This window comes from Somniosus microcephalus, chromosome 5 (genome assembly GCF_052327205.1).
Source record: "Somniosus microcephalus isolate GS21.2 chromosome 5, FLI_Smic_1.0, whole genome shotgun sequence".
In the NCBI taxonomy this organism is placed as follows: Eukaryota; Metazoa; Chordata; class Chondrichthyes; order Squaliformes; family Somniosidae; genus Somniosus; species Somniosus microcephalus.
The window spans coordinates 217,128,812-217,272,990 of NC_140991.1; the positions used below are offsets into that span (position 1 = coordinate 217,128,812).

At 48.5% G+C, this 144,179-nt stretch overlaps 1 pseudogene; it reads right to left on the reverse strand.

Annotated features, from left to right (window-relative positions):
* Positions 1 to 922: 922 nt before the first annotated feature.
* Positions 923 to 97,902, reverse strand: LOC147117577 (ornithine decarboxylase 1-like; annotated as a pseudogene).
* Between the last annotated feature and the right edge of the window lie 46,277 nt (positions 97,903 to 144,179).

Sequence of the window (144,179 nt, forward strand, 5' to 3'; positions counted from 1 at the left end):
GTGATGAAGAGGTGCAGGGAACATGGGTAAAGATTGGAGGGGAAGCAGGAGAGGAACCAGGAAGAGGAGGGGTGAAGGGCGGGGGGGTAAGAGAAGTAAGTGAAATGAAGGAGAGGATAGGAGGAGATGGGAGACAAAGAATGAAGGATGGGGTGGGAGAGGAGAGGGAGAGGAGGATTGAGAAGAGGAGAGGAGAGGAGAGGAGTGCAGAGCAGGGGAGGAGAGGTGAAAAGGAGAGGAGGTTAGGGGGAGAGTGGTAGAGAGGAGAACTGAGAAGGAAAGGGGATGGATTGTGGAATGGAGTGATGTGAGGAGGGGGCAGGGTAAGTGGAGGAGATGGGAAAGGGAGAACATGAGAGATGGAAGAAAGAGAGGGTAGGGGAGAGAAAGAAAGGAAGGGATGGAATGGAGAGGGAACAGAAGGCATGAGAAGGGTTGGGAAGGGAAAGAGGAGGAGGATTGGGGTGAGGGAGGGTGTAGGTGGAAATGAGAGCACAGGGGAAGGGTTAAGGGTGAATTTGTTTCAGCAGGGGTGGGGGGTGTCTGTATATGAATTGATGGGAGGGGTAACAGGGAGGTCATTTTGCTTCAGCAGGGTTTTGGGTAGATCCTCACCATCGACAATGGGTTTCCGAGGTTGTGAACATTATTCATGCTTTGTCTTTGCTTACTTGTGAAATTTGCATACTTTCTTGTCAGGAATCACGAGGTATCTTTATTGTCCTTTGGGGAATGTTCATTTGTTTTCCCTTTTCAATGGCTGGAAAAGTTTGTGCAACATCTGACTGAACTTTTGATCTTTCGTTGCCAACAGGTGAGACATCCTGCTGGCAGTTTGGACGCTTGAAAATATCCCCACAGAGTAAACATTACTATTCAGTGTCGCTTTTCTGAATTAGGTAAAGCAAGAATTATTTTTTTCTTACCTGGACACCTTGGACATCAGATAATGTATCTGGGCTCTAGGAAAACCATTGAAATTAGATGACAAACTGACACTATATGCTCCCATATGTTCAAAAGTCAGCCAGTCTCCAATCTCCAGTTCAGGCAGCTTCCACTGATCACTGATATGATCTAATTCAGTACAGGTGGGTCCCCAAACCCTGGTGTTATACAGCTGTTGGTCGGAGCAGTGTTTCTGTTTGTGTATGAAGGAGATCAGATCAGTTTTATTAACTTTAACAGCAGTTATACTTGAGCATTTAAGTTATCCTTTTATATTAATCACCATTTTATATTTATTTTTATCCATCTATTAAATATACACATTGATCTCCTATGCCTCATATGTTCAGGTATTTATATTTTAATACATATATTAATACATACATTATTACATTTATTCACATGATCCCCTTTTTGAACACTTAACTACTTTTCCTGATTCCAATACTTGCTGACTTTGTTAATGCCTCTTTCTGCTCAAGCACTTTTCCTTTCAAAACATCCATCATCACCACACGCCTCCATAACCCCACCCTTGACCCGTCAATTCCCTACAACTACCACCCAAACTCGAACCTCCCTTTCTTGAATGTGTTGTCATCTCCCAGCTGCATGTTCACCTCGCTCATAATTTTTTAGGATGAGACGTTTTCGTCTTTCGGATGAGACGTTAAACCGAGGCTCCGTCTGCTCTCTGAGGTGGACGTAAAAGATCCCATGGCACTATTTCAAAGAAGAGCAGGGGAGTTATCCCCAGTGTCCTGGCCAATATTTATCCCTCTACCAAGATCACTATAACAGATTACCTGGTCATTATCACATTGCTGTTTGTGGAAGCTTGCTGTGCACAATTGTCTGCCACGTTTCCTACATTACAACAGTGACTACATTTTTTAAAAAGTACTTCATTGGCTGTAAAGTACTTTAGGACGTCATGAGGTCATGAAAGACGCTATATAAATGCAAATCTTTCTTTCTTTCTTCTATAATTCCATGTTTGGTTATCGGCCAGCAGACAGCACTAAGACTGCCTGGTTAAAGACACCAACGATATCTTCCATGGCATCTTAACACTGCTTGATTGACAATAATTCTGCAGCTTTTGATATGGTCAATGATGCCATCCTCCTCCATCATCTCTCCTTCATAGTACACCAGTGTGGAACTGTACCAAGGCATCTAGCACATCTTCAGCATTTTTCCACATTAAAGACACCAGATAAATGTAGGTTGTTGTTTTTACTGTTGCAAATATTGGGCCAATATTAATACGGTGAGCGCCCAATGTGATGGAATGAGTCAGGCTCCCTTACCAGGTGCATACACCTGAGGGTCACAATGCAACCGAGCACCCAATAGGCCCCGCTATGGGCGGTGAGCACAAATTGGTCTGGAAGCTTTGTCACAAGCTCATTATGATCCAAAAATACGAATGGCCACATAATGTGACTAGTAAGCCTGAGGAGAGCTTCAGCTCCACAACATCCATATGGAACGGGCACCAAAACCATGACATTCATAGCCATCCTACACCCTTATCTGACTGTGCCCCTAACTGTCCTCACCAGCTGCAGTCCCTCCAGTGCCTGTACCCTAACCCTCCTCACTACGGGCTGTGCCTCCTGTGCCTGTACCCTAACCCTCCTCACTACCTGCTGTGCCTCCTCTGCCTGTACCCTAACCCTCCTCGCTACCTGCTGTGCCTCCTGTGCCTGTACCCTAACACACCTCACTACCTGCTGTGCCTCCTGTGCCCGTACTCTAAACCTCCTCACTACCTGCTGTGCCTCCTGTGCCTGTACCCTAACCCTCCTCGCTACCTGCTGTGCCTCCTGTGCCTGTACCCTAACACTCCTCACTACCTGCTGTGCCTCCTGTGCCCGTACCCCAACCCTCCTCACTACCTGCTGTGCCTCCAGTGCCTGTACCCTAACCCTCCTTACTACGGGCTGTGCCTCCTGTGCCTGTACCCTAACCCTCCTCGCTACCTGCTGTGCCTCCTGTGCCTGTACCCTAACCCTCCTCACTACCTGCTGTGCCTCCTGAGCCCGTACCCTAACCCTCCTCACTACCTGCTGTGCCTCCTGAGCCCGTACCCTATCCCTCCTCACTACCTGCTCTACCTCCTGTGCCTGTACCCTAACCCTCCTCGCTACCTGCTGTGCCTCCTGTGCCTGTACCCTATCCCTTCTCACTACCTGCTGTGCCTCCTGTGCCTGTACCCTAACCCTCCTCGCTACCTGCTGTGCCTCCTGTGCCTGTACCCTAACCCTCCTCACTACGGGCTGTTCCTCCTGTGCCTGTACCCTAACCCTCCTCACTACCTGCTGTGCCTCCTGTGCCTGTACCCTAACCCTCCTCACTACCTGCTGTGGCTCCTGTGCCTGTACCCTAACCCTCCTCACTACCTGCTGTGCCTCCTGTGCCCATACCCCTAACCCTCCTCACTATCTGCTGTGCCTCCTGTGCCTGTACCCTATCCCTCCTCGCTACCTGCTGTGTCTCCTGTGCCTGTACCCTATCCCTCCTCACTACCTGCTGTGTCTCCTGTGCCTGTACCCTAACCCTTCTCACTACCCGCTGTGCCTCCTGTGCCTGTACCCTATCCCTCATCACTACCTGCTGTGGCTCCTGTGCCCGTACCCTAACCCTCCTCACTACCTGCTGTGGCTCCTGTGCCTGTACCCTAACCCTCCTCACTACCTGCCGTGCCTCCTCTGCCTGTACCCCATCCCTCCTCACTACCTGCTGTGCCTCCTGTGCCTGTACCCTAACCCTCCTCGCTACCTGCTGTGCCTCCTGTGCCTGTACCCAAACCCTCCTCACTACGGGCTGTGCCTCCTGTGCCCGTACCCTAACCCTCCTCACTACCTGCTGTGCCTCCTCTGCCGGTACCCTAACCCTCCTCGCTACCTGCTGTGCCTCCTGTGCCTGTACCCTAACACTCCTCACTACCTGCTGTGCCTCCTGTGCCCGTACTCTAACCCTCCTCACTACCTGCTGTGCCTCCTGTGCCTGTACCCTAACCCTCCTCGCTACCTGCTGTGCCTCCTGTGCCTGTACCCTAACACTCCTCACTACCTGCTGTGCCTCCTGTGCCCGTACCCCAACCCTCCTCACTACCTGCTGTGCCTCCAGTGCCTGTACCCTAACCCTCCTCACTACGGGCTGTGCCTCCTGTGCCTGTACCCTAACCCTCCTCACTACCTGCTGTGCCTCTTGAGCCCGTACCCTAACCCTCCTCACTACCTACTGTGCCTCCTCTGCCTGTACCCTAACCCTCCTCACTACCTGCTGTGGCTCCTGTGCCTGTACCCTAACCCTCCTCACTACCTGCTGTGGCTCCTGTGCCTGTACCCTAACCCTCCTCACTACCTGCTGTGCCTCCTGTGCCTGTACCCTAACCCTCCTCACTACCTGCTGTGCCTCCTGTGCCCATACCCCTAACCCTCCTCACTACCTGCTGTGCCTCCTGTGCCTGTACCCTATCCCTCCTCACTACCTGCTGTGCCTCCTGTGCCTGTACCCTAACCCTCCTCGCTACCTGCTGTGCCTCCTGTGCCTGTACCCTAACCCTCCTCGCTACCTGCTGTGCCTCCTGTGCCTGTACCCTATCCCTCCTCACTACCTGCTGTGCCTCCTGTGCCTGTACCCTAACCCTCCTCGCTACCTGCTCTGCCTCCTGTGCCTGTACCCTAACCCTCCTCACTACGGGCTGTTCCTCCTGTGCCTGTACCCTAACCCTCCTCACTACCTGCTGTGCCTCCTGTGCCTGTACCCTAACCCTCCTCACTACCTGCTGTGCCTCCTGTGCCCATACCCCTAACCCTCCTCACTACCTGCTGTGCCTCCTGTGCCTGTACCCTATCCCTCCTCACTACCTGCTGTGTCTCCTGTGCCTGTACCCTATCCCTCCTCACTACCTGCTGTGTCTCCTGTGCCTGTACCCTAACCCTCCTCACTACCCGCTGTGCCTCCTGTGCCTGTACCCCATCCCTCCTCACTACCTGCTGTGCCTCCTGTGCCTGTACCCTAACCCTCCTCGCTACCTGCTGTGCCTCCTGTGCCTGTACCCCATCCCTCCTCACTACCTGCTGTGCCTCCTGTGCCTGTACCCTAACCCTCCTCACTACCTGCTGTGCCTCCTGTGCCTGTACGCTAACCCTCCTCACTACCTGCTGTGCCTCCTGTGCCCGTACCCCAACCCTCCTCACTACCTGCTGTGCCTCCAGTGCCTGTACCCTAACCCTCCTCACTACGGGCTGTGCCTCCTGTGCCTGTACCCTAACCCTCCTCACTACCTGCTGTGCCTCCTGAGCCCGTACCCTAACCCTCCTCGCTACCTGCTGTGCCTCCTGTGCCTGTACCCTAACCCTCCTCACTACGGGCTGTTCCTCCTGTGCCAGTACCCTGACCCTCCTCACTACCTGCTGTGCCTCCTGTGCCTGTACCCTAACCCTCCTCACTACCTGCTGTGCCTCCTGTGCCCATACCCCTAACCCTCCTCACTACCTGCTGTGCCTCCTGTGCCTGTACCCTATTCCTCCTCACTACCTGCTGTGTCTCCTGTGCCTGTACCCTATCCCTCCTCACTACCTGCTGTGTCTCCTGTGCCTGTACCCTAACTCTCCTCACTACCTGCTGTGCCTCCTGTGCCTGTACCCTATCCCTCATCACTACCTGCTGTGGCTCCTGTGCCCGTACCCTAACCCTCCTCACTACCTGCTGTGGCTCCTGTGCCTGTACCCTAACCCTCCTCACTACCTGCTGTGCCTCCTGTGCCTGTACCCTAAGCCTCCTCACTACCTGCCGTGCCTCCTGTGCCTGTACCCTAACCCTCCTCACTACCTGCCGTGCCTCCTGTGCCTGTACCCTAACCCTCCTCGCTACCTGCTGTGCCTCCTGTGCCTGTACCCTAACCCTTCTCGCTAACTGCTGTGCCTCCTGTGCCTGTACCCTATCCCTCCTCACTACCTGCTGTGCCTCCTGTGCCTGTACCCTAACCCTCCTCGCTACCTGCTGTGTCTCCTGTGCCTGTACCCTAACCCTCCTCACTACCTGCCGTGCCTCCTCTGCCTGTACCCCATCCCTCCTCACTACCTGCTGTGCCTCCTGTGCCTGTACCCTAACCCTCCTCGCTACCTGCTGTGCCTCCTGTGCCTGTACCCTAACCCTCCTCACTACGGGCTGTTCCTCCTGTGCCTGTACCCTAACCCTCCTCACTACCTGCTGTGCCTCCTGTGCCCATACCCCTAACCCTCCTCACTACCTGCTGTGCCTCCTGTGCCTGTACCCTATCCCTCCTCACTACCTGCTGTGTCTCCTGTGCCTGTACCCTATCCCTCCTCACTACCTGCTGTGTCTCCTGTGCCTGTACCCTAACCCTCCTCACTACCTGCTGTGCCTCCTGTGCCTATACCCTATCCCTCATCACTACCTGCTGTTCCTCCTGTGCCTGTACCCTAACCCTCCTCACTACCTGCTGTGGCTCCTGTGCCCGTACCCTAACCCTCCTCACTACCTGCTGTGCCTCCTGTGCCTGTACCCTATCCCTCATCACTACCTGCTGTTCCTCCTGTGCCTGTACCCTAACCCTCCTCACTACCTGCTGTGTCTCCTGTGCCTGTACCCTAACCCTCCTCACTACCTGCTGTGCCTCCTGTGCCTGTACCCTATCCCTCATCACTACCTGCTGTTCCTCCTGTGCCTGTACCCTAACCCTCCTCACTACCTGCTGTGCCTCCTGTGCCTGTATCCTATCCCTCCTCACTACCTGCTGTGCCTCCTGTGCCTGTACCCTAACCCTCCTCACTACCTGCTGTGCCTCCTGTGCCTGTACCCTATCCCTCCTCACTACCTGCTGTGCCTCCTGTGCCTGTACCCTAACCCTCCTCGCTACCTGCTGTGTCTCCTGTGCCTGTACCCTAACCCTCCTCACTACCTGCCGTGCCTCCTCTGCCTGTACCCTATCCCTCCTCACTACCTGCTGTGCCTCCTGTGCCTGTACCCTAACCCTCCTCGCTACCTGCTGTGCCTCCTGTGCCTGTACCCTAACCCTCCTCACTACGGGCTGTTCCTCCTGTGCCTGTACCCTAACCCTCCTCACTACCTGCTGTGCCTCCTGTCCCCATACCCCTAACACTCCTCACTACCTGCTGTGCCTCCTGTGCCTGTACCCTATCCCTCCTCACTACCTGCTGTGTCTCCTGTGCCTGTACCCTAACCCTCCTCACTACCTGCTGTGTCTCCTGAGCCCATACTCCTAACCCTCCTCACTACCTGCTGTGCCTCCTGTGCCTGTACCCTATCCCTCCTCACTACCTGCTGTGCCTCCTGTGCCTGTGCCCTATCCCTCATCATTACCTGCTCTTCCTCCTGTGCCTGTACCCTAACCCTTCTCACTACCTGCTGTAACTCCTGTGCCTGTACCCTAACACTCCTCACTACCTGCTGTACCTCCTGTGCCTGTACCCTAACCCTCCTCACTACCTGCTGTACCTCCTGTGCCTGTACCCTAACACTCCTCACTACCTGCTGTGCCTCCTGTGCCTGTAACCTAACACTCCTCACTACCTGCTCTTCCTCCTGTGCCTGTACCCTAACCCTCCTCACTACCTGCTGCACCTCCTGTGCCTGTACCCTAACCCTCCTCACTACCTGCTGTACCTCCTGTGCCTGTACCCTAAAACTCCTCACTACCTGCTGTACCTCCTGTGCCTGTACCCTAACCCTCCTCACTACCTGCTGTGCCTGTAACCTAACCCTCCTCACTACCTGCTGTTCCTCCTGTGCCCGTAGCCCTAATTCTCCCCACTATGCTGGGAAATCGCCCAGCGCACAACAGGCAGACAGCAGCCCTTCATTAGCTGCTGGTGCCGGGCACTCCAGCCCTGACACGTCTGGCATGTATTAAGTGACATGTCAGGAGCACCTGGACATTTTATAAATCAGCTGACCTCATGAAATTCAACAGTGTCAGCTGATTCATGTGTAGATGCATGTTGTGGCAGTGACACTGACTGTACATGGAGCACAATATCAGCCCCACCTTCTTCTTATTGCATTTTTCAGAGTACCCTGGAGCTACTTATAGGTAACTTATGATTCCTGCGATATCTTTTCTCACTGGTAAAAGTGTTGCCTATGTATAAAAAGACAAAGGGCTAAAAAGTCAGTATCGCCCTGGTTGGGGCACTAAATTTTAAAAAGTTGCACAGTTAGCACCAGGCGATTATCCTTCTGACCTCCCACTAAATTGATTGTTAGCACGCCAAGAAAGAGCTGGAGCGCTAAATCAAGTGATAATCAGCTAACTTAGGGCACTACACACAGAGAGCGGGGCACTACCCGCAGAACGATAACCAATTTCAGGTGCAGTCCCATTGGGCTCATCATTCACACTGGCTCATTCCAGTTCTTAAAGGGGTTCTAATAGGTCTAAGAGCATTAAAAAACAAGCCTGAAGGCTTTGTGTCTTAATGCGAGGAGCATTTGTAATAAGGTGGATGAATTGGCTGCGCAAATAGAAGTAAACAAATACGATTTGGTTGGGATTATGGAAACGTGGCTCAAGAAAGGCCAGGACTGGGAACTCAACATCCAGGGGTATTCGATATTCAGGAAAGATAGGCAAAAGGGAAAGGGAGGTGGGGTAGCATTACTGGTTAAAGAAGGGATTACCACAATTGTAATGAAGGATATTAGCTCTGATGAGGTGGAATCTGTATGGGTAGAAGGGGAGAAAAACATTAGTGGGAGTGGTTTATAGACCTCCAAACAGTAAGGCGGAGGTTGGGGATGGCATTAAAAGGGAAATTAAAGAAGCGTGCAATAAGGGCACAGTAGTCATCATGGGTGACTTTAATCTACATATAGATTGGGCTAACCAAATTAGTAACAATACTGTGGAGGAGGAATTCCTGGAGAGTTTACGGGATGGTTTCCTGGACCAATGTGTCGAGGAACCAACCAGAGATCAGGCCATCTTAGACTGGGTATTATGTAACAAGAAAGGATTAATTAGCAATCTTGTTGTACGAGGCCCCTTGGGTCGGAGCGATCATAATATGATCAAATTATTCATTAAGATGGAGAATTAAGTAGTTGACTCGGAGACTAGGGTCCTCAATTTAAATAAAGGACACTATGATGGTCTGAGGAGCGAGTTGGGTATAGGATTGATTGGGGAATGGCACTCAAAGGGTTGAAGGTGGATAGGCAATGGCAAACATTCAAAGACCGAATGGATGAGCTACAGAATTTGTTCATCCCAGTTTGGCATAAAAATAAAACAAAAAAGGTGACCCAACCGTGGCTAACAAGGGAAATTAGGGATAGCATAAGGTCCAAGGAGAGGGCATATAAATTGGCCAGAAAAAGCAATAATCCTGAGGATTGGGAGCAGTTTAGGATTCAACAAAGGGGGACAAAGGGATTAATTAAGAAAGGGAAAATAGAATATGAGAGTAAGCTTACAGGGAACATAAAAACTGACTGTAAAAGCTTTTATAGATATGTGAAGAGAAAAAGATTGGTGAAGTCAAGCGTAGGTCCCTTGCAGTCAGAATCGGGAGAATTTATAATGGGGAACAAAGAAATGGCTGACCAACTAAATACATATTTTGGTTCTGTCTTCACAAAGGAGGACACAAATAACCTCCCAGAGATGCCGGGGAACATAGGGTCTGATGAAAGGGTGGAACTGAAAGAAATCAGTATTTGTAGGGAAATGGTGTTCGGAAAATTGATGGGACTGAAGGCCGATAAATCCCCAGGGCCTGATAATCTACATCCCAGGGTACTTAAGGAAGTGGCCCTAGAAATAGTAGATGCATTGCTGGTCATCTTCCAGAACTCGATAGACTCTGGAACAGTACCCATGGATTGGAGGGTAGCAAATGTTACCCCACTATTCAAAAAAGGTGGTAGAGAAAAAGCGGGGAATTATAGACCGGTAAGCTTGGCATCGGTAGTGGGGAAAATGCTAGAGTCCATTATAAAAGATGTAATAGCAGAGCACTTGGAAAGCAGTGACTGGATCGGACAAAGTCAACATGGATTTACAAAAGGTAAATCATGCTTGACTAATCTACTGGAATTTTTTGAGGATGTAACTGGTAAAATAGATAAGGGAGAACCAGTGGATGTGGTGTATTTGGACTTTCAGAAGGCTTTCGATAAGGTCCCGCATAAGAGATTAGTGTGCAAAATTAAGGCACATGGGATTGGGGGCAAGGTATTGACTTCGATAGAGAACTGGTTGGCAGACAGAAAGCAAAGAGTTGGAATAAACGGGTCATTTTCCGAGTGGCAGGCAGTGACTAGTGGGGTACCGCAAGGATCGGTCCTAGGACCTCAGCTGTTCACAATATATATTAATGATCTGGACGAGGGAATTGGATGTAATATCTCCAAATTTGCAGACGACACAAAGCTGGGTGGGAGGGTAAGCTGTGAGGAGGATGTCGTGAAACTCCAGTACGATTTGGACAGATTGGGTGATTGGGCAGAAACATGGCAAATGCACTAAAATGTGGATAAATGTGAGGTTATCCACTTTGGTGGCAAAAACAGGAAGGCAGATTATTATTTGAATGGCAATAGATTGGGAGAAGGTGAAGTGCAAAGAGACCTGGGTGTTCTTGTGCACCAGTCGCTGAAGGTAAGCATGCAGGTGCAGCAGGCGGTTAAGAAGGCAAATGGTATGTTGGCCTTCGTAGCAAGAGGGTTCGAGTACAGGAACAAGGATGTCTTGCTACAGTTGTACAGGGCCTTGGTGAGACCGCACCTTGAGTATTGTGTGCAGTTTTGGTCGCCTTACCTGAGGAAGGACGTTCTTGCCATGGAAGGAGTGCAGCGTAGATTCACCAGGCTGATACCTGGGATGGCAGGAATGACGTATGAGGAGAGATTGTGTCGATTGGGCTTATACTCACTGGAGTTTAGAAGATTGAGAGGGGATCTCATCGAAACTTATAAAATTCTGTCAGGCCTGGACAGACTAGATGCAGGAAGGACGTTTATGATGGCCGGGGAGTCCAGAACCAGGGGTCATAGTCTAAGGATAAGGGGTAAGCCATTTAGGACTGAAATGAGGAGGAATTTCTTCACCCAGAGAGTGGTGAACCTGTGGAATTCTCTGCCACAGAGGGCGGTGGAGGCCAGTTCATTAAATATATTCAAAAAAGAGTTGGATATATTTCTTAAGGCTAAAGGGATCAAGGGATATGGGGAGAAGGCAGGGACAGGGTACTGAATTTGGATGATCAGCCATGATCTCATTGAATGGCGGAGCAGGCTCGAAGGGCCGAATGGCCTACTCCTGCTCCTATCTTCTATGTTTTTTCTATGTTTCTATGTTCAATCATTCTGCACAACCACATTCTCAACATTGATGGCTCTGAAGGCGACCTCCAAGCAATTCAGCAGCTACACCTCTTATCCTCATGGCTGATCCCATTCCCAGGGAGAGAACTTGCCATTTCAACGACCAGGCATTGTAGGCATTGGTTGCGGGAGTGGAGCGAAGGAGGGCAGTGCTGTTCCCGGCCACCGGCAGGAGGCCATTGCCCCAGGTCTTCAGGGCAATGTGGAGTGAAGTGGCCCAGGACGTCTCGGCCAGCAGTGTGGTCCTCAGGACCCTCACTCAGTGCCGTAAAAAAATTCAATGACCTCACTCGGGTGGTCAGGGTGAGTACATGCTTCAACAAGTCCTACATACCAGCATCTGAACCTCAGTCTGTACACACAGCACAAAGCACCACACCCCCACCACTCACCCACCAAGCATCTCCACCTAATCAAACACACATCCACATCTCACGTCTTGCCTACAATCACAGCTATTCAACTATGGCAGGCACATCTCCCAAACACATAGCTGCACACTCGCTCACAAACTTTCCTTTCTCTTGCAGGCCAAGCTGGCCCACAATAGGAGGGAGCAGGAATGAACAGGTGGGGGTGAAGCGGACTTCCAACAGCTTACAGATCTGGAGGAGCGAGTGCTGAGAATCATTGGGCGCCAGGTGGTGGGCGCCGTGGCCGATGCTAACCCCCTTGGGGACAACAACGGTATGTTCATCCCCTCTCCTTCTCTCATCCCACTTCCCCCTCAGAGCACAAGCCATTCCCACTTTCCAGCTCATTATACTGTCTGCACTCCTTGCTCCCTTCCTGCCCCCCTTCCCTCATCTTAGCGTGAGTCTTGTGCCTTTATGTGTTCAGGTAATTAGCAACCAGATCAGCAGCCTGTCCCTGAGCCTCCCAGTGAGAGTGAGGCGGGAGAAGAGGAGGAAGAGCAAAGCACCGCGTCACTGCATGCCTCACCCGCAGGCTCCACCTCAGATACTGGGACTATGCGATCTTTAGAGGCAAGTTTAATAGAGGGATCTGCACTGAGTGATTCACCAGGGATGAGCGGGCTGCAGCAAGGTGAGGGGTAAACAATAGCTCGGGCGTCATCTCCCCGGAGGGCGAGTTCACGCCCGAGTTCTGCTGCGCACGACTCAGATGAGGACCTCAATTGGGAGGCATTCACAAGAAGGGTGAGGGGCATGCATACGGCGATGATAGGTGCAATGGCAAGGGTGCCCGAGAGCCTGTCAGAAATGTTAAGGAGTGTGGAGGAGTCCGCCTCCAACATTGCACAGAGCTCTGCGCACACCATGGAGCCCATCCTTGGCAGTCATCAAAGGATGGTGGACTCCCCGAGAGACCGTGCAGACCCAGACCTCATGCCGCGTGTCATGGGTGATGTGTCAGCAGCCATTGCAGCACAGACAGAAGCGACGCAATGTCTTAGTGCTGTAATGCAGTCAATGGTTGCTGCCATTGAGTTTGAGACTGCTCTCATGCAGTCTCAACTTGATGCTACACAAGTTCTGACTGCTGCCATCATCGCTGGGTCCACCACAGTCCACCGAGGATCTCACGGTGTCGCAGCAGGCCAGCAATCTCTGCTCCAGCAGATTGGTAGGGATGCTGAGGTGCTGCCCCGGCGGAGTGGCAGTGTGTCAGTGGAGCAGGAACCTGCTGTCCTCTCTCAGGATGGCAGCATTCCTGCTCCCACTACTGCCACTCCGCCATTGCCCTTGTCGCTGCCTGTCATCCAGCCAGGTTAGACTGCTGCCGCCCAGCCTGAGCTGGTGCACTGTAATGCCGGGCCTTCCAGGCTCAGAGCTGCTCAAAGACGTCCTGCAAGGCCATCTGTAGTCTCTGGCACTGACACTCAGCAGCCTTCCACCACTCCTGCTGCAGCCACTGGGCACAGACTACGTAGGAGCAGTAGATTAGGAAAAGGGATTGTAAAGAGGGGAGGTAAGGGTTTGCACAAGGGTGATTAGTTAATATTGTTGTTGTATATATGTGTTATCTGAATGTTGAGAAATTTATCAATGAAAATTTGCAGAATTTGTGCTGTCTCTCATTTCAGCTTTGCATTGTGATATGGCATGCGAAATGGATGGAATGATGGGGATGTGGTGAGCAACCGGGATGTGGGGTAGAATTTATTGGAACTGCAGTCTGATGAGGCGGTCACGGACCACCCTTCCAGAAGGCCGATTGAGTGGCTGCCTCCTCCCTCGCTGCTGTTACTCCTTCTGTTGCTCCTGCTCCTTGTCCTCCTCCTCTCCCTCTTCCTCCTCCTGAGGTGGTCCCGCTATGCCTGTTGGCAATGGCTGGGCCCTCATGATGCCAAGTTGTGCAGCATGCAGCACAGCACGACAAAAAGTGATACCCGTGAGTAATGGAGTGCTCCTCCCGAGCGGTCAAGGCAGCGGAACCGTTGCTTGAGCACTCCGATGGTCTGCTCGATGATGTTCCTGGTGGCAGCATGACTCTCATAGAAACATAGGCCCAGAAATTAGTGTCCCAACGGGCGAGTAAGCACCGTGTACTCACGCGTGGGACCGATGGAATTGCCGGTTTTCGGCATGCACAGCGCATGCGCAGGAAACCGGCATTTCCGATCCTCTGAACCAAGGGGTTCAGAGGTCGAACACGTGCGAGCAGGAGTCTGCGCGTGCACGTTGAACTTCCTTTTTTTTCCAGGTTTGCCCGTGCGTGAAGGCCTCCACTTTTTACACTTTAAAAAAGCAGACGTAAGGACTTAATTTTAAAAGGTAAGTGGCCTATTAATTAAAATTAGAATTTTTTTTCCACAAGTTTATTATTTTTAAAGACTTTACAGTAAGGTAAGTGTATTTTTAGCCCAGATTTTTATAAAATTATTATTTTTTTAATTTAAATTCTTGTTTAAAATAGTTATTTAAAGTAATTTATAGTTCATTTAAATATTGTGATTTTTTTTAAATTTTATTTCAAGTTTAAGTACTGTTTTGGGCGCCCGGAGTTTTCATGAGTTTGACAGTTCTTACTGTCAAACTCATGAATGAACTTTTGCATCCTCCGATTGGTTGCCCAGTGCTCACGTGATCCCAGCCGACGCATCGCACTAAGTACGCCGCTGGATCACGCTAGCACAGCGCGCCGGGAGCTGAACCGGGTCACAGACAGGAAATCCACGCAGGCCCAGGCTTCAACTGCCGGCGCGCTAGGTAAGTGTAGGTCGGGGGCTTGCACCCGCGGGAAGCCCCCGACACGAATTTCTGGGCCATTGAAACATAGAAGATAGGAGCAGGAGTAGGCCATTCGGCTCCTTGAAATTGCTCCACCATTCAATGAGATCATGGCTGATCATCCAAATTCAGTACCCTGTCCTTGCCTTCTCCCCATATCCCTTGATCCCTTTAGCCTTAAGAAATATTTCCAACTCCTTCTTGAATATAATTAATGAATTGGCCTCCACTGCCTTCTGTGGTAGAGAATTCCACAGGTTCACCACTCTCTGGATGAAGAAATTTCTCCTCATCTCTGTCCTAAATGGCTTACCCCTTATCCTTAGACTGTGACCTCTGGTTCTGGACTCCCCGGCCATCGGGAACATCCTTCCTGCATCCAGTCTGTCCAGTCCTGTTAGAATTTTATAAGTTTCAATGAGATCCCCTCTCATTCTTCTAAACTCCAGTGAGTATAAGCCTAATCGGCCCAATCTCTCCTCATACGTCATTCCTGCCATCCCAGGTATCAGTCTGGTGAATCTTCGCTGCGCTCCCTCCATGGCAAGAACATCCTTCCTCAGATAAGGCGACCAAAACTGCACACAATACTCAAGGTGTGGTCTCACCAAGGTCCTGTACAACTGCAGCAAGATATCCTTGTTCTTGTACTCGAACCCTCTCGCTACGAAGGCCAACATACCATTTGCCTTCTTAACCACCTGCTGCACCTGCATGCTTACCTTCAGCGACTGGTGCACAAGGAAACGCAGGTCTCGTTGCACTTCCCCTTCTCCCAATCTATTGCCGTTCAGATAATAATCTGCCTTCCTGTTTTTGCCACCAAAGTGGATAGCCTCGCATTTATCCACATTATACTGCATCTGCCATGCTTCTGCCCAATCACCCAACCTGTCCAAATCATACTGGAGTTTCTCGGCATCCTCCTCACAGCACATACGCCCATCCAGCTTTGTGTCGTCTGCAAACTTGAAGATATTACATCTAGTTCCCTCGTCTAGATCATTTATATATATTGTGAATAGCTGGGGTCCTAGGACCGATCCCTGTGGTACCCCACTAGTCACGGCCTGCCACTCGGAAAAAAAGCCGTTTATTCCAACTCTTTGCTTCCTGTCTGCCAACTAGCTCTGTATCCAATTCAGTACCTTGCCCCCAATCCCATGTGCCTTAACTTTACACGCTAATCTCTTATGCGGGACCTTATCGAAAGCCTTCTGAAAGTCCAAATACACCACATCCACTGGTTCTCCCTTATCTATTCTACCAGTTACATCCTCAAAAAATTCCAGTAGATTAGTCAAGCATGATTTACCTTTTGTAAATCCATGTTGACTTTTCCCGATCCTGTCACTGTTTTCCAAGTGCTCTGCTATTCCACCTTTTATAATAGACTCTAGCATTTTCCCCACTACCGATGTCAGGCTTACCGGTCTATAATTCCCGTTTTCTCTCTACCACCTTTTTTGAATAGTGGGGTAACATTAGCTACCCTCCAATCCATGGGAACTGTTCCAGAGTCTATCGAATTTTGGAAGATGGCCAGCAATGCAACAATATTTCTAGGGCCACTTCCTTAGGATGTAGATTATCAGTACCCTAGGATGTAGATTATCAGGCCCTCAATCCCATCAATTTCCCTAACACCATTTCCCTACAAATACTGATTTCTTTTAGTTCCTCCTTCTCATTAGACCCTATGTTCCCCGACATCTCTGGGAGGTTATTTGTGTCCTCCTTTGTGAAGACAAAACCAAAGTATGTATTTAATTGGTCAGCCATTTCTTTGTTCCCCGTTATAAATTCCCCAGATTCTGACTGCAAGGGACCTACGCTTGACTTCACCAATCTTTTTCTCTTCACATTTCTATAAAAACTTTTACAGTCAGTTTTTATGTTACCTGCAAGCTTACTCTCATACTCTATTTTCCCCTCTTAATTAATCCCTTAGTCCTCCTTTGCTGAATCCTAAACTGCTCCCAATCCTCAGGTTTACTGCTTTTTCTGGCCAAGTTATATGTCCTCTCCTTGGATCTTATGCTATCCCTAATTTCCCTTGTTAGCCACGGTTGAGTCACATTTTTTGATTTATTTTTATGCCAAACAGGGATGAACAAATTCTGTCGATCATCCACTAGATGTAATATCTCCATGTTTGCCATTGCCTATCCACCATCGACCCTTTGAGTAACATTCCCCAATCAATCCTACCCAACTCGCACCTCATACCATCGTAGTTTCCTTTATTTAAATTCAGGACCCTAGCCTCTGAGTCAACTACTTCACTCTCCATCTTAATGAAGAATTCTATCGTATTATGATCGCTCTGACCCACTGGCCTCGCACAACAAGATTGCTAATTAATCCTTTCTCATTACATAATACCCAGTCTAAGATGGCCTGATCTCTAATTGGTTCCTCGACATATTGGTCCCGGAAACCATCTCGTATACACTCCAGGAATTCCTCCTCCACAGTATTGTTACTAATTTGGTTAGCCCAATCTATATGTAGATTAAAGTCACCCATGATAACTGCTGTGCCCTTATTGCACGCATCTCTAATTTCCCGTTTAATGTATGAGTGCTGTGCAGGAGTGTTGAGGTTGGGGTTGCGGAGGGGAGTCATGAGCCAGGTGGAGAGCGAATTACCCTTGTCTCCGCCAACCAGCCGCGAGCTTGATGTGGTGGCTGGAAGAGTGCTGGCACAGGATGGAGGCATTGTGGCTGCTGCCAGAATAGCGGGCATTAATGGTGAGGATTCACTGTCTGTGGTCGCACACCAACTGGGCATTAGTTGAGCCTTTGCGGTTACGGAAGACCTCAGGATTGTTATGAGGTACCTGTAAAGCGATGTGAGAGCAGTCAATGGCACCCTGCACCATGGGGAATCCCGCATTCCTGGCAAAGCCACATGCATGCTCGTCCTGCTTCTCTCTGGTGATGGGGAAGGTAATGTAGTCCCTTCTCCTTCTGTAGAGAGCATCTGTGACCTCCCAGATGCAGCAATGGATGGCAAACTGTGAGATGTTAGTTATGTCTCCTGCTGCAGACTGGAAGGATCTGCTGGCGTAGAAATTGACGGCAACAGTGACCTTGACTGCCACTGAGAGAGCCGTGGTGGTCCTGATGTGAGACTAAAGGACTGGCTGCAGGAGGTGGCAGAGTTCTGTGACCATGTCCTTGCTGAAGCGGAGCCTTCTAAGACACTGCTCTTCAGTTAAATTTATCTAGGAGAAGTGTTCCCGGAACACCCTGGGAGGGTAAAGTCTCCTGTTGAGAGCCCTGTTGGCCATCCTCCCTCTGCCCACCTATTCCAATGCTTGTCTCTGCCTCTGCTGCCTCCAACGTTGATACTGGAGGGCGAGGTCGAGTGCCAGTATAGCCCCCATTAACATAACGAAGTGTAGGACTTCCAAATGTTAGCAGAATGAAAGTGACTAATTTTTAGCAGGTAGAACACTCATGAAAGTTACAAACATTTATCTCACTGAAAACGGCTATGTGAAACTGAGAAGGCAGCATTGATTGATGACTAAAATGAAACCGGATGTTGATCCCTTTGTATACCGCTCCTACATGCATCACGCCTCCTCTTCCTGCCATTGTTCAGGCCAGGCACTAAGGCAGGGGGCGACAGTCAATTTTCCCTCTGGGCCATTAACGGTGCATTCTAAGCGCAATGACGTCATGATCTGGCACCCACTAAAGGTCTAGGTGCTAAATGTTAGCGAGTGCTAAATCCCGGGTGAATTTCGCGTGCGGCGTTAGATTTGCTGCAACCCACCGCAAACCCATTAGCGCCCCGTTAGCGCCCCCACCAGGCGCTAACGGGAGGCATTAACATGCCGAATTTCTCCCCCAAAGATCTCATTGTACCTGAGGTAAGTGATGCAATGGGAGTAACTCCACTTAGTTTCCCTTCCAACAGAACTAAAGATACCATAAGATTGAAACACTGTTTTACCTCAAACTTTGTTACAAGAGGTTTAGCTGGAGTAAAGCATTGACAACTAAGCAACATTAATTTGATAAGTTTCTTTATGTTGGAAGTTATGTTTAAAATACTAAGTAGGAAATATTGGCCCAGAAATTCGGGTCGGGGGCTTCCCGCGGGTGCAAGCCCCCGACCTACACTTACCTAGCGTGCCGGCAGTTGACTTCTTGGCCTGCGTGGAATTCCTCTCCGAGGCCTGTCCCAGAGGCCGGCGCGCTATGCTGGTGTGTCCCAGGGGCGTAGTTAGTGCGAAGCGTCCCCTGGGATCACGTGAGCAATAGACAGCCAATCGGAGCAGGGAATGCTCCATTCATAAGTCTTGACAGATAGACCTGTCAAAATGTATAAATGCTGAGGCTGTAAAACTGTACTTTACCTTCAAATAAATTTTTTAAAAACATCACACTTTGTAAATAAACTATAAATGACATTAAATAACTATTTTAAACAAAAATTTAAATTTTTGAAAAAAATAATTTTATAAAAAACGGGGCTAAAAATAAACTTACCTTGCTTTAAAGTATTTAAAAGTAAAAAACCTGTGGAAAAAATGTTTAAATTTTAAATAATTGACCACTTACCTTTGAAAATGAAGTCCTTACGGCTGCTTTTTACATTTCTAAAATGTACAGACTTACCCGCACATTAAAACCTGAAAAAAAAGGAAGTTCAACGCGCACACGCAGACTCCCGCGCGCACGCGTTCGACCTCTGAACCCCTTGGTTCAGAGGATTGGAAGTGCCGGTTTCCCACGCATGCGTAGTGCATGCAAGATTCCGGCACTTCCATCGGGTCCACGTGTGAGTACTCCGTCCGTACTCACGCATTGGGACCCGAATTTCTGGGCCAATATATTTAATATATTGGCACTTGCACAACAGAGCTATTGCTAGTACTACTAATAAATACATTAAAAATCAAGTTGCTTACTTTGTATAGGATTGGCTTCAAGGTGCCATACATATCGCTGTTCAATGCACCAAATGCTCCATCATTTAGATAATACGTAATAGTCTTCTGATTCTCAGCCTACTCATCTAGAAATTATCATTACAAACTTATTAATAACATTCACAGATTCTGCATAAATGGCACTGCAATGATTAAAAAATAAAAGAATCATAAAATAAATTATTGCAAAAGGCAAAGGTTTTCTCTGTTGACTATTTGTAGGAAAATCCTAAATATGTTCTTCCGGCATATGTTTATAATTTTGATTATCAAAGAAATCTTGTCCGACACATTAATTTTTTCTCCCCATTTTTAACACTTTTCTTCGCCAATTTTGCTCACCTCAGGCTACGCACTACTTCCCACCTGAGATAGTAAGCAGGTGATCTGTTGTAAGAACGCTCGCTAATGGCCACTAGACATTTGGACGTGTTTGATGCAAGATGAATTGAATCACACACTGTTCATTTCTTCCCAATGAAGTATGCTGCGATAATGACAAAAATTACCATTGGAGCCGGATTGAGCATTTTTAATCATTTTTCTAGCAATGATATTCACAGCCAGTGTGAACGATGATGTCACATAATAACGGCCAGGTTCAGCAATTATCTGTACTCCACTTTCTTCAGGAAAGTAAATGTCCAGTGCAGGATTGATCACTGCTGTTATCTGCAACAGGCAAAACAATTGGATGCTAATGTCAGATTGCTAGCACTTTATCTTTAGTATAACAAATATATGCTAACCTCCTCCGTCTATACAAAGAGAGAGAAAGAAATAGAAAGATAGACAGAAAAAGAAAGAAATACTTGGATTATAACAGTGCCATTCATAACATCAGACATCTCAGAGCATTTCACAACCAATGCAGTACAATTGCATGACGTGTCGCACTGTTAGGTAAACAAATGCAGCAACGAATTTATGCACAGCAAGGTCCCACAAACAGCAAAAGAGATCCCTGGCCAGTTAAAGTAATTTTGTTGGTGTTAATTGAGGGATAAATGGTGTCCAGAATTGTGGGAAAAATGTCCTGCTCTTCTTCAAATAGCAATAAGATCTTTTACATCTCATCCTAAAGACACACCTTCATCAATGGACTGAAGTGTCAACCTTGATTATATTGTAGGAATGGAGGTTCCTACCAAAAAGACTGAGTTCGACTCAGGTAATTAAATTAATGAACTTTAATGAAAACAAACGAGTTTAAACTGGAAACTGCTAGAACACATCAATAACAGGTCTACTCTCCTTGAGGGCTCCACGAGGACTGATCCTGATCAGGAGAGTGACGTCATGACATCATCACGTTCTTCCCGCCATTGGGGCATCACGTGACTAACGGCATGATGTCATCACGTTGAAACCGTGCTGTAAAGGTAACTAGGCATTGTACAGACAAACAGTGTAATTAAAGGTACAGGCACAGACAGTAACTACATTGCTGTTAAAGGAATTATGTACAACCGCTCTGAGTCCTTTGGTGGCTCTGCCACATGCGCCCCCCGAGAATTGTCTTTAACAGAAAAGGTGAGGCGAGGAGGAGGCCTGATGAGCCTGTCTGATCGACTTCGATACCCTGGCAGAGGAAGTTGACGACCGGTGGACGAGTTGGCAGTCGGTGGCGGCTGAGCAGGCGCGGTGAGCGCAGTTGGTTTGTCAGGCGGCTTTGGTTGATCAGGTGCGGCGGCAACGGGCGGTCGGCCACGTTTGGGTGGTTGAGCGACTACGACAGGGTGGTCCAAGTCCAGATGAGCCGGCTTCAAGCAGTCCACCGAGATGTGATCTGGTTTCCCTCCGACATCGACCAAAAAGGATTTGTCTCCCGGTTCGATGACGCGGAAAGGACAAGTGTAAGGGGGCTTGAGCGGATCCCGGTGAGCGTCGTGTCGGATGAAGACATACTCCGCATTCTTCAGTCCCGGTGGCACATAGGAGGTCTGCAAACCGTGATTGGACGTAGGTATCGGGGCAAAGCATCTGGCCGCTTCTTGGTGGTGAACGAGTTGCCGGGAGGCGGACCATGGCTCTGTGGGAGAAGGGAGGAAATCTCCTGGTACACGGAGCGGCTGGCCATAGACGAGCTCAGCCGAAGACGATTGTAGATCATCTTTGGGCGCCGTACGGAGACCCAACAGGACCCATGGGAGTCTGTCCACCCATCCTGCGCCTTGAAGACTGGCCCGAAGAGAGGCTTTAAGTGACCTGTGGAATCGCTCGCAAAGGCCGTTTGCCTGCGGATGATAGGCGGTGGTGCGATGAAGTTTGGTACCGAGCCCCTGAGCCACAGCGTTCCAAAGATCCGAGGAAAATTGTGGCCCGCGGTCAGAGGAGATGTCCGCCGGTACCCCGAACCGGGCGACCCAACAGGAAATGAAAGCTCTAGCGACGTCTGCCGACGTGGTGGAAACCAAAGGAAATGCCTCTGGCCACCTAGTGGTGCGGTCCACTGTGGTGAGGAGATGAGTATAACCCTGAGAAGGCGGAAGTGGCTCCACGAGGTCCACATGCACGTGATTGAAACGACGCTCTGGAACAGTGAACGCAGCCACTGGAGCCTTGACATGACGCTGGACTTTGGCCTCCTGACATACGACGCAGGTATTAGCCCAGTCACGGACATCGATGTGCATACCTTTCCAGATGAACTTGGCTGAAATAAGCCATTGCGAAGCCTTCATCGCTGGGTGCGACAACCCGTGTATGGCATCAAAAACCCTCCGGTGCCATGCGACTGGCACTATGGGACAAGGAACTCCCATGGAAACGTCGCAAAGGAACGTGGCACCTGCGGCCTGGAAGACGACGTCGGTCTCTTGGAAGCTGGAGGGAACGGTTCGATATGATTAGACCTCCGAATCCGAAACCTGATCTTGCGCCATGAGGGCGTAGTCGATCCCCAGGTGCACCACGTGGTCCGTCGCACGGGAGAGGCAATCTGCCACCAGGTTGTCCTTACCAGACACATGTTGAATGTCCGTGGTAAATTCTGAAATGAACGTCAAGTGATGTTGTTGACGAGCGGACCACGGTTCGGTGGTCTTGGCCATGGCGAACGTAAGGGGTTTGTGGTCGACAAAAGCCATTAAGGGGCGCCCCTCCAATAAAAACCGGAAATGGCGAATTGCGAGGAAAAGGGCCAGGAGTTCCCTATCAAAGGTGCTGTACTTTTTTTCATTTGTTCGCAATTGACGGCTGAAAAACGCCAGCGGTTGCCACGTGCCGTTGACCCATTGTTCTTGCACCGCACCGATGGTGTAGTCTGACACGTCGGTGGTAAGGGCAATAGTAGCACCTGGAAGTGGGTGCGCCAGCATGGTTGCGTTGGCCAAAGCGTTCTTGGTGTCGCCGAATGCCTTGATCATTTCAGCTGTCCAGCTGATTGGGTCTTTACTGGACTTGCCCTTGAGGGCCCCGAACAAGGGTTGCATGAGTTGAGCCGCCTTGGGGACGAAACGGTGATAGAAGTTGACCATCCCCAGGAACTCCTGCAAGGCCTTGACTGTCGACGGCCGCGAGATAGAAGTAACCGCCTCAACCTTCGTCGCCAAAGGGACGGCGCCGTCCGATGTTATGCGATGTCCCAGGAAATCGATTTGTTGTAGGCCAAACTGGCACTTGGCCGGGTTGATGATTAAACCGTGTTGGCTGAGGCGCGTAAAGGGGGAACGCAAATGGGAGATGTGCTCCTCCTTGCTGGCACTGGCGATGAGTGTGTCGTCAAGATAGACGAAAAGGAAATGCAGGTCTTGAAGAACAGAGTCCATTAAACGCTGGAACGCCTGTGCTGCATTCTTTAAGCCAAACGGCATCTGCAGGAACTCGAAGAGGCCAAAAGGGGTGAAGACTGCGGTTTTCGGGATGTCTTGTGGGTGCACTGGAACCTGGTCATATCCATGGATGAGGTCGACTTTAGAGAAGATAGTATTTCCCACCAAGTGGGCCGAGAAGTCCTGGATATGCGGGATCGGGTACCGATCTGGAGTGGTGGCGTCGTTGAGGCGTCGGTAGTCACCGCATGGCTGCCAGCCGCCGCCTGGTTTCGGCACAATGTGGAGAGGTGAAGACTAGGGACTCTTCGATCGCCTAATGATGCCGAGCCGCTCCATTGTGGCGAACTCCGCCTTTGCAGCTGCAAGCTTGCTAGGTTCGAGCCTTCTAGCCCGCGCATAAACCGGGGAGCCAGTAGTGGTGATGTGATGTTCAACACCATGTTTCATCACCAAAGAGGAGAAGGTGGGCCTTGTCAGCTCCGGAAACTCCCCGAGGAGCCGCGTGAAGTCATCTGGAGGAGGGAAAGCACAGGCAATGGAGCGCGCCACGGAGGTACCGTGGAAGCACGGGGTCGAGTGGAAGGTGGCCGCGTTGATCAGCCGGCGGTGTCGGACATCGACTAGTAGGCTGTTGGCACACAGAAAATCTGCCCCTAGGATAGGCTGTGAGACTGTAGCTGTGACGAAATTCCAAAAGAAGCGCTGACTGCCGAAACAGACTTCGACCCGCTGCTTTTGGAACGTTCGAATAGCTGCGCCATTAGCCGCTACGAGGGAAAAACTGAGCTTCGACGCAGGTAGAATGCTACACTGCGCCCCGGTGTCACAAAGGAAACGGCGGCCTGAGAGGGAATCGGTGATGTAGAGGAGTTTCCCTGTAGAACCGACGGCCATCGCCACTGCGGAACGCCCGTTAGACTTGGTCATCGGTCGCCAGGGACGCCGCCTGCGCCTTCTTGTTTTTTTTGGGCAAAAAACTGCAGGGGGAACGGCAGCATTGTGCTTTCGCACCAAAACAGGTGCGGTAGGAGCACCAGCCCGCTGTAGGAGAAACCGGGACCGCGTCTGTGGGGGGTGGGCGCCTCGTGGCCACGCAGCACTGCTGGGTAACCATTAAAATCTTGTCAGCTTTGGCCGTAAGCTTGGCGCAGTCAGTAATGTCGGAGCTGGCCAGGGCAGCCTGAACCTGTTCAGGCAGTTGATAGAGGAAAAGCTCCCGGAAGATGAAACATTCCGGTTCAGCACCCAAGAGCGTGAGCATTTGACTCATGAGCTCAGACGGTTTGGAGTCCCCGAGGCCGGGCAGCGTGATGAGCCGGCGAGCACGCTCCGACTTTGATAGCCCGAAAACCTGAAGCAACCGCGCCTTAATTGCATCATACTTGCTGTCAGTAGGAGGACTACCGATGAGGCTGATGATCCGTGATGCAGTTGCGCTGTCGAGGGCGGAGACCATGTAATAATAACGGGTCTGATCCGCGTTGATGTTCCAAATGGTGAACTGGGCTTCAGCCTGAATGAACCAGGCGTCTGGCTGTTGCTCCCAGAACTGTGGCAGTTTCAGCGTGATGGCGTTCGTGTCCATGTTGAATCTTCCACGAAAATCGTTCGTAGAAATCGGGGTCACCAATGTAGGAACGGAGGTTCCTATCAAAAAGATTGAGTTCGACTCAGGTAATTAAATTAATGAACTTTAATGAAAACAAACAAGTTTAAACTGGAAACTGCTAGAACACATCAATAACAGGTCTACTCTCCTTGAGGGCTCCACGAGGACTGATCCTGATCAGGAGAGTGACGTCATGACGTCATCACGTTCTTCCCGCCATTGGGGCATCACGTGACTAACGGCATGACGTCATCACGTTGAAACCGTGCTGTAAAGGTAACTAGGCATTGTACAAACAGTGTAATTAAAGGTACAGGCACAGACAGTAACTACATTGCTGTTAAAGGAATTATGTACAGCCGCTCTGAGTCCTTTGGTGTCTCTGCCACAATATGTTCAAATATGTTCAAGTCCATAATTGGTCCAGGACCATAACATTGTGATTCAGAGAAAACTGCACTACTAAATATCCAAACTCAAGAGAATGAGACAGTGCACAATATCTGTTTTTTGTTTGGTCTGGGGATGTCAGCAACACTGGCAAGGTTGCATTTATCGCCCACCACTAGTTGCCCTGAGAAATTTAACATGTTGGGGGATGGTGAGCCAATGTATGTTAGCGAGGGCCGGGCGGATGGGTGAGCTAGACATAAGACAAGCTTCTGCAGAGGATTTTGAACAAGTTGAAGCTTATGGAGGGTCAAGAATGGAAATTGGCAAAGGGAGAATTATAGAGCAGTCAAGTCTGGAAGTAATAACGGCATGCATGAGGGTTTGAGCAGCAAAGAGGCTGAGGTGGGGTAGAATCAGGCAATGTTGTGGAGGTGGAAGTAAGCAGCCTTGTGATGGAAAGCATAAGTGGTCTTAAATCAAGCTCAGAAACACTAAGGTTGCCAGCAGCCTGGTTCAGTGTGAAGCAGTGGCCGGGGAGAGGAGTAGATCTGGAGGCAGGAGAGTAGCATTGTACAGTGTTTCTAAGCTACAAAGAGGAATTCAATACTGAATTGCTGTGAATTTTAACCCTATTTACTGTACCTCCTCAAATATAATTTTTTCATCATCTGAGCCAGGGAAACCACCTCCAATGTGTAGGGGGTTTCTCTTGCTTGTTCTGGTCTCCTGCCAGGTTTCGTGCAATAATTACCCTTGAGTGGTTCGACTCACTCCCCCTACGGTTCTAGACCTTGGACTTAGATGCAGAGAACAGTAGTGCAGAGAAAGAACTCAATAGACCAGGTTGAATAGCACGAAATGGATGCTTTTATTTTTAAACAGTTTGAAGCATTACAAAATACATGTCATAGGCACAGATTAAAGTTACTACAATCATACACAAATTTATGAACTTAACTCTATGGAAATGGGGAACACACGGCACATCGTTAAAGGGGAAACACATTACGGTTACCCTTAACTCCCTCCCCTATACCTAAACTAAATTTCGACCTGGGGAACTTGGGATCATGCTCACCACTCTCGAAATCGCGAAAAAAAAGGGGGGTTCGCAGCCTTTTGGCACCGCTTTCCGTCGTCACGTGGATTTGGAAGCTTCTGGCGCAGTCGATATTCTCTCTCTCCCTCGAGGCGGTGGGGCAGACACAGCCTCGATGAGCGCTCGTCAAGGTTGAGATCCACTATCGTGGATTTGGGTTCATGTAGCAGACTTCAGATGCAGGCTGTTAAAGAACTGCATGCACATGGAAGAATCTTTCCGGCCTGGATCGCCGGTTCTCCAGAGGGTTTCTTCTCCGTCGGCCTGGGTCGTCGATGATCTCCCGACCCCAGTACCCGGGCCACCCTCGTCGTCTTCTCGTCGTGGCCGAGCCTTGTTTGGCTGAACACCGACCACGTTGTCTTTTCACCGAAATCGTCCGTCTTTAAAAAGACGAAACGTTTTCATCGATTCCGCATCTGCCGAAGTGGAAGAGGCGCCGATCCTGGCACCGTCTGTCCTTCGTTCATCCCTTGTAGAAGAAGTTCTTGAAGAAAATGGAAGTCTGAAGTCGTCCAAGAAGAAGCAGCCGTGAAGTCAAGTTCGAAGTTGTCGAAGTCAAGTCTTTTTTTTTGATGGACTTTCAATCCATAGTTATACTCTTTTGGGACAGTCTTATCTCCCGCCAAATCATAGTCCTGTCTTTGTATTAATTTTGGCGGGCAGAAATCTCTGCAGGGGCGCTTTGTCTTGTAACGGAGCCGGTGATAACTTAAACTGGCCTTCCTGGCCGATAATGTCTTTTAATGTCTTTTACATTGTCATCGCGGCTCGGTTCGCATACTGATCGGTCCGGAGATTTTCCTTGATGGCCGCTAAACGGTTTTTCCTTTGTACAATAAATGGGTATAAGTGTTTTTGCATTGTCCGCCCATATCTTGATGGGCCCCATCCTGTACTTAGAATTCATTGAATATGTATGCTGTTTCTCTGAGTTTCGGTTCCCAGATATTGGCTTTCGCGGGCTTACTGTCTTCAATCCACAAGCCTGTCTGGCTTGCAGTAACAGAAATAAAATGGTTCAGAAACTGATCACGGGGCCTGGCGGCCATTTTGTATGCCCTTTTATCAAAGGTTTTTCTGTGCAAGCTTACTTTGGTCAATAAACAGTCTTATTTTATCCAGTTTTCTTGCGTGATTTTTGCTGAAAATTTCGAATCTTACAAATGTCAAGCAAATTCATGCAGAATCCAAGATCAGTCTGCCAAATGAAAAAAAAACACTAAAATAATCTTTCTGTCAAATACCCTCAACAGCTGCAATAAACTTGCCAACAATTACCACCCAGTCTGTACTGCACAGTATAAACCTCGATTTTGCTGTTTCAGCACTATTGAGGATTTTCTTAAGGTTTTCGAGTGTTATTAAGCAGACTTGTTAAACCCCATGTTACTGTTTGCTGGAGCTGTGCATGGTAACACTATACAGTTGCCATTCAGCACAGCTGAATATAGAATTCAGACCAATACGAGGATAGGAAATGAATCTCCAGTTCAATCCCCACATATGCACCCCTGTCCACGCAGACAGCAATTCCTAAACACCCCCAGCCCAGCTCATCCCCAGGGGCTACAACCAAATTGTCTCAATCCCTAAACATGTATTTTAAACTGTGGCGCAAATGAGTGAGTGAGTGGATAGGATGAGACAAAAGAGCTGCAGCAGTTTAGTACAAACCCTGAGCTGTGGACAGAGGTTGGGGGATATCAGAGGGAGGCTGGGAGAGGGCTGTAATGATCAATAACATGTCATTCTATAGTGGACACTAGGTGGAGCCGTAGAGCTGTGTAGAGCTGTATATAGCTGTATGTATAAGACTACACTACCCAGCTGTATGTAGATTAAGACTACATTACCCATGAGGCACTAGGCTACCCACAAGGCAGCAGTCTAGATGGAAGCCTCTACAGATACTGTACCTAGTCCACATGTGCTCAATAAAAGTGTCTAGCAAATGCTAGCTGTGTTCATAATAAGAATGTCTATTTATTAATGAACATAAGATGGTTCCAGGATGGTGAAGATCTGCTGAAAATTGTGAAAAGCGACATGGAGAATTTGAAGCCACCAGAGCGTTTGAAACTCACAGGCAACATCGACTACAATTGGCAGACTCTTCGAACTCTACATTGCAGCCATCGGATTCAGTACGAAGCCAGACGCAAGGAAGATAGCGTTGCTGCTTACGGTTGCAGGCCCACAGGCGATAGAGGTATTTAATACATTTGTATTTAATCCAGAGGAGAACAGAAAAAAATTAGAAGATGTGCTAAAAAATTTTGATGCACATTGCTCTCCCAAAAAGAATGAGACCTATGAAAGATACATCTTCCGTTCTCAGACACAGCAGCAAAATGAGACTTTTGATAGCTTTATAACTGATCTGAAACTGAAAGCACAGACATGTAATTTCTCTGAGCTCAAAGCATCCATGATTCGTGACCAGATTGTGTTTGGTGTTCATGATAAAAAAGTCAGGGAACGTCTGTTGAGAGAAACCGAATTAAATTTGGAAAATGTGTTGAAAACACGCCAAGCCAGCGAGCTAGCTCGAAAGCACGCGAAGACTTTCAGTGAAATCAATAATGATGCGATTGTAATGAGTAATAATGCTGCTGTCGGTGCTGTGTCCTACAAGGGGAAGAAACGTGGGCAGAACAGAAATGAAAAGCAATCGGAGGATGAAATTTTTAATGGTAAACGCTGTGGTTACAAACACCAGTTAAGACAATGCCCAGCGTTTGGAAAAATGTGCACAAAGTGTAATGGAAAGAATCACTTTGCCAAACAATGCTTTTCAAAAGTAAAAACAACGAAAGGGCAACAAGTTAATGTGATTGAGGACACTGATTTAAGTGAGACATTTTTTGTAGGAATGGTGTCATGTGACAATATCAAAAAAGATACAGAAAATGTGCAGCCCTCAGAAATGGACAATGCTGAACATAAAGTCAATGCAGTAAAAGTGGACAAATGGATGATCCCACTGCAGATAAATGGAGCATTAGTTACATTGAAACTGGACACTGGGGCAAAAGCAAACTTAATCAGTATGAGTGACATAAAAAATATGAAAGAAAAGCCCAAAATACAGAAAAAGTCAGTACTACTGAAGAGCTATAATGGACAGAAAATAGATAGCTTAGGTGTATGCAGACTTACAGCCAAAGACAAAGTGCATCATCTCATGTTTTCTGTTGTGGCTGAAAGACTTGATTCGACACTAGGTGACAAAGCTTGTGAAGACTTAGAACTGGTCAAGAGAGTCTACCGTATAAACTGTGCCATCAGCAGACCAGATGACTCAGGTGATGAAGCAGAGAGCCCATCAAGGATGAAAAGGCCAAAGGGTATCCATGTCTTCAAAAAGCCTAGTTTCTCCAAGAAGAAAAAAAAAGACTTTAAGATCAAAGAGAAGCCAAAGGAAGAAAAGCACAAAGAGGAAAAACACAAGGAGAAAAAGTCCAAAGATATAACCACAGCAGATGTTGTTAAGCAGTGGAAAGAGAAAAAGAAAAAGAAGAAGCCTGCACCAGAGCAGGAAGCAGTTCCGGTGGATACTCCTTCTTCCCTCAGGCCAATCTTTGGTGTTCCATTAGCCGAGGCTGCTGAGAGGACTATGCTGTATGATGGGATCCAGCTGCCAGCAGTTTTTCGAGAGTGCATTGACTACATTGAGAGTTATGGCATGAAGAGTGAAGGAAACACTGAAACCCTCTCCAAGCAAAGATCACAAGGAGACCTCGATCTATACAAGAGCAGATTGATGACAATGCCGCAACTGCATCTTGTCATTCACCGCCAGAACAATCTCATGAAGACACATCAGACTTACCCGTGTTGAGAAGGTCCACACGTGAAGTAAAAAAGCCTGATAGACTTAATCTTTGAGTACAATGTAAAGCTTTGAAAATGTGTTGACTGTTTTGAAAATGTTTATGTTTATAGAGCACTAACAAAAGTGTTACTGATATTATCTTTATTGTTTTCTTGAAAGTTGATTGATATTGATTTTGTTAAACCTCAAAGAAAGGGGGATGTAATGATCAATAACATGTCATTCTATAGTGGACACTAGGTGGAGCCGTAGAGCTGTGTAGAGCTGTATATAGCTGTATGTATAAGACTACACTACCCAGCTGTATGTAGATTAAGACTAAATTACCCATGAGGCACTAGGCTACCCACAAGGCAGCAGTCAAGATGGAAGCCTCTACAGATACTGTACCTAGTCCACATGTGCTCAATAAAAGTGTCTAGCAAAAGCTAGCTGTGTTCATAATAAGAATGTCTATTTATTAATGAACATAAGATGGGCTTTCTCTCCTTCTGTTAGGCAAAAGTCTTCTGCAAACGAGCTAGAATAGGTGACATTTGAAATTGGCAGGATTAAGTCACAGGGCTGATGCGTCCATTACCTACATCTGTGCTGTCTTGATGAAATCCACCATGGAATGAGTGGCAATTGCAGGGACATCTGCCGCTGATACTCCAACCCCATTCCCATCCTAACCCCCGCAGCTCCCATGGCAGCTCTCCAGACATGTCCTTTATTGTTTGCACATGTGTGAGAAACTGAGCAGGACTAGGCTGCCCCTCTGCTGCAGAATGGTGCAGCCTGCAGCTGAGCCATCTGAGGGCCCTGTTCAGAGGTCAAGAACCATCTCAGTCTCAACAACCTCTCACATCCACACAGCTGCCTCATGTGATCCTGCCACTAGGAAGCACGTAAAGAAGCTCAAAATTTGCTCAAGAAAACATCAGTCACCACAGGGAGGCACCAAAGTACAAACATTAGTTATCCACTCAGTTTACATATATGGAAATAAAGATTGTTTGCTCTGAAGTTGCACTCTGTCCAGAGAGAGTTCTTCTTATAATATTGGATATTGTATCAGCAGGTGATATTACTCGTATCTTTAGCCGTTCAATAGGAGGTGAAGACAGTGTTGGTGATGGCAAATTTGTTGATGGCATGTTGAAGATTTGGGTAGAACCTTTCATGGAATGGGTGGAGAAGATAATTAGAGGGTGTCATCAATGAGAGCCTGTTGAACGGCTCTCGTATCTGTGAAAAGTGGTTAACATTTGCTTCAGCCTCCTCCATCTCCTCTGTGTTGTCTCCTTGCTGCTGTTTGTTATATTCTTTCTCCAGCTGTTCCACAGCGCTGTCTTGCTATATTGCAACAATGTAGCATGCAGCAGATTTCCACTGCACAGGAGACTGACTGGGCTTTATTGCAGTACAGGAAACTTTGTGATATCCGGCACCGACGGGACCGAGCTGTTGCCGTCCCATCAAAACTGCCGGACAAACCAGCGCTAATGTTAAAACATACGGAAGCTTTTGAGCTCCATATCTAGCAACAAACCCTGCTTCTAAACAGTCGGCCGTAGCTTGCAAGCATCTCAGTAGCTAAGCAACAGCTTTAGCTAGACCTTGCAGAGCCTGACTGGTGAAAAAAAAGCAAAGAAAAGAAAAAAAACTTACTGAACCGACTCCTGAATTTTGCCGGTGGCTCGAGCATTCCGGACAGTTAACCTCCGGATAAACCAAAGTTTCCTGTACTCCACAGTCTGACTAGACACCTGTGTTCACTAACAACTCTGGTAAATTCCCGCACTTCATTATACCTTTGCTCAACAAGTGTACATGGCTGCTGTAGAGGTGTCATGAACAAGAGCTGTAAATGGTAACTCTGGCCTCCTGGGAGCCAACCTAGCACTTTACTTTGTGGTCAAATAATGGGAACACAGTGGATTGCCTTAAATAAAGGCCTCATGACTGCTGCCTGAGTCTGCTCCCTGCTTAGCAACCTTTGGAACAGCAGTGGTATTGAATGCAGCTGAAGGGATTGGCTGCATAACTATATAGATTGAAGCTTCACTAAAGAAGGGGGAAAAATAAGTGTTAAATCTCAAGAGTTTAATGATCTTGCTTGTATAACAATTAAAAGAGTACGCAGGAGACAGAGTTCAGTTCACAGCCATCACTTTCCAGAGAATCTTCTCAACTTCATGCGCTCTATTTCCCATAGTGCATTGCACATCACAACTACGGTAAGTTATGTGGGACAATTCAAATACAACATTCAAAATACACAACATCTCCTCCCCTCTTACATTAGATGTCCCAATAGAACAACAAAATTTTTAAAACACAATAACCTGGGAGTGAGGGTAGACTTCCTCCAACCATGGCTATACCCATGGGGATTATTCTGCCCCAGATAATGGGTAAGCCTCTGATTTATAAGTTCAAACGTATAGGGGCCCGCCGCTCTCTGGTAGGAGACCGGCGGTCAACCTGGCTCTCCAGTTCATTGTCTCTCACAGGTGACGTCAACACAGGTGTAGGCGGCTGAGGTGCCTGTATACAGGTCTCCCTTGCTGATGAGATAGGGGCTGAAGCGGCTGCTTCCTCAGAAGGTGAGCTTCTCGGTGTAGAAGGCGGATGGCCCACAGTGTCACCCAATGGCAGATAAACTGCTGTTGGTGGTTCAGTGGGTGTTGCTGCACTTTGTAGAAGCTGATCGGTGTGTCTCTTCCAGACAATGTCTTCAGGTGTCTGTACAGTGTAGGATACTGGATCAGTCTGTGCAATGACAGTAGTAGGAACCCACTTAGGTCCAGCACTGTAGTTCCGTGCCAACACATGTTCACCTGGACTGAAGACTATGTCTTTGGAGCGTTGTTCACGTCGCTTGATCTGCTTGTCCTGCTGATACTGTACCACGTCTTTCACCTTTGGCAGTTTCAGCAGGTCAAAGTTGGTTCGTAGCTCTCTTTTGAGCAGTAGAGTGGCAGGTGATGCTTTTGTGGTCGCATGTGGCGCTGATGAAGCGTTCCCTGGCCTTGCGATGCCTTTAGAGAGTGTTTCATGATCTGAACAAACCTCTCAGCTAGACCATTGGTCTGAAGGGTGGTATGGTGCAGCCCTGATATGTTGTACGCCATTCACCTGCAGGAATGTAGCCATTTCTTGTGACACCCACTGTGGACCGTTGTCTGAGACAAGTTGCATCGGAGATCCAAATCGGCTGAACACCTCACCTAACTTCTCGATGGTCTTTTCAGCGGTGGTGGACCTCATTATAACAACCTCTGGCCACTTACTGTGCGCGTCAACAGCCACCAGGAACATTCTCTCCTCGAATGGACCTGCAAAGTCTACCTGAATGCGGTGCCATGCTTCCTCCGGGAAGTCCCAGGGGTGAAGAGGTGCAAGCTGTGGCACATTACAAACTCTCTGACATGAGGAACAGGTTTTAGCTTTGTCCTCAATCTGTCCATCCATACCCGGCCACCAGAAGTAGCTCCTCACTATTTCTTTCATACGAACCATTCCGCAGTGTCCGGAATGTAGTTGCTGTAACACTGGTTTCCGTAATGATGGTGGAATAACCACTCTCCTCCCCCACAGCAAACATCCAGACTGCACCGACAGTTCGTTTCTCCTTAAGAGATATGGTTTCAGGTTTGGGTCATCGCTGTCAAGCTTGCCCCTGACGATAATGTCCAGCACTGCAGACAACACTGGGTCGTTTCTGGTGTTTCGTCGGACCTGTGTCAAAGTAACAGGCGTGTTCTCCACCTGCCTAAAATAGCAGATGTCCATGCTACGCGTCATAGGCTTGGTGACAGGCAGCGGCAACCTGGAAAGACCGTCGGCGTTGCTGTGCAGGTCAGGCTTACGATATCTAATGTCAAATGTGTGTGCAGACAACAGCAGCGCCCACCTTTGCATTCTGCTCGCAGCAAGTGACGGAGTCCCTGTATGTGGCCCGAAGATGGTCGTGAGAGGGCGGTGATCTGTTAGTAGGGTGAGCTGTCTCCCGTACAAATATTGGTGAAACTTGCGAACGCCAAAAACGATGCTCAGTGCTTCTTGTTCTATTTGGGCATAGTTAGTTTCAGCTCTGTTCAAAGTCCTAGATGTGAATGCTATCGGCTTCTCTTCTCCGTTTGGCATGATATGAGAAACGACCGCTCCCACATCATATGACGATGCATCGCAAGCTAACTGTATTGGTAATGAAGGGTTAAAATGCGTCAAAGCCTCTGACTTCAGGAGCATGTCCTTTGCTGTCATGAACGCCTCCTGGCACTTCTTAGTCCATTCCCACTTCTTGTCTTTACATAGCAACCAATGCAGTGGCCTCAGCATCGAGGCTAGGTTCGGTATGAACCGTCTATAGTAGTTCAGTAACCCTAGAAAAAAACGCAGCTGGCTGATATTTTCAGGTGCTGAGGCATCCACGATTGCCTTGGTCTTGGACGGTGCCTTTTGAAGGCCTGTGGCATCGATCACATGACCGAGGTACTCAATTGATGCCTGAAAAAAATTGCTTTTATCCCTGCGAACTCTGAGTCCGTAATCCCTCAGTCTCTGTAGCGTTGCGTCCAAGTTACGCAGATGGTCTTGGTCATCACACCCAGTAACTAAGATATCATCTAAGTAGCACTGGACTCCAGGCAATCCACTAAGGATCTGGTCCATAGCACGTTGGAAAAGCGCTGGAGCTGATGTAATTCCGAAAGGAAGTCGACGATACCTAAATAGGCCCTTGTGCGTCACAATAGTCAGCATTTCTCGTGACTGTTCATCCACATGCATTTGCAGGTAGGCTTGACAGAGGTCGATTGTGCTAAACTTCTGGCCCCCAGCAAGTCCCGCAAACAAATCATCAATATGGGGGAGCGAATATTGCTCCACTGACAATACAGGGTTAACAGTTACTTTAAAATCTCCACATATCCTAACTCCACCCCCTTTCTTGAGCACTGGTATGATGGGCATTGCTCATTCACTCACGCTGACTGGTTCTAGTACTCCGCTTTCAACTAGGGCTTCTAAGTCAGCCTTGACTTTTGGTCTGATGGCATAAGGTACGGGTCGTGCCTTCATGAACTTGGGTTTGCTATTCTGCTTAATACGAAGCTTCACAGTAATATCTTTCATGCTACCCAGTTCTCCATGAAAGACTTCTGCATGTTTCTTTAAGATGGCAGGTAAGCCTGGATCATTGTGTGACATCATGTAGACTGATGACCAGTCTCATTTTATACTCTCCATCCACGAACGTCCCAGCAGGGAGGGGTAGTCTCCTTTATCTACATAGAGTGGTAACTTCCTAGTTTGTCCATTCAACTGAACTGTGACCTCAGTGATACCTCTCACGGTTACTCTTTCACCGGTATATATCTTTAACGCTATGTTAGCTGGCTGAAGTGGAAGGTGCTTTAACGTCTTTTTGTAGACTGTCTCTGACATAAGAGATACTGCTGCCCCGGTATCGATCTGCATTCGCACAGGCTGCCCCTCTAGCAAGGGTGAAACCCAGTAGCCATACGAATCCTCAACTATAGTCAGCACGTTCAGTGATAGTTCCTCCTCTGAAGTGTCACTTGCCTCTGTTTTGTCCTGTTCTACAGAGCAAACATGCTTCTTTATCTTTTGTCTGAATGTTTTTTTTCTTCCTTCCGTCTTTGACGTTTTCTCTGTGTCCTTTTTATTTCTGCATGCGTGCTGAATATGTCCCTTTTTACCACAGCTGTGGGAATCCATGTCCACACACCAGCATGCAGATGCAAGATGCCCTGTTTTGTCACAACGGAAGCATGGCCCTTGGCTGTCTGTTCTTACTTTGTGTACTTTTTCTGTTGCACCTAACTGTTAACATAAGAACATAAGAAATAGGAGCAGGAGTAGGCCATATGGCCCCTCGGGCCTGCTCCGCCATTCAATAGGATCATGGCTGATCTGAATCTAGACTCACGTCCACTTCCCTGCCCTCTCCCCGTAACCCCTAATTCCCTTATCTGCTAGGAAAATGTCTATCTCCATTTTAAATTTATTTAATGTTGCAGCTTCCACAGCTCTCTGGGGTAGCAAATTCCATAGATTTACTACCCTCTGACTGAAGAAGTTTCTCCTCATCTCAGTTTTGAAAGGGCAGCCCCTTATTCTAAGATTGTGCCCCCTAGTTCTAATCTCACCCATCAGTAGAAACATCCTCACCGCATCCACCCGATCAAGCCCCCTCACAATCTTATATGTTTCGATAAGATCGCCTCTCATTCTTCTGAACTCCAATGAGTAGAGTCCCAACCTACTCAACCTTTCCCCATACGTCAACCCCCTCATCTCTGGAATCAACCAAGTGAACCTTCTCTAAACCGCCTCGAGAGCAAGTATATCTTTTCTTAAATATGGAAACCAAAACTGCACGCAGTATTCCAGGTGTGGCCTCACCAATACCCTGTATAACTGCAGCAAGACTTCCCTGTTTTTATACTCCATCCCCCTTGCAATAAAAGCCAAGATTCCATTGGCCTTCCTGATCACCTGCTGCACCTGCATACTAGCTTTTTGTGTTTCATGCACCAGGACACCCAGATCCCTTTATACTGTAGCACTTTGCAGTTTCTCTCCATTTAGATAATAACTTGCACTTTGATTTTTTCTGCCAAAGTGCATAACCTCACACTTTCCAACATTATATTGCATCTGCCAAATCTCTGCCCACTCACTTAGCCTGTCTATGTCCTTTTGCAGGTTTTTTATGTCCTCCTCACTCACTGCTTTCCCTCTGTTGAGCTTCCTTAGCTGCGAATTCCATGGAAATACTGATTTCAATGGCCTTTTGTAGAGTCAGATTACTCTCTGTTAATAGTCTCTTCTGTATGGCTTCAGTTCTCATACCACACACTAGCCTGTCTCTTATAGTATCATTTCGCACGTCATTAAACTCACAGTGCTCTGATAGTCTTTTTAGTGCAGCTACAAACATGGTCACTGTTTCTCCTTCTTCCTGGTTACGCCTGTGGAACCTAAACCTCTCAGCCCTTTTAGTATCTCCACAATTTCACTATATTGTTTAGTCCCTGGTTTATCTGGATGCACTAAAGTACGCAAAAGATTGAAAGTCTTTGGTCCCATCACACTTAACAATGTAGGTACTACTTTGTTCCCTCCAATGTCATTTGCTTGTGTGAAGTATTCAAATTGTTCTGTGTATGAGCTCCATTGTTTGGCATTCTCATCAAACGGTCCAATGTTACCGATAATTCCAGCCATTTTCCTTCTCTCAGGCTCCTAATTATCATTCACTAAGGATCCTTCCAATGTTGAACTCAACTAAAATCACTATCAGTATTTTAGTGCTTCAATTCACAGCTCGTTTCACAGTTGAATAAATGTCCTTCCCGATTTACTCACTGCTTTTCCTCCCCTTCCTCAAGTCGTTAGTACCTTATATGCTGTCTCGTCTTCCCGCCATTGCAAGCTCCTTTATCCTTGAGCCAGCCTCACTTTAATTAACTGTCCACGGCACAAATAACAGTTTTAAACACGTAAAACCCGACTATCTTCCACACAGCAGAGCCACGTAAGTTCAGACGTCCTCGTCGCCACTTTTGTTAAATCTCAAGAGTTTAATGACCTTGCTTGTATAACAATTAAAAGAGTATGCAGAGTTCAGTTCACAGCCATCACTTTCCAGAGAATCTTCTCAACTTCCTGCACTCTATTTCCCATAGTGCATTGCACATCACAACTACGGTAAGCTATGTGGGACAATTCAAATACAACATTCAAAATACACAACAATAAGCAAAGAATTAAGATAAGAAAACGTAATACTTACTCCCATGTCAAAGACAAGACGTGCTTCTGCTATAGCTTGAGTAAAAACATTTGGATCACCACAGTCACTTCCCACATGAAAGCTGCAAAAGGAAAGGGAGATTACATTGGGCCCAAACATTGCATATATTTTAACATGCCATTAGGCTAGATTCTTTGTGAAGAAATGAACCAAATTTATGTCAACACTGTCATTAAGTGATGGAATGTGCAGTGAAGTTCACACCACAAGCGCGTTTTTTTCTCATCAATTTTCTCCCTTTTCCACATTAAGAGGTAAATCCTCATCGTCACTGCCTGATCGCAAATCTGGTGGAGTGGATTGGCTGCGTGTTGTAGAGCCCGCCCCATGTGCTGGAATTCCCTTCCTAAACATCTCTTTTAAGACCTTCTTTAAAATCCACCTCTTAAACCTCGATCACCTATCCTAACATATCCTTCTTTGGCTTGGCATTGGTTTCTTCCTTATGCCTCTGTGAAGTTCCTTCAGATGCTTTCTTTACCTAAAAGGCGCTCTATAAATGAAAGTTGTTGTTAGTTATTGGTCCGGGACGTGGCAAAACTGCACTTTTATTGCACATCCCTAGTTGCCTTGAGAAGGTGGTGCTGGGCCTTATTCTTTAAGCATCGCAATTCTTGTGGTGATGGTGTTCCCACAATGGTGTTATGGAGAGACTTTTGGTAAATCAGCAACAATGACGGAACAACAGTATACAGTGGCCTCGATTTTCCTGGAGCTCTCAGGCGGGGTTTCAGGCGTGTGGGGGGGGGGGGAAATCACAGAAATAGGGGGTCGCAACCCCCCCCCACCCGATTCCCCGCCCCGTCCGACTTTCGCCCCGGCATTTCCAAGCGACCCGAATCAGTCCCGCCCGCAGCAGGCGGGACTGGTCGTCGGGAGCCTAATCAGCAATAATTGGCATCTATAATGCCATTTTAAGGGGCCCTTGCAATTTTCAGCCTTTCCCCACGTAAACCACGCCTGGTGGGGATACCGCTGATGAAACCTAGTGTGAACAATGTTGGCTTGCTTACTTTCAGCTGCAGGTCAATCAGGAAAGAAGAGATTTAATCAGACAACATTTGTAGGTTGCAGGACCTTGTTGTTTCAGGCTTGGGGCAACTTGTTGAAGGCTTAGGCACAACTGTGGAAGGTTGGAACCTCACACACTTCTCCAGTGTGAGCTCCTGGGAAGCCCCTCTCACCACCCTCACTCAGCGCTTCCTCAATGGAGGCATCTGCCAGAAGCATGGGCGGGCTTTTGTTCCTTCCCTTCTTGGCATTAGAGGATCTCCAACAGCAGAGGAGGCTGCAGCAGATCCAGCAACAACAGCAGCACCAGCAACAGCAGCACCAGCAACAGCAGCAGCAGCAGGAGCGACAGGCTGCGGCTCACCCACCTGAGGCAGCACAGGCCAGAAGGGGCCAGCGCATGGAAGGCCGTCGGCGCAGGAGATACCCCCCAAACAGGGTCTACAGACATAGGGTCAGCTACCTCAACATGACTGAGCAGCAGTGCCAAAGGCGGCTCTGACTTTCGTGAGAGGTAGTGACTGCACATCTGCACAATGCTGCAGCAAGACCTGTAGCCCAGAGCACCAGGTCGACACTTCTTACCAGTGGTCATCAAAGTCACCACCGCACTCAACTTTTATGCCTCAGGCTCCTTCCAGGGATCAGCAGCAGACATCAGCGGCATCTCCCAGGCTGCCGCACACACATGCATCACTCAGGTAACCGATGCCCTATTTGCCCTCGTGCACAATCACATCCATTTCACCAGGAATCGCGCTAGTGTGAGGGCGTGAGCGCGTGGATTAGCTCAGCTGGCAGACTTTCCAAGGGTGCAGGGCGTCATTGACTGCACACATGTGGCCCTTAGGGCACCCCATCGCAATCCAGGAGTTTTTGTCAACCGTAAGGGCTTCCACTCCCTTAACGTTCAGCTGGTGTGTGACCACAAGAAGGAGATTTTGCATGTTTGTGCCAGGTACCCTGGCAGCTGCCATGACTCCCTCATACTGCGCCAGTCTACTGTGCCTCCGCTATTCAGTCCGCCAAATAAACTTCAGGGATGGCTACTTGGAGACAAGGGATATCCCCTGCGGACTTGGCTAATGACGCTGGTGAGGAGACCAGCCAGCGAAGCTGAGGAGCGCTACAACTCCAGCCACATTTCCACCAGATGCATTATCGAGCAAACCATCAGATTGCTGAAGATGCGCTTCAGATGCCTTGATAGATCAGGTGGAGCCCTACAGTACTCATCAGCCAGGGTCTCCAAAATATTCGTGGTTTGCTGTATGCTTCACAACATGGCACAGCGTCGTGGCTTGCAGATTCCGCAGGACCAAGAGGCTCCTCGCAGAGCCACCTCGGATGAGGATGATGCTGAGGAGGAGGAGGAGGAGGAGAAGCCGGAAACGAGCATCCTGCAGAGGCCCATCAACCAGCGGCACCAGTACGCGAGAACATTGCTGGCCGGAATGCAAGGAACACACTCATCCTGGGCAGATTTGCATAGCCTGGTACATCAAACACTGTAGCCTCGCTGCTTCTTACCTGACCATGGACAGTGGCCCATCCCTGCGCATTTCTACCTATTTGACCAGCTTGCTGACATCTGCAAGTAATCCTAAGGCCTCAATGTGAAATCCCCATTCGCCAAATGACAGACACCACAACTGCAGCAGTTGCCATCAGATTTTTTATGTACAAGAAACTGATGGCATTAAAACTATATACAAAACTTTTCACCCAAGTGTCTACCCTTGTGATTAGTGGTGCTTTATTTTTCTCTTACGCGTACTCCTATGTAGTGGTACCCCTGTGGCTTCAGCAGATGTGAAGGCCCCTTGCTCACTTTCCTGCTGCTCCTGACTCGACACCTTTGGTGGGCATCCTCTGGGGTGGCGAGCATGTGAGAGCTCGCCAGCAATCTGCTGCTCCTGCGGCTGTGCAGGGGTTGAGACGCCTCTCTCACTTGGGTGTGGACTCCGGCGGGGCTCTGACCGAGGACTCTGAAGTGGCATGGAAGTGTGAGCGCATGGAGAAGAGCCCCCACTTCCTTGAGGTGTGCCAACAAACTCCCTCTCATGGGTCAGCTCCCCCTCAGCTCCTGCATGTGGCTGGAGAGCACCTTGCTGCACATCAGGGGGGCCATGGGAACCCGTATCTGCACTGGAAGTACTGATCAGAAAGACTTCCATGAAGGTCTGGTTTTGGTGCTCAGTAGGTGCCCATCGCTCCTCAAGAGATGTCATTCGATTCTGAGCACTCACCATGTTTTCCATACCCTGGCGACTAAGCTCCTCCATGGCCGTAGCCCTCCTCTCGTCGGCCATAGCACTCCTCTCCTCGGCCGCCGCCCTCCTCTCCTCAGCCGCAGCCCTCCTCTCCTCGGCGGTAGCCATCCTTTCCGTGGTGATGCTTTCATGCGCCAATGACTCCAATAAGGCTCTGCCCATGTTCGCCATGGACATCCTCCACTCGCTCCACACTCGCAGCGACCCTGGAGACAAAACCTGCCAGAGACTCCTGCATCTGTGCATGGAGATCCATCACCTCCTCTCTTGCGGATGGACCCAGAGGCATAGGGTCGACATGCAGCTGAGCTGAGCTGGCAGAGGCCTGCGCCCTCCGACGAGGACTCTCCACTGCTGTCCCTGTCTCCACAATCTGCTGATGCTCACTTGTGAGCTGTGAAACACCAGGTGACAACACTACTCTATGTCCCGAAGGCCCCCCCCCGAGGTGTGAGTGTCTGCGCTGGTGCTGGGTGCGCTTACTTCTGCTGACGCTGTGCCCTCAGAGGTTGGAGCTTCCTCTGAGGAGTCTGGCTGCACAGCCTCTTCCTCCTCGACAGTGGGGACGGGGGCTCCAGATGGTCCTGTGGGGGAATAAAGGAAAGAGTTAGAGATGTGATGCCAAGGCTACATGCACATTGGATTTTGCAGATGCTTATAAGTCCAAATGATGTAGCTTCAGAATCATAACAGCGACTCATGCTATGTCAATGAGAGAGATGGAAAACTATTCTGTCACCAGCTTGCGGGCTTGCTCCTGTCTCTCCTTCCCCAGCTTCCGCAGCCACGTTACCCCCGACAATCTCCATCACTCCTTCCTCCCAGGGGGTCAAGTGGGCGATTGAGGGTGGGCCTCCTGCAGTCCTGGCTCGCTCTCTCCTGTTGTGAGCTCTCTTTTCCTGCAATGAGGGAGACAAGTGGAGTTTGAGTGAGAGTGCAGGAGTGAGTGTAGAGATTGCATAGCATAGATACTTAGAAGGAGACTAAGATGGTGTGAGGCTGCAAGACCAAGGGCCCTCCCTGTGTGTAGTCAGTTGTGTTCCAAGCATCAGAGTGAGAGGCAGTGTGAGGGCTGCATGGTGGAATAGTTATGTGAATGTGAGCAGAGAGAGGGAATGGGTAAGGGTGCATGGATATGACTGTGAAGTGGGATGTGGAGGAAGAGAGTGCTGAAGCTGAGTGCTGTTGGGGAAAGGCAATGGGGATCAGGTTGAGGGTGATGGAAACTTCATACTTACTTTTCCTGTACGGTGAAGGTCATGGAAGCGCTTCCTGCACTGTATCCAGGTCCTTCTGGTGACTCCCTGAGAGTTCACCTCTGCTGACACCTCCATCCAAGCAGCCCTGGTCTCATTGGGAGGCCTCTTCCTGCCTGAGCTAGGGAAGAGGACCTCCCTGTGGGCCCTAGCCCCATCCACTAATGTCTGTAGTGAGGTTTCGTCAAATTTGGCAGCAGCACGAGGTCTGCCACTGGCAACAGCTGCTGCAGGCTCCTCTGCCATACTGGACGGCTCGTTGGGAATCCTGCAGAGGTTGAAAAGCTTGCTGTAGACTTTAAAAGCACCACGAATGATGACATCATACTGTGGGGCTTTCTGACTGGAAATAGACAATTAGCAAGGGTGCCCACACGTTGGAAATTGTGCGAAAATTGCATCCAGCTGGCAGACCCACTTAGATTCGTTTCGGAACCCAACATTCGGGGAACCCGACAACTCCCCGCACCTGCGGGAAAATCGGCCCCAGTATGTCCAAGTCAGGATGGTGTGTGACTTGTTATGTAGAAAAATGCAGCAGGCAATTGGTTTAAATGGTTTAAGGGAAAATGTTGGCCTGTACATTAGGAAAACTCTCCTGCATTTCTTCAAATAGTGCAATGGGGCCTTTTACATGCATCTGAATAGGCATCTCACCCAAAATACAGCACCTCCAACAATGCAGCACTCCATCAGGATTACAATGTCAGCCTACATTATGTACTTAAGTCCTCGAGTAACACTTGAATCCACAACTAAAGGCAAATATGATACAACTGATTTAAGATAGCCAACAGAGTTAGATTGCGTGCCATGATGTTACTGCTCTTGCCCTTCTTTGTGGTAGAGGTCAGAGGACTGGGAAATGATTTTGAAGTAAGCTTGGCTAGTTGCTGCAGTGATCCTGTAGATCATACATACTGCAGCCACAATGCACTGGTGATGGAGTGGGTGGACATTCAGACTAGTGCGAGGGATGCTGATGTGATGGACTTTGCTGCCTGGAATGGTGTTGCGCTTTGAGTGTTGTAGCTGCACTCATTTAGGCGAATGGTGAGTTTTCCATCACACTCCTGATTTGAGCCTTCTAGATGGTGGATAGGTTTTGACGAGTCAGAAGGTGAGCCACTCATTACAGAGTACACAGCCTCTGATGTACTCTTGTAGCCATGGTGTTGATAGGGATAATGCAGTTCATCCTTTGGCCATTGGTAGCCATCAAGATTTGATGGTGGGAGACAAGGCAATGGTGGTGTTATTGAAGATTGGGGCAGATGGTTAGACTTTCCTGGTTGGAGATGTTCATTGCCTGGTACTTACGTAGTGTTAATATTACCAGCCACTTGTCAGCTCAAGCCTGATGCTCTCCAGGTCATGCTATTGGCTGGCATGGGTCGCTTCATTATTGGAGGAGTTGTGAATGGAACGGAACACTGTAAAATTGTCAGCCGCACTTCTGACCTTATGATGGAGGGGAAATCTTTGATGAAGCAGCTGAAGGTGGCTGGGCTGAGAATATTGCTCTGAGGAACTACTGCAGTGGTGTCCTGGGTCTGCAATGGCTGATGTCCAATAACCACAACTGCCTTTTTTTGTGTCAAGTATGATTTCCAGCCCACTAGATGGTTTTTCCATTGATCCCTAATTAATTCAGTTTTGGTAGGGTTCCTTTGTGCGATATTCGGTTGAAGGCTTCCTTGATTTCGAGGCCAGTTACTTTCACCGCTCCTCTGGAATCCATGCCTGGATCAAAGCTGTGACAAAGTCTGGAGGCACATGGTTGAAGTGGAGCCTGAACTCAGTTATTGGTATGTCGGCATTGTTTGATGGCACTATGCCTATGGCTGGGAAATTCTTTGGAGCTGCTCCTGTTCCACCGCTGTAATTTCACTGAAAGTGTGGCAGAAACCCCATCTAGGCATGTAAATGGGAATACTGTAAATTATACGCTACTCAGTGATCTGTAATATATTCTCAATATACCCTCCCTATTTCGTAACTCTAATCAAATAGATTCAACTTTTGCACCATTCCCTGTATGGTTCTAGTGCTGTAATGGGATCTTTGATTAACACTGTCCCAAATTCTTCCCTTCTTTCCTACTCCAACCTTCCTAATTATTTGTAACCAGGAATGATTCACTCTGAGTCTTGCCCTAGGCTGAGCCACTTCTTTATTACTAATATTATATTGTTTCCTATTACGCTTCTTCCCTACCTTCCCTTTAATAAGTCAAACTGTGCTGTTCATATCTCAAGAATGCTTAAACCCCCTTCCAGCTCTCGCTGTCCTGATCCTAATCATGCCACTATCAGTCTCAAGAGACAACTTATGATACCTTGTTTGAAGTTTTACCACAATATTTCTTGTCTTGGTATAGATGAAGTTTCAATACTACTGTTGATTGGCTTATCTTGCCCCAGGCATTTGACGTACAATCTTGTAGTTAATTTTGTAAATTGTTGCAAAAAACTATTCAACACTTTCATGTTGACCTTGTTAGTAAATTTCACTGTTCCTTGTTTGTATTTATTTGTATTTTACCTTTTTTACCCTCAGATGTTGTACCTATTGGTGTGTAATTCAATATTACGTAGGAAAACAGGAACAGGAGTAGACTATTTAGCCCTTTGAGCCTGTTCCGCCATTCAATGAAATCATGGCTGATCTGTATTCTAACTCCATCCACCCGTCTTGGCTCCATATCCTTTAATACCCTTGGCTAGCAGAAAACTAGTGACCTCAGATTGAAAATTATTAATTGGTCTTGCATCCACTACTTTTTGAGGGAGAGAGTGCCACACTTCTAATACCCATTGCATAAAGAAGTGTTTCTTAAACATCTCTCCTGAATGACCTGGCTCTGATTTTAAGGTTAAGTCCCCGTGTCCTAGATTCCCCACCAACAGAAAGAGTTTCTCTCTATCTACCCTATCACTTCCTTTCAAAATCCTAAAAGCCTCAAATAAATCTCCCCTTAACCTTCTCTATTTCAGGGAATACAAGCCTAGTTTATGTAATCTCTCCTCATAATTTAACCCTTGGAGCCCTGGTAACATTCTGGTGAATCTGCGCTGCACTCCTTCCAAGGCCAATATATCCTTCCTAAGTTGCATTGCCCAGCACTGTACATAGTACTCCAGATGTGGTCTAACCAGGGCTTTTTAGCAAAACTTTCTCCCCTTTATATTCTTGTTTTCTAACCCTCTAGATATAAAGGTTAACAATCAATTAGCCTTTTGATTATTTTTTTGTAATGGACTGGTACATTTGAATGCACTGTGTATAAGAAGCTCAAATCTCTTTGGACCTCCGCTGTTCCTAGTTTTTCACCATTAAATAATACTCAGTTCTATCCTTTTCTTGGTCCAAAATGGAAGACCTCATATTATCTGCATTGAAATCCTTCTGCCAGAGTTTTGCCCACTCACTTAATCTATCAATGTCTCTTTGTAATGTTTTGCTCCCATCTACACAACTTACTTTGCCACCAATTTTTGTGTCATTGGCAAACTTGGATATATGGCCCTCTATTGTGTTATCTAAGTCATTAATATAGTGAATAGTTGAGGCCCCAGCGCAGATCCTTATGGGACACCATTAGTCACTTCCTTCCAATTCGAGTACACATACCCATTATCCCTAATCTCTCTTTTCCACTTAACCAATCTCCTAATCAGGTCAATAATTTGCCTTCAATTTCATGAGCTTTAATTTGAACTCAAATAAAAGTTTAAAAAAACGTTATTGTCTTCGTCAATTAGAACACGATGATATATAGATGTATAGAAACCGGCATTTCAGAGTTCAGTAAGTGTTTTCCTACCTAACTCCAATGATGTCAACATTCAAGGCCTTTGCACATTCCATCAAACCTTTGCACTCATTGATGGATGCTCCAAACTTTTCACTCAGGGAATAACTAGACATGGAATCATCTGTTGCAATACGTAAAACCATTCTAGATAGAAAGGAAGAACGAACTTGCATTTATATTTCATGTCCTCAGATCATCCCAAATCACATCACAGTCACTGAATTATTTTTGAAGTTACTGTTGTTATGTAGACAAATGAAGGAGCTAATTGGGATTAATGATAAAATGATAAACCTTGGCCAGAATATCAGACAAATTCTCCTGCTAATTCCCTACCTTATCATCACCTGTTTGCACTGCCATCCTGGCGAAAAATGGCAACTGCCACTCTAATGCCCTTCTCTGACGTGGGACTCAACGACTGCCATTTTGGTGAGGGCCTTAGTGTTGTTGATAGTAGTGCTGGCCCGGGACATGCAAATGGGGAGAGCATGGCATCAGTTGTTGTGTAATGCCAACTTAACGTCATTCTCTGCGAACTTCGAACTTAGCGCTGAGTTTAGCACTGGGGCCTAAGCTTATTCTGAAAAGCGTGCGTTCAGCATACTGACAGAGATGCTGTCAGCACTTCTTAAAGGGACATACACATCTTTCAGGTAAGTTTGCAGTTAAGCTTTTGGACTGGATTTTTATTATTTTATTGAAGAAGTGACGTGGTTCAATAAATGTTAAATGTTTTTAAGTGTGCAGGGAATGCAGAGAGTGCTGCTGGATGCTTACAAGGCTTTGGATGGTAAAGGAAGGCCTCTGAGAAGACAGAAAATTCTTCAAATACTTAGCAGGACATGAATCATCGTGAAGAGAGAAACAGAGTTCACGTCTCAGGTTGAGATGCTACCTGACCAGCAAAGTATTTCCAGCATTTTATGCTTTTATTTACGATTTGCAGCATCCACTCACAGAGGGAAGAGGAAGACACAGAAGAGTAAGACGGCAAAGAGGAGGAAACAGAAGAGGAAGAAGCAGAAGAGGAGGAAACAGAAGTGGAAGAAGCAGAAGAAGAGGGAGCAGAAGGAAGGATGCAACCCAGACAGTCCCTTTCTGGCCAGGATATCCGGAGTGCAATCATCCACCTGTGGTACCAGTGACCACAACCCCAATTTCCCTTTCAACATTTGTCCCACACCTTACCTTCGCTCTGTTACTGACCATCACAGCGTCCTCTTGGACACAACGCTGAAATAAAAGACACCAGCCAAAGCAAAATTTCCAATCCAACTTTATACATCTACCCATCCAATATTACATCAAGAAATCAACTCATCATCCTTATGCATTCCCATAGTGACTGACTTGTGTGTGCCTTTGCCTAGCCTACTGATGTTACGCAGTGCGACACCAGTGACTGCAGCATAGCTGGTGGAAGGCTGCTGACTTTCAGTGGGGGACACTGCAAATGGCCTTGCTGGTCGACCTTGAGGAGTTGGTGGCTGGGAGTGTCAAATCGAGTGATGGTGTTTCTTCTTCTTCTTCTTCACTCTCCTCTCCCTCTTCTTGATCAACCAATGGCTGGACAGGCTGCAATTCTTGGGTGTGTGAAACGAGGAAGGCACAAGGCTAGAGTTGTGGTGAGGGGAGGGCGGGAAAGCAAGAGCTGCATGCTTACACCATGCGCACCTTGTAAATCAGAAGATATTGTGGGATGAGGGATAAGTGGGATATGAGAAGGAGGATAACGTATGAGGACACCAGCATCTCCTACCCTATCAGCCCTACTGCTGGCCAAGGGCTCAGCCCCTGCCAAGAATGGCCAGCACCATCTCCTCCAATGGGATGAGATGAAGCTAGAAATGGGAGGTGTGCCTCGTGTTTGGTACAGATTGTTGGTAGGTGAGTGATTGGGGTGGGAGGGAGCCGTGCTTTGAGCAGTGTGTGAGGCTAGTGGTGCAGTTGGTAGGAGACATCTTTTGAAGATGCATTCACTGACCTTGACCACTGGACTGAGGTAATGAATCTACTTTGAGCACTAGAGCCAGATTGTGGGGGCAACACTGCTGGCAATGATGGCCTCAGTGATCTGGTCCCACATTTTTTTTTATTCGTTCCTGGGATATGTGTATCGCTGGCAAGGCTAGCATTATATTGCCCATCCCTAATTTCCTTTGAGAAGGTGGTGGTGAGCCGCCTTCTTGACCCGCTACAGTCCATCTGGTGAAGGTACTCCCACATCAGTCTTTCTGGAGGGCCTCCAGGCTCCTGTGGGTAGAGGACCTCCCTTACAGTGTTAACCCTCTGGACAAAGCTGGAGTTCTGCGTGTGAGACCCTGGGTGCCCCTTCCCTGGCTTGCTGAGCCATTTGTGTTATAGCTAAAGCACTTTTCCCATTTTTTTTTTTAGGTGCAAAAGGCAATTCAGCATTAAGAGCTGAAGTCTCCCATTTGGGAAATCTTATCAATGTTAATTTTTTTCAGAAGGCAGTTGAGCTAGAAGGGCTAAAGAATGCCTACTTTTACATGATTTTTATATTTTCATTTCAGAAGGCAGTTCCCCTTTAAGAGACCGAACTGCTTTCTGAAATGAAAGCCTTGCTTTAAGAAAAGGCTCTTCTTGCTGCAATGGTGCTACTGCCACGATACAGTGGTGTCTCCAGCTGCGACGAACGTCACCAGAACGGCGATGCACAGTGAGTTTAGCGCTGGGCTGATGTTAATTAGACACCAGTGCCAATTTACCGGTCCTGCCAACACCACCATTTTCGGCAGCCGTTAACACCGGCTCGCGAAGCACTGGCAGGTTTTTATCGATATCGAATTTCTAGGCCAGAATCTTTTACATTCACCTGAACAGGCATCTCACCCAAAAGACAGTACCTCCAACAATGCAGCCCTCCTTCAGCACTGCACTGATATGGCAGCTGGATTACGCGGTCAAGTCATTGGGGTTGATTTGACCGACGGAACACACTGTCCAGCCGTTCGATCCGAATGCTCTTTCCAGTGGTGAAGAGGTGGCTGTGAGTTTGAGACCTCAGCCTCATTTGAATTTGGCAGGCGAGTTACGGACACCAAACAGACGTCCTGATGTAGCTCGCTGGTTATCAGACTCAGGAAAGTCGGCCGGCTGCGATCCCAGCAGAGGCCCACAGGTAGGTGCTGGAGGGTAGGGGGATGGGATGTTGAGGTGGGGTGAGGCATGCAGTGGGCCCTTAGTATTTTTGTGAAGCCAGGAGGACCAGTCCTGCTCCTTCCAGCTCCACAAAATTTCAATTAAAAAATTTTCTGGCCATTTCCTGATCGGAATGCCAGTACACATGTGCGGAGCATTCACGACGCAAGCTCTGCCATGTGTCCCTCTAAGCCCACCGCTTGTTTTAGGCAGGCTTTTCATCCGCCCAGCAATAGGCCTTTGTGAATGTAACAGTGGGAAAATCGTTGGGGTTCTGACCCCATTTTTTGGCCATTAGCACCCCAGTATCGCCGATTTTCCCAAGTGAAAATAGACTCTCTAGAGTGAAACTTAAACACACAACCTTCTGATTTAAAGGTAAGCGGGTTACTGAACTAAGATAGGTATAGAGCTAATGGCAGCCCCACTGCAGCATCACTGGGATTTACCGTCCTCGCACTTGCAGACTTGCTACTGATGATTAGAATTCTGCTGGAGCCCGCTATGTAAATGGAATGAGCCCTGACCCAAGAAAATAGGTTGGGGTTGGGACAAATCCTGAGGGTCTCTATTCCTGGGGGTGGAGGAAACATTTCCATTGGGGCTACACCTTCCATGGACAAAGAAGGAGCGTCTCCTAAAGAAGGGGAGAGGCCAGTGTCTTAGAATTTGATTCAATTTGCCCCTCTGGTGCCAGCATGGATGTGTCTGCACCATGCTGGTCTTGCAAAATCAGGGCTTTGTGTCTGTCCGTTGGCTTTTGCTGAGTAATAATATAGAGAGTAGAGAATTAAAACTACAAATAAGAAACTGAAATTGTTAAGTTAGGGCAGCTTCAGGTACTTTAAATGCATGCAGTCTACTCACTTGGCAGTCGGATGGCTCCTTGCAACTTTGGGTAGTCCATCTTCATTATCGAAGGTCATCATCTGGACCCCGTGACTGGCAGCATATCTAATATGAGAAATCTCCTTGCAGGGATTTGCATAAATGATTCTCTCTGGTGCAACACCAATATCTTGTATCAGCCCAATCTCATTCTGGTTGAGAGAGAGAAATCCAATTGATTTAGGATTCTGCAGTTTATCATCCACATAGATCTGGATGTTATTGCCTTATATAAGTGGTACAGTACCTCTGACAGTGCAGCACTCCCTCAGCACTGCACTGGAGTGTCAGCCTAGATTGATGTGTTTAAGTCCCTGGAGTGGGACTTGAACCCATAACCTTCTGACTCAGAGGCAAGTGTGCTACTCACTTTTTTTTTATTAATATACTTTATTGAACATTAAGAACATTTACAACATCTTGATCATTTCATTGTATGATACAAATCAATTCCGCCGCTCTGCACAGCCATTCTGCCACCACATTTTAACATCAAAACCTAAAGTTTAATTTGTCTCCTGTAACATATATTAATCAATTGTACTTTAAAAATTGGTTGTAAAATACTATCTTTAAATCCCTTTCTGAATATAACATCCACAGAGCCTTATAATGATCTTATAGCTTATATTTAAAAATACTTTTAGATTGATTTTCCTCCCCTTAAAAAACAGAGCATTCCTTCTTTGCACAATCACAAATCTAGCCAAACTGAACATTAAATTAATTGCCGTTCCGCTAGGCTCGGGCAGACTCTCCTGCAATCCCCATCTCAAAATTGAGTCCCACGGGATTCCCATTCTCGCTCTTCGGTCCCCACCCAGCAAAAATGCTTCACACAACTGTCGAACATAGTACTTAAAATCATTTAACTGCGGACATAACACCAATAAATGAGACACACTCTCATCCCGTGTCCCACACACTGGGCAAGTTGCCCCTCCACTCGTCCTATCTTGTACAAGACCGTCATGGTAAAGATCCGGTTATGAGCCAATTTGAAATCCAGTTCAATCCATTCTGGACATTTAAAATTCACCTACACTCCCTTCCAAATCCTGTTGAAGTCCAGCTGTGGGTATATACTCTGCCAAAACTCTTGACCAGCCGATGTCTTGAATCTCCATTCTCTAAATACCTCATAGAAATCTCGAGTATTACACTTGTCAAATTGAACCAACTCTCCCCCTTTCTCCAGCAGAAAGCTTGGAAAAGCAGGATGCATTTTACTTCCTTTGGAGATTTCCGCATTTATTTCTTCCATCCAATCCTGTGGCATTGTCCTCACAATCTTCTCATACATGATCCCTATTGCTTTTTCCTCTACCTCCTGATCCTCCTCCCACACCATGTCCCTCACTATCGCTTCCGACAACCAATCTGGAATTACCTCGTATTGTGGCGGAGCCACTGAATGACTCTGGGCAACTGTATATAATTCCCTTTAACGATGTTCTAACACCAGCCTAGGCCTGTACCATTGTGTTAGACATTACTTTGTTTTGTATATAGTGTTTGTATGCACGGGGCGTGGCCCCTTTAAGAGCGCGGGAAAACGCGGGCAAACGCGATGACATCATGTCGCAAACCACGTGACTGCCCAAGCAGTCCTCGTGGAATCTCCATCTTGTTAAGACCTGTTTTCGTGGTTCTCCTGTATCGATCTCATCAAACTGTTTGAACTTGTTTAGTCTTACATTAAAGACCTGTTTGATTGATCTCCTGAGTCGACCTCAGTTGTTAGTTAGGAATTTGTCAATTCCTACAGTATAATACATCTTTCACACATATAATACCAGCTTTTATAAAAGCTTGATTAAATAAAACGTCTCCTTCAATGTTGACCCACCTGTTCAAAAATAAGAGCTGTTCTAAAAATTCCTCAGCCCCATTGGGCATAAACTGCACACTTTTTAAAAATTGGGCCCTTAAGTCTCTACAACCCCCTTATAAAACCTAGGGAGAAGGTTAATCGATTTCAAAAATATAGTATTGTATTCCATATACAATATCCCCTGCCCTCCTGTCCCACTTCGTTTTAAAAAATGCTCAAAACAACTCTTCCAAAAACTTGTATTTGACTTCTGAAGAAATCTCTTCACCCATTTGATTCTAAAGGATTTTTTCTTCAAATCAATATCTGGGAAATTGAGTCCTCCCTGATTTCTCCGTCCAATGATGGTATTGTAAGCCACCAAGGCTGTTTTCCCTTCCCATAAAAACCTCACACAAGCCTCTCGGATGGACTTTTCCGCCCACTCAGGAATAAAAACAAATATAAACAAAAGGTTTACGGATGTCTGTAAAGCAGTTGACGGAGGGGATAAGGGAACTGAGACTAAGTTCCGGGTGCTAAAGAAAGAGTGGGAATTATTGCAAGCTGAAAAATGCAAGGGGGCCATTCGTCACCGTCAATAAGTACTATAGCTTAGCTAGCAGGAGAGCAGACACCACTGTCGCTCTTCCTTGCACTTTCAACCACTTTCTTTCCCATCTTCCCAAAATCTTTTTAATTTTCATAACCTTCGGTTCCCAATTTAATTGATCCACTTCATCCCTGTCTTTCTTGCACCCTATATGCACCCCCAGAACTTCCAAAACCTCCACCACCTTAAAGGGACTTTCCCCCAACCATTCCCCCCACCCCTTCCTGCAACCAGGCATTGGGACTTACTATAATTCACTCTGGCTCCTGAAGCTCTACAATATTCCTCCACTACATCCATAGCTTTCCTCACTGACCCCCCATTTCTCAATGTTAAGGTTGTGTCATCTGCATATTGGTGTATCACAGACACCAGCCCAGAACTGGGAACCACAATTCCAACTACACCTTGTTTCTTTTGCATCATGTAACCTAATGGTTCTGCTACCAATGTGTACAACAATGGGGACAGGGAACAACCCTGACTCACTGATCTCTGTATCGGAAAATACTTGGATAAAAAACCATTACATTTAACACAGCTAAATATATTTAAATAAAAAATTCTTATCCACTGAATGAAATTTTCCCTGAAACCAAATCCTTCCAAAACCTTCAATAAAAACTCATGAGAGACCCTATCAAAGGCTTTCTCTTGATCTATCTTTAATACATAAGCCTCCCTCCCACTCTCTTCCATGAGCTCTATCGCATCTTGGATTGAGACCACAGGACTGAGAGGCAAAACTATCTGCAGCAACACCTCCTTCAAACGATTTGCCATAACCCTCGTCAAGATCTTATAATCCACATTTAATAATGTGATGGGCCTCCAATTCTTCAGATCCCATCTATCCCCTTTATTTTTGTATAAGCTAAGCTTATGATACCTCTCCTCATAGATGGGGCCAGGCTTCCCTCAATTTTAATTTCCTTAAAAACTTCTAAGAGCAATGGACTTAAAATCTCAAAAAATTCTTTATAAAATTCTGCACTTAGTCCATCGCACCCTGGGCTTTCCCCCCCCCCCCACCCCCTTCATTCCACTTATTGCTACTTTTATTTCCACTAATCCTACTTCTTTGTCACACATGCTTCTCTCATCCTCCTTTAAACCCTCTTCAATAAAAGCAGTAACCTTCTCCATCGCCAAATTGGAAATGTCTTCTTTTGTATATAACTCTTGATGAAAGCTGCAAGCCGCCTCTAAAATCTCCCCATTTTCATGAATGATCTTCTCCCCAACTTTCAACTCTTCAATTAATGATAATCTCTGTTGCAGCTTCTCTTGCTCCAGAAAATATCTAGAAAATATTGCCCTCCAATGCATCTCTAACCTTTGCACGGAGAATGGACCTCTTGCATTTTTCAGCTTGCAATAATCCCCACTCTTCCTTTAGCACCTGGAACTTAGTCTCAGCTCCCTTATCCCCTCCGTCAACTGCTTTATAGACATCCGTAAATCTTTTGTTTATATTCTCTTCTCAACGCCGGTTAGCTGCCGCTCTCTTTTTCCCATAACGTACCGAAAAAACTTTTACCTCATATTTGAAATTGTCCCACCAAACTCTTCTTTCTTTCAAAAACAAAGGTTCCTTCCGAGGATTCTTTATTATATTTAAAATCCCTTCTGTTACGTCCGTGTAATAATAAGAAAAGGACTGCAGAGAATGGTACAACAGGTGTTTACTCAACGTGGTTCAAACTGCAACTGAAACAACAGATTACTACTCAGCGTTATATACAGGTGTGGTCACTGCTGATACTACAGTATACATGAGCTGTAGAAAGTAGTTCCCCCCTTAAAGGTACATACATTACAATTCCTCCCCTTTTAGATTAACAGTACCATAACACTCATTTAACAATTAAATATCAAACTAATTACAATTAACACTTTTAACATGCAACATTAGCTGAAAATAGTCTATTTATAAATTCAGTCTTTGGGGAGGCTTCCTGATCCTTTCTGGATAGCGCCTTTCCCGAGTGTCTTGCTCTTGGTGCGGAGGTGATTCTGGCCCCCTGTCGTCGGTTGGTTCATCAGCTTCCGATGCTACTGTTTCTGGGGTAGATGCTACCTGTACGTTGGGTTCATCACCAGGTACTTATGGGCGAGGCATGGGGTTGACTTGTTCCTGTGACTCTAGGATCTGGTCAGCATGGCGTCTCACGATGCTCTCCCCAACGTCCACTGTGTACATTAGTAGGCCCTGCCGTGTGCATATCGTTCCTGGCTGCCATTTTTCTGTTCGGTAGTCGCGGGCCAAGACTGGTTGCCCTACATTGAAGCTCCTTGTTGGCTTCTCATGGATGTGCTGGAATTGCTTACTCTCAACATCTCTTCGTACGTTTGGTCTGAGCCAATCCAGGCGAGATCTTAACCTTCGGTTAAAGAACACCATGGCTGGGGCCTGGTTGGTGACTGCATGTGTCGCATTCCGGTAGGCGAACAGGAAATTGTCCACCTTGTGCTGCAGCGGAATGTTGTCATTGTACATAGCCTTTATTGCCTTCTTAAAGGTTTGTACGAACCTCTCAGCCAATCCATTTGTGGCTGGATGATACGGGGCGGATGTGTAATGCCTTACCCCATTCTTTTTCAAGAACCTCCGGAACTCTTCGGACACAAACTGTGGTCCGTTGTCGGAGCAAATCTGTTCTGGCAAGCCATTCCTGGCACAAATGGTCCGTAGGACTGCAATAGTTTTCTCCGTGGTGGTGGAGGACATTTTGATGACCTCAGGCCGTTTCGAGTGCGCATCCATGGCTATTAAAAACATTGAGTCCATGAATGGACCAGCAAAATCAATATGCACCCGTTGCCATGGAGATGAGGGCCATTCCCATGGGTGTAAAGGGACCTGTGGTGGTGCATTTTGGACTTTCTGGCATCCTGAGCAGCTCTTGGTCAGGTCCTCGATTTGTTTATCGATTCCCGGCCACCACACATAAGCCCTGGCTAGGCTTTTCATTTTTACCCCTCCCAGATGACCCTCATGAAGCTCATTGAGCACTCTCTCCCTTAACTTGGGTGGAATTACCACTCGGGATCCACACATCAAGGTCCCCCGGCACACTGACAGCTGTTCTCTCCTTGTCGAGAATGCTGGCAACAGTGAGTCGCCATGTGCTGGCCCTCCCTTCACCGTCAAATCATATACCCGAGGCAGTGTCGGATCATTCGGGTTTCCTTTTCGATACAAGTGTTACTTACCGGTAGGTATTCAACTATAGTCGAATGGAATATTTCGACAGGATCCACTGCTGGTGCTTCCTCCGCAGTAGGCAATGGCAGGTGTGATAGCCCATCAGCATTTCCATGCTGTTTCGTGCCCTTATATTCAATCTCATAGTGGTGCGCCCCTAGAAAAAATGACCATCTTTGTAGTCGTTGCGCAGTCATCACCGGAACGCCCTTCTTCGGATTAAAAATGGAGACAAGAGGCTGGTGATCAGTCAGCAAGGTGAATTTCTGCCTGTGCAGATAATGATTGAACTTTTTCACTCCCCACACTAGGCTGAGGGCCTCCCTGTCAATCTGGGCGTAGTTACGCTCGGCTGAGGTTAATGATCGTGATGCAAAGGCTATTGGCCTCTCTGAGCCGTCCGAGAATTTGTGCGACAGCACTGCTCCAATGCCGTAGGGTGACACATCACAAGCCAACCGAATTGGTAATGCTGGGTTGTAATGGGCCAATACCTCTTTCGATGTGATTAGTGTTTTGCTCTTCTGGAAAGTTCGTCTACATTCGTCATTCCACTTCCATGGCACCCCAGTTTGCAGTAGGGTGTTCAGTGGGTGTAGTATTGTAGACAAATTTGGCAAGAACTTATGGTAGTAGTTTACCAGCCTGAGGAACGACCTCAGTTGTGACACATTTTCCGGTGCTGGAGCCTTGACTACTGCCTCAATCTTCTCTGGGGACTTATGTAACCCCTCTTTATCGATAACGTGGCCACAATACGAGATCTGTTTTCTAAAAAACTCGCATTTGGGGCGGTTAGCTCGGAGCCCATATTCCTGCAATCTAGTGAGCACCTGCTCCAGGTTGGCAAGGTGATCAGTCATTTTCGCCCGTGACCAGGATGTCGTCCAAATAACACTGGGTCCCTGGGATCCCTTGCAGGACTTGTTCCATTGCCCTCTGCCAAATAGCCAGAGCTGATGCTACCCCGAATACCAGCCGGTTGTATTGGTAGAGACCTTTCTGGGTGTTGATTGTGAGGTATTTTTTTGATGCTTCTTCTACCTCCATTTGCAGATATGCCTGGGCCAGATCAATCTTAGTGAAGCGTTTCCCTCCAGATAGCGAGGTGAAAATATCTTCAATCCGTGGAAGTGGATATTGTACGGTGTGAAGGACCGGGTTCACTGTTACCTTAAAGTCCCCACAGATGCGAACCTTCCTTGGTTCCCCAGGCGTGCTGCTCAACGACTTTTTCATCACAGGGACGATGGGTGTAGCCCACTCGCTCCAGTCTACCTTGGACAGTACACCTGAACGTTCCAGACTCTCCAGCTCTGCTTTGACGGCTGGGCGGATCGCATAAGGTACCGGTCTGGCCTTAAAAAATTTTGGGCTTGCGTTTTCTTCAATATTAATCGACGCTGTCATGCCTTTTAGTGTTCCAAGTTCTTGCTGGAACATTTCTTTTGCATCAGTTAGGATCTTTGACAGTCGCCCAGGTGTGACGTCGTCATCCTTTTTGTCAGCCACAGTCAGTGCCTGTATGGAATGCCAATCCAGTTGTATTTTCCACATCCATTCACGTCCCAGTAATGGTGGTCCTCCATCTTGCAATACATTACAGGTCTAGTTTTGGTGTTTCTTTACCGTTATATATAACGGTCACCCTTATTTTTCCTTTGGGGTAGACTTTTTGCCCCATGTACGTCTTCAAAATAATTTTTGTGTCTCTCAAGGGTACGTGTGAGAATAGCCGCTCGTAGTCCCGTCGGTTTATGACTGTTAGAGCTGATCCTGTGTCCAATTCCATCTTTACCTGGACTCCTGCTATCTTGAGAGTGACCGAAATGGTTCGGTGATCCTCCGTTGTGATCACATTATGTAGTTTCAGACAACTCAGTTCCCTGCTTTCGGAGTCGTTATCACTCTTTTGTTCGTCTGAACTATTCTCCCTTTTCTTATCTACCTTCTTGTACTTCCCTTTGGTCGGTTTCTTATTGCTGGTTTTCTTTCCCGACCTGCAGACTCGTGCCATGTGTCCTACTTTTCCACACTGTCTGCACACTTTGTCTTTGAACCAGCAATCATTCTGGTCGTGTGTTATTCTGCCGCAGCGATAGCACTTCTCTGTTCCATATGACATTTCATTTGTGCCATATTCTTGCGGTCTCTGTTGTATCTCTGCAGCGCCCCGTGCTGCTGCTTCATATGATACCGCAATGCTGAAAGCCTTTTCCAGCGTAAGGTCCTTTTCAGATAAAAGCCGTTTCTGGGTTCCTTCACTTTGAAGCCCACACACAAACTTGTCCCTTAAGGTACCTGCTAGTCCCGTTCCAAACTGGCTGTGTTTCGATAGCTTGCGCAGTGCCATTAAATACTCAGCATTACTTTCATCTTTATGCTGGTTCCTTTTGTGAAACTTAAATCTTTCTGCTATCAGCAGCGGTGTGGGGTTTAAGTGGTTCTGTAGGATTGACACTATGTTTTCAAAATCCTTTTCTACTGGCTTCTCTGGGGTTACTAGGTTTCGTAGTAAGCCATACATTTTTGCACCCATTGAATTCAACAATACCAGCGCTTTCTTGTCATCTGGCACCTCATTCGCCTTGCAGTATACTTCTATACGTTCGACATATGTCGTCGAAGCTTCGAGTTCATTGTCGAACGCTGTGATACTGCCACTCTTCGGCATATTTGGGTGTGGTTAGACTGGCTTATAATGGCGTCTCCCGCGCTGCTGCCAACGCCACTCTCGGCGGTCCTTGTGGCAAATGGCGATGCCCTGTGTGTTTCGTGCGCTGCTCCTGCGCTGCTGCCAACACCGCTCTCTGCGGTCCTCGTGGCAATGGCAGTGCCTCGCATTTTCCTGCGCGCCTCTCTCCCCCGTTGACGCTGCTCAGCCCTTGAACACCGACTGCGCTCTGCTCGCCTCTCTCCCCCATTGACGCCGCTCGGTCCTGAACACCGGCTGCGCCCTGTGCGCTCTGCCCTCTCTCTCTCCCCCGTCGACGCTGCTCGGCCTTTTTCTGTGCCGCTCGGTCGGGCTCTAGCCCGTCGCTGTCCGGGAAGGGTCTGCGCAGTACCTGTTGCCAGCCTGTTTTGCTGGACCACCGTGACTGGAAAGCCAAGCCTGGCTCTCGACAGCCTCCCCTGCGATGCTCAAATCTCTGCTGGATGACTGGGCGGTTGCCCGCGATCGACGCACGTGCTTCTGGGCTCGACCTTCTTCCACTGTTCTCCAGGAGCGAATCCCTGGGAGGTGATGCAGAGTTGCAGGTAGGTTCAAACTTGCTCGTCACCACTGTTACGTCCATGTAATAATAAGAAAAGGACTGCAGGGAACGGCACAACAGGTGTTTACTCAACGTGGTTCAAACTGCAACTGAAACAACAGATTACTACTCAGCATTATATACAGGTGTGGTCACTGCCGGTACTACAGTATACTTGAGCTGTAAAAAGTAGTTCTCCCCTTAAAGGTACATACATTACACCTTCTTTATAAGCAATTTCTTTCAGCTATTGATTGTTTAAAATCCACACCCCTGAACCGATCTTAACTCTGCTGTTCCTAATTCTGAGAACCAAAGCTGAGTGATCACTAAAAAATACTTTTTTTTACAATAAATCTCCATCACCTCAGAACTTAACCCTTCCCGCATTAACACAAAATCTACTCGGTTCTGTTTTAAAACATCACCCACCCAACCTGATCTGGAGAAATCACTTTTTATGGGGTTCCAGTCCCTCCATAAGTCTCTCAAATTTAAATTTGCCATCATTTTTACAATCATCCCTCTGGAGTTATCATCCTTAAAGGACACCTGGGCTGAAATGTCCATCCGAGATAAAAATACATTAAAATCCCCCACTATATAAGGATTTTCCACCTCTGCCGCTTCAGTGAATAACCCCCGAAAAAACTCGCGATGCTTGCAATGGTTGTTCGGTGCACAGATATTAAAGAGAACGCAATTAAATTCCTCCATTTTTACACTTAGCCATAAAAATCTCCCCTCAGTGTCCTTGGCAACGTTCTCTTTTATGGGCGGACTCACCAAAACAGCCACCCCTCTACGGTTATTGTTTGCACAACTTGCAAACACCTCTCCCTTCCAAACCTTCTGAACTCTTTCTAGGATATCCTCATCCCAAAAGGTTTCTTGCAGACACAACAAGTCCATGCCTTTAAAACCCTGCAACAACTGCTGCAATTTCTTCTCACCGCTCAGTCCGTTCACATTAATCGAGACCAATGTAATCATGGCTCCAAAGAAGGGAAGTATGCCTGATAATCTCCCCATCATTTAATCTCTGGCCCTTCCCTCCTCACATGCTCCTTCCCAACTTTTCGGCCAGCTGTTGCTTTTTCCTGCAGCCTCCGACTCTTTTTCACCTCCTTTTTGAACCTTCACTGCTGTTTCAGCCTCTTCCTTGCATTAAGTTTGGGCCCGGGAGCTGCCCTTTCTCCCTCCTTCTGCCCCTCACTAAACTTTCCCTTACCACACGATGCCACCCCACCCCCCACTTCCATGTCTCTGTCCCCCTCTAATTCCTCACTTTCAAGCTCTTCTGTAACCCTCTGTGCCTGCTCCCCGTCAGATACATAATCCTGCTCCCCGTCAGATACATCATCTCCCATAGAGAGTCTTCCTGCTATCGCGGTTTCTCCAACAGTGCCGCTCCCTTCGACCTCATCTCCACCTCTGACCCTTGCTCACTGATCCTTCTCTCTCTGGCACAATGGCGCACCTATATTGTTCCCTTCTGGTGCCTTTGTCTCGCCGATCCCGTCCTGCTGCCCCTTTTAGGTTCCTGCCTCTTGCACCCTCTCCTTGTCTTGCCCTCTCCTGCTCACTGAGATGTCCGACACCCCGTCTTTCTTTGGAGTACTTACATTTACCACGCACCCCGCTCCCACCTCCTCTCCCCCCGCAGACACCAGATTCTTTAGGGAGAGCTGAACCGTATTAAGGCTCGAGTCTGCACTCGACCCTTGCTGCCCGCTGCTGGCTTTGTTCTTTTCCACTGTACTTGGTGTTTTTTCCACCATCTCCATGCTGTTCTCTGCTCCGCAATTTTCTGCCTCTTCCTGTGCTCTTTTCTCCTTCAATTTACCAGCTGTATCCTCCGACTTCTCCACTCCTCCAGCCATTCCACTCACACCTCCTGCTCCTTCTCCCATCTCCTCGTCACTCATAGAGCTTCCTTCTGCCTCACACTCACAGCGGGTGGGGCCTTTGTGACACACCCCACAGCTTGCCGCCTTGCAGCTCTGAGCGATGTGTCCAGACTCACCGCAATTATAACAGTACAAGTCTGGACAGTTTCTTACAAGATTGTCGTGTCCAAGACAATAATAACAAACCTTAACTCGAAAGTACTGCACTCCTTCCAGTGTCTCAAATTTCATGCTGTACGGTAATGACTTCACCTCCTCTGGGAACTGCACCTTTACGTAATGGGTTCCATCTGATACCCGTGTTCCTGGATAGTACCTCCTCTTTATTGCTGAGCAAATTTTAATGTCCCACGACTCCAACTTTTTGATTAGCACATCGTACTCAATATAAACCGGCAAGTTTAAGAATGAGACCACCACCTCTTCCGAATATAGCAGAGTTACCTCCAAGAACTTATCACCAACTTTCAGACTGAGTAAAAGTCTTTCCACCTCCTCTTGGCCACTGACCGTCACCTCGAACCCAACATTCGGATTTGGTCGGCAGGCAAAGCAGCTTCCCTCACCACAGTCCTCATGTACCGCTTGGATAATATCCCAAGCTCGTATCTCCTTATCCTCGCACTGAACCATCACCGTGTTTTCTTTTCCAAACCTCCTGGGGTCCCAGCCCAAATCTTGGGAAAACTGTCCTCTGAGGGGCCCGGCACTCCGGACCCCTCAGCAGCCATCTGGCTGTTTTTTATGGGCCAAAAAGGCCCTAAAACCTGAAAACAAAAACTCCAAAACCCACCACCAACTTTTTACAAACTCACTCCAACTCCCTGCTGCAATCAGGCAACCAGTTACTTCCAATTTCCACCCTGCCGTCACCTTCACATGGTCCATCTCCGACTCTTCCCTTCCCTTCCTTGACTTCTCCGTCTCCATTTCTGGCGATCGGCTTTCAACAAACATCCACTACAAGCCCACCGACTCCCATAGCTACCTGGACTACACTTCCTCCTACCCCGCTTCCTGTAAGGACTCTATTCCTTTCTCCCAGTTTCTCCGTCTCCGCTGCGTCTGTTCTGACGATGCCACCTTCCATACTAATGCTTCTGACATGTCTTCCTTTTTCCTCAACCGAGGATTCCCCTCTACCGTGGTTGACACGGCCCTTGACCGTGTCCGTTCTATTTCGCGCACTTCTGCTCTCACCCCTGCCCCTCCCTCCCAGAACCACAATAGGGTTCCCCTTGTCCTCACCTTTCACCCCACCAGCCTCCACATTCAACGGATCATCCTCCGCCATTTCCGCCACCTCCAACGTGATCCCACCACCAAACACATCTTCCCCTCACCTCCCCTTTCAGCATTCCGAAGGGACCGCTCCCTCCGCGACACCCTGGTCCACTCCTCAATCACCCCCAACAGCCCTGCTCCTTCACCTGGCACCTTCCCGTGCAAGTGCAGGAGATGCAACACATGCCCTTTTACCTCCTCTCTTCCCACTGTCCAGGGCCCCAAACACCCCTTCCAGGTGAAACAACGATTTACTTGTACTTCTTGCAATTTAATATACTGTATTCGCTGCTCACGATGCGGTCTCCTCTACATTGGGGAGACCAAGCGCAGATTGGGCGACCGCTTTGCGGAACACCTCCGTTCAGTCCGTACGGGTGACCCTGAGCTTCCGGTCGCCTGTCACTTTAATTCACCGCTTCACTCCCACTCTGATCTCTCTGTCCTCGGGCTATTGCATTGTTCCAATGTAGCTCAACGTAAGCTCGAGGAACAGCACCTCATCTTTCGATTGGGCACTTTGCAGCCTGCCGGACTCAACATTGAGTTCAACAATTTCAGATAATTATCCCTGCCCCCATTTTTCATGCAGTATGATTTTTGCCATTCCCATTTGCAACATTTTATCTTTCCTGCCTCTTACAAAAGTACAGGATGTTCTTTCTATTTCTTCCTCCCCTCCTAACCACCCCCCCCCGCCCCGTCTCTGCACCTGCTTAATATCTGTTACATCTCCAGCTTCTTCCAGTTCTGATGAAGGGTCCCAGACCTGAAACGTTAACTCTGTTTCTCTCTCCATGGATGCTGCCTGGCCTGCTGAGTATTTCCAGCATTTTCTGTTGTTAACCATTAACACCAGTTCACTCCTAGCCCCTCCCACCTAGAGAGTGCTACTCACTGAGCCACAGCTGACATACAGGGCCAGAAATTCAGATCGGGGGCTTGCCGCGCGTGCAAGCCCCTGATATGCACTTACCCGACGCGCTGGCCGTTGACCTCCAGGGACGCCTGGAATTTGATTTTGAAAAAGAAGAATCCCGGGCAGCGTATGACGTCACGCCACCCAGGAGTGCAGCCAGCGCGAAGCCTGTAGCGCGCTGTGCAACTGAGACACGCCCCTTGAGGTCTCAGTTTAACAGGACACGCCCCCAATGTTTCTGCCAAGCTGCTAAGAATTTTTACATGCAAAGCAGCAGTTTAAATAGGTTTTTGGAAGTTTTTTGAAGATTTTGGTAACTTTTATAAACTTTTAAAAACGTTTACATTATTTTGAAGAATCTGAAGTAGTTTTAAACAGAATTAAAGCAATTTAAAGACTTTTAAAAGCCCTAAAAGAATTTTTTTAATTCCATTTATTTATTTAGCAATGTCGTCGTCATACGTGTCTTCACACTGTTCCCTTTGGGGAACTGTATGAAGTGGTGGAAGGATTTATGGCCATGATTAACGCTCATTCCGTGACCGTAACCATCTTTGAACCAGCCATTAGGGCGGTTAGTCCTATGGCGGGAGGGTTTTACAGGCTCCCACAAGCTATACAAGGAGGGGGGGCCACCCACACCCACGGACGCAAATATCCCACTGGATGTCAACCCAGAATTTAGAGCCGGAGCTCCGACTCCACTTGCCGGGACTGTCTGGAGCGGGGTTCGAAACCCTACCCTGATCTGGCCCAGCGGCGGGGATCCTACCGCTATGCCAAAGGCCCAATCCGATTAGCAAAGTGAAATGGCTGGAATGAGCACAATTCACGGCATTAAAAGAACTCACAATTGAACTGATGATGACCTCAGCAATCTCCTCAAGGAGGTGGAGGCGCAGCGCCTGCTCATCATTGGTAATGAGAAGTCAAAGGCGCCGCAAAAAGGGCAGATGATAGCTTGGTCTTTCAAGTGGCAGCACAGGGCTCCAGTCACGGGGAGGGAAAAGGCGCAGGAAACGTATGGGTGTCACCTTTTGTGCGGAGTGGGCCTTTTGCGTAGCAGTAAGCATCCCTGCCGCTGGGCCAGAAGGAGTAGGGTTTCGAACCCCACTCCAGACAGTCCCGGCAAGTGGAGTCGGAGCTCCAACTATAAATTCTGGGTGGACATCCAGCGGGATACTTGCGTCCGTGGGTATGGGTGGCCCCCCCCTCAGATGGGTTGTGGGAGTCCGTAAAACCCTCACGCCATAGGACTAACCACCCTAATGGCTGGTTCAAAGATGGTTACGGTCACGGAATGAGCGTTAATCACGGCCATAAATCCTTCCACCACTTCATACAGTTCCCGAATGGGAACAGTGTGAGGATGCGTACGACGATGACCTCTTGCGCAATGCACCTCCTTGGACCCTCAGTCGCAGATGCGAGGGGGCAAATCGTTCAATTGTTAAATTTTTCATTTTATTGACATGTAAAATGTTGGCCCAGTAATTCCCTTCCAAATGCGCGAGTACGGTCGGGGTACTTACGTGTCTGGCCGGAGGAAATGCCGGTTTTCAGCATGCACAGTGCATGTGGGGAAAACCGGCATTTCCTGTCCTCTGAACGAAGGGGTTCAGAGGCAGAAAGCGTGCGACTGCACAGGCAGCGCGTGCGCAGTAAAATTCGCCGCGTTCATTCATGCTTTCAGTGAGGTCAAGTCCTTACAACTTACACATGAAAAAAGCATGGGTACAGTTGCTCCAGAGGCTGCGGAGGAAGATATTTCTTATCGTGGAGCTTCTGAAAGTATGTATGTCTGTATATATTCCTTTGCGTGTTATGTATATATTCCTTTACTTATGTGTATGAATGTATTATTTAATTATGACTTTCAGAGAAAGTAACTTATTGGAAAATCATAATTAAAATCATACATTCATACACATACGTAAAGGAATATATGCGGACATACATACATAATTACTTATTACTGATGAAAAGTTTCTTTCTTAAAAGTGCTGGAAATGTTACATTACTCATTTCAGAACACTCATTTTCACATTCCATTCACACAGCCACAATTGCTCCTTCTACCTACCGTTCTGAAAACCCGTTTAAAAAAAAAATTTTAACTTTAAAACTTACTTAAAATTTCTTAAAATAACTTCCCTCCCTTTGCCAAACAAAAATATTGCCTTTCAGAAGCTCCACGATAAAATATATCTTCCTCCGCAGCCTTGGAACAACTTGACACATGCTTTTTTCAAGTGTAACTTGTAAGGACTTACCCTCACTGAATCCATGAATGAAATCGACGAAGTTCACTGCGCAAGCGCTGCCTGTGCAGGCGCACGCGCTGTGCCTCTGAACCCCTTCGTTCAGAGGACTGGAAATGCCGGCGTTCCCCGCATGCGCTGTGCATGCTGAACGCCGGCATTTCCACCGGCCAGATGCGTGAGTACCCAGACCGTACTCACGCATTTGGACATGAATTTCTGGCCCACAATTTGCATTTATATCGCACCTTATCACATCCTCCGGATGTACTAAAACGCTTTAGAGCCGATGAACGACTTTTGAATTATAGTCACTGTTACTATGTAGGCAAACACCCTGTTGTTGCACCTTTAAGAAAAGTGTTACAAGCACCAGCGGTCTCTTGTGGATGCACACAATTGCCTGGGTCTACTCAGTTACACATCCATTGGTACAGGCATTGGTGTAAAACCAATGTGAGCAACTGAACTGCCTGGAAACTCTTTAGCAGCTTTTAAAAAGACAGTTCAACCTACACTCTTCAGCAGCAGACTGTGGACAAACAAGTGAGAGAGGAACAGTGCTTGGCTCTTCCATTTGACCCTCTAAGAACTTAACTGAGTCTGTAGGGGGTTTCTCTTGCTCGTTCTGGTCTCCTGCCAGGCTTTGTGCAATAATTACCCTTGAGTGGTTCGACCCACTCCCCCTACGGTTCTAGACCTTGGACTTAGATGCAGAGAACAGTAGTGCAGAGAAAGGACTCAATAGACCAGGCTGAATAGCACGAAATGGATGCTTTTATTTTTAAACAGTTTGAAGCATTAAAAATACATGTCATAGGCACAGATTAAAGTAACTACAATCATGCACAAATTTATGAACTTGACTCTATGGAAATGGGGAACACACGGCACATCGTAAAAGGGAAAACACATTACGATTACCCTTAACTCCCTCCCCTATACCTAAACTAAGTTTCGACCTGGGGAACTTGGGATCATGCTCACCACTCTCAAAATCACGAAAAAGGGGGTTCGCAGCCTTTTGGCACCGCTTTCCGTCGTCACGTGGATTTGGAAACTTCTGGCGCAGTCGATATTCTCTCTCTCTCTCGAGGCGGCGGGGTAGACACAGCCTCGATGAGCGCTCGTCAAGGTTGAAGATCAGCTACAAGCTGTTGTCGATTTTGGTTCATGGAGCAGACCAACAACCAGATGGGATGTTGAGACACGGAAGTGTCAGGCCCGGAATGTCTTTTTGTCTCCAGCCTGGATCGTCGGTTTTCCAGAGGGTTTCTTCTCCTTCGGCCTGGGTCGTCGATGATCTCCCGACCCCAGTACCCGGGCCACCCTCATTGTCTTCTCGTCGTGGCCGAGCCTTGTCTGGCTGAACACCGACCACGTTGTCTTTTCACCGAAATTGTCCGTCCGAAGCGTCTTTAAAAAGACGAAGCGTCTTCATCGATTCCGAAGCTACCGAGGTAGAAGAGGCGCCGATTCTGGCACCGTCCGTTCTTCGTTCGTCCGTTCGTTCCTTGTAGAAGAAGCTGTTTCTTAGCTCGTTGATCGTCCGACAACGTCGATCGTGTTGTCCAAGAAGTAGCTCGTTTCTTCTCGTCTCCGAAGAAGATGTTGCTGTTCCGAGTGTGTCTTTAATGGACTTTCAATCCATAGTTATACTCTTTTGGGACAGTCTTATCTCCCGCCAAATCATAGTCCTGTCTTTGTATTAATTTTGGCGGGCAGAAATCTCTGCAGGGGCGCTTTGTCTTGTAACGGGAGCCGGTGATAACTTAACTGGCCTTCCTGGCCGATAATGTCTTTTAATGTCTTTTACATTGTCATCGCGACTCGGTTCGCATATTGATCGGTCCGGAGATTTTCCTTGATGGCTGTTAAACGGTTTCTCCTTTGTACAATAAATGGGTATAAGTGTTTTTGCATTGTCCGCCCATATCTTGATGGGCCCCATCCTGTACCTAGAATCCATTGAATATGTATGCTGTTTCCCTGAGTTTCGGTTCCCAGATACTGGCTTTCGCGGACTTACTGTCTTCAATCCACAAGCCTGTCTGGCTGGCAGTAATAGAAATAAAATGGTCCAGAAAACTGATCATGAGGCCCGGTGGCCATTTTGTATGCCCTTTTATCAAAGGTTTTTCTGTGCAAGCTTACTTTGGTCAATAAACAGTCTTATTTTATCCGGTTTTCTTGCGTGATTATTGCTGAAAATTTCGAATCTTACACGCCCCCCTGTGATACTGATAGCTTGCTTAAAGTATCAATTATCCTTGGTGAGCAAATTTTCCCTGATTCCCCACATCCAAACATTCCTGGCACTTAACTATCTATGACCCTCACGACACATGCAGTTCCCATTTCCGAAAAAAACGAAAATTACTTTTTGCACATTTGGACAATCACAGGCAGCATTTCTTAAACTATAACACATTCATCTGTCAGATGTGCAGGGGTTGATACCCCCTTGCATCACCTGCATACACCTTTTATTAATCCAAAAACTTAAGAACGACTAATAACATAACAATATTCATATCCTTAAAACCAAAAACAAAACACGCAAATGGCCAAAATCTAAAAATGGAGGGACGCTTAACCTTCAATACTAGCAGCTTAAAGTGGGGTGTCTTCTTCCCCCATTCGCACATAGCGTTCTCTCCATTCTCCTGTGTTCTCGTGCCTCCGGAGGCGTTTGCCTCTTTTGCAATGCACGAAGAGCAAAAATATCACAATTAAAACCTGACACACTACTAAGATGTGGGATGCTATTCTAATCCAGGCCAGGACCTCAATGTTAGTGAACAAGTCCCACCATGGTGGGATGGTTATGTCCAATATGTCTTTTCCTATCTCTAAAGTCTTCTGCTCCAGTGTGTAAAAATGTTTCTGTGAAACTATAACGGCTTTTAAAATCTTGGTGAGGTGTTCGGGAAGAGGGGGAATGACATAACCAAAATGCGCGACGAATCATTGCAAGTCTGTGAAATTCTCTTTGACAGTGAGGTGAACGGTGGAGGGTGCAGGAATGGGAACAATTCGTTGTTGTGCCACTTGAACCTCGGCCCTGGGTTTGAAACAGAAACTGCTATCACTGATCGAACACCACTCGTGTTGTCCGTAGCGGTAGTGAGGCGCTGCAGTGGTGACGCAGTATGTCCCACCCCCGATATATGCTACCTGCGGGGGCACATGGTCCTCTGCCATTGCCTCCATAGTGCAATTTATCGGCTTCGCGCTAGCGGTTCTGAACCCGCACTGTGGTTTCAAAAAGGCATTCAAGTGCTGGGGACACAGGATGATGTGTGCTCCCCGGCTCCGACATCCCGAGAGGTCGGTGCCTGTCATCGTACGCTCCCATCTGATGACGTAAGGCGGGACCACTGCGTAACGAATGTGTGTGCCCCCCTGAATGACTCCAATGTTCTCTACCCTGTATACCGGGGCGGGCTTTGCTGCGGGACCCAACACCGGCATTCTTACCACTATTCCCATGATAGTATGATTCGAACGTCCGCAGTCCACTGGGACTGGGTACGCTTCTGCAGCTAGTCTGAGCTGGCACGGGCTTAATGCATTCTCAAAAGGGTGGAGCGCTTGCAAGTGCTTGTTGCTGATCCAGGACGGGACCAAACCCTGTTTTAAATCCTCAAGATTACTGCGGCCCTCACCCAGTAACCACGCCCCGTATAGCACACAGGCCTCGTTTTGCGCAGCTTGATCGGACGCATTCCGATCCTCCTTAATGAGCGCATTTACCGTTCTCGCGTGTTTCTCCAGCTCAGCTATTATTTCCTTAAAGTGTAGTGTCATGGCCTGGTCCTCATGCAACTCAGAACCCACTACCTTATTTTCGTCTGTCAGTATGTTCCTTAACTGGGCTTTTAAACCGTTGATCTGTGTCTGCAGCTCCACGTTATCTAGAGCATTGACGACAGATGTCCCGGTATTAAAAGCAGTGAATATGTCATTTACTGTACCCCTTCTTTGCCTCCCGACTCGATCCAAAACTTCTGCCGGTGTGGTGTATAATTTGTCTTTGTCGATGTCGGCAAAGTCAAATTCGTAAAACTGTCTAAACTTTCGGGTTAACAGGACCTGGTATAATTGTTCCGTTTCTTTGGGACACCACTCCGGCAATCGTACCTCCGTGAGATTCAAAATCACTGAGGCCACCGCGTAGTGTACCCTTTGGTACAGCACCTGACCGGTGGGTACCAATACTAAACCGTTCCCGGGTCCCTTGGTGGTGGTTGGGCACCCTTCTTTCTGGGCTAGTGCTACCGGAAGTGTGGGCAGGGGCTTGCGTGGGCGGGTGATGAGTTCAGTGGCGTTTACCGGAATAGGGGAGTATGGGGCTCTGCACGCTCGAGTGCTGACATCCCATCTCATCCCCTTTCCTTCATCCTGCCACTGTCTCTGGAAGAAGATGGATACGCCCTTGGGGCAAACGTGTCTCGAACCCCACATACAGACATATATTCCTTCATCTGGTTCCCACCATTTGTCCCAACACACACGTAATTGTCTGTGAGTCCCCGTAATAGTCCAATGGGTATTATTACCCAGTCGTTCCCACTCGACCGTAGAGTTTCTCATGTCCTTTCCCAGCTTTCGCAGCCACCACCATCGCCTTAGTGGTACGTTCCCATTACACACCAGACAGGTCCTCTTTCCCACGGTAACGCTGACTCTGGGTGCAAGGATCCTCACCCGAGGGCACGTCAAAGAAGTCTCTTGGTAGGCAAAACCAAAATTGCTGGAGTATTCCGTAGAACTCGTTCCCAGCCAACCTGGCCATCTCCCTTGGTGGAAGTAGGTGGCGGTTTCCTCAACCTCTCGCTCCCCGGTCCCATCCGTTGCGATGGGGGCCGTGTCCCCGGAACAGCCGAAGATGATGACGTCCTTGGTGCGGCCTCGGTAGGCCCACCCGCACCCGATCGCCACGAACACGATGAGAATCTTTTTCATCATACCCCAGGTTTCTGTAGCCAATAAAATGATGTAGCCGGGCTCCCAATAGGTGCTGGCCTAATTAAATGGACGCGCGGGTTCCTGGACCCCGCTCCCAAACAGACACACATACTGGGCAGACTTCAAAATTGTACTTTTAACATTCCTTAACACTGTATACTTTATATTCCTTAAACTATAATTACCTAACTTAACTTATGTACAGCGCCACCCTCCACGGGGCGGCTTGCCTAATCCCTGTGAGGGCTGTCGCGCGCCACACCCTGCGGTGGGGCTGCACTGGCCCTCGGCTTTGATCCCCCGCAGCCTGTTGCTGTTGAACGGGAACCATGCCTTCCTGGGGCTGCTCTAAGTCGAGTTTGGGAAAAGTGGGGCGAATCTGGCCAAAACTTTCTGGGCTGGGGCGCTCGAGCCGACCTATGAGGGGCTGCTTTGGGTTGGGCTCCCGGGGCTGATGGACCGGGGGTTGGGACTGTTACCGTCACAGCCTGTGGTTCCTCCACAGCTGCCGGCTCCAGCTCCCTTCCCTCAGGCTCCGCCCCTCCGGGGTCGGGATCTGTGGCTTCCGACTCCACCTCACCTGTCCCTACAGGTAGTGAGTCTCCGCCCCCATTCCCTACCTCCCCCAAGCTTGAGTCGAGGGCGGGATCGTCGTCCTCTGACTCCTCCTTCTCCGTGATTGGGTCTAAGGCGGGGTCGAGCTGTTCGGGCTCTTCCTCGTCCGAATCCCATTCTAGAGGGGAGACCTCCCACTCCAATGGGATGGCCTCTCCCTTCACGCAGGCTACTGTTCCAGCCTGTGTGGTCTGTGACCCTGTTACAGGCTGAGGATCTTTGTTCTCAGACCTGGTCCCCTTTGATGGCCCTTGTGCACCCGATTTAAACAGTTTACACTGGTTAATGTGAAACCATTTGGTACGTCGGGGCACCTTCGCTGCATAAACCATGGGGCTGGCCTTGTCCACAATGCTGTAAGGCCCCATGTACAATGGTTCAAAACTCCCTACCCTGGCGTAGTTTCGGACCATGACCTGGTCTCCGACTACCCACTCTTGTTGCTTACGAGGTTCCAGTAACAGTCTATTTCCCTGGTGCTGTCTTCCCATGTTCCCAGCCGCCTGCCCATAAATCTGTTTCAGGCGCTCCAAAAGGGTTTGGACGAATTTGTCTCGTTTCACCTCTCGGAGCTGGCCCTCAATGAGCACCGGGGCTAGTACATGGGTGGGGGTTCGCATGATCCTTCCAGTCATTAATTCGTGCGGGGAATACCCCGTACTTTTGGACTGGCTGGCTCGGATCCCCATGAGGACTAAAGGCAGGACCTCCGCCCATTTCTGGGGCGAGCCCATTGTCTCTTTCCTCAGCTTTTCCTTGAGGGTCCGATTCATGCGTTCAACAATCCCGGATGACTGGGGATTGTATGCTACGTGCCACTTCCCCTCAATGCCCAAGAGCATGAGGGCGTTCTGCATTACTTGACCGGTGAACTGACTCCCTTGGTCGGACTCTACAAAACGGGGGAGTCCCCACCGTGAGAACACTTCCCGAATCAAGATCTTAGCAGTACCCAGTGCCGTAGCTGTTCTGCACGGGAAAGCTTCTACCCATTTGGTGAACACATCTACCAGGACAAGGCAGTACTTATAGCCTCCCTGGGCGGCGGGCAGGGGCCCTATGTAGTCAACCTGAATCAACTGCCATGGTCCCTCTACCCTCCTGATGTGCCCCATGGGCACCTTCCTTTTGTGGGGGTCTGGGTTGTTTGCAGCACACACAAGACAGCTTGTGCAGAACTCGCGGACATCGTCCCGAAGTCCCGGCCACCATCCCGCCTGCCCTACCCGTTGCCAGGTGACCTCAGGCCCGGGGTGTCCCGCTCCTGGACCCTCGTGGGCCAGTTGCAGTAATTCCCTCCGGTGCTGCTGCGGCACAACCCACTGCTCCCCTCGGAACAGCATACCTTCTTTGACTGTGAGGGCTGCCGTACTGTACGGACCCTCTACCTGCTTGCCTTCTGTGATGGCTTTTAGGACTGCTTTTAGGGCGGGATCCAGGGTTTGGACGGTCTTTAGGTCTGGGGGCGGTGTCACCCCTGTGTTCCCTGGTATTCCCTCCCTGCCTTGGATCGCCGCCACGGGTCCTGGTTCATAGGGGTCCCAGAGAATGCCGTTGCGGGCACCCTCCCTGGCTAGCGCATCCGCCTGCTGGTTGCCCTGACTGCGGGGTTCTGTGGTGGAGTGAGCCTTCACCTTATGGATGAACACCTCCCCTTCCTCTCCCACAGCTGCCAGGATCTTTTCCAGCAAGGGCTTAACTGTTAAAGGCCGCCCGTCCGCGGAGGTATATCCGCGTCGGGACCAGATGGCGAGGTACTCTGTACACGAATTGCATGTGAACATGCTGTCTGAGCAAATCGTGTATGGGGTTGGGAAAATCTCGGGGTGGGTAACCACGTACGCCACCGCGGACAGTTCAGCCTGCTGTGCGCTCATAGTGCTGGGGAGCTTAATTGCCAGGGCAACATTTGCCGCAGGGTCATAAACTCCACACCCTGTGAGTCGTTCGCCATCAGATACAGTGCTAGAACCGTCTACGTAGATTTCGCGGCCTGTGGGGTGTATCCCGGCCCGTAAACCTATGTTGACTTCCCATACCCCTTCTACGGAACATCGATGGGCTGTCCCGGGATATGCCATGTTGGCTGCGAGCCTTGGCGCGCAGAGGCCTTTAACTTTGAGATCCATCTGGGAAAGGAGGAGGGTCCAGCGCGCAATCCGAGCGCTGCTTACAGTCCCATCCTTAATTCTTCCATCCAGAAGCATCTTTGTGGGGGTGTGATGGGTGAGGAGCATGATGGGAGAGGTTCCTGTGAAGATCACTGATCTGTTCACAGCCCAATGCGTGGCCAGGAGATGCCGTTCGCAATTGGAGAAACTCCTCTCTACATCCGTGAGCACCCTGGAGGAATAAACTACCGGTCTCAGCTTGCCGTGCCGCTCCTGGAGCAACACTGCGCTCAGGCTGTCCCCACTAGCGGCTACCTCCAGGAAGAACTCCTCTCCCCCATCTATGGCCCCTAGGGCTGGCGCGGTCTGCAGATCTCTTTTCAACTTCTTGAATGCTGCCTGGCACCCCTCATCCCAAGACCACTCGACTCCCTTGTGTAAGAGTCGAAGTAGCGGGGCTGCTGTGGCAGCATAGTCCTCGATGAAATCTCTGCAGTACCCGGTCAATCCCAAAAAGGACCTTATACCCGTTACTGTGTTGGGAATCGGCAGATCTTGTATTGATTCCCTTCTGGCCTTATCTATGGCTCTTTCCCCAGCGCGGATGGCCAGACCCAGGAATTTGACTTCCTGCTGGCCGATCTAGGCTTTCTTCGGGTTTACTTTGAAACCCTTCCTTTCTAACAGTTCCAACAATTCGGCTAATAGTGGGCCGTGCTCCTCCCTTGTGTCCGTGAACAGGAGTAAGTCGTCCACATACTGTACTATCTGGTTGGGCTGGCTAAACTCTTTTAAACTCCCCGCCATGCACTGATGGAAAATGCTGGGGCTGTTGTGAAAACCCTGTGGTAAACAGTTCCAAGTGTACTGTTGCCCTTTGAAAGTAAAGGCGAACTTGTACTGATCCTCCCGCCGCAGCGGAATGGACCAGAAACCGTTCGAGATATCCAGCACCGTGAACGTGGTCGCCGATGCTGGAATACTCCCTATTAGGTCTGCAACTGCTGCTACCGTGGGCGCGCAGGCTGGGATGTTACTATTGAGGACTCTGTAGTCCACCGTGGCTCTCCACGAATTGTCCGGCTTCTTTACCGGCCATAATGGGGAGTTCACGTGAGTGGCTATTGTTCTCAATACGCCCTGCTGCACCAACGAAGATATTGCTGTCTCCATGTCGGGTTCTGCCTCCTTGGGGAAATTATACTGCTTTTGGTGTCGGATCATGGGGTCCCCGTCTACGCTGACTTCAAACCCAGTGACTCTCCCACAGTCGTGCTTGTGGGTGGCAAACGCGGTCAGATTTTCCGACACACACGCCTCCAAGTCCGTTGGGATGTTCGCTACCATGAGCTCGAAATCGTAACCTCCTGACGGCTTCAAAGTGCACAGGGCCCCCTTTTCTTCCTTCCCTGGGATTACGACTACCTTACCTAAACCGCTCTCGGCTCCCCAGAGACAGTGATTTCTCAGGTCCACGAGGATCCCGTGTTCCACCAAGAAATCAGCCCCGAGGATGCCTTTTCCACCCCCCTCATTCCACTTCAATAGGATGCACATCCATGTGGTGTGGAGTGCTCCCAACTGAATGGAGAGCGGGATGGAGTACGCGCCAGCCTGTTCTCTGCCTGTGAAACCCGCTACTAAGTATGGAGCCTGGGCGGACAGAGGTGAGGCAAAGGGTTTATCTGTGTGGATCACGGTACACGAAGCTCCCGTATCCAACAGGTAACTACCCTTTTGTCTTTCCACCTCCATCTCCACCACAGGTCTTCTCCAGGCGTCATAGCGGAGCGGACACAAGTAGACGGGCTGCGTGGGCGTCAGTCATTTAGGTGTTTCGGTTGGGGTCTCGGGAGCGATAGGGCTGTTGGCGACCGCTACCTTCCCCTGCCAGGTCATCAGAGACCGCATAGTCTCCAAGACTGACTCAATCGCAGCGGGATCCACAACCGCACCACCCCCTGTGGTTGGGGCAGGGGCCACGGTTGGGTTCTGGACTGGTGCTGGGGCAGCGGTCTGGGCTTGGGCTTGTGCTGGTGCTGGGGTAACGATCTGGCCGTGGGCTTGGACTTGGGCTATGGCTCGGGCTTGGGCTGCGGCGAACGCTCTCTCTCTCTTATCCTTCCATGGATTTCTACAGTCCTTGCGCCAATGACCCTCCTTCCCACACCCGTAACAACTGCTGTTGGCTTGGGGAGGGCGATTTCCCTCCTGATGCCATTCCTTTTTAGCAGAAGCTGCGGGCCTCACCTCATGCACCTTTCCTTTTACAACAGGCGTTTTCTTACCCTTGTTGTTCCTATAACTGATCGTGAGCTGATCAAGTACTACTTCCTCCATGGAGCGGGCGTTAGTGGGGTCAAACCATGCTTTGGCCTGCTCCCTCACTATTGGCAGGCAACCTGCTACCAGGCACCGAAGCCAATGAGCCCTTTGTTCCTCATTTAGCGCGTTCCGTTCTGGTCCTCCCGGGCAGCTGCGCCGATACACGGGCCACAACCTTCCGGCGAAAACCTGTGGGGGTTCTCCCTCTAGCTGCACTGTCTTTTCTAAACGGAGGAACGGAGTTCCGTCCCCCTCTCCCATAATCTCCAGGATCTCATCCCGTAGCAACTCATAGTCCCTGTGCCCTCTCTTGCTCTCGTCAGGGAGACACTGGAGGAGCGAGCTGTCCAGGGAGAACAGCAGCATTTTAGACTGTTCAACCCCGTCGCAGTCATTGACTGCTGCGGTCTGCTCCACGTCCCTGAAATGCACGGAGGGATCTCCTGACTCGGAGAGTTTTGGGATGTGACTTATCATTTCCCTTAGCTGTCGTGCGCTATGGCGCAATATGATCTGACTCTCAAGGGGTCCGTCATCGCCATTTTCTTCATTTGGGCCGAGCCTCCGGTGTCTAGTTCGACACATCGGCGCCGGCCCTGACTCTACTATCTGGTGTTGCTCTACCTCAGGAATCTCTCCCTCTACCGTCTCCGTCTCCTTCCCCGGAGTCCAAGGCTCGTCATAAGCAGGAGGCGCAGAGGGTTCGGGGGTTGGTTCCCGAACTATCTCTTGTGGAATCGGTCTTTTGGATTCCTTGGCTAGCAATAGCTGGCTCGCTGGTGGATTTATGAGACACACCAACCCGTTTGCCTTGGCTAGGGCCATTCTCAGGTCCTCTTGCTCCCGGCGGCAAGCGCTGTGGTCGGTGCTCTCAGATCTATCCTCCATGGCCATCTTATATGCTGCCCTGGCTCCCAGAAGTTTTTCCTCTTGGGCCTCTATTTGCTTAGCTAGACGGAAACACCTGTCTCTCATTCTACCTTCACTGGCCTTGGCCTCAATGACCTGACATTTTATATACTCTACCCGGGTTTCGTGGCAGCGAATTATGGAGTGGCGTTCCTGATTCAGCGCGTTAAGCGATTCAATCAGTTTTTGACCTCCCGCAACCTTTTTCTCTACATCTGTAAGCAACCCTTTGATCTGGGCTGTCTGTGCTGCAACGACCTGGTCCAAAAGCTGGACTTGCTTCTTGTAGCACATCAGCCAGACCGCCTTTTCTACAGATTTCTTATGCTCTTTACCCTCTGTCCACTTGATGGCTGTGTCTAGCGGGCGCCTATCCCTTAATAGGTCAGATATCCATTGTTTTGTGAGGTTGACTTTTCCAAAAACATAATCTGCTATTCTTTCATCCATCACATTTCGTTTATTCAGACCTTGATCTAACACACTACTTTCCTGCTGCCAAGGTCCTGCCGCGGTCGCCATTTCTGTAGGGGGTTTCTCTTGCTCGTTCTGGTCTCCTGCCAGGCTTTGTGCAATAATTACCCTTGAGTGGTTCGACCCACTCCCCCTACGGTTCTAGACCTTGGACTTAGATGCAGAGAACAGTAGTGCAGAGAAAGGACTCAATAGACCAGGCTGAATAGCACGAAATGGATGCTTTTATTTTTAAACAGTTTGAAGCATTACAAAATACATGTCATAGGCACAGATTAAAGTAACTACAATCATGCACAAATTTATGAACTTGACTCTATGGAAATGGGGAACACTCGGCACATCGTAAAAGGGAAAACACATTACGATTACCCTTAACTCCCTCCCCTATACCTAAACTAAGTTTCGACCTGGGGAACTTGGGATCATGCTCACCACTCTCAAAATCACGAAAAAGGGGGTTCACAGCCTTTTGGCACCGCTTTCCGTCGTCACGTGGATTTGGAAACTTCTGGCGCAGTCGATATTCTCTCTCTCTCTCGAGGCGGCGGGGTAGACACAGCCTCGATGAGCGCTCGTCAAGGTTGAAGATCAGCTACAAGCTGTTGTCGATTTTGGTTCATGGAGCAGACCAACAACCAGATGGGATGTTGAGACACGGAAGTGTCAGGCCCGGAATGTCTTTTTGTCTCCGGCCTGGATCGTCGGTTTTCCAGAGGGTTTCTTCTCCTTCGGCCTGGGTCATCGATGATCTCCCGACCCCAGTACCCGGGCCACCCTCGTCGTCTTCTCGTCGTGGCCGAGCCTTGTCTGGCTGAACACCGACCACGTTGTCTTTTCACCGAAATTGTCCGTCCGAAGCGTCTTTAAAAAGACGAAGCGTCTTCATCGATTCCGAAGCTACCGAGGTAGAAGAGGCGCCGATTCTGGCACCGTCCCTCCTTCGTTCATCCGTTCATTCCTTGTAGAAGAAGCTGTTTCTTAGCTCGTTGATCGTCCGACAACGTCGATCGTGTTGTCCAAGAAGTAGCTCGTTTCTTCTCGTCTCCGAAGAAGATGTTGCTGTTCCGAGTGTGTCTTTGATGGACTTTCAATCCATAGTTATACTCTTTTGGGACAGTCTTATCTCCCGCCAAATCATAGTCCTGTCTTTGTATTAATTTTGGCAGGCAGAAATCTCTGCAGGGGCGCTTTGTCTTGTAACGGGAGCCGATGATAACTTAACTGGCCTTCCTGGCCGATAATGTCTTTTAATGTCTTTTACATTGTCATCGCGACTCGGTTCGCATATTGATCGGTCCGGAGATTTTCCTTGATGGCTGTTAAACGGTTTCTCCTTTGTACAATAAATGGGTATAAGTGTTTTTGCATTGTCCGCCCATATCTTGATGGGCCCCATCCTGTACTTAGAATCCATTGAATATGTATGCTGTTTCCCTGAGTTTCGGTTCCCAGATACTGGCTTTCGCGGGCTTACTGTCTTCAATCCACAAGCCTGTCTGGCTTGCAGTAACAGAAATAAAATGGTCCAGAAAACTGATCACGAGGCCCGGCAGCCATTTTGTATGCCCTTTTATCAAAGGTTTTTCTGTGCAAGCTTACTTTGGTCAATAAACAGTCTTATTTTATCCAGTTTTCTTGCGTGATTATTGCTGAGAATTTCGAATCTTACAAGTCTCTTAGCAATATTGTTATTATAATTGCACTGAATTACAACCACTCAAGCACCATCTGTGTCCAGAGAGCAGCAGGGCATGACACGAAACCAGAGAAGAGGAACGCACAACTTCACTCATTCAGACCTCCAAGCCATCCTGGGGGGCATTGCAGGCAGATGAACCTGCTCCTGGGTGTGGGTGCCATCAAGTCACCCAGAATTATCACCAACTGCCAACTCCCTCACCCCAGAACAATGCTGCCAAAAGACCAACATCCTCAGCACAGCAGGGAAGGTAATACACTGTGCACATCTCCCTTTTCTTCATTAACCAGCCTGGGCACCAGTATATTCTTCAACCTCTTAAAGCAACACTTGCTCAATTCTCTCTTTACAAAGTCCTCTGGTTAAAGGTGGCTGTAACTCAGCATCTTACAGTATGGCTCCCCAGCCTTCCTCGCAGCAATTACTTACATACACAGCCCTATAAACCCTTCCGCCTCTTCCTCCAGCCCCCACACCTCTTACTTCACCTCTTCAATGCCACTTGGCACACTCCTCATTTGATAGCCTTACTCTTATTCACTCTATCTTCTTTCAGGACAAATTGGCACACAATTCCTGCCGCAGACAGGCCACCAGAAGGGAATTCCCACCTTTAAATCCCTCACATCAGGTGATTGAATGAGCACCTACACAGTTGCCCTTGCCTCTCTGTGAAGTACCACACAGCCACAACCTTCCACCCCACTTAATCCCAAAGAGGTGATGTTCACCCATTCTTATTTTCTACCCTTCGTTTCTGCAGATTCACCACAGCAATGAAAGGCACAGAAGAAGGAAGATGATGATGGTGGTGAAGAGCAAGATGAGGACCAATCTACCCAAGAGTAACAACTGCATATTCTGCAGTCACTCAGTACAGATGCACATACCATGTCTCCAGCCATGCTTCTCATAGCACAACACCAGTGGAATGTGAGGACCTCCCTGCGGAAATCTGAATTCAAAGATCTCCAGCCTCTTTTGTTTCAGGAATTCCCAACTTCCACCAGGAACAGCTGATCCTGTATCTCACTGAGCTGTGTTTAGTTTACCTGGGAGTAGCAGTTGTCCAATTACAGGAAACCTGGAGGTCCTTTGCTACTGGCTCTCATTTTGACATAGTCAAATGAGGCTTGTGGCGATCCAGCAGGCAAGCTGCAGTAGCACAAGGAAACTTGGGAAATCAGATCAACTCAGCTGCAGGTATGGCTTTCCCTGTCAGCGTACCGCTCTATGCTATTACTCTGGAGAGGTAGAAAGAGCAGCAACATTTCAATAGAAGGAGCATAGGCAGCATGACAGAGGACTAATAGATATTATCCCTTTCTCCAAAAGATCTACAGGCAGCGCAGGTGCTATGAGGACTTCTCTGAGGAGCACTGTGTCAAAGTTGCCATTGGTCATCTATGTGACCTTCTGAAGGAAGGTTTAAAGCTATGTTCATCTATCAGCACCGCTCAATCGGTTGCTATGAAGATCACCACTGCCCTCAACATTACGGCTCAGGTTCCTTTTGGGCAGCCACAGGGGATCTCAGCAGCATAAACCAGCGAGCAATATAAGCATGCATACCCCAGGTCACTGACACCCTGGACAGCAGAGCGGCTCACTACATTAGCTTTGGTATCTCAGCGAGGAAACAAAGAGAAAGGGCCTCACTTTTTCTGGGATTGCAGGTTTCCCCAAGGTACACAGTGCCATCGATGGCACCCACATTGCACTGAAGGAACTTGCAGATCATCCACTCTGCAATATGAACAGGAAGGAATTCTACTCTATGAATGTGCAGATAGTTTGTGACACCATTCACAGGTTCCTTCATGTTAACGACCATTATGCAGGAAGCTGCCATGATGCCTTCATCCTCTTGCATTCGACATTCTCTCATCACGTCAGGGAAGAAAACAATATAAAAAGATAGCAAGGCATAATCCCTTCTGGGTGACAAGGGCCCAGAAATTAGGTTCGGGGGCTTGCCGCGCGTGCAAGCCCCCGATGTGCACTCACCCGGCGCGCCGACATCTGAAGCCTGGGCCTGCTTGGAATTCCTGTCACTGGCCCGGTTCAGATGTCGGCGCGCTGTGCTTACCTGATCCAGCGGCGTAGTTAGTTCGATGTGCTGGCTGGGATCAGGTGAGCACTGTGCAGCCAATCAGGGGAGGGGAAACTTCATTCATGAGTTTGAAAGTAAGAACTGTCAAACTCATGAAAAGTACGGGCGCCCAAAAGACTAGTTTAACTTTAAATAAAATTTTTAAAAACATCCCAATAATTAAATAAACTATAAATAACTTTAAAAAACTATTTTAAACAATTAATCAAATTTTTGACAAAAATATATTTTTTTAAAATTGGGTCTAAAACTACACTTACCTTACTGTAAAGTCCTTAAAAACAATAAAGCTGTGGAAAAAATGTTATAATTTTAAGTAATAGACCACTTACCTTAAAGAATGAAGTCCTTACGTAAAAAGGAGAGGCCCTTACACACGCGCAAACCTGTGGGTAAAAAAGGAATTTCAGCGCGCACGCGCAGACTCCTGCGCACACGCGTTCGTCCTCTGAACCCCTTGGTTCAGGGGACAGGAAATGCCAGTTTTCCGCGCATGCGCTGTGCATGCTGAAAACCGGCACTTCCATCGGGCCCATGCGTGAGTACACTGTCCGTACTCACGCATTGGGCCTGGAATTACTGGGCCATTGTTGCAATAGTTGATGGCCCCACTCTGACTACCTTGAACACAAGGAGAGGAGTGGTACAACAAGGCCCAAACAACGAGGACCTTTGGGGTTCTAACAGAAATAGTGCATCAATGAAAAAGGTCAAATCAGGGAAAAATGGTACAAAGTTAAAATTAAAGCATTTGTAACAAGATAGATGAATTAATGGCACAAATAGAGATAAATGGGTTTGATCTAATAGCCATTACAGCGACGTGGTTTCATGGTGACCAAGGTTGGGAACTAAATATTCCAGAGTACTTGACTTTTTGAAAAGACAGACGAAATGGAAAACAAGGCTGTTTAGCTCTGATAATAAAGGACGACATAAGGATAGAAGTGTAGAAGCATCTTGGTGCAGAAGAGCAGGAGGTAGAATTAGTATAGGTGGAGATAAGAAATAACAATGGGCAGAAAGCACTGGTGGGAGTAGTTTATAGGCCCCCTAACAGGAGATATACTGTCGGACAGAGTATTAATCAATAAATAAGCGGAGCTTGTAACAAAGATAATGTAATAATCATGGGGGACTTTTATCTTCATATAGACTGGACAAAATCAAGTTGGCAAAAGTAGTTTGGAGGATGAGTTCATAAAATGCATTTGAGACAGTTTCCTAGAATCAACCAGGGAAGAAGTTATTTTAGAACGTGTCTTGTCCAATGAATCAGGGTTAATTAGTAATCTCATAGTAAGGGATCATCTGGGGAAGTGTAATCATAATATGATAGTAATTCACGTTGAGTTCGAGAGGGATATAGATAAGTCTGAAACTAGAGCATTAAATTTAAATAAAGCCAATTACATAGGAATGTCGGGCGAGATGGCTAAAGTAGATTGGGAAATTAGTTTAAAACTATGATGTTAGATAAGCAGTGGCAAACATTTAAAGAAATATTTCATAATGCTCAATGAATAAACATTCCATTGAGAAATAAAAACTCCATGGGAAAAGTGATCCATCCGTGGCCAACTAGAATCATAGAATGGTTACAGCATGGAAGAAGGCCATTCGGCCCGTCGAGCCTGAGTGGCTCCTTGCAAGAGCACCTCAACTAGACCCACTCCCCTGCCCTTCCCCGTAGCCCTGCAAATTTTTTTCTTTCAGGTACTTAACCAATTCCCTTTTGAAAGCTGTGATTGAGTCTGATTCCACCACCCTTTCAGGCAGTGCATTCCACTCGCTGCGTAAAAAAGTTTTTTTAATGTCGCCTTTGGTTCTTTTGCCAATCACCTTAAATCTATGTCCTCTGGTTCTCGACACTTCTGCCAATGGGAACAGTTGGCACCAGTCGCTGAAGGTAAGCATGCAGGTGCAGCAGGTGATTAAGAAGGCAAATGGTATGCTGGCCTTCGTAGCGAGAGGGTTCGAGTGTAGGAACAAGAATGTCTTGCTGCAGCTGTACAGGGCCTTGGTGAGACCACACCTTGAGTATTGTGTGCAGTTTTGGTCACCTTATCTGAGGAAGGATGTTCTTGCCATGGAGGGAGTGCAGCAAAGATTCACCAGACTGATACCTGGGATGGCAGGAATGACGTATGAGGAGAGATTGGGTCGATTGGGCTTATACTCGCTGGAGTTTAGAAGAATGAGAGGGGATCTCATTGAAACATAAAATTCTAACAGGGCTAGACAGACTAGATGCAGCGAGGATGTTCCCGATGGCCAGGGAGTCCAGAACCAGGGGTCACAGTCGAAGGATAAGGGGTAAGACATTTAGGACAGAGATGAGGAGGAATTTCTTCACCCAGAGAGTGGTGAACCTGTGGAATTCTCTACCACAGAAGGCAGTGGAGGCCAATTCATTAAATATATTCAAGAAGGAGTTAGATATATTTCTTAAGGCTAAAGGGATCAAGGGATATGGGGAGAAGGCAGGGACAGGGTACTGAATTTGGATGATCAGCCATGATCTCATTGAATGGCGGAGCAGGCTCGAGGGGCCGAATGTCCTACTCCTGCTCCTATCTTCTATGTTTCTATGTTTCTCTCTATCTACTCTGTCCAGACTCCTCATGATTTTGAACACCTCTTTCAAATCTCCTCTCAATCTTCCCTGCTCTAAGGAGAACAACCCCAGCTTCTCCAGTCTATCCACATAAGTGATCCCTGGAATCATTCTCACAAATCTTTCCTGCACCCTCTCTAAGATCTTCACATCCTTCCTAAAGTGTGGTGCCCAGAATTGGACACAATACTCCAGTTGAGGCCGAACCAGTGTTTTATACAGGTTCATCATAATTTCCATACTTTTGTACTCTATGGCCTAGAAATTGAGTTGACGCCGCGCCAGGGCTTTAGCGCCGGAAATTTAGCGCCGGCGCTAATTCCCTTGCGCGCGCCAAAAATTCAGTAGCGCCGCGCCCAGACGGCTGCCGGCGCTACTGGTGGGCGCGAGTGCCTCCCAATGGGCGCTGAGTGCCGCATTGCGGCGCTAATCCGGCGCTGCGGCACCCGATGCGGTGCGGCAGGCTGGGGAAGTGCAGGCCTCCTCCTCCCGTTAAGGAGGCGCTGCCTTCACCCGATCGCTGGCCGTTTGATTTTTTCAAAAATGAGCCCGGCACCTCGGACAAGTGCCGGGCTTGCAGGCCAGACGCATCTGTTCCGCGGGGGGGGGGGGTGGAGGAGTCCGGGGAGGGAGGTGCGGGCAGGCGGCCGGCGGGAAAGCGGCCGGCCGCCGCGCGACCTTAATGCGCCGGCGCTAACTTGTGTAAGACTCGGTTGCCAGAGTCTTAGTTGCGGCTGCCACAGGCGAGGCGGCCGCAACTGAATTTCGGCGTTCGGGCGCGTTGCCACGGCAACCGGGACGCTGCGCACACCGATGACGTCATCGGTGCCGGCGCAGCGCAACCGGCTAACGCCGATGGCAGCGCCGAAGTGAATTTCAGAAACGGCTATCAAAGCGGCGCTAGGCCCTCTAGCGCCGCAAAATGGGCGCTAACCCTACTGAATTTTCAGCCCTATACCTTTATTCATGAAGCCCAGGATCCCATAAGCTTTTTTAACTGTTTTCTGAACCTGCCCTGCCACCTTCAACGGTTTGTGCACATATATATACTCCAGGTTTCTCTGTTCATGCACCCACTTTAGAATTGTACCCTTTCGTTTATATTTCCTCTCCTCATTCTTTCTACCAAAATGTATCAATTTGCACTTTTCTACGTTAATTTTCAACTGCCATGTGTCCATGAATGAGGAGAGGACATGAAGGGGTTGCACGAACAGAGAGACCTGGGGGGTATGTGTGCACAAATCATTGAAGGTGGCAGGGCAGGTTGAGAAAGCAGTCAAAAAGGATTATGGGATCCTGGACTTCATGAATAGAGGTATAGAGTACAAAAGTGTGGAAATTATGATGAACCACACTTTAGGAAGAATGTGAAAGCCTTTGAGGCTGTGCAGAAAATATTTACGAGAATGATTCCAGGAATGAGGGACTTTAGTTACATTGATAGACTGGAGAACATGAGGTTGTTCTCCTTGGAGCAGAGAAGATTGAGAGGAGATTTGATAGAGTGTTCAAAATCATGAGGAGTCTGGACAGAGTACTGTTCCCACTGGCAGAAGGTGATTGGCAAAAGAACCAAAGGTGACGTAAGAAGAAACTTTTTATGCAACGAGTGGTTAAGGCCTGGAGTGCACTGCCTGAAAGGATGGTGGAGGCAGATTCATTCACGGCTTTCAAAAGGAAGCTGGATAAGTATCTGAAGGAATGAAATTTGCAGGGCTATGGGACAAAGGCAGGGGAGTGGGACTAGCTGAAGTGCTCTTGCAGAGAGCTGGCATGGGCTCAACGGGCTGAATGGCCTCCTTCCATGCTGTAACGATTCTATGCTTCTATGATTCTATTAATAATAGTAAGCCTGAGGATTGGGAGTGCTTTAGAAACCAGCAAAGGATGATCAAAAAAATTTATTAAGAAGAAGAAATAGAATATGAGAGTAAACTAGTAAGAAATATAAAAACAGATTGTAAGAGCTTCTACAAGTAAGTAAAAAGGAAGAGAGTAGCCAAAGTAAACATGAGTCCCTTAGAGGCTGGGACAGAAGAGATTCTAATGGGAAATAAGGAACTTGCAGAGACGTTAAACAAATATTTTGTATTTGTCTTCACAGTGGAAGACACAAGAACAATACCAGAAATAATGTGGAACCAAGGGTCTAATGAGAGTGAGGAATTTAACATAATTATTATTGGTAAAGAAAAAGTACTGGAGACATTAATGGGACTAAAAGCCAATAAATCCCCTGAACCTTACGGCCTATATCCTAGGGTTCTAAAAGAGGTAGCTGCAGGGATAGTGGATGCATTGGTTGTGATCTTCCAAAATTCCCTAGATGCTGGAACAGTCCCAGTGGATTGGAAGGTAGCAAATGTAAAACCGCTATTTAAGAAAGGAGGGAGAGAGAAAAAAGGGAACTACAAGCCTGACGAAGGGTCTTCGACCTGAAACTTTAACTCTGTTTCTCTCTCCACGGATGTTGCCTGGCCTGCTGAGTTTTTCCAGCGTTTTCTGTTGTTATTTAGGATTTCCAGCATCCACAGTATTTTGCTATGGAACTACAAGTCAGTTAGCCTGACATCAGTCATCGGGGAAATGCTAGAATCCATTTTTAAGGAAGTGGTAACAGGATGCTTAGAAAATCATAATAGGATTAGGCAGAGTCAACATGGTTTTATGGAAGGGAAATCATGTTTGAAATACCTATTCAACTTTTTTAAGGATGTAACTAGCAGGGTAGATAAATGGGAACCAGTGGATGTAGTATATTTGGATTTTCACAAAGCATTCGATAAGGGGCCATGCGAAAGCGTGTTGCACAAGATAAGGGCTCATGGGGTTGGGGTCTTATACTAGCGTGGATAGAGGATTGGTTAAAGGACAGTAATCAGAGAGTAGGAATAAATGGATCAATTTCAGGTTGGCAGGCTGTTACTAGTGGGGTACCACAAGGATGTTTGCTCGGGCCTCAGCTATTCACAATCTATATTAATGACCTAGATGAAGGGACCGAGTGTAATATATCAAAGTTTGCTGATGATACAAAAGCTAGGTGGGAGAGTAAGCTGTGAGGAGGACGCAAAGAGTCTGCAAAGGGATATAGACAGGTTAAGTGAGTGGGCAAGAAGGTGGCAGCTGGAATATACACCCTGGAGTTTAGCAGAATGAGAGGTGATCTCATTGAAATATATCGGGGTGAAAATTGGGTAGCACCCCCTTTGGGGCACTACCTTCGCTGGGGTGCTAATTTTAGCACCCCAAAAATGTTAGCGCCCCCACAGCCGATTTTCCCAGGTAGGGCCCCGAGAGGGAGGAGGAGCGCTACTGGAAGCGCCCACGTCCCACTTGGGGGCGCTGCGAGCCAATATCGCGGCACTACATGCCACAGCGCCACTACATGCAGCAGCGCCACGTGCTGTGGCAGATCGTGCCGCTGGACTGCAGGCCTTCCTCCCCTTATTAAAGGGGAGGGGCCTGGCGCAGCGCGTCCCAGTGCCCAGCTGGGCCACCAGGGATCGGGAGTGCCGGCAAACGAGCCCGGCACTCAAGGGGAATGCCGGGCTCATGGAGAGGGCTCATGGGGGGCTTCACGGGGGCTGGGGACAGCAACGGGGGTAAGTGCTTGCAGGCGGCCAGCAACAAAAATGGCCACCCGCCACCTCCCCTTTTACTAGCACCGCCCCGAACGCAGGTAGGCCCCCCTGACCCCGGCGGGCATGGCGTCCGGCAGTAAGTCAGGGGACGCCACCCAATATTACAACCGGGGTGCGAGCGGGACGCTGCTCACGCGATGACGCTGACGGGAGGCACAAATCAACCAAATTTAGCCCTCATAGTGATTTGACAGGGTAAATGCTGGAGAGTATAGAACTAAGGAGCATAGTCTCATGATATGGGAATGGCCATTTAGGACTGAGATGAGGAGAAATTTCTTCACTCAGAGAGTTGTGAATCTTTGGAATTCTCTACCCCAGAGGGCTGTGGATATCAGTCGTTGAGTATATTCAAGGCTAATATCGATAGACATTTGAACTCTAAGGGAATCAAGGGATATGGGGATAGGGCGGGAAAGTGGAGTTGAGGTTGAGGATCAGCTATGATTTTATTGAATGGTGGAGCAGGCCCGAGTGGCCGTTTGGCCTACTTCTGCTCCAATTTCATATGTTCTTATGTTAAAGGTGTGCTTTAAATGCCAGGATAGGACAGGGTGGAGTTCTACAGTATGTGCCAGAGAGAGTCTCCAGAATGATTACATGCTGTGTCCTTCACAACCTTACCATCCATGAAGTGCTGCAGTTTGACATGGTTGAAAAGGTTGTGCTGGCTCAAGAAGATCCCGAGTTGCAGGGACCAGAACATGTGGATGACATCGACTCAGAGGAGTCCTCACTGACAGCTGAAGGACATCAGAAGTCAGACACTCTACACTACATGATTCAGTCTACCTGGACACCACATCCTGAGCTCCTTATCCCCCACTGGCTATTTAAGAGATTTTGCCTCAAACCACAACCTTCTCACCACATGATAACACAAGAATCTGGCTTTGACTATAATCGTCACTGGAGTGAATAAAACAGCACCAAATGAGTGCTCCATTTCCTGTATCCCTGTAATCTTCATGAATAACAAAGCACACTCTACAATAATGACAAAATGCAACCAGTCACCCTACATTTTGCTAACACTGTGCTTCCCCCAGTCGTCCTATTCTAGTCCTCCTTCTAAGTGCCACCTGAGGGTCAGAATATGGTTGGCTCCTCATTCTGTACAGATGGATCATGTGACTGAGGTTGCTCTTGATGCATGGCAACTGGTTCCTGGCATGGAGCCGCTGTTGACTGAATCTCTGGAGTGAGCTTCTGGGCAGTCTCTCATGCTACACTGGCACGGTGCTCTGAGGGAGAAGGCCAAAGTCTTGGCATGTGCTGCTGTCCTGAGAGATGGCAGTATTAGGCTGCTGGACTCTAACTGTCATCATTACACTGGCCCTGGATCTGTGGCCCCACTTATCAGTGGCATGGCTAGTCTAATGTCAGCTATCAGATCCTGAAAGCCCTGAGACACAGCAGTGACAATGGTCTGGAAGCCACAATTGATTCTGCATTCCAAGCAGTCCTCTATTGCCTTCAGAGCGTGACACGGTTTGGTCCTCATCATTGTCAACATCTCCATAAGCAATGACGAGAAAGTAAGGCTCCAGGTCATTCTCCTCAGCATCATCTTCACTTCATGCTTCACTACAGATGTACGTGGGGGTTGTGCTCCTAGTCTGTCATACAATATTTGAATGAATTGGCCCCCGCTAATTCCAGCAAGGTCAGCGTTGAACATCACTGGTGGGGGAAATCCTGCCACTCCAGTGTAACTGCAGCCTAACCAGCCCCATGGGTCTTTAGAAACATAGAAGATAGGAGCAGGAGTAGGCCATTCGGCCCCTCAAGCCTGCTCCGCCATTTAATGCAATCATGGCTGATCATCCAAATTCAGTACCCTGTCCCTGCTTTCTCCCCATATCCCTTGATGCCTTTAGCCTTAAGAAATATATTGATATACCTATCAATTCGTCCAATAAAAGGCGACGAGTTAAGAACGTAACTAAAGGTTTTTATTGACTAAATAACAGAGCCCACCCTCGTGGGTGATCGGGTCCAACAAGGAGGAATACCAGCCAGTCGACTACCTTTATACCTGGGCAGGTAGGTGGAGCCATGGGCGGAGTCGGAGGTGGTCAGCCCAGGTATAACAGCGCGACAAGAGGCGACCTCGTATCGTGATACAACGGTGATAACAATACAACAGTGATAACTATAGTGTAACGATAAAGTGGTTTACCACATTCACCCCTTGTTTAGATTTGAGTCCGGCGGGGTGAAGTGTACTACCAGTTCTGGTATGTCAGTCTGTCCGGAGGCCTCGTAAGCCTCTCCGATCGTCGCAGCGGCGGTGCTGCATTATCCGGTGTTAGTGCTGGTGTCTGCGTGGTCGGCGAAGGCTCGTGGGGTTCCGGCATGCCGTCTACCTGGGCTGGAATTGGGGGGGTGGTGGGGGGGGGTAAAGGTGGTGTCTCCGGAGTGCCCGAGGGTGCGAGGTCTCGTAAGGAGACAGTGTCCTCCCGCCCGTCTGGGTAAGCCACGTAGGCGTACTGGGGGTTGGCGTGCAGGAGGTTCACCCTTTCGACCAGGGGGTCTGTTTTATGGGCCCTCACGTGCTTTCGCAGCAAGACGGGCCCCGGAGAGGTCAGCCAGGTTGGTAGAGTGGTTCCCGTAGTCGACTTCCTGGGGAAAACAAACATTCGTTCATGGGGGGTGGCGTTAACGGCAGTGCAAAGTAGTGACCGGATGGAGTGCAGCGCTGTCGGGAGGACTTCCTGCCAGCGGGAGGTTGGGAGGCCCTTAGACTTTAAGGCTAAGAGGACGGCCTTCCATACCGTCGCGTTCTCTCTTTCCACCTGGCCGTTCCCTTGGGGGTTGTAGCTGGTGGTCCTACTTGCTGCAATACCTCTCGCTAGTAGGAACTGACGGAGTTCCTCGCTCATGAAAGAGGAGCCCCGGTCACTATGTATATAGTTTGGGAACCCGAACAAGGCGAAGAGGTCGTTCAGGCATTTAATGACCGTGGTACTGGTCATGTCTGGGCAGGGGAAGGCAAAGGGGAAACGGGAGTACTCATCAACAATGTTGAGGAAGTACACATTACGGTCAGAGGACGGGAGGGGCCCCTTAAAGTCGATGCTCAGGCGCTCGAAGGGGCGGGTGGCCTTGATCAGGCTTGCTCTGTCCGGCCTAAAGAAGTGCGGTTTGCACTCGGCGCAGGTCTGGCAGTTCCTGGTTATGGTCCTGACCTCCTCGATGGAGTAGGGCAGGTTGCGGGCCTTAATGAAGTGGTAAAGTCTGGTGACCCCGGGGTGGCAGAGGTCGTTGTGGAGGGTCTGAAGTGTATCGCTTTGCGCGCTGGCGCATGTAATTCGTGACAGAGCATCGGGGGGTTCGTTCAGCTTACCTGGCCGGTACAAGATATCATAATCGTAGGTGGAGAGCTCGATTCTCCACCTCAAGATCTTGTCATTCTTGATTTTGCCCCTCAGCTTGTTATTAAACATAAAAGCGACCGAACGTTGGTCGGTAAGGAGGGTAAATCGTTTGCCTGCCAGGTAGTGCCTCCAGCGTCGTACCGCCTCCACAATCGCCTGGGCCTCCTTCTCGACCGACGAGTGTCGGATCTCAGGGCCCTGTAGGGTCCTTGAGAAGAAGGCCACCGGTCTCCCCTCCTGGTTAAGGGTGGCGGCTAGGGCGAAGTCGGATGCATCGCTCTCGACTTGGAAGGGGATGGACTCATCCACTGCGTGCATAGTGGCCTTGGCAATGTCTCCCTTAATGAGGGAGAAGGCTGCGCACGCTTCCTCCGTAAGGGGGAAGGATGTGGACTTCATGAGGGGTCTGGCTTTGTCCGCATAATTGGGCACCCATTGGGCATAGTAGGCGAAGAGCCCCAGGGTTCTCTTAAGTGCCTTAGGGCAGTGGGGGAGGGGTAGCTCCATGAGGGGGCGCATTCTTTCGGGGTCGGGGCCGATGAGTCCGTTCTCTACTACACAGCCAAGGATGGCAAGGCGCGAGGTGTTAAACACACATTTCTCCTTATTGTAGGTGAGGTTCAGCCGTTGGGCTGTACGGAGGAATTTCTCCAGATTCACGTCGTGGTCCTGCCGGTCGCGGCCGCAGATGGTGACGTTATCTAGGTAGGGGAATGTGGCCTGCAGTCCGTTCTGGTCAACCATCCGGTCCATCTCCCTTTGGAAGACCGAGACCCCGTTGGTGACACCGAAGGGGACCCTAAGGAAGTGGTATAGGCGCCCATTCGCCTCGAAGGCGGTGTACTGGCGGTCCTCGGGGTGGATAGGGAGTTGGTGGTAGGCCGACTTAAGGTCGATGGTCGAGAATATGCGGTATTGTGCAATCTGATTGACCATGTCAGATATGCGGGGAAGGGGGTATGCGTCCAGCTGGGTGTATCTGTTTATGGTCTGGCTGTAGTCGATGACCAGGCGATTTTTATCGCCGGTCTTAACGACCACGACCTGGGCACGCCAGGGGCTGTTGCTCCCCTCGATGATGCCCTCCTTCAGGAGACGCTGCACCTCAGAGCAAATGAAAGCTCTGTCCCCAGCGCTGTACCGCCTGCTCTTGGTAGCGACGGGTTTGCAGTCGGGGGTGAGGTTAGCGAACAGGGAAGGTGGCGGCACCTTGAGGGTGGATAGGCTGCAGGTGTTACGCGGTGGGCGGTTTAACCTTCGCTGGTTGTCGACTGTGAGTGGGGGGAGGGGTCCACCGTATGCTAGGGTTACACTTTGGAGGTGGGATTGGAAGTCCAGCCCTAGTAGGACGGCAGCGCAGAGCTGGGGGAGGACGAGGAGTTTAAAGTTTTTATACTCTGTACCCTTAACCGACAAGGTCACAGCACAGTAGCCGCTAATGTCCGTGGCGTGGGACCTCGATGCCATCGAGATTCGGTTGCGCGTTGGCAGGACAGGGAGGGAGTAGTGGCTCACCGTGTCTGGGTGGATGAAGCTCTCCGTGCTTCCGCTGTCGAACAGGCAGGTCGTGGCGTGGCCGTTTACTTTGATGTCCATCATCGACTTCGACAGGTGGTGTGGGCGGGCTTGATCCAGAGTGACGGAGGCTAGCGTGTAGGTAAGCGAGTCGTTGTCGTCTGCGGGCGAGGCGGTCGTCGGGTCCGGGGGCCCGGTGGCAGTCGGGCGTGGTGGGTAAAATGGCATCTCCCACGAGGTAGGACAAAATGGCGGAGAAGATGGCTGCCCCCATAACTCACATGAGGCACTATTGGGGTCGGTTGCCTTGATCAAAGATGGCCGCCCCCATGACTCACGTGTGGGGATACTGGCCTCAGTTGCCGTGAAAGAAGATGGCCGCCCCCACAGTTCGCATGAGGCACTGCTGGCCTCTGAAGATCCGCTCCTGCAGGCCTTAGAGAAATGGCCTTTCTTCCTGCAGGTTGTGCAGGTAGAGTTCCTGGCTGGGCAGCGCGACCTCGGGTGCTTCTCCTGGCCGCAAAAGAAGCAGCCGGCGGCCCGATCGCGGGTGCCCGATGTCGGAGCCGGTACCGGGGGTGGCGGGCCCGGTCGGGTCCGGGACGCCGACGCTGAGGTAGGTCCCGGGGGCGGCGCTGCGAAGGGTATTGCGGTAGGGGTCGGGCCCGAGTCCCAGGGTCGCGAGCAGTACCTGGAAAACGCCTCCTGGTCCTGATGGGCCACCTCCAGGGAGAGAGCGAGGGCTTCAGCTTTGTCCAGGTCGAGGTCTTTAGCTTCAAGCAGTCTTTGCCGTGAGTAGTCGGACCGTAGGCCTTTCACAAAGGCATCGCGGATATTATCTTCCGTATTTTCAACAGCCGTCACCGCTTTAAAGTCACAGTTCCTGCCGAGTGCTCTTAGCGCCCGTAAAAATTCAGCTACAGACTCTCCTGGCTGTTGCGGGCGGGATCTTAGGAGGTGCCTGGTGTACATGTAATTTACCGGGCTGCGGTACTGCTGTTTCAGTAGGTTGATAGCGGCCTCGTACGTAGTCGTGTCCTGTATGAGTGCGTATACTCTCGGGCTCGCTTGGGCGTTCAGAAGTCTTAGTTTGGATCTCTGCGGGGCGCCGGATTCTTCCAGGTAGGATTTGAAGCAGTCCAGCCAGTGTTTGAAGTTGAGGGCTGCGTTTGCTGCCTGTGGGTTTAGATCCAGGTACGGTGGTTTGAGGGCTTGCAGCCAAGCCGGCTGGTGTGGCTGTGCTTCTGGGAGGGCTTCTGGCTGGCCAGTAGTAGACATCTTTAAAATTTAGTCAATAAAATTGATATACCTATCAATTCGTCCAATAAAAGGCGACGAGTTAAGAACGTAACTAAAGGTTTTTATTGACTAAATAACAGAGCCCACCCTCGTGGGTGATCGGGTCCAACAAGGAGGAATACCAGCCAGTCGACTACCTTTATACCTGGGCAGGTAGGTGGAGCCATGGGCGGAGTCGGAGGTGGTCAGCCCAGGTATAACAGCGCGACAAGAGGCGACCTCGTATCGTGATACAACGGTGATAACAATACAACAGTGATAACTATAGTGTAACGATAAAGTGGTTTACCACATATATCTAACTCCTTCTTGAATATATTTAATGAATTGGCCTCAACTGCCTTCTGTGGTAGAGAATTCCATAGGTTCACCACTCTTTGGGTGAAGAAATTCCTCCTCATCTCTGTCGTAAATGGCTTACCCCTTATCTTTAGACTGTGACCCCTGGTTCTGGACTCCCCCACCATCGGGAACATCCTTCCTGCATCTAGTCTGTCTAGTCCTGTTAGAATTTTATGAGTTTCAATGAGATCCCCTCTCATTCTTCTAAACTCCAGCGAGTATAAGCCCAATCGACCCAATCTCTCCTCATACATCATTCCTGCCATCCCAGGTATCAGACTGGTGAATCTTCGCTGCACTCCCTCCATGGCAAGAACATCCTTCCTCAGATAAGGCGTCCAAAACTGCACGCAATACTCAAGGTGTGGTCTCACCAAGGCCCTGTACAACTGCAGCAAGACATCCTTGTTCCTGTACTCAAATCTGCTCGCTACAAAGGCCAACATACCATTTGCTTTCTTAACCGCCTGCTGCACCTGCATGCTTACCTTCAACCACTGGTGCACAAGGATACCCAGGTCTCGTTGCACTTCCCCTTCTCCCAATCTATTGCCATTCAGATAATAATCTGTCTTCCTGTTTTTGCCACCAAAGTGGATAGCCTCACATTTATCCACATTATAATGTATCTGCCATGCATCTGCCTAATCACCCAACCTGTCCAAATCATACTGTAGTTTCTCGGTATCCTCCTCACAGCACACACGCCCACCCAGCTTTGTGTTGTCTGCAAACTTGGGCATATTACTTCTAGTTCCTTCGTCTAGACCATTAATCTATTTTGTGAATAACTGGGGACCTAGCACCGATTCCTGTAGTACCCCACTAGTCACTGCCTGCCACTCGGAAAAACAGCAGTTTATTCCAACTCTTTGCTTCCTGTCTGCCAACCAGTTCATCCAAATCAGTACCTTTACCCAATCCCATGTGCTTTAACTTTACACACTAATCTCTTATGTGGGATCTTATTGAAAGCCTTCTGAAAGTCCAAATAAACCACATCTACTGGTTCTCCCTTATCTAGTCTATCAGTTACATCCTCAAAAAATTCCAGTAGATTAGTCAAGCACGATTTACCTTTTGTAAATCCATGTTGACTTTGTCCGATCCTGTCACTGTTTTCCAAGTGCTCTGCTATTACATTTTTGTAATGGACTCTAGCATTTTCCCCACTACCGATGTCAGGCTTACCGGTCTATAATTCCCCATTTTCTCTCTACCACCTTTTTTGAATATTGAGGTAACATTAGCTACCCTCCAATCCATAGGAACTGTTCTAGAGTCTATAGAATTTTGGAAGATGACCAGCAATGCATCTACAATTTCTAGGGCCACTTCCTTAAGTACCCTAGGATGTAGATTATCCGGCCCTGGGGATTTATCGGCCTTCAATCCCATCAATTTCCCTAACACCATTTCCCTACAAATACTGATTTCATTCAGTTCCTCCCTCTCATTAGACCCTATGTTCCCCGACATCTCTGGGAGGTTATTTGTGTCCTCCTTTGTGAAGACAGAACCAAAGTATGTATTTAATTGGTCAGCCATTTCTTTGCTCCCCATTATAAATTCCCCTGATTCTGACTGCAAGAGACCTATGCTTGACTTCACCAATCTTTTTCTCTTCACATATCTATAGAAGCTTTTACAGTCAGTTTTTATGTTCCCTGAAAGCTTACTCTCATACTCTATTTTCCCCCTCTTAATTAATCCCTTTGTCCTCCTTTGCTGAATCCTAAACTGCTCCCAATCCTCAGGTTTGCTGCTTTTCCTGGCCAATTAATATGTCCTCCTCTTGGATCTTATGATATCCCTAATTTCCCTTGTTAGCCACGGTTGAGTTGCCTTTTTTGTTTTATTTTTATGTCAAGCAGGGATGAACAAATTCTGTAGTTCATCCATACGATCTTTAAATGTTTGCCATTGCCTATCCACTGTCAACCCTTTAAGTAATGTTCCCGAATCCATCCTACCCAACTCGCGCCTCATACCATCGTAGTTTCCTTTATTTAAATTCAGGACCCTAGTCTCTGAGTCAAATACTTCACTCTCCATCTTAATGAAGAATTCTATCATATTATGATCGCACTGCCCTAAGGGGCCTCGCACAACAACATTGCTAATTAATCCTTTCTCATTAAATAATACCCAATATAAGATGGCCTGATTTCTAGTTGGTTCCTCAACATATTGGTCCAGGAAACCATCCTGTATACACTCCAGGAATTCCTCCTCCACAGTATTGTTACTAATTTGGTTAGCCCAATCTATATGTAGATTAAAGTCACCCATGATAACTGCTGCGCCCTTAATGCACGCATCTCTAATTTCCCATTTAATGCCATCCCCATCCTCAGCATTACTGTTTGGGGGTCTGTATGCAACTCCCACAAATGTTTTCTGCCCCTTGGTATTTCTCAGCTCTGCCCATACAGGTTCCACATCATCAGAGCTAATATCCTTCCTTACTATTTTCTTAATCTCCTCTTTAACCAGCAATGCTACCCCACCTCCTTTTCCTGTTTGCTTGTCTTTCCTGAATATTGAATACCCCTGGATGTAGAGTTCCCAGCCTTGGTCACCCTGGAGCCATGTTTCCATAATCCCAATCATATCATATCCGTTTACATCTATTTGCGCAGCTAATTCATCCAACTTATTACAAATGCTCCTCGCATTAAGACACAAAGCTTTCAGGCTTGTTTTTTTAACACTCTTAGACCTTGTAGAATTATTATTTACTGTGGCCATATTTGATTTAAACCCTTAATTTCTCTGACTGCCACTTTTGCTTCTATCCTTGTTTCCCTTTTTTCTGTCTCCCTGCACAAGTTCCCAACCACTGCCATTTTAGTTTAAACCCTCCCCAACACAGGTCTTTGAGACCTATGGCTGGAGCGTTCTGAGAGCTTTTTCACCAAATCCTACCTTGCTGGCACAGTCAAAGCCAGCCCCCAATTGAGCAAGAGTCTGAACCACTGGTTTGCTGCTGTTGCATTTCACAGCGTAGAAAGGCTTCACTCGAGGCAACGCTCTCTTCCATCGCAGGTGCTGATTTAGAAGTTCACCCAGGTCAGCAACAAAGAAGGCATCTGTGCTATCCTGTAATAAAAGACACGGTGATCATCTACACATTCTACAGATGCTAATTCTGTGTCCTTGTCATACAATAACTGCTCTTAGAGAAATGCAAACAAAATCATGTTAGTTGTAAAATTTTCATTTCAAATTTCACAAATGTTTCTGAAAACATTAATTTTATGGAAAGACAGTTTGCCTTTAAAAGAACTTCATTTCATGGTAGACGTGGTACAAGATGAAAGTGGACTTACCAAGGAATTCAGCAACCCCCCACCCCCAGACTATTCCAGAGCCTTTGACACACTTCCTTGCCAATTATGCAGGGCATCTCCCTCAGTTTACTGCATGTCAGCTGGGCGGAGCCTTATCACATTCAGCAAGGATATATGCAGAAACTTGCAACATATTAATGAGAATACAATGAAGAACACCACTTTATTCAATTGTTATCTCTATGATTTAGTCCTGCCTAGCACTAAAATATTCGACATTGAGCTGCCCATAGAGGCATCAAAAAGTTCATTGGTCAGCGGGGCCAGCACTTTAAATTTATTTCCCATGGAATACCATGACACACATGCATAATGTGGCTATGTTGGTGCATTTCCCAAAGTGTAGGGACTCACTGATTGCTACCATGTGCTCAACTTGAAGTCCTTGGAAGGAATGAATGTGGCAACGCATTTAATGTATGTTGCATTTTGATTGTGTGGCCTGCTGACGTAGAGATATGGATAAGATACAGTGAAAGAGCAGCAAGGTTTTGGAACGATTGACATGGACAAGCAGTAAATGTAGGCAAGATTGACTGACAACACTGTGCAATATGTGCCATCTACCCGCTGCTTGGTGCTGTTGGATAGTCTTAATTAACTAGATCCCTTAAAGTGTGATGACTCCTCTCGTATATTAGTCTCATACTAATATTTTCGAACAAGGTCAATGGCTTTAGTGATAATATGGTACCACAATGTTGACACTCACCTTGAGCTGAAGTTCATTGATATTTTTGTCAATGACGTCCCTTGCAGTGAAACCGTCCTCCAATATATCAAAGTCAGAATCGTTAGTGCAACTTTCCATTTTCCTCTACTTGTGAAAGCTTGGCAGTGTTGAATATGAAACAACCTAAAGAAAAAATGTGTTAAAATGTTTTGAAGATTGTACTGGGGGCTCTAAGGAGATTTAGAACAGGCTAGTTTTTTGACTGCACTCAAAGTGTGGAACCTCGTCCTCTGGGAGCACATATTGGAAATTCAAGTGCGCGAGGTGTCTGATTTTCTGCGCATTTAAATTAATGGTCAAACCTGAGTTTCTGACATGTGCTATCAGCATATAACATTCTCCACCTGAAACACAATGTTGGAAAATTACCCCTCTCCTACACACTGAGCTGCTATTCTACAAAACTCTGAACTGCTTCCCACGACACCTGTTCCGAGATCTTCTTGTCAACGACATCCTCTGCACTGGTACATTGCTGTCGCATGAGGAAGCCAAACCTACTTATATAGCTTTCCATTTTTGTCAACTTGTGGATCGTTTGGTATTGTTTTAGTGTTTGAAGTGTTACAATAATTCTGTCATTGAAAATCCATGGCTGTTCCAGCATACTGCCACTGTAACTATAGCAGGAGTATGTTGGAACGGACTTAAACTAATTCAATTCAATTCAATTTTATTTGTCATATATGCAGCAAACATGTGTACTGCACAATGAAATGTTGATTTTTACGAGTCCTCTGAACAATGGAATAAATATGGCATAGCAGTGATAAAAATACTAATAGAAATACAGTAATAATAAATAAAACAACAGTAATAAATAATAATAAATTATTCGTTCATGAGTCTTATGGCCTGGGGGTAGAAGCTGTTTTGAAACCTGCTGGTATGAGACCGTATGCTTCGATATCTCTTACCGGACGGGAGCAGGGCAAAGAGGTTGTGGCTGGGGCGGCTCGCGTCTTTGATGATTCTCAGGGCCTTCCCCCGGCAACTCTCGGGGTAGATATCCTGCACAGCAGGTAGTTTAATTCCTATAGTATGTTGTGCAGCTTTCACCACCATCTGTAGAGCCTACTAGGCCAGTTCCCAGGTATGCTGGGTCCTGACCTTGCAGCAACCTTTCCTTGATGACCTTGTGGGGGTGGAGCTTTAGACACCATCATAAGCTGGGGTGGTGAGTCAGGGCAAAGGGCTTCCTGTCAGGAGTTCTTGCACCCTGGACTTCAGTGAGATCAAGCATATGGTTGGTGGTGGTATGACTGGTAAAGCCAGGCATAAAGCTCCTACCAATGGCAGTTGTGCGGCCTGAACCCAAAAACCAGTTTGAATATTTTTTCTCTCACGTTTAAAGTGGCACCTGTTGCAAGTAGGCCACCACAGCACCTCTAACTTGGTTGGGGGGAACCTATACTTCCCCTGAGGAGGCCACCTAAATCAGACTTTCCAGGCTTGTTGTTGTGGCAGGTGCCACAGGTTTGCATCAGGGGCATCTGCTAAGAGCAGGCAAATGAAAGGACTTCCCTCTGACAGGGTCAACAACAGAGATCTTGGTGCACACACCTGGGCACTCATGCTGAGATACATCGCTCTGCACATTTTGGGGCTCAGAATTTCCATTGGCTCAGGTCATAGAGATGTTCAGTAATGCTCTCAAATATACAACACAAAATGATTAATGTGGCACAGGAATGCGAGGACACATACTTACCAATTTGAAAACATTTACTCAAGGTTCTGACACATCTATATATATAAAGCGGCTCTTCTGTCTGTCTGTCCGCCTGGTCTCTATACGTTTGGAAGTTACAGAGCGTACCGAGGCGCGCATCGCCTCAAAAGAAAGCTTGCGATTCCGGACCGGTCATAGGCATATTTACGTTTCGGCCGGACAAAAATCCCGCCCGCAGTATCCCAAAAACGTTCAGCGTTCCGCTCATTAGCATCTCATTAGCGACCGTGTGACGTCGAGGTCTTCCTACAGTTGAGTGTCGAGTGACTCGACGATTGACCAATCCTACGTTTCGGTGACCTGACCGGTCGACCAATCGGTGCGTGTGTGGGCGGGCCTTATCCTTCTGAACCGAGGTGAGTGGCTGCCATCTTGATTTTCCACGATTTTTTCCCCCACACTTTCTGTGTGTTAGGGAACTAAGGTAAATATTTCAATTATGTGTTAGGCAATTAATTAACAATTTATTTGAGTTTTATATTGTGTTTAGCAACCCCCCCCTCCCCCCTCCTCCTCACCCTCGCGCAGGGGGGACTCGGGGCCTGAAGCTGAAAAAATTTCTCTCTCTCTCTCTCTTTCTTCCCTCTCTCTCTCTCCTTCTCCTCTTCCCTCTCTCTCCTTCTCCTCTTCCCTCTCTCCTCTTCCCTCTCTCTCCTTCTCCTCTTCCCTCTCTGTCTCTCTCTACTTCCCCCTCTCAGGTGTCGCGGACGGAGCGCGGGCGCGCCGCCCGAAGTTTCCCGCTCGCTAACGGCCTTGCCGGCTCCCGCGGGCCGCTTGCACTGACCGCGCATGCGCCGCCCGCACTGACCGCGCATGCGCCGCCCGCACTCACCGCGCATGCACCGCCCGCCTGCACGCAGCGGCCGTCCATCAGCCGCGCGATACGCGGGGGACCTCAGCAACGGCACCGGACCTCAGGCGCTAGGCAGGGGGAGGGGCCGGAGAGAGGGACAGAGGGGTGTGGGGGAGGGGAGGGAGGGGAGTGGGAGTGGGGGAGGGGAGTGGGGGAGGTGGGGGAGGGGAGTGGGGGAGGGGAGGGAGGGGAGTGGGTGAGGGGAGGGAGGGGAGTGGGGGAGGGGAGGGAGGGGAGTGGGGGAGGGGAGGGAGGGGAGTGGGGGAGGGGAGAGAGGGGAGGGGGGTGGGGAGGGGAGGGGAGGGAGGTGGGGAGGGGAGGGGAGGGAGGGAGGGGAGGGGAGGGAGGGAGGGGAGGGGAGGGAGAGAGGGGAGGGGAGGGAGAGAGGGGAGGGAGGGGGAGGGGAGGGAGGGGGAGGGGAGGGAGAGAGGGGAGGGAGGGATAGGACAGGGAGAGGACATGACAGGGAGAGGGGGGACACACAGGGGCAGGGAGACCAAACGCCCCAAAATTGCCCTCGCGCCCCAAAATTGCCCTCGCAACGCGGGGCTCGCTAGGCAGGAGGAGGGGCCGGAGAGAGGGACAGAGGGGAGTGGGGGAGGGGTGGGGGGGAGAGGGAGACAGGGGAGGGGAGGGGAGGGAGGGAGAGAGGGGAGGGGAGGGAGAGAGGGGAGGGGAGGGAGAGAGGGGAGGGAGGGATAGGACAGGGAGAGGACATGACAGGGAGAGGGGGGACACACAGGGGCAGGGAGACCAAATGCCCCAAAATTGCCCTCGCGCCCCAAAATTGCCCTCGCAACGCGGGGCTCGCTAGGCAGGGGGAGGGGCCGGAGAGAGGGACAGAGGGGAGTGGGGGAGCGGGGGAGTGGGGGAGGGGTGGGAGTGGGGGAGGGGTGGGAGTGGGGGAGGGGTGGGGGGGAGAGGGAGACAGGGGAGGGGAGGGGAGGGAGGGGAGGGGAGGGAGAGAGGGGAGGGGAGGGAGGGAGAGAGGGGAGGGGAGGGAGGGAGAGAGGGGAGGGAGGGAGAGAGGGGAGGGGAGGGAGAGAGGGGAGGGAGGGATAGGACAGGGAGAGGACATGACAGGGAGAGGGGGGACACACAGGGGCAGGGAGACCAAACGCCCCAAAATTGCCCTCGCGCCCCAAAATTGCCCTCGCAACGCGGGGCTCCCCAGCTAGTTTTCTATAAAGAAACCAATCTTTTATGGACAGATTAATGAAGCAACCAGGATTTAGTGAAACACATTGGTATCAATCAGGGGAATCGAAGTTAAGGTAGCAAAAGAAGTGGAATTAGAGATCCCTAAATTCAGAATTGTTTCACCTGAGTTGACACTGAAATTGAAACATCTGATGACTATGAAGAACGAACACTTGATCAAAATTATCCACGTGATAGATAATGGTAAACAAGCGCTGAAGGAGCTTTCAGTCTAGTGGATGATTTGAGGAGCACTTGGATTTAAAGCATTATTTGTTATTTATGATTTGTGTTGTGTTTCTTCTTATTTACTGTGTGCACCATGGGGTAGCGTTTCCGCTTTGGGCGCAATTGCTGTTTCCGGCGCAAATTGCACCCAAAATTGCACCCATTTTGAAAAGTGTTTTTTTAGCCCCAAGTATCCACTGAAGGCATGAAAACAAGCGCAAATAGCGGAATCTCCTAATGGTGATTAATTCTCCCTGAGGGCGTGGCTAATGTTGTGGGCCGAGCCTGCTTCTAGCGTGATACTTTTAAAACTAGCACAAAAGATCGCGGAAACTTGAGTTGCGCCAAACGCAAATTGCACTTAAAATTACACAATATTTTGTGCCAATTACGCCAATTTCAGCCAAATTGCCGAAAAAACCAGCGCAATCGAGCAGAAACTCCAGGCCCATATATCTAAATCTTTATATATTGACAGATTATCATGAGAAAAGTAGGATCAATATCAGGATTATTTAGCGTGGGAAGGACAATTTAGGAATAGGGTGGACATGGAAATGCTAAAATAAATCTATGTGCTACTTTGAAAACAGAATGGCCAATTAGGTTACAAGACCAGTTTTACAAGGAATCTTTAGTTAGCACAGGAAGAAAGATTTACGGTATATAATATGCATGGCAAATTGTTTAATGATTCGCAAAGTAAAATAAATGAGTTAAAACTAAAGGGGAAAATATAGAACTAGAGAGCGTCAGCAATCATTGTCTGCACTACATATAGTTCATGGTTTGTACGTACTCCAAGAATCCCTCAGTAATCACCTCTGGAGTTTATTGGGAGGAGTCATTTCAGGCCAGTTGTTGGATGGTGTTATTGTAAAGGGGATTATGAGCCATGCGAGTTGCCCCCAGCAGCCACAATATGGAACCTAGGGATTGTTTCCATGCATGCTAACAAAAAAGATTGCTGTACCAGTCGTTGTTCAGTGAATGATGTGATGTAAATCTCCTTGATGGTTTTGAACATGGCCAGCATCTATAGTTACCAAAGTAGTAAAGGATCATTTGCTCGGGGCCCAAGAAAAGGATGCTTATAAACAGAGGATGAATTTGCCACAGCTGCTGATTTATAATGATCAATAAAAGTGGTGGGCAATGGCACATGCTGACTGTTGTTCAGTAATGGGGTATAGATACGTTTGTTGGTGTGACGTGTTTAAGGCCTTGCGGCTTATCAGAGAGCAACACCTGGAGGAGACTACTGTTCTCATAGGATAAGGGGAAAGTGACGAATGCCAATCAAGCTTAGGGTTTACTTCTCCAATTGTCAACCTATTTTGTCAGTTCTGGATCTTAAATTTTGGAGAGGGGCAACACAATTTTGTTTCAATTACAGCGTTACATAGAATTATATAGAATTATATAGGCCTAGAAGTTGGAGGTGTTAGCACTAGACAGTAAGGCCTGTTTTTGTAAAAAGAAAATGGCAGCAGCCTCACTTCCACCCGCTTCCGGCGGGTCCCACAGCGGCTGCCATTTTCGGCAGGTTGGCAGCGATGCCGTTGCCTGCATTGGTAGAAATACTTTAATTAGCAGCAACGTGACTTCAATCAGCGTGCAACACCGAATTGACGCACACTCATCCAACTTGGAGTATGCCGCTCCTCTTACCGCCCTCTCCAAAGCATGCCCGTGCTTGCAGCGTTCACAGCGTGGAGAGGCAGGAGATAGCGGTGGTGAGCTAGAACCCATACAGTAAACAGCTGCTGGGATAACTGTTAACTATGGAGGGCTATTGCAGTGAGAACTGCTTGCAAATCTCCGCCATAGTCAGTCAAGCATTGTAGGAAGTAAATATTTTTAAAATAAACTGTATTGCACTACAGTTATAATAATCTCAGGAAAAATCAAAGCTGCATTGTCACTGCTAGCTGCAAGATGGTGCCTCCCCATCCCCCACCCCCTCCAGCACCATGGTGGAGCACAAACCTCCACATAGCAACCATCTGTGTGAAAGATCTATGGAGCTCTGGCAGCCAGCGGAGGTCGGGCACCCATTTGTGAACCTCACACAAGCCCAGAGAAATGTCTGCGATGGAAAGAGGGGAGCTGTAGACGAACAAATGCCTCATGATGTGCCACACCACACAATGCTCTAACACTACAAGGGCCAGCAGTGGACTCGATAGCAAAACTCAAGCGGCGTCACCAAATGATCCCACACAGCACATTGCCCGAGAACCCCACACTGAATCTTCAGACGTGACCTTCGGACTCCTGCTGAGAATAGCAGCAGAAAGAGCGCTTTGCACAACAGATTCTCCGCACTGCTCATGTAAATTAGCAGGCAGCACCAAGATCCAAACCAAATGCAAACAAACTGCTTCAAAATTTTGTGATTTGAATAAATGTAAATCAGTCAGATGATGAATACCTGTTGGAGGGATCACAAGTAGAAATAATGGAGAGTGAAGACAATGAAGAATTCATTTTGACGAGGATAACAATTCCAAATTGTTAAAATTGGTATAAAATTTTAAAAATGTACTGCGACTGTTTCTGCACAATTGGTTTCCCCCAGCTGAAGTTTCTCTGAAACCAAATTTAGGTCTGCTCAGAATATGCAGTGCTGACAGTACCAACTAGAGGGGCCTAGTCAAACAGGAAGGGCTGGATTTTGTCGGCCCCGAGGAGGTGGGTATGGAGGCGGGACTGCCGGTAAAGTTGCAGAATTTGGGGGCGGCTGGCAAACCCGACCCAACCCACCTCCGTGCCCGCTTGCCAGGAGGCGGGAAGTCGTCCTGCCCCGGGTCCCGTCTCCTCGAGGCGGGAAAGTGATTAAAGCCTATTAACTGCCTGTTAACAGGTAGTTAACAGGCAGAAAATAGGATTATCCCCATTTTTGGCTCCGAAGTGCAGGCTTCCCGACCTCAGGCAACCCTGCCAGGGTGTAGGAGATGAAAAGGAGGTCTGCGGGGGTCGGAGGGGTCTGAAAGTGCGATGTAGAGGTGAGTGATGGATGCAAGTGTGGAGTGTTATGTATGTAAGGTGAATGTTAAGTGTTATAAAATGTTCACTTGCCTTTGTTTCTGCCTACAGCCTTCAGCCGCTGTGGAGCCGGAGTCCCGACATCGCCATTGTAGAGATCACAGACTGGCTGTTGGATCCTCTGAACCAACAGCCAGCTGATTTCTGCAAAGCAGAACGGTTTGATGAGTCCTCAACACAAGTACTCATCAAACTACACAAAATGTCAGTGTTTAACAGCTTCACAGTGCTATCAAACGATGACATTTCTTCTTTCAAAAGTACTTGACAGATGGCAGATCATACGTTGAGGTGCCCTGTCGGCGACTTCCTCCTAATTGGCCTGTTGAGCCTGCTGGGTGGGCTTAACAAGGTCAATCAGGGGAAAATCCCGCTGGTTGGCCAGAAACTGATGGAGACGGGATTGAAAGCCGGCAAGCAGCAGTCCCGCCTCCAAAAGCTTCTCATTGAGAAAATCCAGCCCGAAATGTCCATAAACTCACTTACAAAACAGAACAATGAAAATAAAGTAATCCTTACTGACTAGCGTATTTCTCTTGTAGTTGATGCCCGGTGAAGATCATGTCCATTGTGCCCCTTAGTGGGCGGAATCCACATTGTGACTCTGGGAGGAGCTCTTCAGGCACTGGGAGAAGGCAATTGAGGAGGATTCTTGCGATGACTTTCCCTGTGGCAGACAGCAGGGAGACTCCTCTGTAATTACCACAATCGGACTTGTCACCTTTCTTGAAGATGGTCACAATTACGGCGTCTCTGAGATCCCCTGGCATCCTCCTTCCAAATAAGAGAAATGAGTTCATGTATTTGCACCAATAGTGCTTCTCCGCCATGTTTTAGCACCTCGGCGGGGATCCCATCTGCTCCTGAGGCCTTGTTGTTCTTCAGTTGTCAGATGACCTTTTCAACCTCATGCCAGGCTGGGGTTGTGCTGAGGTGGTGGCGGGTAGCATGCTGCGGGATGGAGTTGCGGAAACTCGCATCGAAGACAGAGTCTCTGTTAAGGAGATCTTCAAACTGCTCCTTCCAGTGGGCACTGACTGCATCTCTGTCCTTGATGAGTACCTCTCCGTTCTTGGCCTGCAGTGGGGTAGGACCTTGGGTGCTTGGGTCATAGGAGGATTTGACTGCGCTAAAGGATCCACACACGTCATGGTTGTTGGCTAGCTGCTGGATCTCTTGTGCTTTCTCCAACCACCATCTGTTCATTAGGTCACAAGTTTTTTGTTGGACCTCAGCCTTCAGGCATCTGTAGAGCTGCTTTCTTGCTCTCAAGTTCTGTTGCTGTTTCCAGATCAGGAATGCCTTGCACTTGCGGCTTATTAGCTCCTGGATCTCCTGGTCATTCTCATCAAACCAGTCTTGATGATTCCTGGTCGAGTGACCGAGCGTCTCTTCACAGGTGTTGATTATGGAGGCCTTGAGTGCAGACCAGACGCTGTGGACACTATGGGCTTGAATTTCATCGGGCCGTTGAGGCGGGATTGGAGGCATGTGGGGGGTTAAAATCGCGAAATCGGGGGGCATGAACTCATCCAGCCCCCAACCCGCCTCCAAGCCCATTTCACAGGAGGCAGGTACCCGACCTGTGCTGGGAGCCGCCTCCCCGAGGCGGGAAGGGGATTAGTGCCAATTAACTGCCTGTTAACAGGTAGTTAACAGGCAGTTTTTAGCCTAATCCCTATTTTTATCCCTGAAGTGTGGGCTTCCCAATGGCTCCAAACCACGCCAAGTTAGCGAGGTGGACCGTCGGGCTGTAGGACTTGGAGGGTTCAAGGTGAGTGATGGGTGCATGAGTGCAGAGGTAAGTGTGTTTGGTGTGTGTAAAGTGTTTAAATAAATGTAAGAAGTCACACAACACCAGGTTATAGTCCAACAGCTTTATTTGAAATCACAAGCTTTCGGAGCGCTGCTCCTTCTTCAGGTGAAGTGGAGAAATGCATAAAGACACAGCTTATATAGTCAGAGAATCATGTCAGATGTTTACAGGTAACCTTTCCAACTGCCATTTATCACACCTCGGCAGAGAGATAATCACAGCAGTCAAAGGTGTGAATGGTGTCCAAACAGGTCAGTCAGGGAAACATTACATCAAAGAACAATGAGGTGGGGTCACAAGGGGTCAAATATTGCAGATGCTGGGGTCTGTATGAAAAACAAAAAAACAGACAAAAAACATTTTTTTTGGCTGGAAATCACAGCAGGTCCGGCCGCATCTGTGTAGAGAGAACAAGCCAATGTCGACTCGAGTCTGGATGACCCTGCGTCAGGTGGGGTTACATGTAGCGTGACATGAACCCAAGATCTCGGTTTAGGCCGTCCTCATGGGTGCGGAACTTGGCTATCAGTTTCTGCTCGACGATTATGCGTTGTCGTGTGTCTCGAAGGCCACCTTGGAGAATGCTTACCCGAAGATCGGAGGCTGAATGTCCTTGACTGCTGAAGTGTTCCCCGACTGGGAGGGAACACTCCTGCCTGGTGATTGTTGCGCGGTGTCCGTTCATCCGTTGTCGCAGTGTCTGCATGGTCTCGCCGATGTACCATGCTCCGGGGCATCCTTTCCTGCAACGTATGAGGTAGACAACGTTGGCCGAGTCACATGAGTATGTACCATGTGCCTGGTGGGTGGTGTCCTCACGTGTGATGATGGTATCTGTGTTGATGATCTGGCATGTCTTGCAGAGGTTGCTGTGGCAGGGTTGTGTGGTGTCGTGGTCGCTGTTCTCCTGAAGGCTGGGTAATTTGCTGCGAACGATGGTCTGTTTGAGGTTAGGCGGCTGTTTGAAAGCGAGTAGTGGAGGCGTGGGGATGGCCTTAGCGAGGTGTTCGTCGTCATCGATGACATGTTGAAGGCTGCGAAGAACATGGCGTAGTTTCTCCGCTCCAGGGAAGTACTGGACAACGAAGGGTACTCTGTTGGTTGTGTCCCGTGTTTGTCTTCTGAGGAGGTCTATGCGATTTTTCGCTGTGGCCCGTCGGAACTGTCGATCGACGAGTCGAGCGTCATATCCCGTTCTTACAAGGGCGTCTTTCAGTGTCTGTAGGTGTCCTCTGGAGGGTCGCTGCCCTAAGCTTGACATGTATGCTCAAGCTGTCAGGAGATGCATCAACGCCAGATTCATCAGCCGCACTCACAAGACAGCCCAGAATGTCACCCGAGCACAACGCAATGCCATCCACGCTCTCAAGACCAACCGCAACATCGTCATCAAACCAGCAGACAAAGGAGGTGCCATCGTCATACAGAACAGAACGGACTATTGCAAAGAAGTATACCGACAACTGGACAACCAGGAACACTACAGACAGTTACCCGCAGATCCGACCAAAGAACACACCCGCCAACTCAACAGACTGATCAAAACCTTCGATCCAGACCTTCAAAGCATCCTACATGCTCTCATCCCACGTACACCCCGCGTGGGAGACTTCTACTGCCTCCCAAAGATACACAAAGCCAACACACCTGGACGTCCTATCGCATCAGGCAACGGAACCCTGTGTGAGAACCTCTCTGGATATGTCGAGGGCATCCTGAAACCCATCGTACAGGGAACCCCCAGCTTCTGTCGCGACACTACAGACTTCTTACAGAAGCTCAGCACCCACGGACCAGTTGAACCAGGAACACTCCTCGCCACGATGGACGTCTCGGCACTCTACACCAGTATCCCCCACGATGACGGCATCGCTGCGACAGCCTCAGTACTCAACACCAACGACAGCCAATCTCCAGACGCCATCCTACAACTCATCCGCTTCATCCTTGACCACAATGTCTTCACCTTCGACAACCAGTTCTTTACCCAAACACACGGAACAGCCATGGGGACCAAATTCGCACCCCAATACGCAAACATCTTCATGCACAAGTTCGAGCAAGACTTCTTCGCTGCACAGGATCTCCAACCAACGCTATACACCAGATACATCGACGACATTTTCTTCCTATGGACCCACGGCGAAGAATCACTGAAAAGACTACACGATAACATCAACAAGTTCCATCCCACCATCAAACTCACCATGGACTACTCCTCAGAATCAGTCTCATTCCTGGACACACGAATCTCCATCAAAGACGGACACCTCAGCACTTCACTCTACCGCAAGCCCACGGACAACCTCATGATGCTTCACTTCTCCAGCTTCCACCCTAACCACGTTAAAGAAGCCATCCCCTATGGACAAGCCCTGCGAATACACAGGATCTGCTCAGACGAGGAGGAACGCGATGGACACCTACAGACACTGAAAGACGCCCTTGTAAGAACGGGATATGACGCTCGACTCGTCGATCGACAGTTCCGACGGGCCACAGCGAAAAATCGCATAGACCTCCTCAGAAGACAAACACGGGACACAACCAACAGAGTACCCTTCGTCGTCCAGTACTTCCCCGGAGCGGAGAAACTACGCCATGTTCTTCGCAGCCTTCAACGTGTCATCGATGACGACGAACACCTCGCTAAGGCCATCCCCACGCCTCCACTACTCGCTTTCAAACAGCCGCCTAACCTCAAACAGACCATCGTTCGCAGCAAATTACCCAGCCTTCAGGAGAACAGCGACCACGACACCACACAACCCTGCCACAGCAACCTCTGCAAGACATGCCAGATCATCAACACAGATACCATCATCACATGTGAGGACACCACCCACCAGGTACATGGTACATACTCATGTGACTCGGCCAACGTTGTCTACCTCATACATTGCAGGAAAGGATGCCCCGGAGCATGGTACATCGGCGAGACCATGCAGACACTGCGACAACGGATGAACGGACACCGCGCAACAATCACCAGGCAGGAGTGTTCCCTCCCAGTCGGGGAACACTTCAGCAGTCAAGGACATTCAGCCTCCGATCTTCGGGTAAGCATTCTCCAAGGTGGCCTTCGAGACACACAACGCAAAATCGTCGAGCAGAAACTGATAGCCAAGTTCCGCACCCATGAGGACGGCCTCAACCGAGATCTTGGGTTCATGTCACGTTACATGTAACCCCACCTGATGCAGGGTCATCCAGACTCGAGTCGACATTGGCTTGTTCTCTCTACACAGATGCGGCCGGACCTGCTGTGATTTCCAGCCAAAAAAAATGTTTTTTGTCTGTTTTTTTGTTTTTCATACAGACCCCAGCATCTGCAATATTTGACCCCTTGTGACCCCACCTCATTGTTCTTTGATGTAATGTTTCCCTGACTGACCTGTTTGGACACCATTCACACCTTTGACTGCTGTGATTATCTCTCTGCCGAGGTGTGATAAATGGCAGTTGGAAAGGTTACCTGTAAACATCTGACATGATTCTCTGACTATATAAGCTGTGTCTTTATGCATTTCTCCACTTCACCTGAAGAAGGAGCAGCGCTCCGAAAGCTTGTGATTTCAAATAAAGCTGTTGGACTATAACCTGGTGTTGTGTGACTTCTTACATTTGTCCACCCCAGTCCAACTCCGGCATCTCCACATCGTGTTTAAATAAGTTTTACTTACCTTTGCAGGTTTCCTTCCTTCAGGTCTTGGGAGTCCCTCATCTCACCGCCACAGAAAGTAGAATGGCCGCGAGCTGTCAAAATCTGCAGCATTCTGCTTTCTGTTCTGGAGCGATCTCTAAATCAGCCTGAGAGGAAGGAATTAACTTAGAGTACAGATTGTCAGTGTTTGACAGCTTCAAAGAGCTGTCAAGCGCTGATATTTCATCTGTCAAAAGCTCTTGACAGATGAAATGGCAATCTGTGACGTCACCTGTTGCCGGGTGGCCCTTAATTGGCCTGCTGAGGCTGCTGGGTGGGCTCAACAAGGCCAATTAAGTGAAAATCGAGTGGGTTGGCCACAACTCGCTGGAGGCAGGACTACAACCCCAAAAGTTGTAGTCCCACCTCCTACACGCCTCCATTGATAAAATCCAGCCCTTTGTCTCTAAATCACTGGGAGTCGTCAGGTTGGTTGTGAGACACAGGCTGAATAGGGCTTTCTTAGCAGGGACTTTGAGTGCTCCAGCATTGACTTTCCTGCGGCATTGCTTCTGTTGCCACCGCTGTTTTGGGGCTATGTTTATGGAGATGACAGAGCGGATTAGGTGGTGGTCTGTCCAGCAGTCGTCCGCTCCTGTCATGGCGCGGGTGATGCGGACATCCTTGTGGTCCCTCGCTCAGACGATGACGTAGTCCAGCAGATGCCAGTGCGAGGGTGTTGTCACTCACTGGAAGGAGACACCGCAGAACACACTCACTGGAAGGAGATACCGCGGGACACACTCACTGTGTCCTCTTGGCCACAATGCTGAATTAAAAGTCACCACAAAGCAAACTTTCCAATCCAACTTTATACATCTATCTATCCAATATGACATGAAGAAATCAACTCATCACACTTATGCATTCCCTTAGTGACTGTCTTGTGTGTGCCTTTGCCTGTCCTACTGAGGTCATGCAGTGCTACCCTAATGGCTGCAGCATGGCTGGTGGAAGGCTGCTGACTTTCTGTGGGGACACTGCAAATGGCCTTGCTGGTCGACCCTGAGGAGCTGGTGGCTGTGAGTGTAAATCGAGAAAAGGTAGGGGGAATTTTGCCAGCCCTGGGGAGACGGGTATGGACACGGGACTGCCGGGAAAATGGCAGAAACTGAGAGTGGGTACCGAACCCGCTCCCAACCCGCCTCCATGCCAGCTTCAAGGGAGGCGGGTCCCCAACTCACGCAGGGACCCGTCTCCTCGAGGCGGGAAGGCGATTACAGCCAATTAACTGCCTGTTAACAGTTAGTTAATAGGCAGTTAAGAGGCTTATCCCTATTTTACCCACACAAGTGCGGGCTTCCCAATGGCTGTGAACCTCGCCAGGGTCAGCGAGGCGAGCAGTGGGTCTGCGGGGTGAGAGGGATCGAAAAGTCCACTGTGGAGGTGAGTGATGGGTGCAAGTGAGGAGAGGTAAGTATGAGAGGTGAGTGTAAAGTGTTAGAAAAAGTTTAAATACCTTTGCTTCTTCCCACAGGCTTCAACCCTTGGGAATCCAGAGGGGCCTCATCTCAACGGCATAGGTGACAGAATGGCTACTCCATTCTCAGATGCAACAGCCATCTGATTTCTGCTAAGGGAAGAGGTTTGGTGAGTCTTCAGTACAAGGGCTCACCATAGAACAGAGATTGTCAGTGTCTGACAGCTTCTCAAAGCTGTCAAATGCTGACAATTCATCTGTCAAAAATGTTTGACAGATGAAACATCATACGCTGATATCCTCTGTCACCGGCTTTCCCTTAATTGGCCAACTAAGCCCGCAGGGCGGGCTTAACAAGGTCAATCAAGGGAAAATAGCGTAGATTGACCGGACATCGTTGGGGACAGGACTGAAACCCGACAACCAGCAGTCCCATCCCCAACGGGCCCCCATTGAGAAAATCCAGCCCGGTGCTTCTTCTGCTTCTTCTTCACTCTCCTCTTCCTCTTCTTGGCCAACCACTGGCTGGGCAGGCTGCATTTCTTGGGTGTGTGAAATGAGGAAGGGACAAGGGTGGAGTTGTGATGAGGGGAGGGTAGAAAAGCAAGAGGTGCATGCCAGAAGGAGGATAATGTGTGAAGATACAAGCACCTTGCATCCTTTCTGCCCAATCACTGGCCAAGGGCTCAGCCATGCCCCTGCCAAGAATGGCCTGCACTGTCACCACCAAGGAGGTGAGGTGAGGCTAGGAATGGGAGATATGCCTTGTGATTGGTACAGATTGTTGGTAAGTGAGTGATTGGGGTGGGTGGGTGGGAGGGGCGGTAGACGTGCATTGAGCAGTGCATGAGGCTGGTGATTCAGTTGGTAGGAGACAGCTTTTGAAGATGCATTCACTGACCTTGACCAGTGGTCTGAGGTCATGATGATTCTTTGGGCATTGGAGCCAAGTCCTGGGGGGCGACACTGCTGCCAGTGACAGCCTCAGTGATGTGGTCCCACATTGTTCTTTCTGGAGGGCCTCCTGGCCCCTGTGGGTAGAGGACCTGTCTTGAAGTGTTGACCCCTGCACAAAGCTGGAGTGCTGCGACGAGAGCCTGGGTGCCCCTTCACTGGATTGTTGAGTCATTTGTGTTAGTGCTGAAGCACTTTACCCATTTTTTTGAGGTTCGGAAGAGAATTCAGCTTTAAGCGCTGAAGACTCCCATTTGGGACTTCTTGTTAATGTTAATGTTTTTTTTAAAGCAGTAAAGGCTGAATACTGCATTTTTTCACTTGATTTTAATTTGTAATAGTTCTGAACATATTGCCCCTTTATTTCTTAGTCCTTTTAATAGCTCACAATTCCTTGCAAACTCCACGGACTCACTCCCAGAGGCAGCTAGAAGCTGGAATGCTGCTCCTGGACGGGAACTTCGACTTCCAAGCAAATTAAATCGTAACTTTTGAAAGGGAATTGGATTAATACTTGAAGAGAAAAGAATTACAGGGCTATGGAGAAAAAGCAGGGAAGTGGAACTAATTGGATAGTTCTTTCAAGGAGCCGAATGGCTTCCTTCTTGTTGTAGCATTCTATAATTATATACTTTGAACCAATAGAGATTCTGTAGTGTATGTACCCGTCTATCTTTAAGGGAACTATTGAATGTAACCGTTCACCTTTAAGGGAACCACTTTAGGTGTGGCACTATTTGTTTGGCTTCTGTATACTGTAATACCGATAGTGACCACACCAGTATATAAGTGTTGTGGCATGATTGCTGGGGCAGATTCGCCCGGACCTTCGAATAGTAAAGACCTGTTTTGTTTGTTACTTCTGAAGTCTGTGTATTTATTAACTGCACAACCCACAGACTTTACAATGGCGACAAGTCCGATCGTACCCTGCGGCAAGATTACCAAAGCAAGAAGAGCATCGAAGAGAGGCAACCGCCCTCGTCGTGCTGCTGGAAGAAAACACAAGGCTGCAGCAGGAGAAAGGTGGAAGACTTTAGCAACAAAAGCTTCCATTAGCAACAGGCACTGACTACCCTTCTACCACGGTGCGGAGTGAGCCGATCAGCAGGGAACAAGGCGGCTGAAGAGACTGTGAGTAGGGGAAGGTGTAGAAGTATCCGGAGGATAAGGGCAGAGCACTCGACCTCGGTCGAGGGGGAGCTGTGCCGGCCAAAAGTCGGGTCCAACGGCGTCGGGTGACAGCCGGACCGCGATCGGCGGGAAAAATCCGGGCAGCGACCGCAGCCACGAAGCGCTGAGCCTGCGAGTAGGCGCGGGAAGAGAAACCCAGCCGCAGCCGGGGAGGGAAACACCGGTCTGCGAGAGGGCTGGGGAGGCGAACGGGAACCGTGCGGGTGAGAGCCGGGTGCGGAGAGACTGCGAGGAGCCAGTCCAGCGGCTGAGCTGTTCTCCACCAACGGGGTACTCAGAGCCGGCAAAACCGAACGTGCGGGAGTGGGTGAGAGACACAGCCGAAAACGGGGTGAGAGACTGCGCGAGAGCCAGTCCAGCGGCTGAACTGTTCTCCACCAACGGGGTACCCAGGGCCGGTAGCACCGAACGTGCGGGTGAGAGAGCGACAGAGCCGGGTACGGAGAGAGAGACTGCGCGAGAGCCAGTCCAGCGGCTGAACTGTCCTCCGTTAACGGGGTGTACCCAGCGCCGGTAGAGCCGTGCGGGCGGGAGGAAAAGACATAGCCGAGTAAGGGGAGCTGTGCGGAAGCCAGCCAGCGGCTGAACCTGTCCGCTGTGGGGGAAGCGTACCCCTTCCACCGGGAAGAAACGCGGGAAGCCGCCATTAGGCGGAGAAGACGCCAGAAGCGGGAAACCGCCATTGAAGTGGGCGGGGCGAGAAAGGAAGAGCGGGAAACCGCCATTTTCGCGGGAAAACCGCCATCTTGATTGACATACCGCCATTGAAGTGGGCGGGGAGAGAAGGAAAGAGCGGGAAACCGCCGATTTCGCGGGAAAACCGCCATCTTAGAAACAAACAAATAAATAAGAATACTTAAAGAAATACTGGTGCTGCTCCCAAGGGAAGAAAAATGCCTAAGCGAGGGAATATTAACGACTTTAATTCGGAAATAGAAGACTGGGCCACGTACGTGGAACGCATAGAGATCTATTGCGAAGCCAACAAAATAGAGGAAGACGACAAGGCGATAACATTGCTAAACTCGATGGGGGCAAAAACATACGGGCTCTTGAAGCATCTAATAGCACCAAATAAACCAGCGGATCAGACCTTCGAAGAGATTGTGGCTGTGCTGAAGGACCATTTGAACCCCACACCGCTGATGCTGGCTGAACGATTCAAATTCTACGCAAGAACGCAGAAGAAAGACGAAAGCAATGCGGAATACTTGGTCGAACTGCGTCGGCTAGCAAAATACTGCCAGTTCGGAGGGAATCTGACAGAAGCGCTGCGGGACAAGTTCGCATGCGGATTGTCCAAAGAAGGGACGCAGAAGCGACTACTGGAAGAGAACGACCTCACACTGGACAGGGCTGTCCTTATAGCTGCATCGCACGAAGCCGCAGCGAAAGGAACGGCGGAAATGCAACTAAAGGCGGCGGCACTCGGGGTGGACCAAATTACTTCAAGCACAACAAAATGCTACCGTTGTGGGAAGACAACGCATGACCAGAATCAATGCTGGTTTAAGAACCAAGAGTGTAGGAAATGTGGCAAACTGGGTCACATCGCGAAGGTATGCCGGTCCGGGAAAAAGACCAATAATCAAAGGAAGCCACCACAAGAAAAGTACAACAAGGTACACAAGGTGGCTGAGAAGAGTTCAGACGAACAGAATTCAGACTCAGACCCAAACAACCAGGAGCTGGGTAGGCTGAGAATCCACAATGTGGGTAAAGAAACGGATCTACAGGCCATCTGGGTCATACTAAAAATAGCTGGAGTCCAAGTAAGAATGGAGCTGGACACTGGATCAGCTCTATCAGTCATCAACCGAAGGGACTACCACCGGCTATTCTCTCACATACCTTTAAGAAATACCAAGTTCGTATTACAGACATACACGGGGCATAACGTATACCCCGTGGGGAAAATAAGAGTCAAGGTGAGAGATAGGGGTAAAGAACACCCAAGAATGAACTTGTACGTATTACCTGAGGGAGGACCACCACTTCTAGGACGGGAGTGGATTAAGAAAATAGACATGGAATGGCATTACCTAAAAGCCATAATGAGGGAGGACTCGGTGCAAGCTATTAGCTCAGATTCTGAAATGGATGATGATAAGACCAAGTCGAATATGGAAGACAAGGCTAAAAGGGACTTGCCGACGATGGGAAAGAAAACGAAGACAGGCAGAAGGACTTATGGTACCAAGAAGAATAAAGCTGCAGAGCAGAACTCCAGGTTGACAGAGAATTCTGAGCCTGTTCAAGCAAAGGATTCATCCATGACGGAAGAACACCGAGCTCGGACTCAAACTTATGTCAAAGTACGACAACAATTAGAACAGTTGAGTGACCGTCTCGTACAAGAGATGAAAAATATGGAAAGGTTCTGGGACACCGAATGGGAGAACCTGGAAAGACTACAGAGACAGCTAGCTCAAGCAGAGAGCGACCATAGAGCCATCGTGGTCAAATACCAATCACATTCCCCTGATGCTGTTCAGGAACTAGAATATTTACAGAATGAACCAAAGGAAGAGGAATCTTCAGGGAGCCAGGATTTTATTCCAGTTCTTCTCTACGACTCCTTACAAGCAGAGTGTGAGAAGTTGAAAGAACAGTATGAACAGGCCCAGGCTACAATTCTGGAGGGGGTTAACTCGGCAGCCTCCGAAAAGCTAGTTTCAGTAGAAGCATATGAACAACTAAAGGTTGAACATGAGCAAGAAGTCCAAAGGCTGCAGGAAATTCTTGATGAGCTCAAGGCCAAGACAGACTCATCGGTAGGAGATCCATCCATAGATGAGAAATTAGAGGTGAAAATCATGGCAGAGCATGAAAGACAGGATGTCCAAGAACTTATAAAAACATTGAAGGACACCCAAGACAAATATGAGGCGGCAATGACCGAGGTTCAACAACTTGAAGAACAGATTCAACTGGGAATCCTTTCAGTGGAAGAACAGGACACTGTAAGAATGGTCCCTGAACATGAACTAGAGAGCATCAGGGCGCAACTTTTCCGAGCGCTGAAAGCCAAAGTTCAAGAGGAACGTAAGGTGGAAGTATTGGAGAAAGAGGTGGAGGAAATGAAGAAGACTCTGATCCACCGTGTTCCCAGGGAAGAGTTAACGGTCAGCCAACTCCTTCATATGCTGAAGGACAAGACTCTGCAAGGGGAACAATCTGAACACGAGCTTCAATCTTCAGGGGGAACGAGTTCGGAGCTCTCAAAAGTCACGGAGATAGCTGAGGTGGCAACACAAATTTTACAAGGATGCCAAAAGTACGTTGAATCACGTCAAGGTGAACAGAAGAATGTGGAAACCATTACTTCAGTAGAAGGGTTAAATAGCCTGATAACGCAATTACCGATGGAAAGGAAGGTATTGAACTCACAAATGAGGTCCGTCGTGAAGGAATGGCAGATAACCCAGGAAGAGCGGGATGAATATGAATGCATGAAGAAGGCTTTTCAAGAAAGATGTTTAGGGAAGGAACCACCGTCAGCTAACGTCCAGACGGGTGAGGAGGAAGAAGAAGTCTCTCTCGCTGGCCTAACTCAGGACGAACCCGAATATTACCATGACCTGTTGAGTGACACTGAATATTACGAGGATGTGGTCTGCCCAGCTTGTGATGAAAACTCTCAAAGTGCTGAAATCCGGAGGAAGCACTTAAGGTCTAAGGAACATAGAGAGTTGGTGGCGCTACAGCTGGCAGCCGAGAAAGGAGCTCCGAGAGTTTCAAAAAGGCAGAAAAGAAAAAGAAGATGCAGAAGATAATAACTGTCTAAAGTATTAGCACTTCTACCATTCCAGGCGGGACATTACGAAAGGAGCTAAATTAGTTGAAAAACTGGAAAATGTCAAGACAGCCAGTTGGTTGTAAAAGTCCGCACTGCTGGTTCAACAGGACGAAAGCTCAAGCTGTTACGTCAAGAAAAAGGCTATGGAGGAGTCACGCTAGCCAGGTGAATCGGCTACACCAAAGAAATGTTGTTCGGAACGAGTCAAGATCAGAGACTGAATCTATGAACTGTTTCCGCAGAGACTGAACCTGTGAACTGTTTCCACCGAGATTATATTTGTAAATTGTTTTATATGACATTGACTCCACCGAGATTATATCTGTAATTTGTTTTATAGGAATTTGAAGATATGTATGTTTAACGGGGACTCTGTAAGTAATAAGCTAAAAAGGGAGGTTTGTACTGTATGTACCCGTCTATCTTTAAGGGAACTATTGAATGTAACCGTTCACCTTTAAGGGAACTACTTTAGGTGTGGCACTATTTGTTTGGCTTCTGTATACTGTAATACCGATAGTGACCACACCAGTATATAAGTGTTGTGGCATGATTGCTGGGGCAGATTCGCCCGGACCTTCGAATAGTAAAGACCTGTTTTGTTTGTTACTTCTGAAGTCTGTGTATTTATTAACTGCACAACCCACAGACTTTACAATGGCGACAAGTCCGATCGTACCCTGCGGCAAGATTACCAAAGCAAGAAGAGCATCGAAGAGAGGCAACCGCCCTCGTCGTGCTGCTGGAAGAAAACACAAGGCTGCAGCAGGAGAAAGGTGGAAGACTTTAGCAACAAAAGCTTCCATTAGCAACAGGCACTGACTACCCTTCTACCACGGTGCGGAGTGAGCCGATCAGCAGGGAACAAGGCGGCTGAAGAGACTGTGAGTAGGGGAAGGTGTAAACCGAACGTGCGGGAGTGGGTGAGAGACACAGCCGAAAACGGGGTGAGAGACTGCGCGAGAGCCAGTCCAGCGGCTGAACTGTTCTCCACCAACGGGGTACCCAGGGCCGGTAGCACCGAACGTGCGGGTGAGAGAGCGACAGAGCCGGGTACGGAGAGAGAGACTGCGCGAGAGCCAGTCCAGCGGCTGAACTGTCCTCCGTTAACGGGGTGTACCCAGCGCCGGTAGAGCCGTGCGGGCGGGAGGAAAAGACATAGCCGAGTAAGGGGAGCTGTGCGGAAGCCAGCCAGCGGCTGAACCTGTCCGCTGTGGGGGAAGCGTACCCCTTCCACCGGGAAGAAACGCGGGAAGCCGCCATTAGGCGGAGAAGACGCCAGAAGCGGGAAACCGCCATTGAAGTGGGCGGGGCGAGAAAGGAAGAGCGGGAAACCGCCATTTTCGCGGGAAAACCGCCATCTTGATTGACATACCGCCATTGAAGTGGGCGGGGAGAGAAGGAAAGAGCGGGAAACCGCCGATTTCGCGGGAAAACCGCCATCTTAGAAACAAACAAATAAATAAGAATACTTAAAGAAATACTGGTGCTGCTCCCAAGGGAAGAAAAATGCCTAAGCGAGGGAATATTAATGACTTTAATTCGGAAATAGAAGACTGGGCCACGTACGTGGAACGCATAGAGATCTATTGCGAAGCCAACAAAATAGAGGAAGACGACAAGGCGATAACATTGCTAAACTCGATGGGGGCAAAAACATACGGGCTCTTGAAGCATCTAATAGCACCAAATAAACCAGCGGATCAGACCTTCGAAGAGATTGTGGCTGTGCTGAAGGACCATTTGAACCCCACACCGCTGATGCTGGCTGAACGATTCAAATTCTACGCAAGAACGCAGAAGAAAGACGAAAGCAATGCGGAATACTTGGTCGAACTGCGTCGGCTAGCAAAATACTGCCAGTTCGGAGGGAATCTGACAGAAGCGCTGCGGGACAAGTTCGCATGCGGATTGTCCAAAGAAGGGACGCAGAAGCGACTACTGGAAGAGAACGACCTCACACTGGACAGGGCTGTCCTTATAGCTGCATCGCACGAAGCCGCAGCGAAAGGAACGGCGGAAATGCAACTAAAGGCGGCGGCACTCGGGGTGGACCAAATTACTTCAAGCACAACAAAATGCTACCGTTGTGGGAAGACAACGCATGACCAGAATCAATGCTGGTTTAAGAACCAAGAGTGTAGGAAATGTGGCAAACTGGGTCACATCGCGAAGGTATGCCGGTCCGGGAAAAAGACCAATAATCAAAGGAAGCCACCACAAGAAAAGTACAACAAGGTACACAAGGTGGCTGAGAAGAGTTCAGACGAACAGAATTCAGACTCAGACCCAAACAACCAGGAGCTGGGTAGGCTGAGAATCCACAATGTGGGTAAAGAAACGGATCTACAGGCCATCTGGGTCATACTAAAAATAGCTGGAGTCCAAGTAAGAATGGAGCTGGACACTGGATCAGCTCTATCAGTCATCAACCGAAGGGACTACCACCGGCTATTCTCTCACATACCTTTAAGAAATACCAAGTTCGTATTACAGACATACACGGGGCATAACGTATACCCCGTGGGGAAAATAAGAGTCAAGGTGAGAGATAGGGGTAAAGAACACCCAAGAATGAACTTGTACGTATTACCTGAGGGAGGACCACCACTTCTAGGACGGGAGTGGATTAAGAAAATAGACATGGAATGGCATTACCTAAAAGCCATAATGAGGGAGGACTCGGTGCAAGCTATTAGCTCAGATTCTGAAATGGATGATGATAAGACCAAGTCGAATATGGAAGACAAGGCTAAAAGGGACTTGCCGACGATGGGAAAGAAAACGAAGACAGGCAGAAGGACTTATGGTACCAAGAAGAATAAAGCTGCAGAGCAGAACTCCAGGTTGACAGAGAATTCTGAGCCTGTTCAAGCAAAGGATTCATCCATGACGGAAGAACACCGAGCTCGGACTCAAACTTATGTCAAAGTACGACAACAATTAGAACAGTTGAGTGACCGTCTCGTACAAGAGATGAAAAATATGGAAAGGTTCTGGGACACCGAATGGGAGAACCTGGAAAGACTACAGAGACAGCTAGCTCAAGCAGAGAGCGACCATAGAGCCATCGTGGTCAAATACCAATCACATTCCCCTGATGCTGTTCAGGAACTAGAATATTTACAGAATGAACCAAAGGAAGAGGAATCTTCAGGGAGCCAGGATTTTATTCCAGTTCTTCTCTACGACTCCTTACAAGCAGAGTGTGAGAAGTTGAAAGAACAGTATGAACAGGCCCAGGCTACAATTCTGGAGGGGGTTAACTCGGCAGCCTCCGAAAAGCTAGTTTCAGTAGAAGCATATGAACAACTAAAGGTTGAACATGAGCAAGAAGTCCAAAGGCTGCAGGAAATTCTTGATGAGCTCAAGGCCAAGACAGACTCATCGGTAGGAGATCCATCCATAGATGAGAAATTAGAGGTGAAAATCATGGCAGAGCATGAAAGACAGGATGTCCAAGAACTTATAAAAACATTGAAGGACACCCAAGACAAATATGAGGCGGCAATGACCGAGGTTCAACAACTTGAAGAACAGATTCAACTGGGAATCCTTTCAGTGGAAGAACAGGACACTGTAAGAATGGTCCCTGAACATGAACTAGAGAGCATCAGGGCGCAACTTTTCCGAGCGCTGAAAGCCAAAGTTCAAGAGGAACGTAAGGTGGAAGTATTGGAGAAAGAGGTGGAGGAAATGAAGAAGACTCTGATCCACCGTGTTCCCAGGGAAGAGTTAACGGTCAGCCAACTCCTTCATATGCTGAAGGACAAGACTCTGCAAGGGGAACAATCTGAACACGAGCTTCAATCTTCAGGGGGAACGAGTTCGGAGCTCTCAAAAGTCATGGAGATAGCTGAGGTGGCAACACAAATTTTACAAGGATGCCAAAAGTACGTTGAATCACGTCAAGGTGAACAGAAGAATGTGGAAACCATTACTTCAGTAGAAGGGTTAAATAGCCTGATAACGCAATTACCGATGGAAAGGAAGGTATTGAACTCACAAATGAGGTCCGTCGTGAAGGAATGGCAGATAACCCAGGAAGAGCGGGATGAATATGAATGCATGAAGAAGGCTTTTCAAGAAAGATGTTTAGGGAAGGAACCACCGTCAGCTAACGTCCAGACGGGTGAGGAGGAAGAAGAAGTCTCTCTCGCTGGCCTAACTCAGGACGAACCCGAATATTACCATGACCTGTTGAGTGACACTGAATATTACGAGGATGTGGTCTGCCCAGCTTGTGATGAAAACTCTCAAAGTGCTGAAATCCGGAGGAAGCACTTAAGGTCTAAGGAACATAGAGAGTTGGTGGCGCTACAGCTGGCAGCCGAGAAAGGAGCTCCGAGAGTTTCAAAAAGGCAGAAAAGAAAAAGAAGATGCAGAAGATAATAACTGTCTAAAGTATTAGCACTTCTACCATTCCAGGCGGGACATTACGAAAGGAGCTAAATTAGTTGAAAAACTGGAAAATGTCAAGACAGCCAGTTGGTTGTAAAAGTCCGCACTGCTGGTTCAACAGGACGAAAGCTCAAGCTGTTACGTCAAGAAAAAGGCTATGGAGGAGTCACGCTAGCCAGGTGAATCGGCTACACCAAAGAAATGTTGTTCGGAACGAGTCAAGATCAGAGACTGAATCTATGAACTGTTTCCGCAGAGACTGAACCTGTGAACTGTTTCCACCGAGATTATATTTGTAAATTGTTTTATATGACATTGACTCCACCGAGATTATATCTGTAATTTGTTTTATAGGAATTTGAAGATATGTATGTTTAACGGGGACTCTGTAAGTAATAAGCTAAAAAGGGAGGATTGTACTGTATGTACCCGTCTATCTTTAAGGGAACTATTGAATGTAACCGTTCACCTTTAAGGGAACTACTTTAGGTGTGGCACTATTTGTTTGGCTTCTGTATACTGTAATACCGATAGTGACCACACCAGTATATAAGTGTTGTGGCATGATTGCTGGGGCAGATTCGCCCGGACCTTCGAATAGTAAAGACCTGTTTTGTTTGTTACTTCTGAAGTCTGTGTATTTATTAACTGCACAACCCACAGACGTTACAGATTCCACTTACACTATTACATCAAATTAGATTGTGACCTATCTCAGATTCATAAAAATACATAAAGACACTAAGTGGGTTCAAACTATCAGATTCTTATATTGTTTGGCATCTGGGTCCATTTCAACTTGGTCACCACCTGTGACCACACATTTCATAGGAGGCTTAAGTTTGCTCTGATCACAAGCAAGAAAAAAAAAGCTTCTTACCCTCGCTGAAGTCAAGGTTCCCTGAAGTCAAATGGTATAAGTGCTAGATTTCTGCAGAGAGAACAGAGCTGAACTCATCTAAATTGAAGGAATAAGAGTGCAGCTGCCAGTAAAATAGGAGTGATTAAAATGTCAAATTTGACAGGAAACATGTAAAACAGGAATCCACATGCAAATGGAAGCAGAAAGGCAAAAACAAAAAATTGATCTTTGGGTGGGGTAGAGGAGCAAAGGGATCTCGAAGTACAAATACACAAATCATTAAAAGTAGCAGCACAGGTTAGCAAGGCCATAAAGAAAAACAAAGCAGGCACTAGGGTTTATTTTTAGAGGGATAGAATTGAAAAGTAGTGAAGTCATACTAAACTTGTATCGAACCTTGATTAGACCACACTTGGAGTGCTGCGAACAATTCTGGTCGCCATATTATTAAAAGGATATAGAGGCACTGGAGAGGATGCAGAGAAGGTTTAGAAGGATGATAACAGAAATGCGAGGGTATACCTATCAGGAAAGGATGAACAGGCTGGGTCTCTTTTTTCTTGAAAAAAGACCGAGGGGTGACCTAATTGAGGTCTTTAAAATCAGTTTTATTGAACGGCGGGATTCTGTAGAATACAAGATGGCACAGATTACATCCATGTAGCCATAGGTGCTTCCTTCGTCAATCCAGTCACTTGCTTGCAAAGGAAAGGTTATCACTTCTGTGACCATCAATAGTGCATCATACAATTCAATGGTCACTTTACTGGCAGCTGCTAAAGTGTTATTATCTTAAGTCAGTGCACTGTACCACCGCATTTTAGTAAGAAAGGCAAGTGTCAAGGTGGATCTTGGGAGATCAAGCTTATCCTTCACAACTTAGGCTGCTGGCTGTCCCAGAACATCCACAAAGTGCCGCTACAAGGGGGTCCATTCAGCCACCGGAGTCATCATGAAGCAGACTATTGTCCTGCTGATGACATAATTCAGGTGCCTGCATTTGTGTGGTGGTGGGAAGGGACTCTGCAATATAATTCTGCTCAAGTCTCAATCATATTGATAGAGTGGTGTTGTATGCCATCCAACTTTATTTTACAAAGAAGCCTTCTCATGGAGGGCACAGAGGAACGAAGGCCCCCAACAGCAGTGAGTAAATGAAAATAGGAACAATGGACAGCTGCAAGAGATATTCATAACCAACTGTTTCAGGAGAACTTGGTGTAGGAGAGACATATTGTGGACAGGGAGGAGACAATGTGAAAGAGTCCAAAGTTTAAGTTTGAGGTCCTGTAGTGGGATAAAGTTGACTTGTAGACAGAGTGGAGACAACTTGGAATATCCACAAACCAGTGAGCTGGTTCAGAAACAGTTTGGTGAGGGAGTGGATCCAGGAGCCATTTGAGGGACAGAGTTTCGGTTGCTGGAGGTTGTCCAGTGGAATCAGAGGGCTGAGAGGGAGTGGAGAGTTGACCATAAGTCAGCAAAGTTTGTTCCAGGGGTGTGTGGTGGCCTCAGGTGTTAGCAATGCGTACCAGTAGATCCGGTATACCAGCAGAGCAGCAGTAGGAGTGAAACCGTAGCACCAAGAGCAGTAAACTGTAGTACCCGTTTGTTAGGCAATACGAGGCCTCCTAATGCATGACAATGATGTCCGCAATGCGCGCACACTTCTGACGGGAAGTGCACGGACACCATCTTGGTAAAGGGGTTTGCACATGCACAGGCCTAATGACTGCCGGCAGCATGCTGAGCAGGCAGATTAAGACATCAATCAGTGGGCAACAGATTTGACACCAGCGCTGCCATTTTTGAATGACACGCTCCAGCCTACGCTCTGTCTTAACCTCACATAGCTGAACACGATGTTAAATGGCATGAAAGACCCCCCACTAGCGCTACTTAAAAGGATCATGAACTATCTACATGTTAGTTGCTGGATTATTTCTTCTGGCTGCTGGTGCAATTGTACACGTTTTTGGAGCTTTCCTATAATTGTCCAAAGTTTCAATAGTCAGGCTGCTGCTGAAGTACATGTTGTTAATTTAAAAGCTTGTGATGAACCAAGTTGCTTCCAGACAGAAATACAGCATTATATTATGTAGAATTATATAGAAATATAAACCGCCAGGTTTTACTGAGCAGTACTGTCAGGTTTTACTGGTTGGTGGACATTGCAACCAGTAGGCTGTTAAATTGGTATTGGAGTGTTATGTATATCATAGAACTTTGATTTGCATAGTTTAATGAGATGTCTGCTGGACCGCCCACCGAAAGGCCACTGGAAAAGTGGCAGAGGAGCAGGTATGGAGCAGGATGGTAAGGCCACCACCTCCATTTTAACTTCACTACCGCCCGTTTCCATTGAGCGCAGGGAGTTAAAATCTCCCCCCTATGGCCTTTCCTTCAAATTTGGTCTCAACCCAAGTCTGCCTGGGCTACCTTTACATTCTTCTTTGACCTCTTATAGAAAACCCATCGATATTGGCATTTAATATTAATGATCTAGACGAGGGAACTAGATGTAATATCTCCAAGTTTGCAGATGACACAAAGCTGGGTGGGCATGTGTTCTGCGAGGAGAATGCTGAGAAACTCCAGTATGATTTGGACAAGTTGGGTGATTGGGCAGATATAATGTGGATAAATGCGAGGTTATCCACTTTGCTGTCAAAAACAGGAAGGCAGATTATTATCTGAATGGCAATAGATTGGGAGAAGGGGAAGTGCAATGAGACCTGGGTGTTCTTGTTCACCAGTCGCCGAAGGCAAGCATGCAGGTGCAGCAGGCGGTTAAGAAGGCAAATGGTATGTTGGCCTTCGTAGCGAGAGGGTTCGAGTACAGGAACAAGGATGTCTTGCTGCAGTTGTACAGGGCCTTGGTGAGGCCACATCTTGAGTACTGTGTGCAGTTTTGGTCACCTTATCTGAGGAAGGATGTTCTTGCCATGGAGGGAGTGCAGCGAAGATTCACCAGGCTGAAACCTGGGATGCCGGGAATGGCGTATGAGGAGCGATTGGGTCGATTGGGCTTATACTCGCTGGAGTTTAGAAGAATGAGAGGGGATCTCATTGAAGCTTATAAAATTCTAACAGGACTAGGCAGACTAGATGCAGGAAGGATGTTCCCGATGGCCGGGGAGTCCAGAACCAGGGGTCACAGTCTAAGGATAAGGGGTAAGCCATTTAGGACTGAGATGAGGATGAATTTCTTCACCCAGAGAGTGGTGAACCTGTGGAATTCTCTACCACAGAAGGCAGTAGAGGCCAATTCATTAAACATATTCAAGAAGGAGTTAGATATATTTCTTAAGGCTAAAGGGATCAAGGGATATGGAGAGAAGGCAGGGACAGGGTACTGAATTTGGATGATCAGCCATGATCTCATTGAATGGCGGAGCAGGCTCGAGGGGACGAATGGCCTACTCCTGCTCCTATCTTCTATGTTTCTATGTTTCTATCTGGACTCTTTCAAGCTTGTACCAATAAATGTAATAATCCAAAGATTCTAATAAGTAATTAACCCCTCAAATGTTTTAATCATTAGTAAATAATATTCACTGTGAAACAGTTTTACACTCCTGTGTTTCTGTACTATTGGCTTCCCCCAGCTGCAGAGCTGACAGCACTAACTAGAGGGGCCTAGTCAAACAGGAAATGTCCATAAACTCACTTGCAAAACAGAACAATGAAAATAAAGTAATCCATCCGGACTAGCGGGCTATATCCTAACTCCTGCACCTCCAGGCTGATTTATTGTATTCTTCAGTTTTACCCACCTGCCTATTTCCTCTCCTGCTGCTGTAGAAATTGTGGCTAACCATCCCATCACACGTTAAACTTAGCTCAATCATCAATATATTTTATTACAATGAGAGAATAGCTAGTGCAGGTCTGAAATTTGTAACAGATATACAGGAAATTCTGCTCTCAAGAAATTCAGACCTTTGGTCCAAAAACCTATAGCAGTAGTTCACTCGAGAATAAGAGATAATTCTCAATTAGTCTTTGTAAACTGCTGCTAAAATACTGTCATGTATTAAGTCTTGCTTGTGCTGAATAAAGTTAAATCACTGTCCCCAATACGGGTCAACCGCAAATCATTTGGAATCAGGGACCCTTTGGGATCTTATAAATTGGCAAGTGTTGTGTCGGTACCTTTCTACCTAGACACAATTGGAACTCAGAACCCAGAGATTCAAACATGAAGGCCTAGAAATTCATTATAGCCACTTTTGGGGCAGTAAAGTCGGGCGGCCGCTAAAGTTTGCGCCCGGCGCAAATTCGAGGCCACTTCCCCGATATTCATTAGCTTCGCCCTAAGAGTTTGCTCGAGCGCTAAAACTGGCGATGCACGGCTCTCTTTAGGCGCTAAGCCGGCGGCCCGGGCGCTAACACCGGAAGGTGGGCGCAGGGCAGGTGCGGCGAGCTGCTGATTGACGGCAGACACTCTGGCTCCAGTGAGCTCTTAAAGGGGGAGGGTGGATTTGGTTTTTTGAAAGGCCAAGACTGCTGTATTTGTGTTGTTGGGGACTCCCCCTCCTCCTCCTCCTCCTCCTCCTCCTCCTCCATCATCATCATCATCATCTTTGTCTCTCACAAAGTGTTGCAAAACGGCTGCCTTTTCTACTGCAGGAGTGCCCTTTAATTTGCGCTCCCCACAGCCCGCCTCGGCTGTGTACCGTTCCACTTCACAGTCGTTAGGGCCGCCCGACGCACAATGGGGCGGCGCGAGTGAAGTTCCGGTTCCGGGCGCACAAAGGGCATTGCACGACGAAATGACGTCATGATCTGCGCGCGCAGCAGGGCGCGCGCTAAGACTTTGCACCGGCGCTAAATGTCTACTGAAGTTGGGGCGAGGCGCAGGTCGCGCTGCGCCCGGGCGCTAAGCGCCTAGCGCTCGAGATCTACTCCTCCTAAGGCGCTAACGGCTGGCGCGCCCAACTGAATTTCTAGGCCGAAGTGCTTTATTCAGGAAGGAAAGGAAAGTTCTGGAGAGTTCCGAACAAAGAGAGCTAAACTTAACCTAGAGAACACCCAACCATTTATCTGCTGTGACAGCGCCACCACAGGTGGGAGGAGAACACACAATACATAACATATTCCTCCCCTCTTAAATGAAAGGTCCACATTATTCCTCAACAGGTAAGTTACTGTAGGATTCGCAAAATTGAACTTTATATTATAAAGGGTCGAATGGCAGAAGAGGCCATGATTTTAAAGACTATTTTAAAAGAAGCACAGAAAAAGGGGCATACAAAATGTCTGCCAGACCCCGTGATCAACTTATTGGGACACTTTAAAATGGTTCCCACAAATCCTCAGACAGCTTTGTGGATTCAGCCCAAAGTAAGTTCTGGAAGCCATTTCTGAGAGAACGAAACCAGACACCTGTTGAGATACCGCGGCAAACGTGGGAGTCGAGATCAGAGTTGATGGAACACAACTGCTTTAATTTACATCATGGCAAAACAAGTGCTTAAAAAGCCCGCGCAACCACTTAAATACTCCCCAGACAGGAAGTGCTCCCGGCAGCCTGTCCCTGCGGGAAACAAGTTGCCGGAGGAAAGGGCCCACGGCTGGGGGCGGCTGCTGCCGGCAGTGCGCCTGCGTAAACTGTCCGTGCCGCCGTGAGCGGATTATGTCCAATGGTGGCGTGTCGCCACACACCCACATATACATGTAGATTGGATGCAGATCCAGTCAAGATCAGCCTGTAGATAAAAGCCATCTAAATGTTGACCCAGACAAAAGGGAACAGTTTCATATTCATGAGAAGTGCATCAAGGGCCCGTTAAGGACATCACCAGGACATTAAACACAATGAAGGTCATTCCAGACCAGAGATGGCCCGTTACCGGCCATCCAAGAACAGTTTAAAATATAATAACTACCCCGTTGTGCAACAAGCCCGCCAAAAGTTAAACAAAGACTAACCTGATTTGGCATGAGATAAGAGCTTCTGGAAAAGAAGTATAATTGTGAGAACACATGGGTAGGGGTTGCCATTCTTCAGCTTTCCAGCTTGCAGGCCTGTCCAGCTTTTGAGCTGGGTAAAGAGGAGCCGCTTCGGGAGAAGATCAGCGTGACTCCTCTCCATCGACGGAGAGGAAGAAGAAGAAGACCAAACCGCCATCAAGAAGGTCGTTCAAGCCGGCGTCCCGCCCCGGGGTAAAACATCGGGAGATCATCGACCAACCCCGGGCTGTTGACGAAACGAGAGGCCATCGACCCGCTCCGGCTTGGGTGAAGAGACAAAATCAAACTACAGAAAGAACCATGGAGAAGATGGGGGCCAGCCCAAGGCCCCTCTGACTGGGGTCGAGCCGACGATCCCCGACCCCGCCAACATCCAGAAGAAGCCGGTGTCCAGCCGCCCCCGACCCCCACCTCAGGAGAGAGGTGAGGTGCAGCTCACTGGGGCTGCACGATCCACATGGAGACGGGGCGCCTGAAAGGATCAAACGCAGACCAGTTTCAAAACCTTGCACTTCCTAGTTGGATTGGTGAGCATGTTTCTGGCCCTTCATAATCAGATCTAGATAGGTTTAAAGGGGTGGATATTTAAGGGTATAATTAACATGAGTTGTTATCCCTCGATGTTCCGTGTGTTTCCCTATTTCATGATGATTTTTGTAGAGTATAATATGCCTGTATTTGCCTTAGTTAGTATTGTGTCGTTATGATTTGTTTGTGTTTTTCCCTCCCATGCACTCTCTTATTTTGCTTGCATTTGATTTGTGTCACCACATGCAATAAAATTTCATTTTGTTTCATCAAACTTGGTCTATAAGAGTTTTCTCTACATTGTAGTTCCTGCCCCAAAGTCCAGAGTACAGAATCTAAGGGGCGAGTGGGTCGAACCACTCAAGGTTTTACTGTGCAAGAGCGAGAGGCCTCTAGAGAGAGAAACCTCTGCGATCTAAAACACCTTACAGAAAATGGCGACCACGGCAGGACTCTGGCAGCAGGATTGCAATGTAATATATCCAAGTTTGAATGGTCGAAATGCAATGGATGAGACGATAGCGGATTATGTCTTTGGCAAGGTAAATCTCACTAAGCAGTGGATTTCCGATCTCTTACTGGATGGGCATCTGGTGGACACAGCCATCAGGTGGACAAAGAGCAAAGAGCATAAGAAGTCAGTGGAGAAGGCAGTGTGGCTGATGTGTTACAAGAAGCAAGTCCAGATCTTGGACCGAGTCATTGCAGCACAGGCAGCCAGGATCACAACCCAGGCAGCAGCGATAGAGGAAAAGGCCATGGGTGGGGAAAAACTCATCACAGCGCTTCAAGCGCTGAATCAGGAACCCCAAGTGGTAGCTAGTCAACATCAGGCTAGGATAGAGTACCTGGAGTGCCAGGTTACTGAGGCAAAGATCAGTGAAATGAGGATCCGGGAGAAAAACGCCCGCCTCGCACAACAGCTAAGAGCGCAGGAGGAGAGAATAGTGGAGATTAAGGCGGCTTACAAGCTAGCCCTCGAGCACGGGTTTGAGATCACAGACCACGGCCCCTGCCAAAAGACCATAGAGGACCTAAGAACGGCCCTGGTTAAGGCGAAAGGCATGGTGTGTCTCGTCAGCCCGAAAGCTGGTCACATGGACTTTTTAAAGGAATCAAAACAGCCGATTCCAGCTGAAGTAGTTGTGGTACCAGCCACCGAGCCCTCAGCACCGCCGAGCTATAGTGAGACTTGGCCGGAAAAACAGGGGGGTGGTAAAAGAGGAGGTAGCCGAGGTGGAATGTGAGGAAGAACAGCCACTGGTAGCAAAGCCGGGACCGGCACCAATGTGTCCCGCTCGGCACCAGAGGTTCGGTCCCAACACCGCCAATGGCGATGTAGGACCCCACCAGAACCAGCTCATGGTGCCCTACGCTGCCCCGCAATTAAGGTCCATGGTGAGCCACCTCGCACGACTCACAGTAAAGGGAGATCCCTCAATTCATTTCAGGGAGATAGAGGAAACAGCAGCCATTAATGACTGTGATGAACAGGAACAGGTGAAACTGTTGCTTTTCTCCCTGGATTGCACAATCCTTCAGTGCCTCTCAGATGAGAGTAAGAGGAGATGGAAAGGGTATACGGATCTCAGGGAGGAAGTTTTAGAAGTAATGGGAGTGGACGACGGTAGTCCATTCGACCATGTGGAAGGGACCGTGCAGCTATCTGGAGAACCCCCACGGGTTTTCGCAGAAAGGCTGTGGCCAGTGTATCGACGCAGCTGTCCGGGCATACCTGAACGGGTTGCAATGAACGACGAACAGCGGGTTCATTGGCTCCATTGCTTGGTTACCAACAGCTTGCCACAGGTAAGGGCCCTAGCCAGATCTTGGTTTGATCCCCAAGGTCCCGGTGTCATGGAGGAGACAGTGCTCCACCTGCTCAACGTTGCGTATAAGAATTGTAGAGGTCAGGAAACACCTCCCCAGAAGGGAAAGGTGCATGAGGCAAAACCCGCAGCCCCAAGCAAGAAGGAGTGGTGTCAGGAGGGGAATCGCCCTGCCCAAGCCAAGCTCAATTGCTACGGGTGTGGGAAGGATGGACATTGGCGCAAGGACTGTAGAAATCCGTGGAAGGATAATAAGGGAAAATTTCCCGCAGCCCAAGCCCAAGCCCAGACCGCCGCCCCAGCACCAGCCCAAACCCAAGCCGTAGCTCCTGCCCCAGCACAAGGAGCTGGTGCAGTTATGGATCCCGCTGCGATTGAATCAATCATAGAGACAATGCGGTCTCTGATGATTTCGCAGGGGAAGATAGCCGTCACCACTGGTCTTGTCGCTCCTGAAACCCCGACCGCTGTGCCCACATGACTAGAGCCGGTGCAGCCCGTTTACTTGTGTGCGCTGCGATATGATGTATGGAGACGACCCCTCGTGGAGATGGAGGTGGAGGAGGTGAAAGGGACCTATCTGCTGGATACGGGAGCATCGTGCACCGTGATCCATGCAGATGACCCTACGGCCTCGCCTCTATCCACCGGGATTCCATAACTTCTATCAGGCTTCACGGGCGAGGAACGGACTGTCGCGCATTCCCTTCCCCTCTCCATTCATTTAGGACCACTCCGCACCACGTGGAGGTGTACACTAATGAAGTGGGAGGCGGGGGATGGAACGGGGGTTCTTGGATCTGATTTCTTGGTAGCCCACGGGATCCACGTGGACCTAAGAAATCATTGTCTCTGGGAAGCGGGTACAAGTGTGAAAGGGATAGAGAGTGTCAAGGAAAACCCAACGAAAGCACAGGTCGGCCGGCGGGAAGTCAAATTCCTGGGTCTGACCCTCTGCGATGGCGAGAGAGGCACAGACCAGGATAGACAGGAATCAGTGCAAAATCCACCGGCCCCCACCAGTTGCGCAGTGGAAGTGTCCCGACGCAACAAGTGGTTTCACTTAAAACGGTGCAAACTGTTTAAACCGGGTGCTAGAGTATCAGCAACCGAAGCCAGGTCTGCGGGTAAAGATCCTTAGCCTGAGGCGTGCGATGAGCCACAGACTATACAAGCTGGCGTTGTAGCCTGCTTGGAAGGAGAAGCTGCCCCGCCCACCTGGGGGGAGGCTTCCCCTATGGCCTGGGACTCGGACGAGGAGGAGCCCGAACAGCAAGGCCCCACCCTCGACACGATTCTGGAGGAGGTGGAGTCGGAGGACGGAGGTCCCGCCCTCAACTCAAGCGTGGGGGAGGTAGAAATTGGGGGCAGAGATCCTCCACCTGGAGGGACAGGTGAGGAGGAGCCGTCTGCCACAGGCCCAATTCCCGAAGGGGCGGAGCCTGAGGGGAGGGAGCCGAAGCCCACAGTCGTGGAAGAGCCACGGGCTGTGAGAACTAAAGTCCCACCCGAAGGTCCACTCGCCAAGGGAGCCTGCCCAAATCCCAAAGGGGCGGAGCCTGAGGGGAGGGAGCCGAAGCCCACAGTCGTGGAAGTGCCACGGGCTGTGAGAGCTAAAGTCCCACCCGAAGGTCCGTTCGCTAAGGGAGCCACGCCCAAAGTACCTCTTCGCAGGTCGACTCGAACGCCTCAGCCGGTAAAGCCTTGGCCCGATTCCCCCGTTCTCAGTAAACGCCGACTTGAGAAATCCCTGACAAAACGCAGTCCCCGATCGACAGCAAAAGGCTGCGGGGAACCCAAGCCACACGTCACTGCAGCCCCACCGCAGGGAGCGGCGAGCTGCAGTCCAATCAGGGATTAGGCAAGCCACCCGGGGACGGGCGGCGCTGTACATAAGTTAAGTTTAAGTTTTAAGTTTAAGGTGTGTGAATATTAAAATGATAAGAGTTATAAGTAGTTTTAAATCTGCTCAGTATGTGTGTTATTTTGGATCGAGGTCGAAAGACCCGATCATGCCTTCACCTAAGCCAGAATCTCTCGGGAGCCTGGCGGCATTGTTTAATTTGTTGCAGGAACCAGGAGAAAGATGAGAGGGATCCTCATCGCGTTCATGATGATCGGATGGAGCTGGGCCTATCAGGGCCGCACTAAGGACTCCACCATTTATGGGTGCTCTGGCAGCAGAGGCCCCGTCGCGACTGATGGAACCGGCCCACGGGACGCTGAAGAGACTGCTGTCTACTTCCATGAAGGGAGATGGCCAGGCTGGCTGGGGTCGAGCTCTACTGAATACTCCAGCCAGACGGGGTTCGCATACAGAGAAACGTCTCTGATGTGCCCCAGGGTGAGGATCATCGCACCAAGAATCAGCGTCACCATTGGGAAAAGGATTTGTTTGAACTGTCTGGGACATGTACCTTTGAGTCGCTGGTGGTGGCTCAGGAAGCTGAGTAAGGCCATGAAGAACTCCACGGTCGAGTGGGAGAGACTGGGTAACAATACCCATCGGACTATTACGGGGACTCATGGGGGGTTGAGTGTCTGTTGGGACAAATGGTGGGAACCAGATGAGGGGATCTACATCTGTATGTGGGGTTCAGAACGCGCTTGCCCCACAGGCGTCTCCATCTTTTTCCAAAGGCAGTGGCAGGATGCTGGACAAGGAATGAGGTGGGACGTCAGCATATGGGCGTGCAGAGTCCCATACTCTCAGATCCCAGTAAACGCCACTGAGCTCATCACCCGACCCTGCAAGCCCCTGCCCACAATTCCGGTAGCTAAAGCCCTCAAGGAAGGGTGCCCCACCACAACAAAGGGACCCGGGAATGGATTGGTATTGGTACCCACAGGTCAGGTGCTGTACCAAGGGGTGCACTACATGGTGGCTTCGGTGATTTTAAACCTCACCGAGGTGCGCTTGCCTGAGTGGTGCCCCAGGGAAACGGAGCGATTATACCAGGTCCTGTTAACAAACATGTTTAAACAGTTTTACGAATTCGACTTTGCCGATGTCGACAGAGCTGAATTGTACACCACACCACATGAGGTCTTGGACAGGATAGGGAGGCAAAGAAGGGGTGCAGTAAATGATATTTTCACAGCTTTTAATACAGGAACTTCCGTCATCAACACACTGGATGATGTGGTGCTGCAAACCCAAATCAATGGTTTGAAAACACAGTTAAGAAAGATACTGACTGACGAGAATAAGGTAGTGGGTTCTGAGTTACATGAAGACCAGGCCATGATACTACACTTAAAAGAGATAATAGCTGAGCTGGAGAAACACGCCAAAACGGTAAATGCTCTCATCAGGGAGGATCGGAACGCGTCCGATCAGGCTGCGCAGAACGAAGCTTGTGTGCTATACGGGGTGTGGTTACTGGGTGAGGGCCGCAGTAACCTGGAGGATTTGAAACAAGGTTTAGTCCCCTCCTGGATCAGCAACAAGCACCTCGCAGCCCTCCACCCTTTTGAGAATGCATTGAGTCCGTGCCAGCTCAGACTAGCTTCAGAGGCCTACCCAGTCCCAGTGGACTGTGGACGGTCTAATCACACCATTATGGGTATAGTGGTAAGAATGCCGGTGATGGGAAAGACAGCTATACCCGCCCCGGTATACAGGGTGGAGAACATTGGAGTCATTCAGGGGGGTGCGCGCATTCGCTACACAGGGGTCCCACCTTACATCATTCGATGGGAGCATGCAATGACGGGTACTGACCTCTCGGGGTGCCGGAGCCGGGGAGCACACATCATCCTGTGTCCCCAGCACTTGAATGCCCATTCAAAACCACAGTGTGGGTTCAGAACTGCTGGCGCGAAGCCTATAAATTGCGCCATGGAGGCAATGGCACAAGGCCATGTGCCCCCGCAGGTGGCATATATAGGAGGTGGGACATACTGTATCACCACTGCAGCGCCCCACTAGCAACATGGACAGCACGGTTGGTGTCCGGTTAGTGACAGCAGCTTCTGTTTCAAGCCCAGGGCAGAAGTTCAAGTGGCCCAAGAGCGAATTGTCCCCATTCCTGAACCTTCCACTGTTCACATCACTGTTAAAGAGAATTTCACCGATCTGCAGTGGTTCGTTGCACATTTTGGATATATCATTCCCCCTCTCTCTGAACACCTCACCAAGATATTAAAAGCCGTTGTTGTTTCACAGAAACATTTCTATACACTGGAGCAGAAGACTTTAGAGATAGGGGCAGACATATTGGATATAGTGACCCCACCGTGGTGGGACCTGTTCACTAATATAGAAGTCCCTTCTTGGATTAGGATAGCCTCCCACATTCTTGTAGTGTGCCAGGTTATCATTGTAGTTTATTTACTGTTTGTACACTGTAGAAAGGTCAAACATTCGCAAAAGTATGAGAATAGAGGGGAATGGAGGGAGCATTATGTGCGGGTAGAAGAGACACCCGTTTAGATTTTTGCTGCTTTGTATAAAGTTAAAGTTTTCCCTCCCTCCTCTGTATTATTCTTGACATGTATTCATGTGCATTTTTAATTTTCACGTGTGTACTTTATGTTTCTTATTGAAGTTTTTTTTAGATGTGTTGTTATTATTAAAAGATAGTGTGTATGCACCAGGTGATGTAGGGGTATAAGGCCCCCCTCCACGCCTGGAAGTAAGAAGTCAGATTTTAACTCCAAGGTATTGCCATCTATAGATGCTTAATGTACACTAGGTTTTTCTGAAATGGGGAATGCATGTGTTGTGGGGTCATAGATAGGTAAATACTGGGGATGGTTAAATTATGGAAAGTCAGAAAATTTTGCTCACCCAGAATTATGATACTTCAAGCAAGTTGCAGTATCATCAGGGGGGAGTGTAGGATTTGCAAAATTGAACTTTATATTATAAAGGTTCGAATGGCAGAAGAGGCCATGATTTTAAAGACTATTTTAAAAGAAGCACAGAAAAAGGGGCATACAAAATGGCCGCCAGACCCCGTGATCAACTTACTGGGACACTTTAAAATGATTCCCGCAAATCCTCAGACAGCTTTGTGGATTCAGCCCAAAGTAAGTTCTGCAAGCCGTTTCTGAGAGAACGAAACCAGACACCCACATATACATATAGATTGGATGCAGATCCAGTCAAGATCGGCCTGTAGCTAAAGGCCATCTAAATGTTGATGCAGACAAAAGGGAACAGTTTCATATTCATCAGAAGAGCATCAAGGGCCCGTTAAGGATACCACCAGGACATTAAAAACAATGAAGGTCATTCCAGACCAGAGATGGCCCATTACCGGCCATCCAAGAACAGTTTTAAATATAATAACTACCCCGTTGTGCAACAAGCCCGCCAAAAGTTAAACAAAGACTAACCTGATTTGGCATGAGATAAGAGCTTCTGGAAAAGAAGTATAATTGTGAGAACACGTGGGTAGGGGTTGCCATTCTTCAGCTTTCCAGCTTGCAGGCCTGTCCAGCTTTTGAGCTGGGTAAAGAGGAGCCGCTTCGGGAGAAGATCAGTGTGACTCCTCTCCATCGACGGAGAGGAGGAAGAAGAAGACCAAACCGTAATCAAGAAGGTCGTGCGAGCCGGCGTCCCGCCCCGGGGTAAAACATCGGGAAATCATCGACCAACCCCGGGCCGTTGACGAAACGAGAGGCCATCGACCCGCTCCGGCTTGGGTGAAGAGACAAAATCAAACTACAGAAAGAACCATGGAGAAGATGGGGGCCAGCCCAAGGCCCCTCTGACCGGGGTCGAGCCGACGATCCCCGACCCCGCCGACATCCAGAAGAAGCCGGTGTCCAGCCGCCCCCGACCCCCACCTCAGGAGAGAGGTGAGGCGCAGCTCACTGGGGCTGCATGATCCACGTGGAGACGGGACGCCTGAAAGGATCAAATGCAGACCAGTTTGAAAACCTTGCACTTCCTAGTTGGATTGGTGAGCATGTTTCTGGCCCTTCATAATCAGATCTAGATAGGTTTAAAGGGGTGGATATTTAAGGGTATAATTAACATGAGTTGTTATCCCTCGATGTTCCGTGTGTTTCCCTATTTCATGATGATTTTTGTAGAGTATAATATGCCTGTATTTGCCTTAGTTAGTATTGTGTCGTTATGATTTGTTTGTGTTTTTCCCTCCCATGTACTCTCTTATTTTGCTTGCATTTGATTTGTGTTACCACATGCAATAAAATTTCATTTTGTTTAATCAAACTTGGTCTATAAGAGTTTTCTCTACATTGTAGTTCCTGCCCCAAAGTCCAGAGTACAGAATCTAAGGGGCGAGTGGGTCGAACCACTCAAGGTTTTACTGTGCAAGAGCGAGAGGCCTCTAGAGAGAGAAACCTCTGCGATCTAAAACACCTTACAGAAAATGGCGACCGCGGCAGGACTCTGGCAGCAGGATTGCAATGTAATATATCCAAGTTTGAATGGTCGAAATGCAATGGATGAGACGATAGCAGATTATGTCTTTGGCAAGGTAAATCTCACTAAGCAGTGGATTTCCGATCTCTTACTGGATGGGCATCTGGTGGACACAGCCATCAGGTGGACAAAGAGCAAAGAGCATAACAAGTCAGTGGAGAAGGCAGTGTGGCTGATGTGTTACAAGAAGCAGGTCCAGATCTTGGACTGAGTCATTGCAGCACAGGCAGCCAGGATCACAACCCAGGCAGCAGCGATAGAGGAAAAGGCCATGGGTGGGGAAAAACTCATCACAGCGCTTCAAGCGCTGAATCAGGAACCCCAAGTGGTAGCTAGTCAACATCAGGCTAGGATAGAGTGCCTGGAGTGCCAGGTTACTGAGGCAAAGATCAGTGAAATGAGGATCCGGGAGAAAAACGCCCGCCTCGCATAACAGCTAAGAGCGCAGGAGGAGAGAGCAGTGGAGATTACTTTCAATGCACTCAACTAACCAAGGGTAGAGGTAGACTGCCTCAAACCCTGACTTTACCCTGGGGTTTATTCTGCCCCAGTCTTGTGGGTAAGTCACTAAGCCTACAGATCCAAGTGTCTTGGAGGCCGCCGCTCTCTGACAGGATACTGGCGGTCATCGCTGGTTTCCACAGCAGTAGGCATTGACACAGGCCTGGATGGAGAAGGTGCCTGTGTCAGTCGAAAGTCAGGAGTTTGCACAGGTGGAACAGTCTCTATGACTTCCTGTGTTGGAGAAGAGCACTGTGGCAAAGGATGCTGGTTTGCGGTATCATCCAGAAACAGTTCAGTCCAACCAGCCATTGGAGCCTCTGTGGCTGTCTCTGCTCCTAGCAACAGTTGATCTGTGTGTCTTCTCCAGACGACGTCCTCGGCAGTCTCAACCGTGTAAGACACAGGGCCCGTCTGCGCGATCACCGTAGCAGGAACCCATTTCGGTCCAGTGTTGTAGTTTCGAGCTAGGATGTGCTCTCCAGGGCGAAACCGTCTCTCCTTGGCTCTTTTCTCTCTCTTTTCAACTTGAGCTTGTTGTTGACGATGGACAACCTGTTCTGCCCTTGGAGGTTTGAGTAAGTCAAAACTTGTCCGCAACTGCCTCTTCATCATGAGCGAAGCGGGGGAAGTTTTGGTTGTGGCATGCGGCTCATTCCTGTAGGACAACAGGAAGCTGTTCAGACATTGGTGGATTGAGCCCTGACCTTGCGATGCCTTCAAGGCGTGCTTCAAAGTTTGCACAAACCTTTCTGCCAGGCCGTTAGTAGAGGGATGATAGGGTGCAGACCTGATGTGTTGGACACCATTCACATGCAGGAAGGTTGCAAACTCCTGTGATACAAATTGTGGACCGTTGTCACTTACGAGTTGTTCCGGTGAGCCATAATGGCTGAACATCTCACCAAGTTTCTCAATTGTTTTCTCTGCCGTGGTAGACCACATCACAGCGACCTCCGGCCACTTGCTACAAGCATCCACAACCACCATAAACATCTTCTCTTCGAAAGGACCAGCGAAGTCCACATGTACTCGCTGCCACACTTCTGCAGGCCAATCCCAGGGGTGTAGGGTTGCCAGCTGTGGAACATTCCGGACCCTTTGACATGGGAAACATGTTTTGGCTTTCTCCTCAATATTTCCATCAAGACCTGGCCACCAGAAGTAGCTTCTTGCCATTTCTTTCATCCGAACCATCCCACTCTGGCCTGTATGAAGTTGTTGCAGTATAGGTTCTCTCAGAGGTGGCGGAATGATGACACGGCGTCCCCAAAGAAGACAACCTGCCTGGACGGAGAGCTCATTTCTTTTTGAAACGTAAGGTTTCAAACTAGGAGAGTCTCCTATAGCTCTCCCTTGAATGACATTGTCCATTACCTCAGACAGGACTGGATCGTTGCGGGTGTACCTTCGCACCTGAACTGCCATGACAGGTGCTCCCTCCACTTGTCTAAAGTAGAAGATGTCCATCTGATGAGGCTCTGGGGGAGTAACAGGCAAGGGCAGCCTCGAGAGACCGTCTGCGTTGCCGTGCAAGTGTGATTTGCGATATTTGATGTCGTATGCGTGTCCTGACAACAGTAAAGCCCACCTTTGCATCCTGCTTGCAGCAAGAGACGGAATTCCGGTGTGGGGCCCGAAGATTGAAGTCAATGGACGGTGGTCCATCAGGAGTGTGAACCTTCTCCCAAACAGGCACTGATGACATTTTTGAATTCCAAAAACGATTCCCAAGACCTCGCGCTCAATCTGCGCATAGTTACTCTCGGCCTTGTTCAAGGTGCGTGATGCGAAGGCGATAGGTTTCTTTTCACCAGAAGGCATGATGTGGGATATGACTGCTCCCACACCATATGGTGATGCATCACATGCTAGCTGCACGGGTAGCTTTGGGTCGAAGTGTGTCAGGACCTCTGATTTCAGCAATGCTTTCTTTGCTTGGGCGAAAGCTTCGTTGCACAGTTCAGTCCATTTCCATGTTTTGCCTTGATATAGCAACTGATGTAACGGCTTCAGCAATGTTGCTAAGTCTGGAATAAACTTCCAATAGTAGTTAAGTAGCCCCAGAAATGAACGTAACTGGCTCACATTCTGGGGTGCTGGGGCCTCCACAATCGCCTTGACCTTTGACAGCGGCCTTATGCAGGCCAGTAGCATCAATCACATGCCCCAGGTACTCAACTGAAGACTGAAAGAATTCACATTTGTCTTTACGAACTCTGACTCCGTACTCTTTCAGTCATTGTAGTGTCGCATCCAAGTTCAGAAGATGATCCTCCTCATTTGTCCCAGTGACAAGGATGTCGTCCAGGTAGCACTGGACTCCTGGCAGTCCACTCAAAATCTGATCCATTGCCCTTTGGAATAGAGCAGGGGCCGACGTAATTCCAAACGGAAGGCGGCAGTACCTGTATAGCCCCTTGTGTGTCACAATTTTCAGCAGCTCCTTTGATTTGTCATCGACATGCATTTGTAGATAAACCTGGCATAAGTCTATTTTGCTGAACTTTTGCCCTCTGGCCAGGCCCGTAAAAAGATCATCAATGAGGGGAAGAGGGTACTGTTCCGCAGACAGCACCGGGTTAATAGTCACTTTAAAATCCCCACAGATTCGAACAGATCCATCCTTTTTCAAGACAGGAACAATGGGTGTGGCCCATTTGCTCACGCTCACAGGCTCCAGGACTCCATTCTCGACTAAGGCCTCCAAGTTAGCCTCAACTTTTGGCCTAATTGCATAGGGTACAGGTCAGGCTTTGTGATGAGCTGGAGTCTGAGCTTCAGATACTGCGACACATCAGGGAGGGGGAGAAGTACCTGGACTCTGTGTTTCAGGAGGTGGTCACACCTATGAAGTTAATTAATTCAGATGTAGCCCATGGTCAGGGACTGGACGGTGTGACCACGAGTGAGGCAGGTACGGGGATCCAGAAGGTAGTGTTGGAGGAGCCGCAGCCCTTGCTCTTGTCCAACAGGTTCGAGCTTCTTACTCCCTGTGGAGACGGAAGCAGGGGCTGCAGGGAGGATGAGCAACCTGGCCACAGCACCGTGGAGAGGGGGGCCATTCAAGAGGGGGGAGTAAATAGAAATGTTGTAGTGGTAGGGGATAGTATTATTAGGGGGATAGATAGAGTTCTCTGCAGCCAAGAGCGAGAGTCCCGTAGGCTGTGTTGCCTACCCGGTGCCAGGGTTAAGGGCATCTCCTCTGGGCTGGACAGAAACTTGGAGTGGGAGGGGGAGGATCCAGTTGTCGTGGTCCATGTTGGTACCAACGACATAGATAGGACAAGGAAGGAGGTTCTGCTGAGGGAGTTTGAGCAGCTAGGGGCCAAATTAAAAAGCAGAACCACAAGGGTAATAATCTCTGGATTATTACCTGAGCCACGAGCGAATTTGGCTAGGACAAATAAAATAAGAGAGTTAAATGCGTGGCTCAAAGACTGGTGTGGGAGAAATGGGTTTTGCTTCCTGGGACACTGGCACCAGTACTGGGACAGGAGGGAGCTGTTCCGTTGGGACGGACTTCACTTGGCCAGTGCTGGGACTAGAGTCCTGGCGGATCATATAACCAGGGCTGTAGAGAGGGCTTTAAACTAACTAGTGGGGGGGAGGTTCCTAGAGAGCAAATAATACAAATGACAACAGAGAAGGTCATAGACTTAGGTAGCTGTGGGGAAATTAAAAACCAGAGCGTGTCAGGAAGGGGTAGAAGGTGTGGAGTAAAAGGTAAAGTAATAAAAAGGGCAATAGCAGGAACTAAGTGTCACAAAACATATTTGAAAGTTCTCTATCTGAATGCACGTAGCATTCATAACAAAATAGACGAGTTAAAGGCACAAATAGCTACATATGGGTATGATCTTGTGGCCATTACAGAAACATGGCTGCAGGGTGACAATGCCTGGGAATTAAACATACCAGGTTATTTAACAATCAGGAAGGACAGGCAGGAAGGAAGGGGAGGTGGGGTGGCTATGTTAATAAAGGAAGGAATCACTGTAATACAGAGAAATGATATTGGGTCAAAGGATCAGGATAATGAAACAGTTTGGGTGGAGATTAGGAATAATAAGGCGAAAAAAACACTAGTGGGTGTAGTATATAGGCCTCCGAACAGTCGCAACTCGGTTGGACGGAGTATCAATCAGGAAATAGTTGAGGCTTGTAATAAGGGAACATCTATAATTATGGGGGATTTTAACTATCATATAAATTGGACGAATCAAATTGGGCAGGGCTGCCTTGAGGATGAGTTCATTGAGTGTATTAGGGATGGGTTTCTTGAGCAGTATGTAACTGAACCAACCAGGGGGCAAGCAACCTTAGATCTGGTCCTGTGTAACGAGACAGGATTAATTAAAAATGTCCTAGTAAAGGATCCCCTTGGAATGAGTGACCATAACATGGTTGAATTCCATATTCAGTTAGAGGGTGAGGAGGCTGTATCTCAAACAAGCGTGCTAAGCTTGAATAAAGGAGACTATGAAGGTATGAGAGCGGAATTGAGTAAAGTGGATTGGGAAAATAGGTTAAAGGATAAGACGATACATGATCAGTGGTGTACATTTAAGGAGTTATTTTACAAATTCCAAAAAAAGTATATTCCACTGAGAAAAAAAGGGTGTAAAAGAAAAGACAGCCATCCGTGGCTAAGTAAAGAAATTAAGGATAGTATTCGACTAAAAACAAGGGCATATAAGGTAGCCAAATCTAGTGGGAGGATAGAGGATTGGGAAAACTTTAAAAGACAGCAAAAAATAACAAAAAGATTGATTAAGAAAGGGAAGATAGATTATGAAAGTAAATTAGCAAAAAATATAAAGACAGATAGTAAGAGTTTTTATAGTTATATAAAAAGAAAAAGGGTGGCTAAAGTAAATGTTGGTCCCTTAGAGGATGAGACCGGGAAATTAATGGTGGGAAATATGGAGATGGCAAAAACACTGAATGAATATTTTGTATCAGTCTTTACAGTAGAGGACACCAAGAATATCCCAACACTTGACAAGCAGGGGGCTATAGGGGGGGAGGAGCTAAATACGATCAAAATCACTAAGGAAGTAGTACTTGGTAAAATAATGGGACTCAAGGCGGATAAATCACCTGGACCTGATGGCTTACATCCCAGGGTTTTGAGGGAAGTGGCGGTAGGGATTGTGGATGCATTGGTAATAATCTTCCAAAACTCCCTGGACTCAGCAAAGGTCCCGGCAGACTGGAAAACTGCTAATGTAACACCCTTATTTAAAAAGGGCAGTAGACAGAAGGCTGGAAACTATAGACCGGTTAGCCTAACATCTGTGGTAGGTAAAATTTTGGAGTCCATTATTAAGGAGACAGTAACAGGACATTTGGATAATCATAATTTAATAAGACAAAGTCAGCATGGTTTTATGAAGGGGAAGTCATGTTTGACAAATTTGCTGGAGTTCTTTGAGGAAGTAACATATAGGGTGGATAAAGGTGAACCAGTGGACGTAGTGTATTTAGACTTCCAAAAGGCATTTGACAAGGTGCCACACAAAAGATTATTGCTTAAGATAAAAAATCACGGGATTGGGGGTAATATTCTGGCATGGATAGAGGATTGGCTATCTAACAGAAGGCAGAGAGTTGGGATAAATGGTTCATATTCAGACTGGCAATCAGTAACCAGTGGTGTTCCGCAGGGGTCAGTGCTGGGTCCCCAACTCTTTACAATCTATATTAACGATTTGGAGGAGGGGACCGAGTGTAACACATCAAAGTTTGCAGATGATACTAAGATGGGAGGGAAAGTAGTGAGTGAGGAGGACATAAAAAACCTGCAAGGGGACATAGACAGGCTAATTAAGTGGGCAGAGATTTGGCAGATGGAATACAATACTGGAAAGTGTGAGGTTATGCACTTTGGCAGGAAAAATCGTAGAGCAAGTTATTATCTTAATGGCAAGAA